General features: G+C 40.3%; 2 protein-coding genes across 2 annotated transcripts; both read left to right on the top strand.

Annotated features, from left to right (window-relative positions):
- The first annotated feature begins 6266 nt into the window (after positions 1-6266).
- Positions 6267-16937, top strand: plpbp.L (pyridoxal phosphate binding protein L homeolog). Its single transcript, NM_001097867.1, is given in 8 exon segments — positions 6267-6354; positions 7398-7505; positions 9187-9222; positions 10943-11018; positions 11188-11322; positions 14252-14394; positions 14926-15024; positions 16255-16937. Coding segments are annotated over 8 exon segments (786 nt in total). The 5' UTR covers positions 6267-6279; the 3' UTR covers positions 16369-16937.
- Positions 16938-41119: 24182 nt separating this feature from the next.
- Positions 41120-140567, top strand: adgra2.L (adhesion G protein-coupled receptor A2 L homeolog). Its single transcript, NM_001090201.1, is given in 19 exon segments — positions 41120-41620; positions 95635-95706; positions 117624-117695; positions 118276-118347; positions 121849-121920; positions 122381-122544; positions 122707-122920; positions 126380-126544; positions 130563-130761; positions 130954-131103; positions 131241-131402; positions 131562-131780; positions 133491-133680; positions 133981-134189; positions 134792-134919; positions 135292-135415; positions 136433-136578; positions 136838-136927; positions 137144-140567. Coding segments are annotated over 19 exon segments (3921 nt in total). The 5' UTR covers positions 41120-41369; the 3' UTR covers positions 138366-140567.
- The last annotated feature ends 2841 nt before the right edge of the window (positions 140568-143408 follow it).

Here is a 143408-nt window from a genome sequence, read left to right as displayed (position 1 = left end):
GAGAAAACGGGGACACTTTCTTGAGTTTTGTCTGAAGTTTTACCACCCCTTTATTTCACTGTTAAATTCATATTTATATGTAGGCAAACTTTCTCAAATCCCAGTAAGGTGAAAGGTAGGGAAGAATGTCTGTGCAATATTTCAGTAAGTTGATAAATCGTATTAAATCTGATTACTCCTTTAGGTTGTGTAAGCTTAAATCAAACGATACAACCTGAATCTAAACTGAATAGTTGCGTATGTATTTTCTTCATGCCTCAAACGATGTTAAAGCAAATATTTGATGTTCTGAAATAAGGCTAAATTGTTACTTGGCAAGTATCTAAATATTGCTTAAGGGTAAATAGGTGTGTGTTCTTTTTTGAGCTCATGGAATGCTCATTCCTATCTATACATGACCATATCTTTAGGCTAGGACCACCACCGTACAAATCTCGGACAAAAATCTGCTCCTCGCTGCAGGCCGAGATCCGTAAGGTGTGGCCCTAGCCTAAGGTTATCCAGTGGGCCAAATTGATGGGTATTGTGGGATTTGCCCATTTGAAGCTGAAGCTTGTCTCACTTCCTTATCTGCAAATATCTTGCCAGGAAGTGACATCAGCAGATTACATTTTCACTGAGTGTGATCCAATGGGCTCAATAGATGGTCTGTCAAAACTGTCACCCTAAAGTGCCATACAGGGATGGAGCATCAGCCATTATGGTCAAAACCTGCCAAACTGTCTGACCAAATATACATGTATGATCATCCAAAGGGAAAAATACACTAAACACAAGGTGGAGGGTCTACAGCTTGTTGTGTTGGCAGAGCACACAAATGTAAAAGGCAGCAAAGTTATAAAAACTGGATGTACACAAGCTTGAATTTCAAACTTTCCAATTTGTTTAGCTGTCTTTAAAGCAAACATTCATAGAACATTGTTTCTGCACCCTACAAAGGGCCCTTCTTCAGATAAATGTGAAATCTTAGCACCCTGGTTTCTCTGTGGTTTTATTTTGTTGTTGTTTAGGGACGGAGGACATTGTTCATTTTATCAGTCACAGATTTTGGGCCATGGTCTCAGCAGCAACATAGCTGGATAAGTACTTGTATGAGTAATTGATGCCTTCAATTTACAAAACCGGGACTAATGGTCTTGGAGAATGAAGGAAGGGTAATATCACCAGAGGATATGAGTTCTGCTTGGAATTGAGCCTCTGCTACCTGAGAACTAACTGACCCATTGGTTTTGTTCTTTCCCTTACTTGTTCTTTGCAACTGTAAACATCTTATTAGATCAGGTGGGTAACCAGAGACCAGCACAAAAACTTTATGGCACTCCAGATTTACTTACACTTTTTCTCCATACTGATGTTGCAATAAAGGGGGAAAATCTTGAGTGCCATGAATTCCTGGTTTCTGGACAGAAGAAGGGTTGGCCATTTTCAAAGAGCACCTGGTCATAATGGTATGCTAATTGCAATGGTCCACTTGGGTAATTGGAGGCAGTGCATCCTACAGTGAGGCCCAAGGGCATAAAAGGCCCTGTAAGCAGTTGAAAGACATACATGAAACCCATTATTTTGCATTACATTTTGTAGGAATTTCTATTGATGCCATTGGTTGAAGTTTATTGTTCTGTACACTTTTTAGGGGTAAATAAAACATAAAACGTTATATAGAATAATTCAAGTAATATATTGCAATGCCCCAACACTTAAAACAATGCCACTTTTTATGAAATCCCAGGGTATTGATAAATAGAGAGTTTGGGTTCTGATTTACAGTGGTAAATGTTTGCTTTCATTACAGTTCCTAAGTACTAAGCTACTAAATTACTAAGCTTTTGCATTATTTTGAGCACTGAAAATGTTTAAATTACACAAAATTTCAATTGTATTTGAATTTTGTAAACTATGTTATGGTAACAATGAGCCAAGTATTTTTTTTTTTTTTACTTGAGAGATTGTAAAAGATATTTGTTTGTCTAACGAATTGCACAAATTTAAACATCATCTTGTCATTCATACTTCCTAATGGGTAATGTTTGCTGGACAAATAAATATATTTGTATTTGGCTTTTCTTATTTGGTGTTTGTGGTCTTCAGTTCGGGAAGATACTCCTTAAACTGTTTCTGTACTGTCCCACATTTGATTTGCACTGAATATTCCTGTTTTTTTGACTATAAGAGGGAACTTGCATGGAGTCATTCAACACGGAACATGCTCCCACTATGTTTTGCTATGAGGGTATCTAGTTTTGGGACTGGGCTGTAGACAGGCTGAGGAAGGCTTAGAGATTGGTAGGTATAGAGCTCTACTGCAGTTTAGAGATTACGATTACATGAAGGAGCATTGGACTAACAAGTGGAGGGAGGACTAGAGGTAATATTCTTATCTACAGTATACCCATCAAACAAAGGCACAAAAGAGAAAAGAGGAAGTTAGATATTTAAGAGGATACTGTCATGGGAAAAAATGTTTTTTTTAAAATGCACCAGTTAATAGAGCAAACAGATTTTTTCATATTTAATTTTGAAATCTGACATGTGGCTAGACATATTGTCAGTTTCCCAGCTGCTCCCAGCAATGTGACTTGTGCTCTGATAAACTTCAGTCACTCTTTAATGCTGTACTACAAATTGGAGTGATATCACCCCCCCCCCAGCAGTGTAAGGGTTCAAGCACACAGGCAGATTCAGGCAGATTTAGTTGCCTGGTGACTAATCGTCTCTTCTGCGGGGGACAATCTCCCTGAACTGCCTCCCCCTTGCCTGCCGCTTGCTATAATGACAAAACGCCAGCACCAATGCACTCACGGCGCTTCGATTTCCAAAGTCACCCGAAGTTTCCTCGTGAGAAAACTTCATGGCCAATGCAAGACTGACAGCACACACTCTCCTCTCAAATCTACCACTAGTGGACTCATAAAAACACATTATTAATTGGTTGCTACTGTTGACTGGACAGTATGAAAAAAGTGTATTTTCCTTTTTAGTTGTGGTCTGGTAAGATGCAGAGACGTAATGGCAGGAGTATTCCATAACACCACCAATGAAGCATTTAATATGTCCCTTAGGAATGTTCTTCTTCGTCTTCCCTTAGTGAATGACCGAGGTTTAACTACAAATAGATACTTCTTATAACGTATCCAGTGTTGTTCTGTAGTCTTCATATCATTGACCCTCTTCTAAATCCTTACCCCCTGCAGTGTTTCTTGGGGTCATGTATTAAATGGCTTCCATAGAAACAAACCACAGTATGAAGCTAAGATAGCCTTTGGCTTGTATGAAAGCACATAGCCATCATACTAAAGATTTTTATAACGAATACTTAATATAATTAGCATTCAATGAGTCTACCTATCATTGTACCATAAAAAGGTACCAAACCACCACTGCAGGGTACATGATAAGAAACTCTAAACAAGGGCACTATAGTTATACAATCATATACTCAGACTTAAATCTCATTTACTAAATACAGTAACTGTCCTAGAAGTTTTTTTGGTTTCTGAGGCAGGTAGATACCATGCGTGCAGCTATGGTGTTTCCTTATTAAGTATAATGAGAAGGAGAGTACATTCATTTCATTATTTTTTTAATCTGTCTGCCAGAAGACTGTTGAAATCAGTTAAATCAGTTGTATAGTATTAACCCAGGCAAAGTAATTTATTAACTGTCTGCCCTGTCCCAACTAGGTGGATAAGTGTAGAAAGAATGCCTGCCATCCAGGGCACACAGCTGTTCATTCCTAGAACCAGGCAATGGAATTACAGTTACCATAAATTCACCCCAACAGTTAATGATTCCAAGATTATGTTCATGGAAATTCACTGAAATATTGAATCTGAAAGTTCAGGTTGAAAATTGTGGTTGTTATGTCATGTAACATTAGTCAGCAATTCCAGGGTTTTCTCTGGAGGGGCATGTTCTCTGCCATCTCTGCGCTCATCAGGGCATCCTATGTTGCTTGCAGGGGTGTAAAAATATAATATCAGACCCAGCCATTGGTTTAGTGACCCTAAGAATATTTTGCAGCATACAGTAGCACTAAGGTTACTGATAAACCACTTAATAAGGTTTGCTTAAATAATATCTAATCCTGGGCTTTTAAAGCAGGTGGTTGCACAGACAAGGGCTCTCAAATGGTTGCAAACAAACTCAACTTTCTGTGATCGGTACAGCAGTCACTTTTTCCTCTGAGACAATGTTCAACCACATGTTTTGACCTGAAATAGAATGGTAACATCTAGACCACCTGTATTCACCCAATAAGCCACAGCACCCAGAGATGTGAAAGAAGTGGTGTGCACTAGTGCCATCCTCCATGACAAAAATTAGCTGTACCCAACCTGTGGCCAACTAGCTACACCGGGGGTTGTAGCTAGTTGCAACTTCAAGTTGTCCCATAGTTAGGGTTTCTGGAAAAAAATTCCTATATATTTATCTTTTTTCCCTATTAATAACATTGGGATCAGCTATCATTTTTACCGGCCAGGCTGGTAAAATACCGGCCAGGCTGGTAAAATACCGGCCAGGTGGCAACCCTACCCATAGTAACCCCCAAATCCTTAGAGCCCTATACAACCTTCTAAGAGGTATCTTTATCAAAAAGTGATTTTAGAGATTGCCACAGTCCTCTAGAGTGAAATTCCGCCACTCTCCATTAATTTCTATATAAATACATGTTAATAATAATAATAATAATTAATTTCTATTTTAAAAGAGTATTTATCAATGGGTGAAAGTGAAAGTTCATCCTTTGATAAATATGCCATTAGAAATAAATGGTGAGTGGCGGAATTTCACTCTAGAGGACTGTGGCCATCTCTAATTTCACTCATTGATAAGTACACCCCTAAGAGGCAGATTTACTAAGGGTGAATTGTTACCAGTGATCACGTCACACATAGCACCACTTTGCCAGGCGCAAATTCGCTACCACAACGTTCATTCGCTAATATGAAAAGTTGCGCCCTGGGCGCCGAACACTGGTGACTTTTTGATAGCGTTACTTTGGCAGTGCGAGCATTTCATAGTGAAGATGCGCTAGCGTTTGTTTGTGCCTAGTAAAAATTCGCTATTGATCTTGCGCTTACGTCAATTTGCATACGGCAGGTAATTTAAAGTTGTATGGACCTCTTTATTATAAATGTTGGTGCAAATGCTTGAAGTTACGACTTTTTATTACACATGTCCAGGGAATCTTAATAAAGACAAGAGAGTTAATATAATGCCCTACACATGAGCCCACTGTAAAATGAATGTTCCATAAGTTATGACTGTTATGACTTATGTCTGGAGAAAACCAGTTACCCAAAAAAAGTTTAAGACAGGACTTCTGCAGGCAATCCCGCTTCAAAAAAGGAAAAGTCGCCAGCGTTTTTGTAACTTTAATGCATTTTCGGCACACACGATATGATGTAAGTGACAGAAGATTGAGGAAGATCCAGCTTCATTTTAGCACTTCGCCTGTTCTGAGGTGGCGAAGTCAACTCTGGCGAAAGAGGTAACGTTCAGTAAAATCCGCACTTTGGTGAATTTGCGGAAAAGTCGCCTGGCGATAGAGTGCGAACGAACGCTAGAGACGGTATCTTTCGCTAGCAAATTGGCACCTGTTAGTAAACTGCCGATGTCCCTGCGGGTGGCAACGCTGGCGAAAAGTCGCTAGCCTTAGCCACTTCGTCCTTTAGTGAATCTGCCCCTAAGTGTTGAAATATCATTAAAGTTTCTTTTCCCTCGTATACTGAAAGGCCTCACCATTTGGAGAGAGTGGGCTTTGGCTCAGAGTGGAAATATGGAAATTACAGTTTAACGACTGTGTGGCAGCAGTTCGGGTATGACGGTCAAACATTCTAATATATCACTTGTATATTTTTATCCGCCCCCATACACTTTGTCAAGCTGAGGGAGCACCTGGCCCACAGAAAGCTGTAAAACATTGCGTGTTTAACAGAGATAACACTATCCCCTGACAGAAGTTATTTATTTAAATCCTATTAAAACTTTAATTTCCAGAGATTATGTTGCGCTGACACATTATGCAACACTGTGAAACACTTATTACAGGACCGCTCATTACTCTGCGGATCCTGCTGAGGGAAAGGATAATTTTAGACCTTCACAACATGGCCAATTACGTACGACAATTACGATTACTTTTGCCACCACCCCTTTTCCTAAACCAACGTTCTGATTGGATATAGTTAGGGTTGCCCGTACGCTATTGGCTGGCCGGTGACTGTTCCTCTATGACCCGTAAAGCGGAAGTAGTAGGTGAGAATGTGGAGAGCAGGCATGTCAGAGGAGATAGGGAAAGCTTTGCAGTCTGTGCGGGAGAGGGTCCAGCATGCTGCAGCCAGGAGGATCAAGGTGAGCAGGCTAGAGATGCCAGGAATATGTCAGGGCTAGTGAACAGCAGGTACATCCAAAAATAGATGGAATCCAGTATAGAAGTATTAATGTAAGAATGGGAACACACATCTCTATAAGTCCTACAGTATTATAATAGATCAAGTAATGACACCAGCCTGTCATATTCTACAGATTACAATGAAAAAATGATTTAAAGGGATTCTGCATTATACAATCAGTACCAGGTGCTTAAATGGGTTGTTCACCATTTAGTATGGTGTAGAGAGTGGTATTCTGAGACATTTTTTATTATTTGTGTTTTTTGAGTTTTTATTTAGCTTTTTATTCAGCAGCTCTCCAGTTTGGAGTTTCACCAATCTGGTTGCTAGGGTCCAGATTACCCTAGCAACCATGCATTGATCTGAATGAGAGACTGGAAGATGAATAGGAGAGGCCCGAATAGAAAGAGGAGTAATAAAAAGTAGCATTAACAATACATTTTTTAGCCTTAAAGAGCATGTGTTTTTTTTAGAGGGGGGTCAGTGACCCCCATTTGAAAGCTGGAAAGAGTCAGAAGATGGCAAATCATTCAAAAACTATAAAAAAAAAAAAATGAAGTCCAGTTTAAAAGTTTCTTAGAATTAGCCATTCTAGAACATACTAAAATGTAACGTCATTTTAAATTTGAGGAAAACCACCCCTTTAAACTAAGTTTGGGTGCAGTCCAGTTTTCATGCAAATACATAACCACGAATTGAGATCACTGGTTCAAACTCCTTATACAAACTCGCAGGGGGTTACCCATAGCAACCAATCAGATATTTGCTTTCATTGTTTTAACTGAGCTAGCTGAGTAGCTAACTACACTAGTGCAATTTAGCATCATTATTAGTAAATTAGCCCAGCCAGAATTATACCATGGTTATCATGAATATATACTTCTGATCTTAAATATACTGATGTACCTAAGGCATTACTGTTTATACACCTTGTAACATAGATTACAGATGTGCTTCTTATGAGGATATTGTACCACCTGTGACTTATTGTCTCTTATTCAGACTCTGCCAGCAATTGATCCCAGGCTGGTGGCGGTCAGTAAAACGAAGCCAGTGGACGTGGTTATTGAAGCTTACAGACATGGGCAGCGATACTTCGGAGAAAACTATGTGAGTTTATCTGTATGATCCTCTATATCGGTGATCCCCAACCAGTGGCTCATGAGTAACATGTTGCTCAACAACCCATTGGATGTTGCTATCAGTGGCCTCAAAACATATTTTTGAATGCCTGGCATGGAGGCACGTTTTGGTTGTATAAAAAACAGGTGTACTGCCAAACAGAGCCAGTCCACAAATGGGCTACCAAAAAGCCAATCACAGCCCTTATTTGGCACCCCCAGGGACTTGTTCATGCTTCTCTTTTCACAACTCTTTTTACATTTGAATGTGGCTCATGGGTAAAAAAGTTTGGGAACCCCTTCCCTGCTGTATATGATCCAGAGGCAATATATATGTGGGAAAGAAAAGATCAATACTGATAAGTAAATAGAAGTCTGGGAGGCCCATTTATAAAAGGCCGAATTTATCTCATTTTCTGAAAAATACTCCTACCAAATCCACACGGGTTTTTTCCCCTTATTCATCAATACATTTTCCCAAAAATTTCCTGTGCAGGAAAAAGAAAAACCACATTTTTTTTCGGATTTTCCACCCAAAAACGCCTATTTTTTTTCGGATTTTTGCCCTAAAACCATGAAATATTCGGATTTTTGCAAGAAACCCAGCGCAGATCAATATATCTTCGGGACTTCTCCCATTGACTTATATACAACCTCAGCAGGTCTGAGATGCCTGATTTTCGGTTCAGATATTTTCTATGCTCTGAGTATATATATATATATATATATATATATTATATATATATATATATATATATATGTATATATATATATATATATATATGTATATATATATATATATGTATATAAAGGGTAAATCGGCACTCTCCCATTCCTGCAATTAGTGGCCGGGTGCTAACCAAATTCATCGATAGCAGTCCAGTGAAAGCACTCACGGCATTGACCCTTCAGGTATATATCAAAATATTTTTATTAGTGCATGGTGCATCAACGCGTTTCGACTCACAAAGAGCCGTCGTCAGGATATATATATATATATATATATATATATATATATATATATATATATATATATATATACACATACACAAATAACGGTTCCTATATGTATGGATATCCTGACGACGGCTCTTTGTGAGTCGAAATGCGTCAGTGACCTAACTCACAAATCTTATATTGGAGGGTAAAAATGCAGTTAATACATTTTAAAAAAACAGTAAAAGATAATATAGAGAGAAACTAAAAAAAGATTACTTGTTGTATAGTATTTGATCTTCTTCGGCTATAACTGTGCTACACATCTACTCATCCCACACCGCTCATAAGAGGGGGGTAAGTAAACACTAATTTGTAAACTAACACAAGACTTTTAAGGGCCTGGCCACTCAGGCAGATTTGGGGAGATTAGTCGCCAGACGACAAATCTCCTCTTCTTCGCGGCGACTAATCTCCCCGATCTGCCTTCCGCCGGCTAATATGTAAATCGCCTGGGGGCAGGCACACGGAGCGCTTCGTTTTCTGAAGTCATCTGAAATTTCCTCGTGAGGCAATTAGGGGCGACTTTGGAAAAGAAGAGGAGAGGATTTGCGAAGAAGAGGAGATTTGTTGCCTGGCGACTAATCTCCCCGAATATGCCTGTGTGGTAGGCCCTAAACTCTTAATCAAATTGATTAAATTGATACAATCTCTGCCTCTTTCTTTCTCTGTAGGTTCAAGAGTTAGCTGAAAAGGCTTCAGATCCAAGTGTAAGTAATGTCATGTTCTATCTTTACCTCTGCAGTTCTTAAAGGACAAGGAAAGTCTACTAAAGAGTTAATCTTCTTTCACAGGCATACCTCCAGTGGTGTCATTAGTGCATTAAACCCCCTCTTTTTTATTTATTTTTTTAAACCTCATTGTTGAAAAAACTAAGTTAACTAATGGAAATACCCATAACTCACCACTCCTGCGCAAAGATCAAGATCCAGGAGCATGCGCATTCAAAAGTATTTTTGAGTGTGCTTTGTAAGAACATTTGTGAGAGCACACACGATTCCGTGACGCACTCTCCCAAGGGGCAGTATAATTTTGGTGCATGTGCTTATCGTTCCGCTCAGCCATCTTGATGTTGCCACATGCAGAAAAAAGGCAACCGCAACCGAAGTTCAATAGGCAGACATATCGGAGGGCATGGGAAGAGTACTGTGCAGAATTTTGATAAAATAATCTTGTGATCAGGTTCAGCAGGTGGTGTTGCTATTACATACAACAGACTTGGCATAATGGCTTTCCTTGTCCTTTAATGTTTCCTTTAAATTAAAAACAAGAAACGTATATACATATACGTATACATAAAGTATGTAGAGAGATTTATTATTTAATGGACAACCAAACCTTTCATCAGCCAAGTTGTTGTGCTTCTGTGATTCTAGTCAATTACCTTCTAATTTGAGCTGCTCTCTTTCCAGCTGCAGAGGGGCACTAGGCAGGGCTGTCCTCTGTTGCCACTTCTATTCACACTGGCAACTTAGTCTCTGGCAATACTAATCAGATCCTAAGCACATATTAAGGGGAAGGGTTGAAGAACGTATCTACCTATATGCAGACAATGTGCACCTATATCTTAATGATCCAGGGCCATCACTGCAGGAACTATTACACCTAGTGGACAAATTCTGGATATATTCTGGGCTCACTATCAACTGGGACAAGGTGGGTGGTGATGGTATTTTTAGTAGTACCATTTTTGAGCTCGTGTAAGACAAAACTCAGTAAAGGAAAACCTTTAGTGATAGTCAGGCAATTTATTCTTACATAATACAACATAACAGTTTTGTCTGGGTAAGCTGTTGGAGTAACACACAGAATGTCACCCAAGGACTTACCAAAAACCCACCTCTTGGTCCGTTATATAGCTTTCAGAAGGCATTTACAGTAATTGTGACAAGGGGTTCACGGAAATACCATACATGGTCTGGCAAGGAGACTTACTGACATATACATTTATACATTCCTGTAAGATGTGCAGTTTTGCAACATAAGAGATTTCTGGTTCCAACTGTCCACAGCCTCGTAAACATCTGTTGGCTAAACATAGCCATTGTGGTACAGACAGCTATTGAGCAATACTTCTGCAAAAGGGCATAAGAGACATGCTGACACTCTGGAATTTAAGTAACAGAGTGGTGATCATTTATTTGTATGGCCTAGTATAAGTTATATGAGTGACCATTGTCCACAGTAGACCATTAGCCCTTATAGTCCATCCTGCCTTGGGCCCTATAGCGTTATGGCATCATAGAGGGTGGGAGTAACAAATATCAACCCTCTGACACTAGCCATTCGTCCGTTTTAGGATTTAGACCGTTCCAGATATATTTTATAATAACAGTGGGTGGGCGAGTGTGTGTGTGTTTTAGATTAGGCTTTTTGTCTGTAGTTCAAAACTTCCTGCTGGTTACTACTACTAATTGTTGTTCCTTTCAGCTTCTATCTTCTTGCCCAGACATCAAATGGCACTTTATCGGGCATCTGCAGAAGACGCACATCAACAAGTTAGTTGGTAAGATCCCTTCTGTGGCACACACTGGTGAACCCACTAAAACATGGTTAGGTGGTTTGTGAGTTACAATTAGATAAGATCACTCTATAGACTTCCAAAGCAAGAGAACTCATTGCACCTATTATTTCACCATAACTCATCTTTTGATGTACTGTATCTAACTTTGCAGGTGTCCCAAACCTTTACATTCTGGAGACCATAGACTCAGTGAAACTGGCTGACAAGGTAAACAGTTCCTGGCAAAAGAAGGGATCATCAGAAAAGCTAAAGGTCATGGTGCAGGTGAACACAAGCAGTGAGGACAGTAAGTAGACAATGCAAGTAAAAGGTCTGCATTGTTAGCTAAAGTCCCAAAGTGTGGATAGATCAATGTGGTACTGATCCTAAAAATGTTAATCAGCCCACTGTAGGCTCCCTGGCCCAGATTTAGCAAGTATGCACAGAGAAAGCCTGGGCCCCACACATTAAAGGTGATGTTTACATAGATTTAATTTTTAGTATGATGTAGAGAACGATATTCTGAGACAATTTGCAATTGGTTAACTTTTTTTATTATTTGTGTTTTTAAGTTATTTAGCTTTTTATTTAGCAGCTCACAAGTTTGCAATTTCAGCAATCTGGTTACTAGATTACCCTAGCAGCCACACATTGATTTGAATGAGAGACTTGAATAAGCATAGGAGAGGCCTGACTATAAACACGAGTAATAAAAAGTAGCAATAACATGTGTAGCCTTACAGAACATTTGTTTTTAGATGGGATCAGTGACTGCCATTTGAAAGCTGGAAAGAATCAGAAGAAGAAGGCAAATAATACATAAAGTATAAATAAAAAAAAAACGATGGCTAATTGAAAAGTTTTTTAAAATTAGCCATTCTATAACATACTAAAAGTTAACTTAAAGATGCACCACCTCTTTAAGAAGAAAACTCCTGTCCTTCCAAATGTCGTTAAGCCCTGTTTAGGTGTGTGGTGGGAGTCATAGGTCAGCAACAGCTGGATATTCAAAAATTGACATCCTTGAGAGAAATGCTCTGCTGAACATACAGCATCTTAAAGTGGACATGTCACCAGACACAAAAATCTGTATAATAAAAGTCCTTTTCAAATTAAACATGAAATCCAATTTCTATTTTTTATTTAAGCATTCATAGCTGTTGTAAGCTCATTTAAAAATCTCAGCTGTCAATCAAATATTGTCTGCCCCTCCTCTATGCCCGTTGCATAGAGGCAGGGCAGACAATTACTTTCACTTTCAATTCAGCACTTCTTAGATGTCACTGCTCCCCACACATTCCTCCAGTTCTCTTTACCATATAACTGTGTGGTCAGGGCATGGGGATGGACATCGGGTCCCCCATTCTGGTGCACAAACAAGATTCTGAGATGATACAAGGCTTTTCTTAATAACAGTGTCCACAAAATGGCTGCTTGCTATAATTTTGAAATCCCAGACTGAAGGAAACAAGATTCAAATAATTTATATAGTGTAGTTAAAGTTAATTTTCCTTGACTAATCTGATAAAATAGGATTTTGAATAATTCTTTTGGGTGACGGGTCCCCTTTAACTGACACTGGGAGTAATGATCTTTTAAAAAGCCAGGGTATTTTGTTTACTTAAGCAGTACAAATCTGTTTAGTAAAAAACATGCCACAGGAAGGCATGGCCGTATTAGGCATAGTATGCATTTTGCCATAAAATCTCCTGGATTAGCAGCTCATTAGCCTCAGCCGTATAAACCATTCCCACTGTGTGGACACTCACACAAGGCATTTGTCGTATCTACACATTCTGTAAATCTGTCTCTTATCAACTCCCGTCTTGACTACTGCAACCTTATTCCTTGCAGGTATTCCAAGTTGCCTTTCACAACTCCAATGTGTTCTAAATGTTGCTGCTAGACTTATTTATCTATCTCACCGCTCAATATCAGCTGCTCCCATATGCATGTCCCTTTACTCCCAATCTCTAGAATCAAATTCAATTTACTAACACTCACATTCAAGGCCCTGAACAATAAAACCCGTCCCTATTTCTCCTATTTCATCTCTGGTCTCTAAATACTCTCATTCATAGTTAAATAGTTACATAGTTAAATTGGGTTGAAAAAAGACAAAGTCCATCATTCGCCCAACCTTTGCTCTGCTTCTGACCTTCGCCTCGCTTCTCCTCTCATCACTTCTGCCTAGGGTTGCCAACTTTTCAGGAAAAAAATACCGGCCTTTCCATATAGTTATCTTTTTTCCCTATTACAACTGGCATATTTACCTGCCAGGCCGGTAAAATACTGGCCAGGTGGCAACCCTACTTCTACCCATTCTAATCTACAAGATTTCTCTCAGACTCCTGCTTTTTTCTGGAACTCTCTGTCTCAAGCTGTCAGACTCTCTCCTTCCTTCTAAACTTTCAAAAGCTTCCTAAAGACACATCTGTTTAGGGAAGTTTATTCAATGTATCCTAATTAATCAGTGATATTGTAAATTACAAATTTGTACCCTAACCTTTAGGGTCAGGGCACACACTTAGATTCGGGAGATTAGTCATCCGGCGACAATTCTCCTATTCTTCGGGGCGACTAATCTCCCCGAACTGCCTCTCGCCGGCTAGAATGTAAATCGACGGTGGGATGGCACTTTGAAGCGCTCCTGAATCTGAGCATGTGCCCTGACCCTTAGGGTAAGGGCACGTGGGGAGATTTAGTAGGCTGGCAACAATCTCCTTGATCTGCCTTCCTCTACCTCTCCGCCGGCTATAATGAGAAATACCAGCGGGATGGCACTTGCGGCGATTCGTTTTCCGAAGTCGCCCTAAGTTTCCTCGTGAGGCGACTTCTGGCGACTTCAGAAAACAAAGTGCAGCAAGTGCCATCCCGCTGGCGATTTCTCATTATAACCGGCGGGAAGGCAGATCGGGGAGATTGTCGCCCAGAAGAAGAGGCCATTAGCCGCCAGGCGACTAAATCTCCCCGAATCTTCCCATGTGCCCTTACCCTTAGTTTGTAAACTCTCACATGTAGGGCCCTCTAATCCTATTGTACTCTGTGAACCCTTGTTTGTCATCTACTGTTTGCTCTCTGTTCGTCATCTAATATTATGCACTGCGTAACTTGTCGGCACTATATAAGTAATGATGACGATAAATCTGGAAGTCATTTTATGTACATGAGGAAGAGAACGAGAAATGAGTGAATTGAGTTTCCAGTGTTAAATTTCTTCTTCTATGTTGTTTCAGGTAAGTATGGCCTTGCACCAGCTGAAACTGCCGAACTTGTTAAACATATCAGAGAGAAATGCCCCAGCCTGGAATTTGTGGGGCTGATGACAATTGGGAGCTTTGGTTATGATCTAACCCAGGGACCCAATCCTGATTTTCAGGTAAGGAATGGGTGTGGGGTGTGATATCAAATGGGAGCTGTGGTTGATGTTGCAGTTTTTTTCCTGAACTTGCTATACATTTGCTTCTGATGAGAGGAGTCTGGAGAGGATATGTTTTTGCCAAAGCACAATGTATCTGTATAGGTTAGTAAGACTCGTATCTTGTGTCAACCCCAAAAATACTTTTTGGCCTAATAAAAGAAGCAACTTTGCAATTCATTAACATTTTCATGGTTATAAGTTATTTGTATATGTATTGCTATTGAAAGCAGCATTTGTCCCTTTCCATTCGCTGTCCTGGTGGCTCAGACAGTTGATACAATATAAGATAAGGCAGCTGATTAACAGACCTGACTTTGCTGGGGAATTAAGACTTTTGCAACATTGTTTAAAAAGTAACAACCAGGAGTTAAAGGTCAAGACAACACACCCCAATGAAAATTTGCTAACAAAATAAAACAGAAATAATTGTATGCAGTGATGTACTATAATACAGGTTATATATTCATACAAATATTGTTCCCTATATAGATGCTGCTGGCTCAGAGGGATATGGTGTGTGAAAAGCTGGGACTTCAGATCGACTCTGTGGAACTCAGTATGGGAATGTCCTCGGATTTTGAGCATGCAGTGAGTTGATTGCTTAGTTTTACTTTTTATTTATTTATAGAGATTATACATTATTCCCATCAGTCCCTGCCTCAGTGGAGCTTACAGTCCAAGGTGTCTAACAATGCACACACACGAGGGTCAGTTTCACCAGGAGCAATTGACCTTCCTGTGTTTAGTTGGAGTGTGGGTGGAAACCAGATTTTGTGCAGGCAGCCCATGCAGACACAGGAAGAATATACATACATAGAAAAATTCAATATTTTCAAATAAATTCATCTGTTTTCTTTAATTATTTATTAAAATCCGAATGTTAAAGTCTTGGGGAGTTTTTTCCCATAGAAAACTCAAATTTTTAGAGAAAAAAACGTCAATGGGAAAGGCACCTATCTCAATTTGACGTTTTCATGGTCTGCGCTGGGTTTAGCCTAAAATCAGACTTTTCAGTGTTTTCGGGGAAAAAGACAGAAAAATTCATGCAATTCGGGGGAAAAAACCCAGAAAAAAAAGCCAGAAGAATTTGAGCAATTCGGGGAAAAAGCCAGAAATATTTCGAGCAATTTGGTGAAATAGGCATAAAAAATTCAAGCAATTCGAGGGGAAAAGCCAGAAAAATTTGAGCAATTCTGGGGAAAAGACTGAAAAATTCTAGCAAATTCGAGGGAACAGCCAGAAAAATTTGAGCAATTCGGGGAAAAAAACTGAAATATTCTAGCAATTCAGGGAAACGGGCATAAAAAATTTGAGCAATTCGGGGGGAAAAGCCAGAAAATTTTTAGCACTTCGAGGGAAAAAGCCCAAAAAATCTGAGCAATTTGGGGAAACAGCCAGGAAAATTCGAGCAATTCGGGTTTTTGCTAGATTTTATCAAGCTTTTCTGCAATCCAAATAAATTGAGTTTTTTTTTATTAAAAAAATAAACTAAAAATCGGGGATGGGAGTTTGGTCGTGGTTTTTTAATAAAATATCATGTAAATTTGGATTTAAGAAAATAACCACCTTAGTGTTAACTTAAATCCTGCCTTATTCACCATAAAAGTCTCTTCAGTATGTGGGGTGCTCACGCCCTACAAATAAGATGGTGCAAATTGTCTAATACATGTACCATTATTGTACATAGTTGTGTTAAATAACTTCTATCCCAAATAAAAATAAGTGCCTATGTCTCATAGAATTCTATCTTCACAACACGTTCTTTTATCATGATAACGCTGCTCTTATCATGAATATCATCTTATTCACTTCCTGCAGATCGAGGTTGGATCCACAAACGTGCGAATTGGCAGCACTTTATTTGGTGATCGGGTTTACTCTAAGGCTGTGAAGGAAGGCGCAAATGTAACCAGTACCCAGAACAAATCATAGGCCCTTAAAAAGTACAAGAGCTGCGACTGGAGGAGGATGCAATGATCAACAGATAAGAGGTGCTAACCAAATGAATGTCAATAAAATCCTCTATAGTCATTTTCACCTCCTTTGAGCCAAATGTCATATTTGATTTTCTTGGCATATTTATGAATCCTCACAGTTGCACTTATTTTCTTGAAATGGACCTGAAGGAAGAACCATTTTGTATGTGTTTACCCTTTGAGGAGAATAATGAAACTGGATCTCCTTTAACTGCCAGAAACCATAGATTTTCCAGTCTGATACATCTAATTTCATTGACTATATTGCACACCAACTAACCGCACTGGAAAACCAGGCTGCGCAGAAAACTGTCTTTTCAGGAAATAACTTATAAGACATAGTTGTAATAATCAGGGTTACTAGTGCAGCCATGTTGTACTTAATAAGCTGCCTTGGGCTTCAAAAACTCATATCAGATAAGTGAATGTTTTTTGTGTTTTAATTTCCCATCATCTAACTAATGAATGTGACATCCCAAATGTGCTTGGTGGCTGATTGGTCATGAAATAAAAGTGCAATCTGGAGACAGTCTCTGTGCAGCATCTTTTTGACCCCTGGTTGGTTACTAAGAAATAAGTAACTGCTGGTCTTCTTTGCACACAGTTCTTTTTTTGTGAAGGAGGCACGTCTTTTGTTCAGCACGTTGGTCCCAAAGTGGCCACAACTGTTAATCTAACAGGCCTCGCAATATGTTGGCGCTCTATAAATACATGTTAATAATAACAGGCATTAACAGAATCTGCACAAAGGAAGAAGCGCATTCTCAAATGTGTCCAACGGGTGTCGCTGTTTAGCAATGCAAAGCCTGGTATATAATACAATTAACGGTCCATGCTTTTCCAGCAGCAATGGATACCAGAAGTGTAGGGATGCACCGAATCCAGGATTCGGTTCGGGATTCGGCCTTTTTCAGCAGGATTCTGATTCGGCTGAATCCTTCTGCCCGGCTGAACCGAATTCGAATTCTAATTTGCATATGCACAAAAAAAAGTTTAAAAAATTTCCCCTTCAAACCTCAAATTTGCATATGCAAATTAGGATTTGGTTCAGTATTCAGCCGAATCTTTCGCGAAGGATTCGGGGGTTCGGCCGAATCCAAAATTGTGGATTGGGTGCATCCCTACAGAAGTGTAATGTATATTCAATATTGGGCCTTACCATTACTCTGTAAAGGGGAAGATTTACCCTCTTTTTCATGAATGCATGTAGCAGTTGGGTGTCAGATAATCACTGACAGTTAGATCCAATATATCTTAAAGGGGTGCTTTCTTTCCTAGCAGATGTATTAGAGCTCAATTAAAATAACTGATTCCAGTACAAACAAAATCTAACTAAATAACTGCCTTTTGCACAAATCCTGCATGTAGAGAGACATGATGTCTGGTGAGTTTAATAGAGTGAGCTCTAATACATCTTCTAGGCAAAAGGAGCCCCCCTATAAGACATATTGGATCATTCATCTGACACCCAAATTCTGAATGAAGACAGAATGAAGAGAAACAGATGCTGAGAGAGGAATAGTGAACATAAACTTGATTATTTCAGAAACGGTACAGAATTTTTAACTGATTGTTTGCTGAAGCTTATATTAAACTTTAATTTTCGCAATAGTTCCCCTTTCAGTTAACGTTTAGGGACAGATACACTAACTTGCGAAAATTCACCAGCGACGGCTTTGCAGCTATTGCAACACTTCACCGGGCGAAAATTCGCTCAGACAACACTAATTTACTTAAGTTCAAAGTTGCGTCCAGTGCGCCAAATGATGGCGAATTTTCGCTAGCGATACTTGCAATCAAAGTAAAGATACGCTAGCGTTGGCTAATTTGCATACAGCGGGAAATGATAAAGTTGAATGGACGTACAGTATATGTTGCAGCAAATACATTACACTACACAAGGCAAGGGAACCTTAATAAAATAGAGTTGTTATATTGCCCTACACATGAGTCCAGTGTATAGTTTATGTGCCATATTTTAGAAAATGTAGGGGGGAACCCAGTTACCCAAAAAAATTTTTACAGACATTTGCAGGCTATCACTCGGAAAAGACGCCAGCATTTTTTGGGACTTAGAAAATGTTTCCACTAAAAATTGAGGATGTCCTATGCATTCCATTGCACTTCACCTGGTCTGAGCTGACGAAGGCAAGTCTGGCGAAAGAGGTAACGTTCAGTAAAATCCACATCTTAGTTAATTTCCGTAATATTGTCCATTCAACAGAGCGAAAATTCGCCTGGCGATAGAGTGCGAATGATCGCTAGCGTCTGTCTCTTTCACTACCAAAGTTACACCTGCGTCCGTTAGTAAATTGAAGTGCCTGAATGACGTCATGCTGGTGAATTTTCGCCAGTGTTAGTCACTTCGCCCTTTAGCAGATCTGCCCCATTGTGTATTATCGAATGGCTAATTCTAAGCAACTTTTCAATTGGCTTTGATGTTTTTGAGTTATTTGCCTTCTTTTTGACTCTTTCTAACTTTCAAATGGGGGTCCATCTGAAGATCAAATGCTCTGTAAGGCTAAAAAGTTATCATTTATACCTACTTTCTATTCAGACCCTCTCCTATTCATATTCCAGTCTCTTGTTCAAATCAATGCCTGGTTGCTAGGGTAAGTAGGACCCTAGGTACCAGATTGCTGAAATTGCAAAGTGGAGAGCTGCTCAATAATTCAAAAACCACAAATAATAAAAAATGAAAACCATTTGCAAATATATCACTCCCTACGTCAAACTAAAAGTTAATTTAAAGGTGAACAACCCTTTTAAACACCAGATTCAGTAGTAAATTCTAGTTATACCACAGAGCAAAGCAGAACGTTGAGTAAAGTTCTTTTTTTTTTTCCCCTGTATGGAATATTAGCAAATTCCCAGCCTGAGTATCTTGAATGGAATGTTGGGAGATCAGTCACTCACTTTTCTATGTCATCAAGCTGCTCTGCTAAGAGACAAACAGGAATTTTCACTGCAGAGCTGGTGCAACAAAAAAAAAAATAGACTCCGCAGTTTGCAGCTTGTCCCCACATGCACCGGCTGTTCAGCAAAAGAGCAACTACCCTGGACAGGATCAAGCGAGAGCTGATAATAATAATGAGTTCTTGTGAGTTACTTTCTCCGCTACCTTCATTCAGGCAGTCAGCAAAGCTACATAAACATGTAGTAGGGAAATGAAGTCACTTGCTTCCCCGGACACCTTTCAATGACTCGCTAAGAACAGGATCTGGATTTATCTGGGCGGAAGAACAAGCTCTAGGTACAACCACGGAGGAATCAATGGAGAAAGAAATCTTAGAGGCCATGGGCATGGGATAACATGCTTATTCTATTATATAGTAAACGTTAACTTAAAGGTGAACCACCCCTTTAGGTTTGCTGTCTCTGGTGTTTGAGTCTGGCAGCTCAGTAATTCAGGTGCAGATTCTTTGCTACATTAGTGGATACATTTCTCTGGAGTATTAGCAACTATTGTATCAATTCTAACAGCTGCCTGTAATGAAACCCAGGGATTCTGCTCAGCAGGGACAAAGATAACAAATGTATCAATTTAGATCAGTTTAGAGAGTCGGCGACCCCCCCCCCCCCCGAGCTACTTTAGAAAGCTGAAAAATTAGCCAAAAATGGTCACACATAAAAAATAGAAAGTTATTGGAAAAAGTCTTTATTTCTGGTGAACTGTCTGAAACTGAGAAAAGTGTTGGTAGGAGAACAACCCCTTTAAAGCGGACCTGTCACCCAAAAAAATTATTCAAAAATCATATTTTATCACATAAGTCAAGCAAAATTAACTTTAATTACACTATATAAATTATTTGAATCTTGTTTCCTTTAGTGTAGGAATTCATAATTATAGCAAGCAGGCAGGAGCCATTTTGTGGACACTGTTATTAAGACAAGCCTTGTATCATCTCAGAATCTTGTTTATGCCCCAGAATGGGGGACATGATGTCCATCCCCATGCCCTGGCTACACAATTAAACGGTGAAGAGAACTGGGGAATGTGGGGAGAGCAGTGACATCTAGGAAGAGCTGAATGAAAAGTGAAAGTAATTGTCTGCCCCGCCTCTATGCCTAGGCATAGAGGAGGGGCAGACAATATTTGATTGACAGCTGAGGTTTTTAAATGAGCTTACAACAGCTATGAATGCTTTAATAAAAAATAGAAATTGGATTTCATGTTTAATTTGAAAAGGACTTTTATTATACAGATTTTTGTGTCTGGGTGACAGGTCCACTTTAAAGGGGTGTTATAGAAGAAGCAACTTTTCAGTTGGTTTTCATTATTTGGTTTTTATAGTTATTTGCCTTTTTCTTCGGACTCTGCAGCTTTCAAATGGGCGTCGCTGACTCCCTTCTAAAAACAAATGCTCTGTAAGGCTACAAATGTATTGTTATCGTTACTTTTTATTACTACTTCTATTCAGGCCCTCTCCTAATCATATTCCAGTCTTTTATTCAAATCAATGCATGGTTGCTAGGGGAATTTGGACCCAAGTTACCAGATTGGTTAAGATGCAAACTGGAGAGCTGCTGAATAAAAAACTCAAAAACCTTCAATAATAAAAAATTGAACCCAATTGCAAATCTCAGTCTCAGAATCAGAATATCCATCGTTACATCATACTAAAAGTTATCTCAAAGGTAAACAACCTCTTTAAGGAGCATTTGGAAATATATGAGGATTATGTGGCACATTTGGCTTTAGTTCAACAACCAACCAATCAACATATAGCTTGGCTTTTTGCCTATTTTTGTGGGTTAACGGATCAGTCAAGTTATGTCCGTACCATTACATCCGAAGCCCCTAGGTTTATAACTGAATGACAAAAAAGAAACGTCAAACAGCAATGGGGCTGCATTAATGCATGGAACACAAATGTTTATTAAAAAGTCCCAGTTCCTAGTCAGATTGCCTGTAAGCCCACATACTAAATAAACAAGTGAGTAACTTTCTAATTACTGGCCCAGCTTTCAGCTTCAGCATTGCTTAAACAGCCATTGTCTCTCTGGGTGGATAAAGAATCACCCCACCTCTTCCCTTTGTGTTGTAATTTCTTCCCTGGGAAGCTGGTTGGGTAATGCACCTCTTAGGAAAACCAGGATATTTTTGTGGCATGATTAGGCTTGAAAATGGCACTTGCCATAGCAGATACAAGGGAACATGAAAGACTGAAATTAGGTTCATTACTTTCTCCATCTAGCTTCAGGAAAAAAAGCGGCAAACGCAGGAAAAATGCAATATGCTGCGTCCCAACCTGCGTTTGGCTCTTACGTGCGTCTGTGTGAGTACAGCCACATTGTAAAGAATTCAGTGCGTCTACTTCTGCGCTTCCCTGTGGCTGAACGCGTGACACCTGAACGCAGGGGAGCGCAGGTAAAAACGCTCGTCTGTAAAAGCCCTTAAACTTATTTTTGCATCGCAGGGACACTGCAGAGGCTCCTCTTCCCCAAAAACATCAGGGAGCTGCAGTGTGGTTAGTTGCCGCTATGTTTTGCTGCACCCTTTCTGGTCCCTGGCACAGACCCAATACTGTAACAGCAAAATGTACACTTGGAGCGGTTCTGCACATCCAGCATGTTCCTGGTAGGTGATGAGTGCCAGAAAGCGAGGGTGAATGGAGCAATAGAGGAGGAGCGGCCTTTGCATGATCCAAAAAAACAACTTGTTTTGCTTTATTTTGTGCTTCACAAAGAATCCCTATAACTTGCTAGAAAGTGGAACAGTAGTGGTTGCATAAGTAACCTGAAACATCTGCAGTGGGCACGAATAAGGATTTTTGTCATGTAACATTATACATATGACACGGGATGGGCACAGTTATGCTGTATGCCATGCTGTGTGTGTTTAGGTGAGTGTGTGATTGTGTGTGTGTGTGTGTGCGTGCAGATCCGACATACTTCCACATTCAGCCATTAGGATTTAACATCTGTATTCAGTTACAGGTTATTGAGGAAAGTTTCTTATACGAGTGCAGTTGTAATTTGTACCCCCCTTCCAGTTTCAAGTTTAATAGAAATTGGCTCTTCACATGGATTTTATGTAAAAAGATACTGGTGAAAATATCCAGAACACTTCCAGCTAAGGAAGGCCCCTTGCAATGCAGGATAGATGGGGGAATATATAAGTGAGCACCGCCCAATCTTTAGTCCTCCGGGTAGTGCTGGACTATACTGGGTTCTGTTAGGGGCTACAGGTTGGATATTCCTGGTGTACAGTTAAGTATATGCTGAAAATCTAAACTCTAAGGCCAGGACAAATGTTCTTTGTGCTATACTGTAAACCTGTATATATATATATATATATATATATATATATATATATATATATCGGCTACAACTCTTCCTGAGGACGGCTAGAGTTGTAGCCGAAACGTCGGATAAATAGATCACAGCCTTTTGCGGCTTTCTTTTGAAGACCTGTGAGTGCGGTTCTTTTGTTACAATATATATATATATATATATATATATATATATATATATATATATATATATATATATATATATATATATATATATATATATATATATATATATACACACACACACACACACACAGCCAGAATTTGTACCTGTGCCGGAGGTAGAATCCTGCACGGAACCAATTTGTTAAACATGACCCGCAACCCGAACCCGCATACTTACCTGCTTGGACCCGCTACACGACCCTCAAGTACCTTATCCTCAACCCGACCCGCGACTCACTGCTGGACTCTACTCTGAGCAGCTGTTGAGAAGCTAAGCTTTGGGGTCTTCACAAATTATCCAGCAGAAAATGAGGTTGGTCTGTAATATGAGCTGATACTACAGGTCTGATTATTAAATTCTCACGCTAGTTGCACTGGTTTCTGTGCTGCCATGTTGTAATTATGTGTATTAATTACTAATCAGCCCTATATTGTGACATTTATATATATGTGTATTGTATATTGTGAGTGGGTCCCTAAGCTCAGTAAGTGACAGCAGCACAGAGCATGTGCAGAGAAAAGTAGATGGGGAGCTACTGGGGCATCTTTGGAGACACAGATCTTTACTGCTAACAGGTTGTGGTTGCCTTGGGCTGGTAAAGAAGCCTAAAACATAATGTACAACATTTCTTTAGTTAAGCTTTATTTCTCCTTTAAGGAAAGTGTAATGGGCATTGCATTAAAGTACTGATACACTTCCCAATAGGTCCCACTAAGGCTCAAGCACTCAGCCCAGAAAGCAGACCAGGAAGTATCATGGCACAGACAGGAGGTACAAAATATTTGGAAGTTCCAGGACGGGGGTAGGTAATAATAAAGTAAGAGACAGGGGGTCAGGGAGGGCTTCTCAGCATATCTAAAGGGTAGTAACCCTTTGGGGTTCCTTTAAATTTTTTTTGCCCTAGTTATGTCATATGACTGCCTCTCCTAATTCCCCACACTGTTATTGGGTTCCTAAAATTTGAAGAAAATAATTTGCGCAGCTCCGCTGATTAACCAAGCCCTATATGTTATATGTATAGGCGTAGTCAAAGAAAAATGCTGCTGAATTGCAGCCAACCACGAGGGTTTGTACTTGAGATGACCTGCTCTTATATAGATTGAAATGAACTGCTGTGCGTGTTTGGAAAATGGTGTCACTGTATGTTTGGGAACCTGCCAAGATACCACAGAGAATTGAATTGTGCCCTTTGTTTGCCCGGCCCTGAGCTTAATTTCTCATCAAGCCGCTTTACATGTTGGGGGTCCGGCCTGGTTATGCTTTACCTCTGCAGAGGAGCTAAGGGCACATGTAGGCGCAAGGTGAAGGTTACAGTACAAGATAATCGCTGTGGCTCTCAGGAAACCTGTGTTTGGGTGGGTGGAACAGAAGGGGCAAAATAAAGAACAATGTGGGTTTTAATGGAGAGACTTTGAGGGAAAAAAAGAAAGCCTGGGAACAATTAGGTACAATTTTGAGCCCTGAGCTGCCTTGGACGTGACTGAATGAATGAAAAGCCAAGAGACTGGAATGATGGCCATGCTCACATGAAGGAACCCTCTGTATGAATATGACCTATGTGCTGCTAGTTAACCCCTTGTCTGCAGGAATGCAAGTCGTTTCATGCCAATCAGACAAGTGAACATTAGAACAAGAAACTATTCAGGCGCTGTCTCTTCCATTTAAGTATGGTCAAGTCTCTGTTGGAGGGCACAGAATTGAGGGTCACAGGCAAATTTTAATGAAGGCTTGGGGAGGCTAAACCTTCCCAATAAATGTACAAAAAACAGAATTTGCCCTGCCTTTATCCTACCATGTGTTCTGGGTCTATTATACATGACATTGACACTATATTGATCCTGCCATGAACACTGGGGTATATTATTATTAAGCAAAACTTGTATAAAGTACAGTAGCACCTCCTACAGAATAGTAGTCAGTAAGTACACAATCAGCCTCATTTAGGAGGTAAGCACTCATTCACTTATTCATTCATTCTTGTGTCCGGACTGAGAATTAAAATAGGCCCTGGCATTTCAGGTACACAGAGGTCCAATCAGCCCACATAGAGGCCCAAACAGCCCACACCAGCCCACTAAATACTGACTTTCTATGGGACCTTATAGCAGCCCCTCTGGCATTTGCCAGAACCCACAGATTGCCAGTCCGGGCCAGTAGGGTTCCATTGGTACAGTGATCCCCAACCAGTGACTTGTGAGTAACTTGTTGCTCACCAAACCCTTTGATGTTGCTCCCAGTGGCCTCAAGGCAGATGCTCTTTTTTGGATTTCTGACTTGGAGGCAACTTTTGGTTGTAAAAAAACGAAGTGTACTGCCAAACAGATCCTCCTGTAGTCTGTCAGTCCACATAGGGGCTTCCAAATAATCAATTGCAGCCCTTATTGGGCACCACCTGGGAACTTTTTGCATGCTTTTGTTGAGTTGAGAATAATAATAATAATATCTGCCATAGAAGCCGATACAGCAAGACTTAATAATCAGCAAGATTAATAATCAGAATATGCAGACTGCACTGGGTCTGCGGATACAAATCTATACACAGTCGCCGGCTGCTCTACAGGGAAACAAACAAAGCTGCTCGAGGTCAGGGAAGTAAGGTGGGGGGGGCTCCCCCTGCTGTTTAAAAGTATGATTGTTTCCCTGTAGAGCAGTTAGGGACTGGAGTTTTCTATCTGCAGCTGTTAGAGCAAGTAAAACGAAGGGGAAATTTCACTGAATACAGTCAGGTTTATTATAAAAACGGTACACATTTTTTAATTAAAGTATATTGGAGATAGGTTTCTTTTTCATTAAAAAAAAGTAAAAATGGGATTTTATTTTTTTGCCTTTACATCCCCTTTAGGTAACATGCACTAAAATTTAAAATGTCAGGCTGTGGACCCCCAGCCATTGTTGAACTGCAAAAGTGTGCAAAAAATTTCATTATACGGTAAGTAGTAGTCATTATAATGCTAATTATTAATTGTAGTTACAGTATAAGAAATCATCAAACTGGTCTTATGGAAGATAATCACACCAAACAGACTGCCTGGCTGTTTCTTATGATGTGCAGTAGATGTGGACTACCAAAGCTTAAAGCATTTGCTTTCTACATGTATCTCTGTCTTGGAAGGATTGTGTACTTATTTCTCCATGTTACATAGAGTGTTTTTACAATGTGAACCTGTGACATATTATGGGAGCTTATAGATGGAAGGGCGATCATCTTGTCTGGCCATGGCTACATAGTTAAATCGGGTTGAAAAAAGACAACGTCCATCAACCCCTCCAAATGAAAACCCAGCATCCATACACACACCCCTCCCTACTTTCACATAAATTCTATATACCCATATCTATACTAACTATAGAGCTTAGTATCACAATAGCCTTTGATATTATGTCTGTCCAAAAAATCATCCAAGCCATTCTTAAAGGCATTAACTGAATCAGCATCACAACATCACCCGGCAGTGCATTCCACAACCTCACTGTCCTGACTGTGAAGAACCCCCTACGTTGCTTCAAATGAAAGTTCTTTTTTTCTAGTCTAAAGGGGTGGCCTCTGGTACGGTGATCCACTTTATGGGTAAAAAGGTCCCCTGCTATTTGTCTATAATGTCCTCTAATGTACTTGTAAAGTGTAATCATGTCCCCTCGCAAGCGCCTTTTTTCCAGAGAAAACAACCCCAACCTTGACAGTCTCCCCTCATAATTTAAGTCTTCCATCCATCTAACCAATTTAGTTGCACTTAGTCTCTGCACTCTCTCCAGCTCATTTATATCCCTCTTAAGGACTGGAGTCCAAAACTGCACTGCATACTCCAGATGAGGCCTTACCAGGGACCTATAAAGAGGCATAATTATGTTTTCATCCCTTGAGTTAATGCCCTTTTTTATGCAAGACAGAACTTTATTTGCTTTAGTAGCCACAGAATGACACTGCCCAGAATTAGACAACGTGTTATCTACAAAGACCCCTAGATCCTTCTCATTTAAGGAAACTCCCAACACACTGCCATTTAGTGTATAACTTGCATTTATATGATTTTTGTCAAAGTTCATAACCTGCATTTATCAACATTGAACCTCATTTTCCAGTTTGCTGCCCAGTTTTCCAGTTTAGACAAATCAGTCTGCAAAGTGGCAGCATCCTGCATGGAACCTATAGTTCTGCACAATTTAGTATCATCTGCAAAAATAGAAACAGTACTTTCAATGCCCACCTCCAGGTCATTAATAAACAAGTTAAAAAGCAAAGGACCTAGTACAGAGCCCTGCGGTACTCCACTAACAATACTGATCCAATTAGAAAATGTTCCATTTACCACCACCATGGTATAGGGAGACTGGTTGGCATTTGGGTTATGTCTCTGCCACTTTTGTACAGAAGTGTATACATATCTATATGGTCAGGTACATAATCAAACTAACATCTTCCATTGTATATATAGAAAATCAAAGGCATGCTTAAAGAAAGTGGCACAGCATGACACACATTTACGATGGCCAATTGCAACCAGCAGGACTTGGGATGAAAGTAGCGCACTTTATTTGTGGTCATTTAAACTTGAACGTTACAATTCCTTACACATTTGTTCAGTTGTTACAAAGATATTTGAGTTTTTTGGGGAGCTCCCTGGAGACTGCCTGGCCATATGTCTTTCCAATGAGATGCGTGTCGGGTCAGCAGGACATATGTTAGAGCAGTAACAATTAATGCACTGACCACGTGTGTCCTGCTGGCTGTATGTTTGTGTTGCCATGTTGTTGTAACTGATGCTCAGTTTACACAAGCCTTATTATATCCCACCGGTCAATTTCACAGAGTCTTGCATTTGTTATTATAGGATTGAGCTCTCTCCCCCCTCCCTTTTCCTACCTCTCCTCCCTGTCCGTGTTCTTCTCTACATCCCTGTGTGGTCTCATTTGCTTTTTTTTTCTTCTTTTCATTTTTTGGGGGTTTGTTTTAATAAACCTTAAATAAACCAAAGGGACATTGCCTTGCATTTACCCAGTGCCTCCTGCTATACACAAACCCTGGGCCTCTGTTATACTGAGATCTGCTTAAATCTCAATTAATCGGAATGCCATTCGTGAAGAAGGCTCTGGTTATAGTAACAAATCCCAGCCCATCCTGTATGAAGGAAAACATTCTTTCGCAGCGGGATACCGTTGGGTCTTATTCAGTAAACACTTTCTGTAGCATGTATAAAAACTTTGCTGTGATGGGAACCTCAATCTTATATTATGAATTGTGCAGACAGTTTGTTTAATTGAAACCTTAAGGCTAAAGACATAGCTGTTATCTGATAGTTCCATATTTCCGGGGATGGGGGGGGGTTTACATATACAACTTGGTCCAGGAACAAGCAGTTTCTCACCAAGTCTTTGTTTGGGTGTCAGCGCTTATCTACACATCTCATAGACCTTCCTTAGACCTGCTTGGGGGGGGGGTAGCTGGCTTAAGGTGGCCATACACGATAAGGTCAACTCGTTTGGAGTGGTCGCCAAACAAGCGTATCTTTCTTCGATATGCCCACCAACGGCAGGGCTTAATCCGAACGTTCGCCATCTAGGGGCAAACAATAGGATTATATGAAGAAAATGGGCGCCAACATATCGTAGGATCAACTTTTTCGATTGTAGTAAAAATCAAACCTGCCCGATCGATATCAGGCTGATTTTTGGTCAGATATCAATCGGGGAGACTCATCGGAAGCCCACACACGGGCAGATAAGCTGCCAAATCAGTCTAAAGGACCAATATCGGCAGCTTTAATCTGCCCTTGTATGGCCACCATTAGTCACCTGCATACTAATGAGACTTTGTCATAGCATCTGAATATTAACACGGCTGTAGCCAATCAGAAAATCCCAGTGCTCAGAATTGAAATACCAATTCCAACATCCATTTTAACATATAATTAACTTTTGCACCATTTGCTGCCTCGTTGGTGCCAGTGGGTAACATATAAACTGTGAGTATTTTAATAATCTGATTAATTTGGGGGGACACCATGGCAAGTAGGAGGGCCTTGAAATGTAAAAGCATGATTTGTGGGCCATGAGAGCTTGCAGGAAGTGGGCGGTGTCTGGGTGGATCATGGGTGGAGTTTTATATAATTGAGGAGTGACCAGTGTGGATCAGGGGCATGACTGTTCATGAGCGGGTTTTTCTTCCCATTTTACTTTTCAAGGAGCCCAGGTAACTAATAGGTTAATATTTGGGGTCCTCTAGTGGTAATTTGGTGAATCATCGACACTAAGTCAATCAATTTTGGTTTTTCGAGTCAATGAGACTGCACAGTAAATGGGGGAGGCATGAATGGGAAATGGGAACTAAGTTGCTCTTACGACTTATAACCTAAGGCTATAAACTTTGTATCATATCATGGTTTTGATACATTTTGTATCCCATAGTTCCTGGGATATGTGAATAGATCTATGTGTCTCCTGGTTTTCAGGGAGTATTTATAGATATTGTTATATTTTTGCATTCATTTTAAAGCACCTTACTCTTTAGGCTCATGGTACATGTGGGGGGTTATTTACTAAGCTCCAAATACCCGAAATCTGAAAAATTTGTGATTTTATATTTATAAAATCAGACTTTTAAAAAAATCACAAATTTTTTGGAATTTATTAAACCCCAAAGGCTAAAAAGCCCGAATATAAAAGCACAGCATCTCAAAGCTGTCAAGGTTGCATAAAAGTCAGTGGGAACAGTCCCATTGATTTTTGGTTGTGTTGGGGGTTTTGGGCAATTTCACCATGTTTTCGGAGCTTTCGGGCGAAAATTTGGAGATTTTGGGGAAAATTCACGAAAAAATTTTGAAAATCTGAGCTTTTCCCTCAAAGCAAATTTTCGGGAAAATGTAATAATAAATAAGTGTTAAAAACCCGAGCGGGTTAGATCAAAGTTTGTAGCAGCCGATATTGAGATAAATTCGTACCTTGATAAATAACCCCCGTGGTGAGTCGCTGGCCATTGGAAAACAATGGCACAACTGTTGCTGCAATTCCATTAAATAACATTAGGGGGCTTATTTATCAAGCTGCGTGAAATGATTTATGCTGGAAAAAAAGCAGTGTCTAATAAACAGTGTTATTTATCAAGATGCACATTTTATATTACACCGCCCCATATTTGATGCTGTTATTTACATTACTCCAGAAGTGGCGCAAGTCATTAAAGTCAGTGGAATTTATGCTAAAAAAAAAGAACACACAACTTGATAAATTTATTACTCAACGATGCCTGATGATTTTCTATATATATATAACTTGTTGCCTTCCAACTGCATTCTGTGTTTTGTGATGCATTAAGGGGTTGTTCACCTTTGAGTTAACTTCTAGGGGCACATTTACTTAGCTCGAGTGAAGGATTAGAATAAAAAATACTTCGAATTTCGAAGTATTTTTTTGGCTACTTCGACCATCCAATTGGCTACTTCGACCTTCGACTACGACTTCGAATTGAACGATTCAAACTAAAAACTATTTGACTATTCGACCATTCGATAGTCGAAATACTGTCTCTTTAAAAAAAACTTCGACCACCTACTTCGCCACCTAAAACCTACCAAGCATCAATGTTAGCCTATGGGGAAGGTCCCCATAGGCTTTCTAGCCAATTTCTGATCAAAGGAAAATCGTTAGATCGATGGATTAAAATCCTTCGAATCGTTCGATCGTACGTTTTTTTCTTTGATTGTTCCATCGAATGAATTGCGGTAAATCCTTCAACTTCGATATTTGAAGTTGAAGGTTTTAACTTCGATGGTCGAATATCGAGGGTTAATTAACCCTCGATATTTGACCCTTAGAAAATGTGCCCCTTAGTATGATGAAGTGAGTGATATCATGAGACAATTTGCAATTGGTTTTCATTTTTTATTATTTGTGGTTTATTTGTGGTTTTTGAGTTATTTAGCTTTTTATTCTGCAGCTCTCCAGTTACCAGTTTCAGCCATCTGGTTTTTAGGGTCTAAATTACCCCAGCAACCATGCATTGATTTGAATAAGAGACTGGAATATGAATAGGAGAGGCCTGAATAGAAAGATGGGTAATAAAAAGTAACAATAACAATACATTTGTAGCCTTACAGAGCATTTGTTTTAGATGGGGTCAGTGACGACTATTTGAAAGATCAAAAGAGTCATAAGAAGGTGGCAAATAATGCAAAAAGTATAAAAAAAAGAAAAAATGAAGGCCAATTGAAAGGTTACTTAGAACTATCCATTCTGTAAGTTGTTAAAGGTGAACAGTCCTTTTAACTCATGCATTCTCTTGCTGAATGGTAAAAACAGCTATATTTATGTCACTAGATTAACTATAGGATGTTGCTAAGAGGTAGGGTAACAAGTTGTATGATCCCTTTAACTCTGTGAACTGTGACATCACGCAGACAGATCCGTTAGGTCCCCTGCAAGTTCTTCTGATACGTTTTCATGTTATATAAATATTTAGAAAGTGAAATAGAATACTCAAGTCACAGAAGAGCGATCGTTTGGCTGGAGTCTTCCTTCCTACACAAGCACATTGCTGCCATTTATTCTGGGGTCTAACTACAGAGCAAGCAGACCCTTTAACTGCAGGGGGCCCAGGAGGTATAGGGGGCCCCATGAGGCCCTAATTCATATACAATTTCAATAAACATCGGTGAAACAGGTCAACCTCAACATTTTGGGGGCCTGAAAAATCTGTTGTGGGGCCCAGTAATATATAGTTACACCACTGCAGTTATATGTGGAATCTGGTGGATTGTGTCACTGGATAAATCACAGATGGATATATGGATTTTACCTACTAAATTATGATTATATGGATTTTACCACCTAAATTATGAATATATGGATTTTACCTATTAAATGATTGACAAAAATTCGATTGTAGGCAGGCACCACTCCGGAAGTCAAGAAGTTAGAAGAACCCAGGAGCCCAAAATTTAAATAATACAAAAAATCTTTATTTTACATTATATATAAAAATAAAAGCCTTATGCGTTTCGTGTCCCCCAAGGACACTTAATCATAGGCTTCATGCTTCCTACGTTTTGGAAATATAAATGATTGACAAGTTGAAGACAAAATACCAGCAAGTGATGGGGACCTCTCCCTTTCTGGATACATCAGGCCTAGCCATGGGAGTTAGCTTCATACAGCACTAGGGTTGCCACCTGGCCGGTAAAAATGATGGTTGATCCCAATGTTATTAATAGGGAAAAAAGATAAATTTATAGGAAGGCCGGTATTTTTTTCCTGAAAAGGTGGCGACCCTATACAGCACACAACAATGTGAAAAGGGCTGATGTTGTTTACATAGCAAGCACTGGTTCTACAGGAAACGTGAATTAATCTTATATCCAACTTCTAAATATCACAGAGTTAATCACAGAGTTAATCACAGAGTTAATCACAGAGTGGTGATGGAAAGCAGAGCAGCAGATCGGGTGCGTGTGTCATTAACAGTCGCCCCTACAGAGGTTCCTAAATCATGTGCAGAAAGCAGCGGTGACACATATTAAACAAGGGGATAATATAATCAGCTGGCTCTCATCATCAGCCTCCAAGCTCACTGCAAATTGATCAGGAATTGGACCGGCGATGTAAGAGCTCAATACTGGGCCTAATTCTGTTCATATATTAAGAACTTTTCAGATGGCTTATTTGGATATGACCCTAACTTTAGTTTGTTAAATCTTAGCAGGATATATGCTCACAGGTTCTGGCAGATTGGGCATAGAAATGGCAGTTTAGGTTCTTGTTAAGGTTGCCCTTTAAGAGATTTTGGCCCTTGAACAGCTTAGTGGTTAATCAGCCCACTATATGGAAATCAGGGTTGAACTGGGCTGGCAGGACACCCAGAGAAACACTAGTGGTCCCCTGCCCCCATGGGCCCCAGGCCCAGATATGTGGAGCGAGAGGGGGTTCATTTTCAAGAGCAGGTACATGATATGGAGGCAGGGGGACAGTTTGTGACAAGGTTAGGGACCTTTTCGGGAGGGGTGGTGGGCCCTTTAGTAAAGGCCTGTGATGGGACCCAAAAACCCCACTCTGACACTGATGGATATGGTAGGACCACACTGATGTCAATAATGATTTAGATGTTGCATTAAGTTAGCAGTAGCAAGTAAGCTACCTATAGATGAAGAAAATACACTTGGCCACAACTACATTGCTGTTAAAATTGTATTCCTATGGATTTAGATTTAAAGGGCAAGTCAACCCCAAAATAAAAAATCTGCCTCATAGAAAGAAACTTCATTCTAAGCAACTTTCCAATATAAATTTCTTTCACATTTAAAGTTATTTGCAAAAACATTTGCTATTGAAAGCAGCATTTGCTTAACTCCTGGTTGTTGTTTTTTTTTTAAATAATGTTGCAAAAGTCTTAGTTCCCCAGCAAAGACAGGTCTGTTAATCAGCTGCGTTGTCTTACATTGTATCATTAGTCTGAGCCACCAGGGCAGGGAATAGAAAGAGACAAATAAACACTGCTTCAATAGCAATACATATACAAATAACTTAAAAACCATAAAAAATTGGAATGAATGTATATTGCAAAGTTGCTTAGAATTATGTTTTCTATTATTAGGCAAATTTTCGGGATTCGGGTGGGTGCACATGACCAGGGAAGGGAAGCACAACTGGGGTAGGGGGCCACGACTAGGGTGCCCCTGATGTGGCAGCCCCTCCAGTATGGGAAAATTTTTGTACTATAGGTGCAATTTGGGTTGCATCTGAGTCATTGTGGGGGTCATGCAGATGGAGCATGGACTTTAGCTCCACACCCTTTTCTTGCACATGTTGTACTTATGCAGGTGCAGTGTATTTACGTTTTCTTTCATTGTGCAAAAAAATTTTTGGGGTGGAGTTCCCCTAAACCAGGAGTGCCCATACTTTTTTAATGCGAGGGCTATGTTTAGTGATGTTGTCCCATTATGATCTATATCCATAAAAGCATTGTTAGCATTCTGGAAAATATTACTTAAATACTGATTAATGGAAACATATTGATATATTTAACAAAGAACTATTTCTTATGTAACCATAACATAATAATTATGTGAATGAAAAGCATGAAATAAGAGGGTGATTTAGACAAGCTGTTTGTTGACAGTCTCTTATCTACTGATCACCAGTTAAGGGTCTGGCCACACGGGCAGATTCGGCGAGATTAGTCGCCAGGCGAAAATCCGCCGGCTAAAATGAATATCGCCTGGGGACAGGCACTTGGAGTGCTTCGTTTTTCGAAGTCGTCTGAAGTTTCCTCGTGAGGCAATTACTGGCGACTTCGGAAAACAAAGCGCTCCGAGTGCCTGCCCCCAGACGATTTTCATTTTAGCCGGGGAAGGCAGATCGGGGAGATTAGTCGCCGCGAAGAAGAGGAGATTTGTCGCCTGGTGATTAATCTCCTTGAATCTGCTTGTGTGGCCAAACCCTAAAGTTCTACTAGTAGATCCTGGTCTACCTTTTGGGCACCCCTGCCCTAAACTGTTAAGATTCTTTTCTAGCTGTAGCCTAATGAATTACAACTTCGCTCTCTGTCTGTCCTGGGGCTGCACTGCAAGCCTTATGCATGGATCAAAGCTTGGATCCCCTGGAAATTGCGCTGCAGTATGACAGCCCGATGGACCCTTTGAAATGGGCGGTAGTCTAACAGCCTAGAAATTCAATTCAAAACCAGGAAGGTAACCACATTACTGTGTTTCCTTTTCCCTGTTTTTTTTTGGGTTTCCTATCAACTTCAAATTTGTGGGAAAAGCAAAAAAAATCCTGGACAGTCCAATATGTTTGTTTCCTATATCTTTCTGTCCCTTTAGCATATTGCATGTACTGTACTGCATGCTGGAACTAAAATGGAAAAATGTAATTATTGTGTAATTGTTTGTTGAACTTTTCCAGTCCAACCTTTGGTTAGCCCCTCTCCATAGAAGATACAGGAAAACATTGGTGCAGTACTTATTCAGCCATAGCTCAAAGACTTTCTAGGGCACCACATCTCATTGGACATTCAAGTTGGGCCTTCAGGTGTATCTAGGAGAGAATGTTGGCATGTCCTCCAGATCTCACCCTAACTGGCCTTCAGGCTGCGTTTTCAGGCATATATAGGACATTAATAACTGATGTTCTCTCCACGTCTCACCCTAACTTACCTTCTAGCTGGGATTTTAAGTATATCTAGAAAAGTAAAGCAGCTATCTCTCCAAAGCCCTAACTGACCTTTAGGCTGGACTTTCAGGTGTATCTTGGACATTAACAATATATATTCTCTCTAAATCTCACCCAAACTGTTTCTAAGGCTGAGCCTCCATAGCTACTGTATTACATTAATTACAGTTCACATTAAAATCACATTTTCAGTCACAGACAAAAAAAGAATTTCATAGTTGTGAAATACTAAGTAAATCATGTTAATTTTAAGATTTTAGCAAAATGTCTGATTAGCCTGTCCAGCTGTTCGGTGGAATAGAGGGGAGTTATGGTCATCTCACTGAACTGACAGGGATGTTTACCTTGCAAACTAAATCCTGCTTTCTATTAGCTGTTCAATTGCCATGGGGAGAGGCAGCCCTTTTAATGGCCATTTAAAAATTAGCAGTGCAAAGTGGATTCTAACAAATATCAAAGGGGTAGGCTGAGCGCTCCTGATACTGCTGCTTGATGCAGAATCCTGCCAAACCTCAGTCTAAACAACACATAAAGCACAGCTTAGTAAATATATTTTAGGATCACCTTGCTTTTTAATCAGTTATGAAAAGTGTCCCCTGAAGGTTCTGGCCCAGTACCTCTGTATCATGGTTAGTTAAGCCCTTGGGTTTTATACATGGAACTAGAATGCACTGTTTCAATGTTAATGTAAAGGAAAGCTTTATATAAACAATGAATACAATAGCCATATACAATATAATATACACATTCACACTTCAGCCCAACATGGTGAGTCATGTGATTGTGTAGATCCACACATTCAAACCCAAAGGAACAATTGTTTCACACAGACAACCAAGGCATAACCTGTTGCCTGCATCCACTGCCCAATTTAAGGAGTCTGTAGTATTATTGCATAATTGTGGCAAGGCTACATTGGGGTACTGCTTTGTATGTTCTCTTTGTGTCTGTTTGGGATTTCTATAAATATATATATATATATATAAAAAATCTTCTGACCAGCACTCCCTTTAAAAGTTTAATAATTTTATTGTCAATCTGTAATATCCGACGTTTCGGTCCACATTTGGACCTTTTTCAAGGTCCATCCTTGAAAAAGGTCCAAATGTGGACCGAAACGTCGAATATTACAGATTGACAATAAAATTATTAAACTGTTAAAGGGAGTGCTGGTCAGAAGATTTTTGATACATAAATAATTACCGTGCACCCGCCATTGATAACAGCTTTGGAGTGTGGATACTCATTGGAAAACATATATATATACATACACAGGCAGGTTAATTGGCTCCTGATGATACTTACCCCTGAGTGTGGCAAACAAACTAAACAGTGAGCTTCATTGAGCAGGGGCTGGTGGGAATGACAGAGACCTAGGGGCAGATTCACTAAAGGGCGAAGTGGCTAACACTAGCGACTTTTCAACAGAAATCACATCCGCAAGGACATTGCCAATTCACTAACAGGTGCTGACGACAATTCGCTAGTGAAAGATACCGTCGCTAGTGTTTGTTCGCACTCTATTGCCAGGCGCCTTTTCACTCTGGCGAACGGTCGATGCTCCGCAAATTCACTAAATTGCGGATTTTACTGAACGCTACGTTACTCTCACAAAAGTTTTCTTCGCCACCTCAGACCAGGCGAACTGCTGAAATGAAGCTAGATTCCTCTATCTGATGTCAGTCACATCATATCCCCAGAAAGTCGTAAAAAATGCAGGCGACTTTTATATTTTTAAAGCGGGATTGCCTTCAAAAGTCCGAACTATTAAAGATTTTTTTTAAGATATTTGAGGGGCATGCCACATATATTTTATGGTGGGCTCATGTCTAGGGCATTAGAAGAGCTTTTATGTCTTTATAAATCAATTGTAGGGATGCACCGAATTCAGGATTCGGCCACGGTTCGGCTTTTTTCAGAAGGATTCGGCCAAATCCTTCTGCCCGGCCGAACCGAATCGAAATCCTAATTTGCATATGCAAATTAGGAGTGGGAAGGGAAATCGTGTGACTTTTTGTCACAAAACAAGGAAGTAAAAAATATTTACCCCTTCCCACCCCTAATTTGCATATGCAAATGCATATGCAAATTAGGGGTTGGATTCGGTTCGGTATTTGGTTGGATTCGGTATCTTTCACTAAGGATTCGGGGGTTCAGCCCTAATCATTTGTAATAAAAAGTGACCACTTCAAGCATTTACACTAACATCTCTAAAAAAAGACGTGTATATGACTTTTATGCACCTCCCCTAGTCAAATAAATCTAAGCGTATGATTACTAGCGAATTTTGGCTAGTCACAAATGAGCAATAGCGAATTTTCGCTATGAAATGCTCACACAGACAAAGTATCAATAGCGAAAAGTCGCCAGCGTTCGGTTCCCAGGACGCAACCTTGAATTTTAGTGAATTAGAGTAGTGGTAATGAATTTGCACCTGGCGAAGTGGTGCGGAGTGTGTGTGAAGCGGTTGCTGGTGACAATTCGCCCTTTAGTGAATCTGCCCCCCTAGTGGTTGCATTTTACTCTTTGGGTCCATTCTTTTACTGCAGCTGGGCTAAATTGCCTAGTATTAAATAATGAGTCCCACTTAGGGTTCCCACTGAACTGGCTGGTAAAAATGATGCTTTATCCAAATATAATGAATAGGGAAGAAAAATAAATATAAAGAAAGGCTGGTATTTTTTCCAGAAAAGGTGGCAACCCTATTCCCAATGAGAAGCATCTGCCAGTAATTAAAAGTTAATTAAGATGCGCATGGCATTGTCATTGTGAAGAACACTGCTTAAAGGGCAACTGTTGGAGCCTGCACAGTCGTTTTTGTTTAAAAAAATTGTCCCTGCCAGCGCTAGGTTAATAGTACCGGAAGGGAGCTCCCGGTACGAGTGGCCATGTTGAAGCACACGAATGCGCATAATGAGGGAATACTGCAACTTGCTCATCATGTGCATGCGCATGACATCAGAAGCGCATTATGTGCAAGCAATATGTACGACATGGCAGCTCGCACCCTGTGTGAATGTCCTAGTGCTGGACTCTATTAGCCCGCATCTTTGCAACAGCTGCCCTTTAATGCTCTTCTAAGGCCAGCACGTTGCTAATTTCTTTGGTCTCAAGAGCAAATGAAGCACAATCTCCTGAACATGATCGTCTTCCATGATGTTAATACCTTACACTGTAGTCTTACCAGCAAGCCCTACAATCCACATACCAACTCGTTAGCTTATTGTGACTGTGACTTTCCCTTGGAGACCTCACTTGGAATCTGGGGGCTAATTATTTATTTGTATAATTGTCCAGACAGGAGTCTGGACAGCTGGCAAGGTTCCCATCTCCATCTCTACAGTATGTTATCATCATACTTACCTTCATATGCACTTTTTTTTAAATGAAAATATTACTGCAGTGACCAGTTATGGATGGTGTGGTTCATAAAGGTTCTATATAGCTTTTGATGCTTAATAAAACAAGTGTACCCAGGTGTCAGAGACAGGAGTCTAAAAATGCAGACTAAGACTAATGATAGCACTTCATATGATCTTCAGTAGGAATCAGTTGGTGATCCAAGGAGCTATTACCTCATGGATTTGCTGAAACATAAGGCTACAAGGGCAGTATAACATCAGCTTCTGTGTCTCCGTGATGGCAAATAACTACCCAAAGGGGCCGCATGTTCACATCAACATTGCTAGTAGCCAATATAATTTTTTATAATAAAACAAATTTATCCATTTCGCTTTTACAAATTGCCACTTGTCCCCCCCCCCCCCCACACCCCTCCTTGGTCTTGGCTCAGATGAGGAGACCTGGAACACATATGTGATTATAGGAATTGCTTGGCATTCAGATTCAGACTTAAGGTGAAACTGAAAGGTTCTTTTTAGAAGACCTTAGGCTCTTCTACATAAAAAAATCACTTTCACAGCTACTGAAATATTCCTTCTCAATGGATCTACTGTGTTGACTCTGCCTTTCATGACTCTGGATTGCTTCAAGGCCACGGCACCGACTCCAAATAGTTTGTAACAGCTCTCTAAGTTTCTTGCCTGAAAAGTGGCACAGACAGACCTGGAATACCTGCCTGGTACTGGTTCTCTGTTCATCTCTTGGTCTAATATTGGGTTGTGTTCTTGGTAGAGAATGCAGGTTTTGGCAAAATAATTTAGAGCTTGAGTTTGGGAAAAAAACCCACAATCATTATGTCCATTGGTTTGACCCAATATCCTGAACAGTTGCTGAACGTAGAACATCTTGCTATATTCCATTGCTGGGACATACCCCATTGTTATATTGTTATTGGCTGGGCTAATTTTGATTAATGGACGTTTGCACTGTAGGCATAGTTACAGATCAATCAGAATTTACTGATGCAGATATGGAACACACAGAAAACGTAATTTTCGTAGTAAGTAGGGTGTTGTTGGTGCTAGCTGCTTCAATTAAAGGGGTGGTTCACCTTTAATTGAACTTTTAGTATGTTGCGGAATTACTCAATCTGTCTCAGTAGGCTGGAGACTCTGTAGCAGGGTGCATGGAGCAGGTTGACTTTCATTTAGTTGTGAGATGCCCACAAAGCTGCCCTTATGCTAAGGGCAAAGGCAGAAGGAGCCTAGTCTCTGCTGCTCTCAGCCTGCATATTTTTTGCAGGCTGAGAGAAGCGGATCAGATCCATGCCCCATCTCATGCCCCATTTCAATTGCAGCAGTCACAGCAGTGGAGCGGTGTGTGAAATCAAATATACGAATCAAATATGCGAAAGCAGGCGTTTTCAGCCTCCACACCGGTCCTCTACATGTGACTGCACCCAAACATATCTTATTAAAATCAATACGGATAGGGCTGTGATGGGGGTGTTGTATGAAATGCACCTCTCTGTGCGAAAGAATGTGCGCCTTCTGCATTTGCAGCTTTATGCATTATATCCTCAGCATTTCTCTATTTGCTCAAACTAGTTAAATGGGTGCGCACCCTGGCGCATCTGAAGGCAGTGTCGGACTGGCCCACCGGGATACCAGGAAAACTCCCAGTGGGCCCAGGTGTCAGTGGGGCAAATTTACTAACCTCCGAAAATTCGCCAGCGACAGCTTTGCTCACAGCGCAACACTTCGCCAGGCATAGATTCGCCAGGACAACGCAGATTCACTAAAATCGAAGTTGCGTCCAGGACGCTGAATGCTGGCAAAGTTGTGCTGTCATTGCTTAATCTGCATATGGTGGGAAGTTAAAGTTAAATGGAGGTATATATTGCAGCCAATACATTACATTACACAAGCCTGAGAAACCTAAATAAAATAAAATAGAGTTGTTATTTTGCCCTACACATGAGCCCAGTGTATAGTTTATGTGCCATATGTTAGGAAATGTAGGGGGGAAGCCGGTTACCCCAGAAAAAATTGACGATCTTTTGCAGCCTATCACCCTGAAAAAAATTAAAAGTCTCCAGCGTTTTTTAGGAAGTCCTATCTACTCTATTGCACTTCGCCTGGTCTGAGGTGGCGAAGGCAAGTCTGGCGCAAGAGGTAACGTTCAGTAAAATCCGCATCTTAGTGAATTTGCGCAGTTACGTCCATTCGCCAGAGCGAAAATTCGGCAGGCATTAGGGAGTGAAGAAGCGCTAGATAGAGTCTAATTCCTTCGCTAGCGAAGTTAGCCACATTAGTAAATCTGTGAAGTTCCCGAAATGATGTCATGCTGGCGAATTTTTGCCAGCGTTAGTCACTTCGCCCTTTAGTAAATTTGCCCCTTGTTCTATTTCATGGCCATTCCCTATTTCTATGAGAAATAGATGGAATAATAGATTATAGTGTGTAAAGAAAAGAGACCAGGAGAATAGAGGTTGAGAGAGGAGAGAAGGAATAATAGAGCTGAAAGTGGGCCCCTGGTCTAATATTTTTTGATGGGCCTCTGGTGTCCCAGTCCGACACTGTAATGTAGGTTTGTGTGTTCCCCATTGTTAAGCAGCAGTATCAGCAGCAGTAGAGCAGCAGGAGGCATTAGGACCCGGCGGTGATGTGTATGTGGTGGGAGGAGGGCTGGGCGCTCCAGTGAGAGGAGAGAGAGCTGCAGTCCGGACTATTAGGCGCTTGAGATCCGTTATGTGGCATCCTATGGGCAGCCGTGCGGGGACAGAGTAGAAATGCGCTCTATCACACACTGTGCCACTAGAACATAGGCAATAAGCCAAGTACAGGACTGCCGGCATCTGCACAACTTCTCATCAGCAGTTTGGCAGTTGGATACCTGGGTGCAAAGTAGGGAACCCCGTGTTAAGAAGCAGCAGCAGCACCTATGTCACGTGCGGGGAGACTGTCAGTCTGTAGGACGAGCTGAGAGTGCACCGAGATGACAGTCAGGATGCTGGGCTCTGGCTCTGGGGCTCCTCGCTGCCTGTTGCTTCTCCTGCTCTCTCTCTGCCTGCTGCTGCCATGGATCCTGGGATGCCCGGTGCTGATCCACAGCTGCAAGTGTGTAGGGGAGAGGTCCAAGCCCAGCCTGAGTCCGGCCAATGGACCGAGGAAGAAAGTGGTTTGTACCAACGAGGATCTGTCAGAAGTGCCCGACCCTGCCCTGCTGCCCAACAAGACTGTCACCCTGTAAGTACCTGGGGAGCTGGGCACAGGCAACTGCTTGGCATTCCTATAGGTGGCTGCATGGGTGCAGGGAATTGCTTGGCATTCCTAAAGGTGGCTGCATGGGTGCAGGGAACTGCTTGACATTCCTATAGGTGGCTGCATGGGCGCAGGGAACTGCTTGGCATTCCTATAGGTGGCTGCATGGGTGCAGGGAGCTGCTTGGCTTTCCTATAGGTGGCTGCATGGGTGCAGGGACATTGTGCCAGGGACAAGAATGCCTCTCATTTGACTATTATTTGAGTATTCTCATTGTGCCAAGGATGCTTATTGGGTTTAATTCATAGTCAATGTGACCAGTTTAACTTTATTTAAGCATAGGTGTGTATGTTGTTATCTGTGATCTCACTAAAGATATATATACATTACAAACCCACAATCACACACTATCTGCTCCTCATTACTTCACCACCTTGATACATGGTCATTGCCTATGACATGCACGTGTCCCATAGTTCATGCTGTATACAGTATGTCTGCTGCATGAGTCACTAGCAAATGAGCATGTGTACACTACCAGGGAAACTCTATTGGGATCAGAATACTGCTGTAAGTCTTCAAAGAGCATATGGTTTTTGTATGACCAGCTATGTTCCAATATGGAGTTTTGATATAGTAAAATAAAGTAAAAATAATTATTAATATAGTAAAAAAAATCAGTTATAATTACATGCTATTTCTGTAGATACATTATTCATTGAGAAAGTCAGAGACAAGTGCACTCACTCTCTCCAGCAGAATCTCTATGTTTAACATGTTGATTTATGGATAGTTTATAATTATGGGATATCAGTCTTAGTGGGGCCCTGATGTTGATAGAAGACACAACTCCCATGCACAGGCTGTGTAAGTTGTGTTACACAAGAGGAGAACTGTACACTCTTGCTGTTGTGATTCATTAGAGTGCACTGGTAAGCTTGCATCATGCTAAGGAATATGTGCAATTCTTTATAAATAAACATTACAGGAGACACTTGCAGATTGGATATTCCTGGACAAGTATATTTCTCAGCCTCCCAACTCCATAGTTAGTGGCCAGCTTACTGAAACCAGTTGGACTAGCATCCATCCCATAGGCTTGAAATTCATAATCGACAAAAAAATAATTGCGTGTAGAGCATCTGCTTTAGGATGAGCAGTTACTTTGTAGTTCTTGGAATAGATTGGGATATATATTCTAAAGAACTTCCTTGAATAGACCTGGGGAATTTGGTTTTGCCCTGCCTATGCCCGAAAGCAGGGCCGGCCTTAGGCCTATTGGACCAATTGGGCCCAATAGGGCACCGCACCTCTGGGGGCCCCGCACCACAGGGCAGCACAGATAATATTTCCCTCAGCACATGATGCTGCCTGGCCTGCCCCCAACTTTGAGAATCCAGCCCATCCCCAAATCCATAGGTCCAGCCCACCCCCAACTCTGATAAGCCAGCCTATCCCCCAACTCCATAGGTCTAGCCTGCCCCCAACTCTCATAGGCCCAGCTTTCTTCCAACCTTGATAGGCCCTGCCTGCCCCCAATCCAACCAAGCCTGCTCCCAAGCTGATTCGGCCCAGCCTGCTCCAAACTAATTGGCCCAGTCCACTCTCCTATTTCCTCCCTCTCTCTCTTACCCTGTGTGCCCCTATTATGTGCCCCTATTTCATCCCTCTCAATCCCTTACCTTGTCTGCCCCTTTCCTTTCTATTTTGTGCCTGTATGCCCTTATTTTCCTAAATACTTGTTGTGTCAGTAGCCAGTATCACTTTGTCTAGGGGCCCCGCCAACATGGTCTCAATTGGGCCCCACATTTGATAGGATCAGCCCTGCCCGAAAGAGCTGGTTTAAGAATATACAGGTAGATGGCTTTGTTGTCCTTACACTGTCTCTTATCTTTCTTGATTCACTTTTTGATTGGGATGAGACAAATTTGCTATTAAATTAAAAAAAGTATCCATTAGACAGGGAAGGAGAAGTGACAGATATGAGTCCAACTTGGGTAGCAGCCTGGACATCGGGCACAAACTATAAATGTCCAGCATCTGGTCTAAGTCAGTGCATACACCATTGGGTATTGCCATATACAATCATGCTATGTTTATATCATCCACTATGGGAAGATGCTGGCTGCCATGGCTTGGCAAGACACTGTGCCAAATTACTTCTATCTTTATATATATATTCAGGTTTTGCAGTATTAACATTTACTCACTATCTGCATCATTATGCATATTTAGGGGAATATAATAAAAGTTCTAAGCCAAAAGAATTACAAAACAAATAAGTGAAAGACACATTTTAGGGGATAGTATTGTTTATTAGTGATTATATTTTAACGTTTTTTTAAATTATAATCCGATTGAAGGGGGCATATTTTGGTAAGAAGGTATATTATGTACCCAGAGCAACTGGCACAGACTATAAAGTGCACAGTCTCGTTATCTCTGGCTCATTAGTCCCTAATACCTTAATGTTTTGCACAAAGGAAATATTGTCTCCGGTGCACATGTTTTTTCTGTTAACCATGTTTATTGCATGCATCAACTGTGCTGTAAACGCGCCTCCACTCATGGTATTCAACTCACTTTACCTCAATGCTGTAGTGCACCAATTGATATAGCACATGTCAGGGATTGAAAATGCTGATGCCATACAGTGAAGTTTGTGGACCCCTTGTGGTTACTGGGAGCCATAAAAACCTCCTAAAGGGTCACATCTAAACCTTGAGAAGAAGTATCAGACCTGTCCTGGTGCTGTTCCTAAAGTAGAAATATACTATATAAATATATATATAAATATGCAATGTACTGGTCTTGGGTCTCAGGAGGCTTTGGAAGGACTCTTGTTCTAGGAACTGCCTAGGCAGGGAAACCATAACTAGATTCATTTCAAGAATAGAACATAAATGTAGATATGAGACCTATTTTTTTCTGTAGATAGAAACCAGTTATCTAGAAAACTCTGAAATATAGTAATGTTCCATACTGTCCTGACAATAACTTAGTCATGGGACTCAGGAGGCTTTAGTTCTAGGAACTGGCTAGACAGGCACAGGGCAACCATAACCAGATTCCTTACAAGAACAAAATAGGTATGGGATCTATAACCCAGTTATTTAGGAAACTCTAAAATATGGTAATTTCATATTGTCCTAACAATTATTGTCCTAACATGCTCCCCTACGTTTTCCTGTTTCCCCTTCTCTAACTCACAATCAGCAAGTCAAGTCATCCCCCCTGGGCTCATCAGCATCAAACTACTGGACTTTACTGGATTATACAACAGCACTATGCACTGATGGAATGACTTTATTGCCCTAGAGGAGCGTATGGTTAAAATAATGTATTTACCCTATAGGTTGTTTAGTCATGAAAATATCTTCAACGTCAGGAAAACATTTAAAATAAATGACTCTTTCATAGGAAAACAACATTTATTTTGTTTTATCTTAGAACCACACATAGGTGCACACATTGTAATTCTGACCCACAGCAAAATCCAGCCCCCAACTAAAAAAAATAGGTTAGTGAAATTGTAGAAAAGCAATCTCTAGGGCTCTGTTCAGTGCTGCTTATATAAATGTTTATATGGCACCAAGGATCTGCATGACGTGAAATGTAATCGCTCTAAAGATCAAAATTATATATTCTCAAATGCATTGGAACAGCCAAAACAAGCATCCGAGCAAGGAATCAGCTACAAATGTCAAAGTTGTTTCCCACTATCTGTAATCCTTGCATTCTTTATTCATAGTTACGCAATTCAGATATGTATTTAGAAACACTATTTTACATATGTTTACCTTTTTAGTTTTTTTTTATTGTTGCTCTTTTTTTTACCTATTTGGTAATATGATTCAATATCAGAAGTCTAGTCTAGAATGTTGTCAGGTCATGCCTTGATTTATTGCTGCTGTCAGGCTGATATATAGTCAGCCCAAATAATTATTCTTAGCTTTATGTATGCTCTATCCTTCCAATACCACCACTGTGTGGCTCTTGTGACTTCCTCAAAATACTACCACTGTTAGGCCCACATATAAATCAGGACTGCCCTAAAATACTACCACTGTTAGGCCCATGTATAAATCAGGACTGCCCTAAAATACTACCACTGTTAGGCCCACGTATAAATCAGGATTATCCTAAAAAACTATCACTGTTAGGCCCATGTATAAATCAGGACTTCCTCAAAATACTAACACTGTTAGGCCCATGTTTAAGTCAGGACTGCCCTAAAATACTACCACTGTTAGGCCCATGTACAAGTCAGGATTGTTCTAAAATACTACCACTGTTAGGCCCTTATATAAGTCAGGACCTCCCTATAATACTATCACTATTAGGTCCATGTAAAATTAAGAACTGCCCTAAAATATAAATGCTGTTTGGCCCATATATGGTCTACCGCTTCAATACTTCCTCTGCTTTGCCCATGCATGATCCACCCCTGCAGTACTTCTACTGTTTGACCACTATATGGTCCACCCCTTCTCTAAAATATAACTACTACTGTTTGGCTACTGAATGGTCCACCCCTGCCCTGCTCTAAAATACAACCACTGTCACCAATACTCTTAAGTAATACCTCTTTGGCCCAGTTATGGTCTACCCCTGCCTTAAAGACCTTCTATTGGTTGATCCATGTATGATCAGTCCTTGCCCCAGTTATACAGATACTCTCTGGATATTGGCACCTATGTTGTGTAAGATTGTGTTCTGAGTTACCTGTTGTTGCCAGTCCCCGGCCAGATCACAGCTGCATACAAAACACAAGTTTACTGTATAATTCCAGAGATTTGTTGTGATTTCAGGCTGCCTTATATTTCCTGTAGTATATGCAGTTCCTAGATTATCATTACCATGCAGGGGGTATTCATTCCTATGCCAAGTCTCTGCATCTTATTATAAGTGTAAATCTGTGTACAAGGTTTAAAGCTGTGGTGATTTATGGGAAAAATGACTCCAGATGGGGGTTTGTTACATATAGTTACATTCTGATTGGTTAGAGAGCTCCTCCCTTGTAATTGCCTGGACTAATCAAGGGACATGAAATAACAGAATGCTGTTCTGGCAGGAGATTTCTTGGAAATATTGGTGCACCATACAAATTACATTGATACCGGCCAAATTTCCTTTTTAATAAGACGTGAATTACCAAACGGTGACTACACATTTAGCCTATGGAGAGGTACTTGCATGCGTTTTGTCACCCACTTACTAGGGAAATGCATAGGCAAAAAAATACATAGGCAAAAAAACCCGAAAAGGCAAAGAGGCCCTAATGGATATGCAACTTACATATCTTTGAGCTGATATTGATCTTCAACTTCCATCATTCCTGTTCAGGTACATAATACTGCAAGTTTGCCTATCTATATGGCTGCCAGCTTGGTGCATGTGGAAGGAGGATTTCCAGCAGCAATTCTTTATGGAGACTTCTGGGAAGTCTTTCAGTGATCCCATAAAAAATGTTCTTATGGATAAATATTAAAGCCCCCCCCCAAAAGAATAGAATTAATTCATAGTAACTAACCAGTAGAAATGTGATGTCTTGGTGCCCAGTCCAGAACCTTAGGCTAGGGAAGCAAAATACCATGAATGTAGAGAAGGGCAGGCACTTCACACAATACACATATAATGAAGTTTGGGCTTTATTCCAAAACCAGTTCCAAAAAAAAAAGCCTGATTGTCTATGGGTCTAGAACTAGATAAGAGGTAGCTCCAATACCTTGTTGTGTGAGCTTTAGTAAGTCAACTTTTATAGCTCCATCCAGGTTTGCCACTAACTCTGAGCTAGCTGCTGGGATTCTAATTTCCAGACAGTTTTTGAATTTGTGACCTGCGAAACTTTAAGAGGGCTGAAATGTAATTGCACATCTGTGGAGTCTTCATGTATGTGCTCACGGTAAGAGCAGGGGAGATATACTATCACTTATATCACCAGCAGCCACTCCAGTGTGTAGGTTTGGTCAGGGTGGATGCAGTCTTAATGGCTTCTCTAAGCAGAGAAATGAATAACAGTATTCTATAAATCAATTTATATATGGAACATAATTATTTTTGAAGCATTTAGCAGGACAGAGTCAAAACTGTATTCTTTCTTGGCTTACAACTTCAGTAGCAGAACCTTGGCCAAAAAATGTCCCACGCAAGGGACATGTTACACCGTGTAATAATGATTAAGGTATCCAGCTTGGGTGTCTCCATCTGTTGTTGACCTACAAGAAATAGCGGCTGCTGGTGGCTTCTCAGAACTGTAGATCAAAAAGAGCCACAGGGCCATAAATTGGACATTCCTAGGGTTTTCATTTCAATTTGGGGCCCCAGCCTTTTTAACAGGTTCTAAAACGCCTGGATCCTACATTGAATTCTAGAAGTTATTTAGTTAGGCCAAGCTCTCAGATTTCCCAGTTACCCCACATCTTGCTTTCTCATTGGGGTTGAAATCCTGCAGTTAGGTACAGCAAGGTTTGTATGACACATTCAGTCTCACAAGTACTCAAGTGTTTCCAGATGTTGGGAGAGCAGAACAGAGTCTTCCAATGTGCCTTGTGCGAGCGAGTGAAATTCTATACCATGGGGGGAGAGCGGCTCATTAAAGAAGTATAAACTTTGTATCAGCGTTCCCTCATACTTGAAGGCATATACAAAGTCACATTTATAAAGGTAGCGTCAAAACTGGCTCTCTTGCTGTGCTTTAGTGTAACACTGTGCAAATGGAGTATAGTCCATTGTTGGTTAGGCCATGCATTCAGTTTTCTTTAAAAAAAAAAAAACATAATCAAAACTACAAATCTGCAGCTTTTGTGCTTCAATTAGTGGCGACTCTCTTTGATTTCTTTAGATACTCTCAGTGACTTGTTGCCGTAGTGCCTAACACGTCTCACTAAGGTAATAAGGGGAGATTGTAAGCTCCACTGGGGCAGGGACTGATGTGACGTGATGAACAGTCTCTGTAAGGTGCTGCCCAAAACATAAATAAAGGCCATTAAATAAATAAATAAAATAAAATAAATAAATAAGAACTGTAATCGTGTTTTTGGTTATAGGTTCTATTGCTGGTGATCTGAAAGCTGCGGTTCTTTTGCTGTTGTTACAGCTGCCATCAATCTTACGTGAGGATTATTAGAGTTCATGTTTGACAAAACCTAGAGCACGGCCTGTCTGAGATCCATGTGGAATGTTAGTTTACTAACAAATCTTCATTTTAGCCAGTATATCATTTTTCACCAGGAACAGTAAAAAAAGCTTTTTCCCAGCAGTATACTGGAATGATAAAGCTTTCGTCGGGCTGTTGTCCAAGGCTGAATGCTCATTCGGTAAAGTGCCCAGAGTTGGCCGCTTGTTCTCTGGAAAATATGCTATTGCTTTTAGGTCAAGGGTGGGACCTGAATGTTGGAACTTTCTGCATCTTATGATTCCTATTGGGTAGGGTGGTACAATGAGTCTGTTTATTGTCTTGTTTGGGGTTCTATGGGGGTGCAACACTGAGCAACTGAATTGATAGCGGGGAAAGTAGTGCTGTGGCCCATAACATATACTGCCTCTAAAAAACATGGCGTGAAGGGTGCTAATATGGGTGTAGTTTATAAGATAAAGAGCAGATCACAAGGAGGTTTGGGTTGTAAGAGTGGCCAGTAATTTATAGTCATATGGTAGTTTGGTTGAATTGATAATCTGAACAAAACAATCAACCATATCAGCTGCCGGCTGGCCATAATCACAGTGGAAGGAAACTGGAAACGAATAATATATGATTGTATGTGCATAGGACGAAAGCCAATGAGAAGGATTAACAGCATATTAAGATGGTGCAGGGTTGACTGTGTGGAACAAGCAGTGCTGGGATCATATAAAGAAGAACAATAGCGGAACGGTTACACTGCAAATAATTCACCCTACAATATAAAATTTCATTCCTGAACCAGAAAGTGTATTTTTTTAGTTATAATATTGGCGCGTAGGCGCCATCTCAGGTCATTTTGCCTGGTCATGTGCTTTCAGAAAGAACCAGCACTTTAGAAAGGAACTGCTTTCTGGCAGGCTGTCGTTTCTCCTACTTAATTGAACTGATTACCTTCCCATTGTTCTGTTGTTTTGCTGCTGGGGGGACGGGGGTGATATCACTCCAAATTGCAGTACAGCAATAAAGAGCACAAGTCACATGACTGGGGCAGTTGGGAATCTAACAATATGTTTAGCCCCATTTCAGATTTCAAAATTAAATATTAAAAAAAATGTGTTTGCTCTTTGGAGAAACGGATTTCAGTGCAGAATTCTGCTGGAGCAGCACTATTAACTGATGTGTTTTGAAAAAAACATGTTTTCCCATGATAGTATCCCTTTAAGGTCTTGTGGGGGAAATTTATCTCAAAACCATTTGGGGCGTGTCGCGTATTATTATATTACTCAAGGCTGGTATGAATCTGTTTGGTGAAGTCTGCCAAACATTATTGGCAGACTTGGTTTTACCAGTAAATCCAAGATGAGAGGACACATTTAGTTAGCGTTTTGGTCTTTTCATCTTTGGTTGGTCATTTCTGTAGAACCTCAGGAACATAAATTAAATTTCACTTTGCTTTGGGTGCATAGGAAGTTGCATTCTGTTTTTCTTCTTCAGGATGTTTTTTCGATGGAAGTTGTATTTGTCCGCAGGAAGCCTCAGTTAGTAGGAACCAACCAACAGCAGTTTGGTATTGCCCTTCTATACTAGGGTCTCTCAAAAGCCTTCAACAGTACCTGGAGTGTTAATATCCTGAATGGAAACCCTTTCAGATGTACCAAATACTGTATTCTTATCATGTATCACATCTGCCTTCCATCTTTGAAAAATGAGGATAGAACAGCATCTTGCTTGGTACTGGATTCATATCTGGTTCTCTGGCACATTTCCAGGGACATATTTTAGAGGTTTCCCAACTGGTAGGAGAACTGGACTCCCAACTCTGTGTGTGCATGAAAGAACATAAAACTCTCTGTTCCTAATTAGCACTGATGCATTGCTGGTCTCTTCTAGAACTGATCCTCCAATCCATGAGTTTATATTATCAGCAATTCTGGTTATGGGTTACTGAATGTACAGCCTGCTTATAATATCTGGGCTAAGTGATTCAGTAGATTCAGTAGCATATGCCTTCCTATGCGATAATGAAATAATATTGTTTAAGGGTTGTGTATAGTGGAGCTTTCGGGAAATAAAATCAATAAATCATTTAATCAACCACATGTGAGCTTAAAGGGGAACTATCGTGAAAATGAAAATTTAATATAAGCTTCCTTATACGGAAGTAAGAAACTTTCTAAATACAATCAATAAAAAAATTTGCATTGTTTCAGAAATAATCAAGCTTATATTCACTATCCTTCTCTCAACATGTGTTTCTCTTCATTCTGTCTTCATGCAGCAGTTGGGTGTCAGATATTCATTGACAGTTAGATCCACTATACCTTATAAGGGGGGATTCCTTTCCTAACAGATGAATTAGACCTCACAACTGATTCCAGTATAAACAAAATCTAACTAAATAACTGCCTTTTGCACAAATCCTGCATGTAGAGAGACATGATGTCTGGTGATTTTAATAGAGTGAGCTCTAATACATCTTCTAGGCAAAAGGAGCCCCCTATAAGATATATTGGATCATTCATCTGACACCCAAATTCTGAATGAAGACAGAATGAGCAGAAACAGATGCTGAGAGTGGAATAGTGAAGATAAACTTGATTATTTCAGAAACGGGCCCTAATGTTTAATTGTATGTATTTAAAAAGTTTCGCATTTCAGTATGCTAAAGCTAATATTGAATTTTCATTTTTGTGATAGTTCCCCTTTAATTCCCTGGCCATGCAAGCAGTCCCCTTTTTATGGTTGTGGCCCCATGGCCCTGAGAATTAGGCTAACCTAAGAGCAGGTTAAAGTTCCAAGTCTCAGGGTCAAACCCTGTGTATTGCTAAACATGTCCATGTGTTAGGCTGGGTCAGGTTAAAAATAATGGCATTTAAAGGAAAACCGTGGTTGCACATACATATCTTGCCTACAAAGCTGGTTTGAGATGCCGGTATTCATCGGGGAGAAGGAGCAGTGTATCATATTTCCTTCTGAGCTGTACTTTAGCAGTCGCACCATTATTTTTCAGCTAGAGTATAATTTGGGGTTATGCGGTAACATGGGTAGAGTTTGCCTCAGGCCATTTGTTTGCTTTCATTACGTTAATTGCACTAGCCCAGTTAAAGCTAACTGCTGATTGGTTACTATTGGTTACTGGGTATAAGATTGTAGCTTTTTTGACTTCTGCTCCTTTAGTCGCCAATTAGGTTGACCTCGCTTATATTTACAGTCCATTCCATGGATATCTAGGGAGGACAATGGCATAACTAGAAATCACTTTAGGATCCCCGAAAATTTGGGAATAATACACATCTCATAATCATATTCTGAAACTGCAATCAGTGCTCTGCTGAGCTCCCTATAATTTATTGGCCTCCCAGCAACTGCAGGGCCTACTTATTCTATACTAATGTCTTTGGGGGATAGTACTTCTGAAGGCAGATCAGAGATCCCAGTTTTAGGCAAGGGCAGGGTGGCCTATCTAGTAAATATCACCAGTGGCATTTACCCTGGGCTATAAAATGTAAATCAAAGAACGCACAACAGCCTCTTATTACAGACTGTAGAAATGGTTTGAAATAACACAGGAATTCAGCAGCAAAACGTGCATTGGCCACAATACTGTTCATGATGATAACTTGGCCAATAAGGTTTCTAATGGACCTCGAAATTAAGTGAGAGTGTGATTGCAGGTCTGAAAGTTAGACATAACATCATTTTTACCAGCCAGGTAACAACCCTACCTAGGGCACTTTTGCAAAGCTTCAGTTTTAGATTTTCGATCAGAGAACCTTCTTATCCACAGTGCCATTTAAATCTCATTCCCCCTCGTATTATCTTTTCCTCTTCCTGCTTCTTTCCTTATCTGTTTATTGCAGATTGATATGGGCCTTAATTTCACCTATAATGATTCCCCAGGGCCCCCTCTGGAAGACAAAGAGTTGATTAAAATCCAAGAGGGGGTGAAAACAGCAAGCTTTGTGAAATGATCTCCGTAAAAACAACAGGCGCTTAGACGCTCCCGGAAAGGTACAGAACGGAAAATGTCTCCAAACGAGAGCTGTTTATTTTCCTTTCTCTGGGCTTGGGCAGCCTTTGCTATTCAAGGCTGTAACAGGAGCTCCTGCTTCCTTCTGGCTCCACCAAAATGAAAAAGTAACCTATTTTAAAAAATAAAAATACTGTTTTTGGCATTAAAAATACATGCAAATCAGGAATGTCTGATTAATGTGAAGTGGGATTGTTCAGCCTCCCTATACTATTGGTGGGACTAAAAAACGAAAGGGCAGCATGATTGGAATCAATGTAAATAAGGCATTTGAGGCTCTTGAACAGCACCGCCCTCACTTTGTGCTGGGGAAATTCTTGCATCAAATGTTATAGTATATTTCTGTATTTATGATTTATACTGAAAGTAGTATTTCAAGGAAGGGCTGCATAGACCACAGTGGTCTGAAATCATATCTGAAACCCAGGGATTGTCCTTTTTACACCAATGCCAGTACATCCGTAGAAGGGACATTTTTATTATATTCATGAGCATTCTGTAACATATAACCTTATATTCAGTGCTTTGCGGTGTAATGTGTCAAATGACTCACTGTAATTGTGTATCATAAAAAATAATGCACCCCTGTTGTAAAATTTTGAGGATTTTAGAAATCATCTTTAAATTACATGACATATTCTGTGACCTCTAATATAATTTTATATTACATTGCTGGTACATTATTCTCTATATTATTATTATTATTATTATTATTATGCATGTAACATATCATGCATGCAGTTAATGCCCAGGTCCAGCTCTGCAAGACAAAGTGCTAATCGCTGATGTTCCGTCCTTCTCTCTAGCTAAAAATGGTTTCTCTTCCCCCATGGGTGCCATACAGACGACTTGATCTGCCCTTCCCAGTTCCATCACTTTCACCATGTGTTTCTCCACACATGTGCTTGGCTGTGGTTTGACATTAGTAAATATTAGTTTTCCTTCGCCTGAACAATTTCATTTATTTTCTTAGAGGCACAAGAGCCAAATAATACATTATGCCCAATTACATGCACTCATAGGGGTATTAGCAAAAATGCAATCCTAATGTAATCACCAACACTCAATGGCCTTTTCCATTTGTCAGGGCCAAGGAACAACCGATCTAGTTGCAGTTAAGGGATCCCAAATCAATCTTGATCAACTGTGGCTTTCAACAAATAAACAGTAAACAGTGGAATCCTGGGCCCCAATACAAATTTTGTGGCTGCCCCCTCTCTGCTAGATTCAGTTTCTGCAGTGCTGTTGCACCCTGTATATTTGCACCTTTGTGTTGCAACAGCAACCTGAAAGATACACATTACTTGTTACTACAGGTATGGGATCCATTATACAGAAACCCGATTTCCAGAAAGGTCCAAATTACGGGATGGCCGTCTCCCATAGACTCCATTTTATCAAAATAATACACATTTTTCAAAATGATTTCCTTTTTCTCTGCAATAATAAAACAGTAGCGTGTACTTGATCCCAACTAAGATATAATTAATCCTTATTGGAAGCAAAACCAGCCTATTGGGTTTATTTAATATTTAAATGATTTTCTATTAGACTTAAGGTATGAAGATCTAAATTGCGGAAAGATCTGTTATCTGTTATAATGCCTTACTTAAAGCTTTTTGGGGCCTGTGATTTGAGAGCCCGAGTGTTTGAGAGCAAATCCCCAAGGGAATGCAAGGATCAAGAGAAGTCTTCTTCCAGTATACTCTAGTGAATAAATGGAGATAGCACACTGTTGCATACATAGTAGAGTAAATAATAGAGTAGACACTGAAAAGTAGTTCACCAAAACTCTACTTTACTCTGAGTGGTTGGTCAGTTTTGGAACTTTTCCAAAACTGTGTTATTGTGTTATAGACTGTTGGCAATGATGTACAATAGATTCTTTCTAACAAAGATGACCCGTTGTCCAGTAAATCTGATGCCACCTATGGATTTCTGGGGATCATTTCTAAAGCTCGCGCAGCACATATTTATTCGCAAATGGTTCAACTGCACATGCTTTTTCCTGAACGCTAATATATTGCACTGCGCTGCCCATCCTTCCGGTTTTTGCGAATTTGCGTTGTTATTAAATTTTCGGAAACGGCTTGCAAGTGAGATGGGTGTTTGCGTGAGTGCGCCCAGTGGGGCTCATTTATCAACACTGGGCAAATTTGCCCATGAGCAATTACCTATAGCAACCAATCAGTTATTAGCTTTTTGAAGCCAGCTGCAAGTAGAACAATGAATGCAGCAATCTGATTGGTTGTCATGGGTTACTGCCCATGGGCAAATTTGCCCAGTGTTGATAAATGACCCCCACTGTGTGAGGTTGTTGTGCGGAAAAATACTGTTGACAGTAACAAATTCGCAATTTGAATATTTTCTCCGCCACCAAAGTTGTGGCGTAATTCAATTTGAGATTTTTGACATATAGACATTCGCATTGTGCCAAAAAAAATTGCAATTCTGTTTGCAAACACGAAAAGTTTATAAATGAGCCCCTCTGTCTTTGTAATTGTCTCCATATGACATTGTTTCCCACATTTGACTGTGGGGGAAACCTGCGCAACTGCAACTACTGTAGTGGGCATAAATTACCATTTTAATATTCAGAGATTAGCCTGGGATAAATTAGTGACAGACTACAGAAAAATGAGTAGGTGCATTTTTATCTTCTCATTGACTTTCTGGAGCTTATATTGCATGAAGTGGTTTCATTGGCCTGTGACTTTTCTGCGGTCCATTTATTTATTTGATCATTTTTATTATGTTGTTTCTGCAGTTTTATTTGTTGGTGTTTTATAGCAGTATTTAGTAGCTCCAGTCCTTGAGGATTAGTAACGGTGCAGCATTTTTCGGATAGAGACAATTGAGTGCAGGTGGCTCTATTTGTAGGCCATTTTTTCCCAGACTGTCCCTAAAGCCTTGTTTTACTGGTCCTTAAGGAACAGTGTTAAGAAACTCTCTTTACTGAGATTTATCTGGTACTGATTAGCCTTGACACTTTCTGTTTGTCTTTGGTTTGTAGCGTGTCACTATTTTGGCCTAAAAATGATGTAATCATTGAGGTTGTAACTTTCCAATGTGTCTATATATGAGCATGTAATGTCCTATTCAATAACATTCCATCCCGTATGTACAGTATATGCATTCCACATTCCAAGAGCATTATATGATGATTGAATGGAAATAGAACAGCAGATATGCTGATAATGACATACTTTTAGTAAAGAATGTTGCCTTGCTTTAAATTAATGTGAGCAGTATACATACATCTTCACACACAGATTAAAATAGTCAGCAAGTCTGATTTCCAAATTAAATTGTCCCAACAGTACTTTGCTCCTGGGACTTTAGGGAACATAGGTCAATTGAGGATCCCGGCTCCTCTTTCAAAGCATGTATTATCATTCATGTGTAAGTACAAGTGCATAGAAGCCATAACAAAACACTTAAAATAAGTTATGTACATGTTCAAATTATGGCTAAATAATACACCCACCACCATGCATATGTTTTGCACCCTACTCTATAATACAATGGAAACATTCGTCCTTTAGATTTATGTTTTCTAATTCTCTCCCCTTTTTTCACCTGATCCTCTTTCCTTTCTTCCGGTGATCTTTTACTTCTTGCATATGAGACATCCAACCTATCTACAACTCCCGGCATCCAAACAGCAGCTTATATTAGTTAGGGGTGATGGAAGGACGGAGGCTTCTTTGCTGAGGGAGGGGGGTCTGATCCCGCAGAGGCCAGGCATATTTGGTGTGCTTAGGACAGGGCACACAGAGAACACACTTCACCCCCAACACATGGTTTGGAAGAAAGATTAGCCTGGAATAACATTTGTATCTCCCCTTGGAATCGGGAGCCTCCCATAATCCAAACAACATCAATGGAAATTCAATAAGATTAAATCCACAATGAAAGGCTATTAAAAGCCTACAATTTGGGGCTAACAATGTAGGCTGCAGGCTGATATTAACCTCTCTTTTTGCCAAAAACCCTTTAAGAAGTGTCAACCCACCTCCAAAAATCATGCAAAACTGCAAATTGCTTACAGAGTTGTTATAGCTTTACTCTTCTAAAGAGCCTCTTATTATTCAAAGTTCAGTACCCAACAGCCAGTGGGAACAATGTGCACAAGAAACTATTATACTGCACTATCTAGTAAACAAGTCTATTTTAAAATAGCTAATGTAATCAATGTGCAGCATTCAACACCTTGGATATTTCATACTGAGTAACCACACTTATAGTTAGGTGAACTATATCTCCTGTGAGATGTTATTTCTAGACGGTTTACGGAATTGTTGGTCATGCATCCGACTTCTTCCTCTAAAAGCAAATCCTTCTATTTGCAGGGTGCAAGTCTGGTGAACATGTTGACGCAACCTGCTGTGGGAACCAGGAAATGAAAAAAGTTCTTGGGTTCACCAGCATCAATAGGCATACATGGCATTCGTCAGGAGAGGTGGGGCGGACAAATTTGCACCCATGTGGAAGTGCAGGAGCATGCAAATGCCTTAATGAATTTCATCAACATTTGCTCTTCTTTGCATCCATTTCAGAGTGTTCAGAAATGCCCCCTTATTTGTTTGGCTTTGCTGGCCATATGTTTTTAAGAAGGACTTTGCTTACCTTGTACTTACGCAAGTTAATTCTGTTTGAATGTGTAGGTTAGATGCATATGGACACACCAATCCTGCTGAATGATGGCAGAAAGCTTTGACACCAAATTCTAAAACACCTGCAACTGAATGTACCCATTATAGACAACACAAACAATAACACAAGCTATTGCCACGTGCAACTAAAGTATCAACAAAAATGGTGTGTGTAGAAGCACTTGTATTTGGCACTTATTTCATATGACCAACCAGATACAATTGACATTGAGCGGTGGGATTTCTTAGGGTTGAAGAAGTCTATACTTGTGTTGAAGCTCAAAAACCTAAAACGCACCCAAGTTAAAATTCTCTGGTCCATAAATCCATCTACATCAGTTCTGCCTGTGTTGTATCTTCCATCTCTTTTCTCATAGTGCAGCTGAGAAGTGAGATGGAAGAGTTTACAGTTACATGCTGCCTGCATTATAAAATGCCGACAAAGGAACTGCTTGACCTCTGTCCAAAACCCACATCCATCTTTACTCTTAGCCTTCCAGTTTTTATTCCCCAGAAGTAATCTCTTCTACTCTCTCCACCTTATCTTTGTGTTCTTCCCTTTCAACTATCTCTTTTATTTCTTCCTCTCCTCTTATTTGGGTTAACCTTCTGACATCCCCTTGCTGGAAGAACATGGTTATTTATCACCTGTCACAGTGACCTTTGCCTTGTTAGTTACTGATCTGCAGCGAGTCAGGTTTGTTGCCTCCATGCTAATGTGTTAAGCAGATGTTTACAGTGGTGAGCTGGGCAGAGGGATAACGTGAGGAACCCAAGGAAGGATATAATTGCAAGCAGCACACACACAGATGGACTTGGACAAGCAAACTTACATTTATATGGATCTGCAAACTTGATTACCAAACTCTGCTAAACAGATATTAGGAGCTTAGCTGTCCTAACAACGGAGTAGCCACATGTATTTCCATTTATACATTTCTTATTCTGCTTTCTAAGTCTTGTTTGATAGGAACATTTCCAAAGTCTCCTAAATCTTGCCTATAGAATGTTTCGGCAAGAGATGGATTACCTGAAACACTTTTTCTAAATGACTTAAAAGTTAAATACCCTGACATACTTCCATAGATGTTGACTTAAATCAGGGAGTTCTTAGTACCTTTGGATAGGTTATGGATTAAACCTGGAAGTCACCTTTGCAACCAAACATTCAGTTTAGAACTAAAGATGTATCTACTTTAAATGATTCCAATTGAATTCATTTTACAGTATTAATGGGGGTGTGGTGGCCCTTTTTTGGTTCTTGGACATAGGTTAATGTTTAAGATATGGTCAAGAAAAACTCTTTTTTGTTTTGTCTCATTAAAAGGCCGTGGATGGTTTCTTCCACTGTTGTTGAAATTTATCTCCTAGCATCCCAATACTTTCTCATGATTGTGAAGTTCAGTAATAGCCGAAACACCACAGGTCGTACATCCCTGATATAGACTATGTTGATCTAGTCAGTGATCCCTCACTTGTAGAAGAACCACAGCTTCCAATACAATGGGTTTAAATTGCAAAATAAACAGACTAAGGTTGTCCATCTCTCTGTAATATATTCACAGTAATAATATATTCTATGAATGCACTGCATCTGCTGTATAGTCCACAATTGATATTTTAGCAGCTCAATGTCAGACTGGGACCTTAGACCAGGGGCCCACCAAAAAAACCTTAGACCAGGGGCCCACTCTCAGTACTATGTTCTTCCTCTCCTCACTCAACCTCTAGTCTCCTAGTCTCTTGTGTTTACATACTATAATCTATTATTCCATCTATTTAGGCTCTTTATTCTCATAGAATGAGGGAATGGCCATGCAATAGGCCAACACTGAGGATCATGAGGGCCCACTGGCACCTGGGCCCACTGGGAGTTTTCCTGGTATCCGGTGAGCCAGTCCGACACTGTTTTAGCTAATAATTGACAGTGGGTATAGACACAGTTAGGTAGGAAGTGTAGTGAAAGAGATCCTCTTGTGTCTACTATGTTTTGATTACTATATAATTACTGACATTCTCCCAAAACTGTTAGCCTGTGGGTTGGGAGACTTAAATTGTTCCTTTTGCTGTTTATGTTGGGTCTACATGATCCCAGAAATAATATGAAATTTCTTCATATAACTTGTTCTAAAGCATTTTATTGTCTCTTACAGCAACTTAATTTAGGTCCCTAGAGATAATGGTTAGGGTACACAGTTTTAGAAGACATTTGCATACTATGGACCAGTTCTAGACGTTTTCTATTGCAGTCTTTGGGAACTGGACCATGGCAATACCCATTATTTTGGATTCCGCTTCTCAGTTACAGTGATAAATACTTTCAGTGTGCCGTAGCCCTCAGGCTGCAGAGTGTAACCACCTGGTGAATAATACAAATTATAGTACAAATTATTTACATATGGTCTATATTTTGCCTTATTGATTGAATAAGGTAGAAGTGGACTGTGCTCTTGTAACATAAGGCTTCCCTTCTTTCTGTGCACATGAACTCCAGCTGCTTGTTGTCACTGGCATGTTGGCAGTTGAGTTCTTTGCTGAAGAGCCAAAGGTTGGGTGTCCCTTTATTTATCCATATTAGATACCATCTGTAGCAAGCCTGGCTGCACGGTAGATTTATTTGCCAAAGTTTCTCTATGGATATTTGATAGTTGGTTGTAAAAAAAATAATATTGTAGACAGTGCCTGTTCAGTTGCAATATAGATCTTCCCATAGACCTATCTATTATTACCCAATAACACCAGTAAAAGAGTTTTCCTGCAAATGTAGTTTACCAGCTTGGCACCTGCATACTGAAACTAATATAGAGTGTTATACTGGCAAGAAAAACTACTGTATTTATCAAACTGAGCTTTTGGGAAATTCCTCCTTCAAGTAGCTGTTAATGACTTACTGAAAAATTATTCCAACGCACTAATCGGATCAGGATTAACGTTCTACCTGCTTTATTTAATAAGTGTAACCCTGTAATATCCTACTTTACTAGAAGGCTGCACATGTGTATGAAGTGTATGCACTGTATAGGCCATCATGTAACTCTTGTCTGAAGCCCCATGTATTCTGTTCTCTAGCAGATCAAGCATGTCATCTTGGTTTATACACTGTCCATGTCCCTGTGTTTACACAGTCTCACATGTAGTAAATCTTATTGGGGACTTTGCTGCTTGAGTATTTCCATTTAAACGCTTTCTTTCTTTCTATCGTTCCAAATGTGCCCCAACTTGTGTAAAGCACTTTATTCACAGTTAACAAGAGTATTCCCTACTAAGGCATATCTTTGTAGTGAACGGTAGGTGTATCAACTATATACAGTTATCTTTTGACACAGCCATATTTTGTCAGGTCGTTGCCTTTTCTGGCCATAACTGTAAGCAACACTATGTCAATGACACCCTCTGTTGAATTCATGCTCTGTACCTCTGTAACTGTATAAGGTCATTACAACTGAGGTCTATTTGACTCTGCCCACTCTGTGTGGCCAGGGCTATGGACCCTGCACACACTGTACAGATCAAATCACTCTCTGAACTTTGTTATGCTGACTGCAAACCCTTCCATGGTGAATGCAATGAAGTTTACTCTGTGGTTGCTTTGCAGTCAGTGTTGTGCTTACTCTGCCCACGCTGTCCTCCGTCTGTCCTGCCCCGTCTCAGCCCACTCTATACAAGCCATTAGTGTGCTGACTTTGCACTCAGTACAGCAAGGTAATGGCTCTGCTGACTCTGCACAACTTTCTTGTGGCTCGGAGCTCTCCTGGGGTGACTCGGAATCTGACTCACATTCCACAGCAGATCCACATGCAATTTTGACAGGGGTCCAGGATTTTTTTTCCACCGAACCCTTGAACTGATTCCATCTCTGTATGCAGATGGAGAAACAAACATCGCTAAATATAAATCCCATAGCAGCCTAGTGAAATGTAACATTTCCTGTTGATTTTATTATCCTTAATCCTTACCTTTCATAAGAAGAGATTTAACGGCAGCCTAGAAATGTATCCGCCGTTAGGCTAATGCATGATATTTTCCTTGTCACCTCTTCAGCCGTCTTCTTGCTAAAGAACATAAAATGACACTAGATTTATATAACATGCTTACAATCATCCATTGGTATAGGTTGAATGAATGAATGAATGAATGAACGTACTACAAAATGAATCAGTGACTGTTCTGTTATACTCAAATCACTGGTTCATCAGACTAGCCCTCTCAGCTGTATATTTGGTACACAGCAAGCAGTAAATATCATACACATGGAATATCACACACACCTTTTGACCCCCTTGGATGGTGACATTATTTGGTGTTTCTGTGCTTGAGAACCTTCCTCAGGACAAAGGAGACAGGTGTCCACCACTATAGAGATAAATGATAGGGACACAGGAACAGGTCAATCATAATAGACTGGGTTACATCCTTGGAAGAGGCAAATCAAAAACAAAAAGATCAAGAATGACCTACTGTTTGGTGCAAAAGTAGCCCAAATATTTTTTAAAAGTAAAAAAAAATCTTTATTAGGACATCTATTAGCCTAATGTGTTTTGTACCAAGATGGGCACTTACTCATAGACTACTCCAGCCTATGAGTAAGTGCCCACCTCGGCACAAAACGTGTTAATCTAATATATGTCCTAATAAAGATTTTTTACTTTTAAAAAATATTTGGGCTACTTTCTCATCAAACAGTAGGTCATTTTTTTTTTTGATTTGTCTTACCAAATGATGTATAACGCTTGGACTGGGGGTTTTCTGGGACATGACCACTGTATAATCAGTCTTAACTGAATAATAGTTTTTTTACTTTAATTGGACTTATGGCCATTGCCTTAAGGTAGAACTACACACCATGGTAATAATATACATCATCCTTGGAAGAGCACACTATCAAATACACTACTGGGGATCAGTACTATTCTTATTGTGCCTAATCTGTTGAAGATCACCAGGGCACAACCCCTATTTACACAAGTTGAAAATAGGCTGGGTGTAAGGCTCTTTGTCCCATAAGGTGAACTAACATATGAGCACAAGAAATATCCACATATCTTCAACCTTTCCCTATAATATGATAAAAAAGCCAATCAGGTGCATAGGACTGTGGTGGGAATAGAACAGTATCCTTAATGAGATGCCTGCAGAACTGGCAGGTGCCATTGCATCCTTGCAAGGAGAATGATGGCTGGAGCAGGCCTATGTGTTTATATAGGAACACAAGCCCTGCGGCACCTCATCAATATTTGTAACAAATGAAGGGAAAAAGAAAGCAAATACTTTTACAGTGAAAACTCTTCTGACTGACACAGACCCACTCAGTAGAAATATTTGGTGAGTAGCCATTTTGCCCTATTTTTTCGCTTTTTGGCGGGAGACGTCTATCTTGGAACATATGGCTCCTTTAACAAGTCCGCACTGTTTTATCAGTGAGCCAAAACCTCGGGGGGGAAAGGAGGGGAAAAAAAAAAAGATTCCTAACCAAATAAATACAAAAGCGCTCTAACAGGAAACAGGCTGGAAAGAGTCAGAGAGACAGCAGTAAAAGGGTCTCTTTCACACAGGCCTCTTGGCTTCCCATTAGGGCCCATTTGAATAAACATTGGCCTGTTTTGGAGACTGAGTTCTCCTGAAGCTCATTTTGCTGGTTAGAAGGGTCGCTTGTCTGCTTTGTGTGTACTGGCGAAGGGACCGAACAGTCACCCCTGCTCACTTCACCGTTCAGTAGAGAGATGAAGGGATTTTTGTGTTTTATTCAGGCTTTTTTTTTGGAGTGTAATCCCAAACACGCACAGCTCCTTCCAAACTCAATTTCCTTTCTGCTTTGGCTGTCTCTATCCATAATTCATACCACTCTGCTATCATCCAGACTTCATATCACACGCAGCCTCCATACACACATCAGCTTCTCGCCTTAGTCTTCAGACAGATCACTCTGCCACACGCCATTTGTAAAGAGCACTATCATAACATCACTTTCCGAAAAGTAACCCATCACACTTCCTGCGGTTTTAATACACAGTAAAGGCATGAGTATTTCTCACAAGCCTCATCTTTTTTTTTTATATATATTCAGCCCATAAGTCTCCCACACAGGCTACTATGGAAGTAGCTGGTTCATGGAGAGCAGCGTCAGTATATCAGCAGAGGATGATGTAGTGAATACTTGTTCTTCTGGATCTAAGAATTTCTACAAGTCCTAAAGTCTTTGTCACAATTATAGGCATGTATCTCAAACATACAAACTCAAACTTATTGAGGATATAGTGTATAAAGCACTTACCTGGGCAGTGTAAATACTGGTTCCTCATTCTGTATGCTCCATGCTTCTTCACCGCCATCTGGCCAGTGCATGTCATTGGTAGCTTCTAAGCTTCTGTGTGCAGTATTCATATCTGGTTACGTATTGTGTTTGGATACAGTTCTCCTTGGTCCCTGTCTAGCCAATGTTTAGGTCTTGATCCATATTTCGTAAGGAGTGGTTGCCGAACTTGTATGTCATTCACCTTGACCTTAGTCTATGCAATGTTCAAGGAACAAGCGTCATTACTCATTTTGGACGCACCACTCACCTTGTCCTGTCTGGATTTCATTGCTTGTTGCTCATTCTGTAGGCGTCCCTTAACTTGACTTCAATATATGTATGGGCTTCCTCTTACTATCTCTAATGTCTAAACTGCATACGAATGTGTCCACACCTATGTTCAGGACACACAACACTGTGACCATTCAAAATGTTGTGTTGCCCCAGTGGAGTCATGTTTTTGAGACTATAATGTTTCCTAATAACAGTAATCATATCTATGTTTTCACTAGGGTACTACTATAGGTATTGGATCCATTTTCCAGAAACCCTTTACCCAGAAAGCTTTGAATTATGGAAAGGCCGACTCCCATAGACTCCATTTTATCCAAATTTTTTAAAAAGGATTTCCTTTTTCTCTGTAATAATAAAACAGTAGCTTATACTTGATCCCAACTAATATATAATCAATCCTTATTGGAAGCAAAACCAGCCTATTGGGTTTATTTCATGTTTACATGATTCTCTAGTAGACTAAAGCTGGCCAGAGACGCAAAGATCCGATCGCACAAATCCTCGAACGATCGGACTTCCCCATCTCCCGACCTGCCACTAACCATTCCGATCAAATAAAGTAGTAAAAGAACAGATCAGCCAATGTTCTGCCCCTGACAGCAATCGTTCGATAGTTATGTCCGACCAAAGCTGGTGACAGTTTCCCACTGAAAATCGTACGATCGGCAATACATGCAGAGATATTACCCGCAGCCGACAGAAATCTTTTAACCTGTCCGATCAACCAAAACGACCGATCTCCGCCGGACGAAAAATGTCGGGACTCTCATGGTCCCAAAATCGTACGAATCCTCAATTCGTACGATCAGTTCTTTGCGTCTCTGGCCAGCTTTAAGGTATGAAGATCCAAATTACAGAAGGATTCAAAAACTCCAGGTCCTAAGCATTGCAGATAACAGGACCCACACACATTATCCATATTCTATGCCAATATATGTACTTCCTACATGTTGAGCCATGATGGGATTCTAGAAGTGAACCTAGAATTTACATAGACAGTTATTACCACCTCAAAACGGGGGATTAGAATCTCGCCATCTAGATTACTTGATCAGCGCATTTATATTGTAGCTGCACGGAGAAACAAAAAGTACCTAAGGCATCTGATCCTCCCCAAAAGGCAATGATGAACTTCTTTCCCTCAGGACCCAGTCATTCTTATTCTGCTACGTCTGCTAAGTGTTTCTTTATCAATATGAACATTCATCCTCCTTATGTTATTTCATCATCAAAAATGTAATGTATTTCTAAAGACTCTGCCAGTTTATTTTTATTCACATTTTAGGATTCTTCCCACACGCTTGGAATGCAATTCTTTTTCAGGCTAAAAGAGACTAACCATTTGGGCCTATGTGAAATCATTATATACAGGGTTTTATTGAATTTGTCAATTCACTGGAATGTTGTACACAAGGCAGGAGATGGTACATTCTTTCCTCAGTCACCAAATATTCTGGTGGTTTACTGATGAAATCGCCCCATGTTTGTGTACCTGTGTTAGTTTACACAAACACGTACATTTGCAGATTGGAACACAAGTGCATGTACAGGGACGGATTCCATTATACAGAATCCCGTTATCTAAAAATCTCCGAATTCAAGAAAGGCTTTTAAAAAATCCCTTTTAAAAAATAATCCAGATTTTTAAAAATGATTTTCTTTTTCTCTCTAACAATAATACAATACATTATGCTAGATACAAACTAAGACATAATTAAAACTTATTGGAAGCAAAACCAGCCTATTGGGTTTATTTATTGCTGAAATGATTATTTCTAGACTGGTGATGATCCAAATGATGGAAAAACCAGTTACAGGTCCCAAACCTGTGTAAGCGCATATAAACAGAAGTGCACATGTATGATGTTTGCCCCAATATTAAAAAAAAGTACATGAAATGATAGGCAGTTGTGCATGGATATAATAAATAAATTTTCTAATTAATATGTTGTTGCTATAGACATAAAGCATAAACAATTAAATGTGAAATTTGCTGCTGTTGTGTACCCACAATTCACATTTAGGGTTCTCAGACACAAACCCAGTAATATCAGTTAGAATTCATTGGAATCTGCTACAAATAGCGGCAATGCATTTGTCCAGTCACAAAATGACCAATCTTTTGTTTTGCCATTTTTTATGCTGTGACACGAGTACAGACACCTGTTCATACACTGTACACAGGGACTTGAAGACAGCAGGACTGCAAGAGTCATCTCAGGGGTCATCTCCCAAATACAGAGAGGATCCAGCTGCAGGGCTGAGGGCAGGAAACAGTTACATCCTCCCCCAGGTCCTGTTATTTAGCCCCAACCTCCAGAACCCCTCCCATACATGATCCCTCCACTTCCTACAATAACTTGCATTTGTCTGCCTAAAAACTTGTTTCCTTTTCCTGCTTCTCTAAATATACCTCTGTGCACTACAGGTTTTCTAGCTCACCATGTAATAATCTTATTCTTCCAGAGCTATTGGTAGATAGAGCGATAGATAGATGATAGATACAGTAGATAGATAGATAGATAGATAGATAGATAGATAGATAGATAGATAGATGATAGATAGATAGATGATAGATAGATAGACAGACAGATGATAGATAGATAGATAGATAGATAGATAGATAGATAGATAGATAGATAGATAGATAGATAGATAGATGATAGATAGATAGATAGATAGATAGATAGATAGATAGATAGATAGATAGATAGATAGATGATAGAGAAAGATAGATGATAGATGATAGATAGATAGATAGATAGATAGATAGATAGATAGATAGATAGATAGATAGATAGATAGATATAGGAAAGAGAGAGCGAGAAAGACAGAGAAAGAAATGGATAAATGTAGGCAGAGAGAGAGAAAGCGATAGATAGATAGATAGATAGATAGATAGATAGATAGATAGATAGATAGATATTAAAAGCCACCTTGGAGTTTCTTTGGTGACATAATATCCTTATGTTTTACAGTAGGTGGTTCATTATAAAATCAATTTTGGGAGCAGTGTCTTCCTACCCTATGTATGAGTCGGAGCTGCCATGTCGATCCTGCTGATTGACTCTAGCGAGGCAGTAATTTGTTGTTCATGTACTGTAAATGAGTGTTTCTGTGCACACGTACAGTATAATGATATTAAAGAAAGTGAAACCCCATTTCAGAAAGTTCCCACGATCCCCTCAGACTGAGCCATTTCTCTACCCTTCCCGCAGAAGCTCCGCCTTGGAGTAGCACTGATGTGTGCTCAATGTAAGGCTGTGCAGATCCCTTAGTTCCCATAACCACCATTATAATTAAGGGGTGAAGCTCCTGTACCAAGTCTCTTGAATCTTTACTTCATCATAGTCCTAATAAAGAACATCTGGATACATATGGGGATTTTTGCTTAACCCCTTCCTATCTATTACTGAATGTATAATTTCTATGGTTGGTGTTGGTCCATTAAATGCTTATTTGTGTGTCTTAATATTTATCCTTTGCTAGTCCATGTCAGTTCCAACCAGATCTGCTGTAATTCCATGTTATGTATTTATTACCATTTCTCTAAAGAAGTCCTTTCAGTTTATAGAGTTTATAGATATTACTGGCCTACTGTGACCATGCATTGAGGCAGTCCTTTTCCGATGGTCGTTTTAACCTGCCCAATAAATGCCTGGCTATCTTCTTCTCACCCCCCCCCCTCAGCTGCCCTTGTTTTTACTGGGGCCCTATGTTCAATAAGTTGCAGAAGAACATACAGAAAAGTAGGAGAGCTCAATAAAAATGTCAGTCATATCAAAGGGTATGGCTTGGCAAATTTGGGAAGGCCAGAAATGCATATTGTACAGACATATGAAAAAGTTTGGGAACCCCTCTCAGCCTGCATAATCATTTACTCCACTTTCAACAAAAAGATAACAATGATATGTACTGGGGTGTTTTCTGAACAAAGTTTTAGTGAAGTCACTTTCCTCACGAGGAAACTTCGGGTGACTTCGGGAAACGAAGCACCGCGAGTGTCATGCCGCTGGCGAATTTTCATTATAGCCGGGGCGGGAAGGTAGGGAAAGGCAGTTCGGGGAGATTGTCGCCCCGAAGAAGAGGCGATTTGTCGCCAGGGCGACTAATCTCCCTGAATCTGCCAGTGTGCCCTTACCCTTACTGAACTGGAGAGATTTTGTATGGACGAATGGTCAAAAATACCGCCATACAGAATCCAGACATCAAAGGCTATTGGAGGCTTCTAGAGGCTGTTACATTTGCAAAAGGAGGCTCAACTAAGTATTGATGTAATATCTCTGTTGGGGTGCCCAAATCTATGCACCTGTCTAATTTTGTTATGATGCATATTGCATATTTTCTGTTAATCCAATAAACTTTATGACACTGCTGAAATACTGTTTCCATAAGGCATGTTGTATATTAAAAGGAACTTGCTACTTTGAAAGCTCAACCAATGATAAGAAAAAAAACAAAGAATTGAGAGGGGTTCCCAAACTTTTTCATATGAGTGTATATATTGAACTTACTGCACCAGCCCAAAGTATCAGAATCTTTATAACAGTAATGATCCAATGTAAAATTCAGCATCAGACTGGTGTTCTGAAGCCCACTGGGTTGCCCCATGCCCCAGCCACAATCCCCTCTGACAGCCCCCCATCTCCCCCCAGGTGTACCCTTTTTTCTTCTTGATGCATTGCGGTTGGGGACAGAAAATCATGTAAACATTAAATAAACCCAATAGGCTGGTTTTGCTTCCAATAAGGATTAATTATATCTTAGTTTGGATCAAGAACAAAGTACAGGTATGGGACCTGTTATCCAGAATGCTCGGCACCAGAGGTCTTCCGGATAACAGATCTTTCCATAATTTGGATCTTCATGCCTTAAATCTACTAGAAAATTCTTTAAACATTAAATAAACCCAATAGGCTGGTTTTGCTTCCAATAAGGATTAATTATATTATAGTCTGGATCAAGTACAAGGCACTGTTTTATTATTACAGAGAAAAAGGAAATAATTTTTTAAGTTTTCAAATGGAGACTGTGGGAGACAGCCATTCTGTAATTCTGAGCTTTCTGGATAACAGGTTTCCGGATAACAGATCCCATACCTGTACTATTTTATTATTACAGAGAAAAAGGAAATAATTTTTTATAAATTGGATTATTTGGATAAAATAGAGTCTATAGGAGATTATATATATCCTATAGCATAGGGATACTGACTGCACTGTATGAGTTTCATCCCTATATCAATTTCCCAATAAAAGCTTAGAGAGAAAAATCATTTACGCCAGATTATTTCCTGTTAAGGTTTGTTCCAGTCCCAGCGGGCCATTTAAGGAGCGAGACTGAACACTCCCTCGCGGCGGCTTTACAACATAACGACCTCCATTGCGTCATGGATATCCTCTTTCTAAATAGCTGGAAGGCACGGTCATGCCTGAGTGTAGAACTATTACTGGGAAAGGATAATTGCATTAAGAAAAAGATACACTAAACATTAAGAGATCTATTTATTTGCCCATTAAGATTTAAAAGGGAAAAAGCCTTCCCATAACGCTGGCCATAGGCCCAATGTAGCTGTAGTGAAATGTAATAGTGAAATAGTTCTAATGTAGCTTTAGTGAAATGTAAATAGTGCCCAGGTTATTGATGGCGGAACACAAATGGACAGCTGTTGCCTTGCGCTGTTTGGACCTAACAGTGTGTGCGGCTCTAATGGTTCTGTAATGATAATGAAGGGTGCAATTAAGGCCACTTTGCTTGTTCATTTCTTTTTTCAAGCGTTCCTGTTAATTAGAAGCTATAAATCAGCCTGTTGTATAATTAGAGAGCTACAAGGCTGGAGTTGGTCAGTCAACTGTTATTACATGGAGTTTAGTCTGCTGGGAACATTTCTGACATGAGGTTGGGTAGGTCTAGGTGGATCGTGGATGTCTGGGAGTGCCAGCACATACAGAATTACTCACAGAGAAAAATGTAGCTTAGCATAATTCTGGCTCTTCTGAGTCTTAAGAGGGACTGGTTTTTGATGATTGATAAATAAGGAACACTTTATTTTGCTCCTCGGTAGCACCTGTTTGGCCGACATACAGATAAGCATTGTTTACAAAGCGTGGTGCAAATTTGCACCAATGCAGTACTCATAGCAGCCAACACTGATTAGTCTTGTACAGGTATGGGACCCATTATCCAGAAAGCTCCGAATTAAGGAAAGGCTTTCTCCCATAGACTCTATTCATATTCCAAATGATCCAAAATTAACAAAAAAAAATTCAATTTTTTTCTCTGTAATAATAAAACAGTAGCTTGTACTTGATCCAAATTAAGTTATAATTAATCCTTATTGGAAGCAGAACCAGCCTATTGGGTTTATTTAATGTTTATATGATTTTCTGGTAGACTGGGTATGAAGATCCAAATTACAGAAAGATCCATTATCACGATACCCCATTCTGCATAACAAGTCCCATACCTGTGTGATTGAAAATGTGTTGGTATAAGATAATAGATACATTTGTACAGCTGGAATCATTTCAGGTGAGTGCTCTACATACATTCGGACTGGCCTGTAGGATACTAGAGGATTTGCTGGTGGGCCTAGGCCACAGTAGGCCTCAGTCTGTGAAAATTCCTATGAGCCCTCTCGTATTGCCACAAAAAGCCCTTATAATCTCTATACAATCTAGCACAGTCCCCATGTAATTGTTGTGAAGTTGATTCCTGGATATTAAGTTCACTGGAGGGCCCTAGGAGGCCTGGTCTGATTTTGACTACATAACTGTCCCGCTTGATCAGATCATCCAGGTGACTGCCTAAAAAGACTGGATTTTATTTCTCATGTGTTGCCAAATTGCCCAATTGGTGGTTGGCCTTTACGTTAACTTTTACCATGTTATAGAATGGCCAGTTCTAAGCAACTTTTTAATTGGTCTTCATTATTCATTTTTTATGTTTTTTCAAGTATTTGCCTTCTTCTTCTGACTCTATTCATCTTTCCAATGGGGGTCACTGACCCCATCTAAAAAACAAATGCTACAAATATATTGTTATTGCTACATTTATTTCTTTTCAGACAGATTCTAGTCTCTTATTCAAATTAATGCATGGATACTCGGGTCTTTTGGACCCTAGCATCCAGGTTGTTGAAATTGCAAACTGAAGAGCTGCTAAGTAAAAAGCTAAATAAGTCAAAAACCACAAATAATAAAAAAAAATGAAAACCAATTGCACATTGTCTCAGAATATCACTCTCTATATCATATTAAAAGTTAACTCTAAGATGAACAACTCAATGTGCATAAGAATGTAAATAAAATGTTATTGGGTGTTAATAATTGTGTTACTGCCAACAATTGTCACATGTCTTACAATTTGACCCGTTTGCTTGATAATGAAGTGTCCCACATATTTCCACTGATCCATTCACCCCCACAGTCCCCACAGCTCAAGCTCTTCTTTTCACTCAGTGAATGGCCCAAGCTCTTGTGTAAAGCATTTCTATAGCATCCCATTTCCTATTGTGGGAGCACTGGGGGAGCCGGCAATTGGCTTGTTCAAACACTGACACGTGCTCACTTAGGAACTGACCTGTCAAGTGTATTGTGTTGTGTTAAAGGGGCTTATCCTGCAGACGGCACAGAAGAGAGTCTTATCTGCAACCTCTGTGTGCCGCCCTAATGACTCTTCAGCCTCGCTAAGGAAATAAGCTTCCTCATTGTTCCTGAAGAAAAAATAAAAAGGAAAAGCTGTATGGGTAAATTAATGAATGAGCTCCATTTTCCCTTCTAACGTACCCTTGCATTCATTATTGATAGTTCTAATACAGGGATCCCCAACCTTTTTTTTACCCGTGAGCCACATTCAAATGCAAAAAGAGTTGGGGAGCAACACAAGCATGAAAAAGTTCCTGTAGATGACAAAAAGGGCTGTGATTGGCTATTTGGTAACCCCTATGTGGACTGGCAGCCTGCAGCAGGCTATGTATGGCCATAAATCTGTTTTCTATGCAACCAAAACTTGCCCAAAAACCAGGAATTCAAAAATACGCATCTGCTTTGAGGCCACTGGGAGCAACATCCAAGGCGCTGGAGAGCAACATGTTGCTCGTGAGCTACTGGTTGGGGATCACTGTTCTAGTACATTATTATCAGTTATTATAATTAGCCATTGCATGTAACAGGATAAGTGGCCTTTCGTTTAAAGGAGACATTCATCTAAGCGATCTGTGCAGTTGCTTTTTATTTAATATCTTCCATTTTGACCACAGATGGCAGGTTAATACACACGAGCCATGACTAGCCTGTAAATTATATCCTTAAGCTTAGTGATGTCACATGACTTACAACTTGTGTATTATAATAAATAAAATTCCCCCTGTTGTAAAATACGAGGATCTTAGAAGTCACCTTGGAGTTCCACGACCTGTATAAAAACACTTGACCTTAGGCCTGGTGCTTTTACTGTATATGGTCATGGAACTCCTCGATAACTTATAATATCCTTATATTTTAAAATATGGGGCACTTTATTCTATATATATATATATATATATATATATATATATATATATATATATATATATATATATATAATTAAATCAAAAAAATGCAGCTCAATCCCTTTTTATTGGGTGCACGTGGGTACGGCTTGATATACAAATTAATAGAAATTTACCCCAGCACTCCAACATATAGCCCCCTGGGAAACCTATTTTTGCACAACTGAACTGTAACTAACACAAAAAGAGACACTTTTAGTTACAAAGTTTGTACAAAGCATGCATAAGCTGACGCGCCCCGTCAAGGCAGTGTCCGTGCGTCAGTCCTATCCTAAGTGAAAAAAGTATTATCTTTGGGGGGAGAAAGATCATACCTGCTTTTCTCTTTGTCTAGCATGATCTCTTCCAAAGACACCATTAAGCGGGGGTTGGGAGAGCAAGCATCAAGGAGAGCGCCACCTCCCCATATATAATATAATTAAATCAAAAAAATGCAGCTCAATCCCTTTTTATTGGGTGCACGTGGGTACGGCTATATATATATATATATATCCTGATGACGGTCCTGTATGGACCGAACCGCGTCGATATTGACATTGAATAAACGTTCTTTACTTTTTATGGAAAAACGTGTGCCATGAGTGCTATCTTCTATTGGACTGTATTATACTTGGTGAGCACCCAGCCTGTGTTATTGTGAATGGTGAGTGATGAGAAAATGATTAAAGATATCCTGAAACAAAAGTACAGTTCAGATAAAGGACCTTGATAGCCAGGAGTATTATTATGGCTAAAGGAAGACTCATTATTCCTGTACAGTTGCAGTCCTTCATACAGTATATAGTGCTTCTCTGGTTCCTCTCTAGGAAATGAGCTTCCTTGCCTAATTAACTCTTTTGTAGTGATTCAAATGGGACCATTGCAGGAAAAAGTTATGTACAGTTAGAGTAGTGACACACCTGTTTTCTGTTTGTGACCCTTCTAAAGTACAGAGAAGGGCAGCTACATTAATAAAGGGCTTGGGAGATTTCTGCTATGACTCGAATTATGATTCTGTTCTGTATTGAAGAAGAAGTGCATATAGTTGTATTTAATCCCAGATAAGGGAGGGAAGGCATACAAAAGATCATAAGAGTTGTGTCATGCATCTCATGGAGATGTCATACTGTTGTGCTTAATAGACTGTTTCACTAAGGGGCTGGATGTCTTTAAAGAAATGTAGATAAATAGACAGGATAGATAGATGATAGATAGATAGATGATAGATAGATAGATAGATAGATATTCAGGTACAATGGTTTCCTTTACAAATAGAGTTGTATGGATGTACATTCTTCCATTCTAGTGACCAACTCTAAGACGATCAGGAACATGGTTAGCGGGGCACTGGGGAAAAAACCCAGCCCTGTGATGGTGGGGGGTCGTTCACGCCAAGGTTGGGCCCTAGAGGTGGCACCCCAGTCCCACACTGATTAAGACTTTCTTTGATCCTGGGCCATTTTACCAGACACCTTTACCTGTAGATCTCTCTCTATACTTTCATAGTCAGGCTTGTGCAATACATTGCTAGTGCAGTGGCATACCTTTTAGCTGGAGCAATATTTGGTATTGAAGTCAGATATGAAAAATATCTGATGTTAATACCAAATACAAGCATTAAGAAAAATTAACATGCATGTGTAGGGATGGAGCATTAAAATAGAATTTGTGGTTTCAACAAGAAAGAACATATTTGTCATATCTAGTGGCCAAATCAAGGCTCTGGACATACAGTAGATGGAACAATGACTAAAGCAGCTTCAGACTCCCTTGTTGTTACAAGGCATTCCCACTCTTGAGCTTCATTTTTGGGCCTATTATAATTGATTATAAATGTTGTTTGGGTTGCACATAACAGCTGGAATATTGTCTTTCTATATGTATGATTCTTAAGGCCTTGTTAAAATTCAACTGTTTCTGCTGCTGATTAGCGGATGTGTCACTTCTATAGAGAGAGACCATCTGCTGCACTGCACTTTAATATACTGAACTTCTATATATTTACTCAATGCCCTGTTATTCTTGTCCTGTAGCCACAGATTATGGACGTCATTGTGTGTTTTCAGGTTGGACTAAAGAGTATTGCATTGAGGTGGGACGCTTTAACAAGTGACCCTCCGACCTGCTTTCCTGCACACTATTCATTTGTATTCCCACCAGCTCTGCTCTGTCTGGGAAAGGAAATGTGCGGTGCAGCTGTGGGTTGGGCCACGTGTTAATCCCACGCACACGGCTTACTCTATCCAGCCAGACTCTCATCAGCTCTCTGCCCTGAATGAAAGGGGCTCCTCTATCTGCCCTGTAGCTCCTGCCAAGCACATAAAAACCTTTACAGAAAGGGGTTAATGATATAGCAATACAATAATATTTGATATCATCCATGTACATAATTGTGTATGTAAAACACTTATTTGGAGATGGGAGCACAGGGCAATAGAGGAAGACCAACTGTTCAAATGAAAAGTATGAAAAGTGCCATATTCTCTCTTTATACTCCTTTTCTCTGCAAAATAGGAAGGCAATATGTATGTACTGCTCCACGGAATTGCAGTGGACAATGCATTATCTCCTATTTGTTCAATATAAACACTGTGCACCTATTTGCCAGTCCCTCATTCCATTCATAGTGGTACAAGGTGCAGCCCATGTTGTTCTGAAACACCTGCGCTGACCAGGATGTAAATAAAGGATTCCTTTTGTTTGTTGCACTTATAGCTATTCTCTTTTGTACTACGTCAGTGTATACCTGTGTCCCATCAATGTGCCATCCATTTACTTACAGGTACAACCTGTGCCCATTTTTGTGCAATTTAATAACCAGTGCTAATGTTAGTGCCTATTTAGGGCAGATTTTTGTGCCTGGCATATTAGCAAATGAGCCCTTAATTCTCTCGCATTAGGAGACAGAGGAAGGAAAGGTGCTGGAAGCTTCGCTTAGTAAAATTGCCTGTTTTTATGTAGCTGAATTTGGATGTGTATAGTGTCTGCTGCATAAATAAGGAGCCCCTATTGCAATAAAGTCCAAACTGTAGGGCTTCAGCTTCTTTTGAACTACAACAACACAAAGACAATGGTCTGGGAGTTGTAGTTTACAGTTGGAGGGACATCATTGCTCTTGAATGATAGAGAAATAGCCTGGAAGTGTATAACATGTATGTGATATTACTGTTGCCTGACTAAATCATGTGAAAGAACCTTAGAGCAAAGCAGATTGCTTTGGGCCCTTCCATCCATGCTCGGTGCTGCTGTACATTATATATATGAATGTGAGCACTTGGTAGGATTTCAGGCTCATTAATATTTCATGGCTGCAGGATATTTTTACATACGTCCGAATGGTTCAGTTGTTACCATATGTAGGTCTGTTAAAATGCCAAGCCACTGATTGATGCACATGTGCTCTTATGAAAATATCCCAAAAATGCACTGTCTTGGTGAGTTTGCAGAGAAGCAGAAATCACGCTTCTTATTCTATGTGCAATGGATAGTGGTCTATTACAATCATTCCAGTGCTGCTCTGTAAGCTTAGTTACATTATTAATTTTGGTTGAAAAAAGGGTTCAACCCTTCTATGTAACCCGCATTAGGGAAGGGCTGCCCATCCAGCAATTGGCAAGCTACATCTCCAAGCATTCACAGTTCAATTCTGAGAGTTGTAGTTTAAGAACTGCTAGAGGTACTTTGCCCTAGGTTCTTCAGTGTGCAGAATGTGGCCAGAGAGGATGATGTGTGGTAGTAAGAATGTGCAGCTTTTATATCTAAAGATAAATGGGTTAGAAGTCCTGATTGTTGTACCAATACTAATAAGGTCCACTGAGCATGGAGGAGAGTCCTTTTCTATGGGTGTTCATTTAAAATACTTTAATGTCCCTGGATGCTGAAGGGGCCTTGCTGTGCTTGGTAGGCAGATGGTAAGTACAGGGCACCTTAGCACCCTGAGCCCACATGTGCTCCCGAATGTAAGTTTCTGAATAATAGGCAAGTTAGTGGAGGCAGTGGGTCACCTACCGAACTCCCTTCTAGCTTGCCAAACATTAATTCAGTGCTGCTTAATTCTGGCAGTATTGTATTTGTAGGCAGAGCACAGGACTAATGTGCTTTATTGTGGAGTGCAAAGACCTGCATCCATGGTGCAACGTGCAGAGCAGAGTGCAAATGTGCAAAAACATGGTTGTTTGTGCTCCCAGTCCTGTGCTTTGTACTTGAGAATCCGTATTTCATCCCGCTGAAACCCTAACCACCATGTTGAGTACAGGGAGTCCTGGGAGGCAGGGGGCACACCAGCATAGGGGATTTTAAACATTAAAGTTTAAAATACATATATAAGAAGACATATAGTATGCATAGCTGTAGCGTGAGGCCTCTCTCTCTCTCTCTCTCTCTCTCTCTCTCATTATTGATAGTTCTAGTACTTTAATATCGGTTATTATAATTAGCCATTGCATGTAACAGGATAAGTGGCCTTTCGTTTAAAGGAGACATTCGTCATTAAATGAACAACTAGAATGTTGTATACTGGAGTAATCTAAGCGATCTGTGCAGTTGCTTTTTATTTAATATCTTCCATTTTGACCACAGATGGCAGGTCAATACACACGAGCCACGAATAGCCTGTAAATTATATCCTTATGCTTAGTGATGTCACATGACTCACAACTTGTGTATTATAATAAATACAATTCCCCCTGTTGTAAAATATGAGGATCTTAGAAGTCACCTTGGAGTTCCACGACCTGTATAAAAACACTTGGCCTTAGGCCTGGTGCTTTTACTGTATATGGTCATGGAACTCCTCGATAACTTATAATATCCTTATATTTTACAATATGGGGCACTTTATTAAAAAAATATATATATATATATATATATATATAGTCAAATACAAGAGTCCTCTGCACTCAACCTATTATCAATATATTTAAGACAGAGACATTTTGTGCATAGTGCGACTGCTACCCCTTTAAACAAAACAGAGATTGTTTGTCCATATATTGTAATATATTTAAGATGGCCAACTACATCAAAGTCATCCCATATCTGGCCAGTCCTACGCTTAATTTTCATCTGATTCATTAAGAATTCTATTGCTTCATTATACATTTTACAAAGGGACTAAGTTTTACCTGCAACTTACTTGCTGCTTTCCCAAAACTTGGCTGCCCTATTATTAGACACCAGTGGGATTATATATATATATATATATATATATATCTATATATATCTATATATATATATATATATAGATATATATATATATATATATATATATATACATTTTTTTAATTCGGGGAAAAAAGCCACCGTATAATACAGGGAAGTGCATTTATCTTTCCTCTTTATAAGAAACTGGTTGCCAGCTCACTTTAGACTTTTTTTTCTCTACTACTGAGTCTGTTTAACTGGGTGTTTTCCAAGCACAGTAGTAAGAAACATAATTGAAAAGTAAATTAAAATGTGGATTCAACTAGATGTGGAATGAGCTTACAATTTTCACCCCCAGTGGGATTGCCTTTTGCTCAATTTCTTGTTTTGTTTAATTGGTACCAGAAATATTATGGGCCTGTGTGTGTTAGTGCACTGTCAATACTAATATCGGTATAATCGGTGTGTGACATGGCATAGACTACTAGCTTTATTCTGAAATGATAAAAATGTTTGTTTTTACGCACTTGACTCATAGGGATGGCTTTACAGGAGCCAAATGCTGATATCTCTCCTATCTTCTTTTCCATTCTGGGTCAACTACATAGGGGGAGGGGGCCCTGTTAGCTTACTAGTAAATGGGCCCCATTATTTCTGAAGGCAGTATTGCACAGTACAGTGCCTAATAGCAGACTTTGCAGAGCATTAACCAATGGCATGCAGACATTTGCTTCCATCATATGAATTACATTGAATATTACATATATACCTTTGTATTATTTAAAAAAAAAAAAAAAGCAGTGGCCTCAGGAAAGCCATTAGCCTTTATACACTTACCCCCATATGTAATAAAAGGCGCTAAGTTTGCCCATGTGCAGTAACCTATAGCAACCAATAAGATGCTTTCTTTTAAACAGGTGACCAGGAAATGCTTCCTGCTGACTGGTTGCTATGGGTTACTGTACCTGCACAAACTTAGTGTCTTTTATTATACAACCCCCTACATTTTTTTGTTTTTTTTTTGCTCCTGCATTACTATTGTTTATAATTTAGGCTTCTTTATTTCCTCTAAATGAGTGGACAGTCACCATTATCCAGGGGATCGTTTTAATGATGACCTGGAACATCCCCCGTGAAATCTTTATCACCCTTTTCGGCAGGCCCCATATCTGTTCTCACAGCAGAACATCCCTCCCCCCCACCAGCATCTCTCCTGGAGACTCAGATATATTGCACGACTGGTGCTGGGATTCTTCTTATCACACACTATACGTCTGCAGCTTCTCAACACAAAGCAGATGTGCACAGCCGCCCACCACATACGCTTCCAATCCAGTCTCAAGATGGCCTCCAGAAATCCCCTTTGAGGAAACTTGGGACATTCACTCATCCTGCTGGGGTGGCAGCCAGTAGTCAGTCAGCTGAGGCCAAGGGCCTGTTGCTCACGAGTTTAGTAGAATTTGTATTAAGGGACAGATTTTTCAGCCTATGACTTCTGTAGAAAGTGTGATAACTGGGTAGAATTCCCATAATTCCACTGGAGCTGTACAGAAAACACTATAGACCTTTCAGAGAGCTCAGGGCACAATAATCGCTTTTTGCATACCTCCCAACGTTTTAGAATAGAAAGAGGGACAAAAAAATTTGCTGTGCGGAGTTCGGTGAATTTTTTTTTTAACCACACCAATTTTGTAGCCACACCCCCTAATTACTCCCTAATTCATTTTACAAAATTTGGCAGGCTATGAAAGTTTGATTGCATTTCTGTGGTTTTTATGTTCTTACAGTTTCCCCAAGTGACCTGCTTATCTTAAATTGCAACAATTGTTTCTTTGCTTATCTTAAATGGTAACAAATGTATGTAAGTGCACCTGCCCGTATTCTGGTCTCTCTCTGCCAAAAGCCAGTTAGGTTTTAGAAACTTTGTATCTTTTTCTGGCTTTTCAGTGCAGGAGATCAAAGAGAAAGTCGGGACATTTCACTAACAATCCGGGACTGTGGGTTGAGCTGTCAAAATCGGGACTGTCCCACAAAAAACAAGACAGTCGGGTGGTATGCCTTTTGTAGTAACTACTACTACCTTACTATGGAATTGGCAAATACAGTGGAACCTCAGTTTTACATCCCCTGATATTTCCTTGTTTTACATTGTTGTTTTGTGGTCCCACCTATATATTATGCATAATACATTTCCCTGATTTTACATTTTCCTGGATTTTACACCATGTTTTCACGAAACTACGGCCAACAGAAGTGACCGGTGGCATGATTTCGCCTCAGCAGAGCAATTGTGGTTGTTGACACTCGAATACGTTAATACAAGTATGCTGATAAATAAGGTTTTCCATGCAGAGTACAGGCAGGGGACCTGTTGTCCAGAGTGCTCAGGACCTGTGGTTTTCTAGATAATGGATCTTTACATAATTTCTAGTAAACATTAAGTTTACTAGAAAAACATGTAAACATAAAATAAACCCTGTGGTTTAGCTTCCAATAAGGATTAATTACATCTTAGTTTGGATCAAGTACAAGGTCATGTTTTATTATTACAGAGAAAAAGGAAGTCATTTTTAAAAATTTGGATTATTGGGATAAAATGGAGTCTATGGGAGATGGCCTTTCCGTAATTCGGAGCTTTCTGGACTACGTGTTTCCAGATAACAGATCCTATACCTGTGTGCACTGTGTGCAAAGACAATCCCCGTTGCCTTTGCTGACTGACTGGGCCTGGTTGGGTTAGCTCAGCTCCTTTCTTTTGTGGAGTACATGAATTAAATGAACATATATGACTTAAAATCCCAGGGCCACCCCAAATGACCTTGTAGCATCAGCAAATCAATCTGTTGGTTGCACATATTTCATCTCCTCGTGGTAGAACCTTGGCCTATTTGTCATCTGTCAGTTGCTAATCAAGTCCTGATGTCTAAATGGCAATTCTGGGCATTACTGATTATTTTTTCCTTTTGTCAGTTGCTGGCAGCACAATAGTGGGTCCTAGAAAAATAACAAGTTGTTGGTTAACCCGTAACAGAGAGCAGATCCTGTCCTACTCACTAATGGCAACAGCAATTCTCAAAGACCAAAAGTCCTTAATGTTTCATTTCCCTTTGAATCTGCACTCTAACGGGGGTGTCCAGACTAAATTCCTGCGATAAGGACATTTTGTCCCATTGACTTGTTCAAGGTCTTTGAACTACGGCAAGCCTCAAGTATCTAAACTGTTACCACTGGGACCATTTATTCCATTATCTCTGAGTCAGTAACAAGCTCTCACAGTGGGAGTGTGGGGGAGTGGGAGTGTGGGGGCTAATTGGAGATCAGATAAATGAGTTTATTCACACCTTGCAGCAGGGTTCTTCCATTGCGCTGTTCTTTTATTACATCTCACCTTACGCCTTGATTGAAGGATTCTGGAAAACTCAGCACTGTGTGTGTAATTTCCATTCCAGAGTCAACCAAAGTTTTTTGTCCAGCTACAAAGACTTGAGTGACAAAATGCTTAAAATCACCCTGCCCAGGGCCACCATAAGTAGTCATCTGGTGCCATTCCAATAAGAGCAGGACTCTTATTCTAGTGAGCCCAAGCTATTAGCCTACCAATCACTTGAGCCCTTGGCAGTGTACCCAGACAACAGGTAGACTGGAGCCCCTGCAGGGAAAAAAGCCCTGAGCACATGCCCCTGATTCACCCTGGCCCTGCCCAGTCATGTCAAACCTGCACCCGTGATCTGCCCAAACCCCATCCATTATCCTGCTATCCCATAACCTGTAAATTGCACCCTCACATCTCTTAGTGGCCCCCTTCTGCCATGGTTCTCTGGAATGGAGGCTTTTCTGTACCCCACTGATGGCAGCCCTGACCCTGTCTGACATTGCCTTTAAATGGATTCTGTCATTTCTTCAAGATGCATCAGTAATAGCTTCAGCAGACTCCTGCGCTGAAAGCTGTTTTTCAAAAAAGCAAATAGATTTTTTTATATTTAATTTTGAAATCTGACATGAGGCTAGAGATATTGTCAGTTTCTCAGGTGACCCCAGTCATGTGACTTGTGCTCTGATAAACTTCCGTCACTCTTTACTGCTGCACTGCAAGTTGGAATGATATCACCCCCCCCCCCCAGCAGCATAACAACAAATGAATGGGAAGGTAACCAGATAACAGTTCCCTGGTAGATTTAAAAACAGCCCTCAATAATAAAAATCCATGTCCCATGGCAACTCCTTCAGTTACATTGAGTAGGAGAAACAACAGCCTGCCAGAAAGCAGTTCCATAGAGCAGCACTGGCTCTTTCTGAAAGCACATGACCAGACAAAATGCCCTGAGATGTCTGCCTACACACCAATATTACAACTGATCACAATAAACTTGTTGGTTCAGGGATAACATTTTATATGGTAGGGTGAAGAAGAATTTAGAAACAAAAACTACACCTTAAAAATGACAGAATCCCTTTAATTTGAAAGACGTACCTTTTCTGCACTGCAGCCTAGAGAGATACCTGCAACTGATTTAGCTGAGAGTCTGAAAGAAATAAAAATGCTTAGCTGAGACATAGTAATCAAAAAAAAAAGTTTTCCAAGATATATATTTATACAGTATATTTAAATATAGTTGTAGGAATTGGAGGTACTCATGGACATAATCACTGGTGAATTTATTTAAGTTTTCACTTGTTCCCCCATATTAACACGTTTTAATCTACATTAAGGATCATATTTATCAAAGGTCGAATTTCAAATTGAAAAAACTTCGAAATTGGAATTAAAAAAGACCAAATAAAATTAAGTCAAAGTTTTTTTGGGGTCAAATAGGTAAGTTTTTGATCGAATAGGCACGTATTTGGCCAAATTTGAATCGTTCGAATCAAAGGGATAGCGTATTCGAACGAATTCGAAAAAACTTTGATTTTCCAAAGTCCACCAATTTACTCCAAATAGGTTCAAGGAGGTCCCCCATATTCTAAAACAACAATTCGGCAGGTTTTAGATGGCAAATGGTCGAAGTTGAATTTTTAAAGAGAAGGTACATGATACATTTTTTTCAAATTCGAAATGAATTTGGACTATTCCCTAGTCGAAGTACATAAAAAATAGCTCAAAATTCGATTTTTTTCATTTGAAAATTCCCTTCGACCATTGATAAATCTGCCCCTAAATAGAAGCGATCCTTGAGGGGGGCGGGCCCTGGTGCGTGACGCGCAGCCTGGCCCCGCCCCCTCCGTACGGCCGCATTTGTTGTGGCGCACAGACTGCCGGGGGGCCCTGAGGGGGTGCAGGCCTTGGCCTGCTTGCACCCCCTGCTCCCCCGGTAGTTCCGCCACTGCCTCTAAAAGTTACCTATAGATCATGTTGATAATTTTTCGCTGATAGATCTGCTTTTGTAAGTAATTGTCACTTGAAGTTCCTAAACCTGACTGTTTTGCCAACCTGACTGTCCCTTCTTAACCTGTCAGTTAGAGTTTCTAATGCTAACGGACTAATGCTGCACAAATATGGAAGCCCCCTTCACAGAGGAACAGGGTAGTAAGAAAGGTAATGTAAAAGCATCAGGCAAATACATTTATGGCAAAATTATAAATCACATTCAAATATAATGTTATGATAGATAATAAAAAAGGTTATTTTCTGATGTCAGTATCTCTTTAAGTCTATTAAAACATAATGTAAGCATTAATTAAACACAACAGTCTTGTTTTGCCTTCAGTAAGGATTAATTATATCTTAGTTGGTTGTGTTTTATCATTGCAGAGAAAAAGAAAATCATTTTAAAATATTGGACAACATTGAGTATAAGAGGGTAATTATGTGATGGCAGGAACCTTAAAAAGTTGGCTTTTGCCCTAAATAAGACATAATATTAATATGTCAGCTTGCCTCTGGTGCCATAAGATGGCAAATGACATGAAGTACTAGTGGCCCTTGGGCTTATCTGCTCTCAGTGTACTGCGGATGTACTGCAGCTGTGGCGGCACTGAGAGGGAGGTGCAGACAGACGGGCACACAGTTGACAGCAGCACTACTTGAGAGCTATTTATAATATTCCAAGGTCCTTTTCCAGTCAGTCCATTCTGTTTTCTTTTCCTTCTGACACAGAACATGTGTGTTTTACATTCCGCAGCCTGTAGAACTTGGCCCTTTTCTGGATGGGGCTTCTATTTACATTTTACATTTTACCAGGTACTTTAAGATAAATATGCCATTCACAACTTGTCCTGGATTACATTAGCGAGATGTTAAGCAGAGTCTGTGGTGCAGGAAAATTCTCAGTGTTCATAGAAAAATGCAATGAGAGGCAGAGACATGTTGAATGTTGCCATATCTCTCTTACCTAGGGTGGATGGAACAGTCCCAGAGATGTTGCCTTTTTATTTGTCTCTTTTGTCCTCTAGATAACAAGCTATAAGGCAAGCTAAAATTGATATGGAAAAGGATATTGCAGCAAGTAAAAAAAATCCATTTATATAAAATATGTTAATAGTAAAAAAAATGAAGCAGGAAGGGGTGGGACCTTTACTATCAGAGGGGGGGGGTCAGCTGGTTGATGAAAACAAAATAAAAGCGCAGATTCTGAACTCATATTTTTCATCTGTCTACACAAATGAGGAACCAGTAAATGAAGGTTTCCTTCTTAATAGTCCCAATTCTAGTAATACAACTAATGATGCATGGTTCACACATGAGGAAATTCAAAAGAGACTAGAACATGTTGATTAACAAAGGTCCGGGGGCAGATGGTATTCATCCCAGGGTACTTAGCAAGCTTAGCTCTGTGATTGCCAAACCTCTTTACTCAATTTTACAGGATTCATTGAGATCTGGCATAGTGCTGAGAGACTGCGAATTGCTAATGTGGTGCCTCTATTCAAAATAATTATCCCGTTCTCAGCCTCAAAACCTGACGTCAGTGGTAGGAAAGCTTTCGATGGGTTAATAAAGGATAAGATACTGGACTTCATAGCAAATCACAATACTATGAGTTTGTGCCAGCATGGTTTTATGCGTAATAGATCTTGCCAGACTAACTTAATTTCTTTTTATGAGAAGGTAAGTAGGGACCTCGATTCTGGAATGGCAGTGGATGTGATTTACTTAGAATTTGATTAGCATTTGATACAGTGCCACACAAAGTCTTAAAAAAACCCTCTGAGGCCAGAATCTGCATGAAGGGGTGAGTAAAAAATTAGGACCATTTGCTGGGGGGGAGCAGTTAGGCTGGGGGGGAGGAGTTCTACCCAGGGTGGGGGGGGGATTAAATTACGGGTTGAATTCTTCTTTAAGGTGGGCATATCGGGGTCACTAAACTAGTGGATCTCTGTATGTATGGCCAGCTTTACATGTTTTAGCCGATAGATAATCTTAGAGAAACGGCAAAATTTGTTAAAGATGCTTGAAATCATAATATGATGGTTATAGCGCTTTTCAAGAAGCCAGATTATGTGAAGTTTTTGGGCATTGGTGGATTTCAATTAAGACCTCCACGGTGCATTGCTACATACAAGAAACTGTTTAGTATTCAGCCACAAACAGGTGGATTAGCTCATCAGTGACCACGTGGGGGTCTGGGCGCACATGCCCCAGACCTGCAAGGATCATACCAATGAAAAATGCAGGCTCTCACCGAATCCACGAATAAGTAAAGTAAGAGTAAGTAAACAGCAAACTTTATTTCAAGTAAACATAAGAGTAAAATAACCATACACGTTTTGTGCACCAGAGCACTTAGTTGTAGGCTCCCCAATGCACAGGATGGTACTATTATTTATCAAGCTAGCAATGCATTTATCCTGCAATCTAGGACAGCAAATATACATTCTCCTTAGTTCTTACCCTACCTGGCTTTGAGTCCCCCCTGCAACTTCTCCCAGCCAGTCCAGAGGGGCCAGCCCTACAGCTTGGAAAACCATTAGCTGTGGGTAATGTCCCATTACCTGGAAGTTAGGTTTGCAGACATGTCTGCTCAATGTTCTCTCTCTGAATTTGATTATTGTCTCCCAGAGATGAGAGAAAACAGTTTGACTAGCTACTAAAACCTATTCATAACTCTTGTGGAAAACAAATGTATAGAAATAGTAGGCAGGTTTTTGTTTTCAGTATATACATTTTTTAGTAGACTAAAGGTGGCATTACACACAGAGATCCGCTCGTTTAGCAATGTCGGCAAACAAGCGGATCTCTCCCCGATATGCCAACCTTGAGGGCCCAATGATCGGATCCTAACGATGGCTAATGGGCGGTCAGATCTCGGGACCATATCAACAAACAGATGAGTGGATTTAGTCCCGTCCGATCGACATCTGGCCGACTTTCGGCCAGATATCGATCGGGGAAGCCCGTCGGAGGGCCCAATACACGAGCCAATAAGCTGTTGACTCGGTAGCTTTTATTGCCCTGTGTATGGCCGCCTTCCTTGTGAGGCAACTTCGGTTGACGCTTATGCCATCCCGCTAGCGATTCACATTCTTGCCGGTGGGAAGGCATTTCAGGGAGATTAATCGCCCGCAGTAGCGAACATTTATCGCAGGCGACTAAATCTCCCTGTGTGCCATCACCATTAAAGTATTAAAATCCGGTATCCAGAAAACCCCAGGTCTTGAGTGTTCTAGATAACAGGTCCCATACCTGTATAACCAAATGTTCATAATCATAATCCTCTTTTTTTGTTTCCGCACCAACAGAAACAATTCATTGTAATTATGTTGGCCTGCTTATCATTGCAGTTATTTTTTTAGTCCTGAGTCCTGTGTTTCAGACCCAAAAGTACATCTTGAGACAGTTTTCCTGGACTCAAATGATAGCTTGTTCTGTCTACTGTAAGCCATCGCTCCCTCCTATCTGCATTGGTGTCGAGACACAATCTGGAAGCACTTCAGGGGCTGATCCCGTGTTAGAATTGTCTATAACAGCAGTTCGATCACATGCACAGAAACCTACAAAACTCTACTGAGTGCACCCTTATATATTGCAGCAATGGCTAGTAATGGTATCAATTCTAACTAAACCAAGGATTAATTCTAAGGCATCGACACATTGAAGATATTTACACCAACCTGGAGTTAATTTGTCATGAGAATCATGTGTCTGGTCAACAGTATGAAATGATAAGGGGCTACAAACCTACAATGGTTTTGCTCTGTATTCTTATTAACTTTTAGAATGATGTAGATTGAGTGATAGAGTGATAGTCTAAGACCATTTGGAATTGTTCTTTAATTTTTATTTTTTGTGGTTTTTCAGTTATTTAGCTTTCTGTTCAACAGCTCTCCAGTTTGGTTGCTAGGGTCTTATTTACACTAGCAACCAGGCAGTGGTTTGAAGGAGAGACTGTAATATGAATAGGAGAGAGACTGAATAGGAAGTTAAGCAATAAAAAGTAAGAGAAAACAATAGAATTGCAGCCTGGAAAGGGTCAGAAGAAGAATGGCAATAATTAACTAGCTACAAGTTAACTTGAAGGTGAACCACCCCATTAACACTGGTCTAAAAGAAGTTAACTCCTCGTGTATGCTGCTCCTACACACACAACTGATTTGCACCTAGTCAATTGCATAGTAGTGAAAACTGGGTTGGTATTTTTTTTTTTTTTTTTGAAAACATCACCGGTAGCTTCAAGAGCCAGAAATTGTTTTTTTTTTAAACCAGAAATACCTCAGGCAGTGTGGGGGTGCAGAATCACCCCTGACTAGAAGGGTCCCTATTAAGGGATGTCGCTCTTTATATTTCAATCTTTGAACTAGAGAGATACAGGTTGAATATTACCCTGGATATGGAAAGATTTTCTTCCTGGATCTGAGTGTTACATGAAATGACAATGAGGTCCCAACTCCTTAAGAGCTTTGTATTATTAATAACATCTGGACTCTCTCTAACCTCCACGCAACCTTTGTATTCTTAGCCCAGAGTTTAGAGGCCCCCACAGCAATATCTCTTCAGACCCTTTCACCCAAACTTTGTGGAGAATCATTTAAAATTGCACATGGTTAAAGAGGCCATACTTAAGACCCCCCACAACCACTGGGTGTGTTGTCTCTGTCGTCATTTGTTCATCGTTGCTATACATACTTAAGCACATGAGCGGGAACAATCATCCTTGACTTTTTCTTACACTATGTTGTGTTGCACGGTAGCTGTACGGTAAGGGAACAGGAGTAGCTTTTTATTTTTGCAGAACATGAGATGAAAAGAACAAGGAACAGATTTTCCTAAAGCCAGGAAATGCCAGATATTTAAATTCCTGCAGGAACGGCAATCTACATGAATCATTTTAATAACATCAATAATGTAATGTGTAAACAGTTTCCAACTACTCGGGGGAGAACAGTTTTACCAGCCTGATCATTTATTCCCAGTAATAACAGAGTAGCAACCTCAGCAGAGACATGCAGCCTGCACCCTTCCCTATATGTATCTGAACTGCAAGTGCCACCCTGAAGGTTGTTTTTGAAGAACATCCGGTGGCCCAGAGGTCGGACGTTTGATTTCTGTCAACTATGCAGTTCTGCTCCTGCTATCAGTACAGTTTTCTATTGCTTCCTGGATGTCTATTACCTACACCCCTTGATTTATGGATATCTAAAGCCTTTAATGGGAGTGGGACAGGGGTGCAGCTTGTTCTATTTTGTAGCAACAAGTAATCAATACCAAGAAAGACATGTCAGTAATGTTCAACACAGACTCAGCAATCAAGTTGTCATTGAGGCCTTGGTACTCCCTGCAAGCTTATGCCTGTAACCCTTGACTTTGTGCTGCGCCCCAGTATTCCTGCACACATCTTCTTCTTCTCCCTCACAACGTCTATCAGCCAGGGCCGCTCTACTGAACAAATGAGATCCAGGGTTCTCTTTATGATGAAACAAAGACATTTTTTTTTATCCTCTTGGCCAATCCGTAAGAAAATTGGCCCATTACTTTTAGAAAACCAGATGTGGAAATCTTTGAATTCTGCTCTTCATTTCATTAACTCCTCACAAATGGAAAGTGCTGCATGGCAAGCGGGGAGTTTTTTGTTTTAGTTGTGGAGGGGCCCAGGGCACAGTAACCTTTATTTATTTCTTTTGTTTATTTTTTGTTACTGAACCAGAGCAGTGGGCTAGCTTCATATCAGTCCTAACCCATGGAGGCAGTTAATGGAGACGTCAGCTTTAATTACCTGATATGACACCATATACGAAATTTAGAGCCAACTGTCATAATCAAAGTTGATTGTTTTGCATCAGGAGTATATAGAATTAGAAACATTTTGGCTTTGTGGCCTTGTTTCACTTGCAAGAGAAACAGACATTCAATAAATTGTATAACCCACATCACAACACAGCTCTGAAGCCTGTACCCTCTTTAGTACCCAATGAGTTAATCATAAGGAATGTGCCCTAGGCTGCAGCAGTCAGAGAGCCAACAAACAAGGACAACACAGTAGAGGCCAAGAGCCTGACCCCATTAGCCTGTGCCTCCATCCACAAGCTCTAATTGCTCATTAAAAGAGCTTTAATGAGCCTGTGCATGAATGGGCCAGTGAATGAGCGCTGGCTGCTGGCAAGGCTGATTGCTGAAGGAAGATGGTTTGCTGAGGGAGGAATAGATGTAAAAGATGTGTAAGAGTACCAAGAACATAGAGATGATCAGTTCTTGTCCTGTGAACTCATCAGAAAGATTGTTGTAGCCATAACAGTCTCCTAGTCCAGCTTCTCAGGCATCCACTCTCTTTCTCAGGTCAACATTTCTGATTGACCTCTGCAGACCTATCTGCTACTGCTAATAGATAAACACAGATCATGTTAATTGGTAAGTCCTAGAATCTGTCTTGTTTGGTCGACTAGATTCATTGTGGTAGGATAAGAAAAGTATATAGGACCACTTCCCATCAATGGCAACAGGGAGCAGCACCCATGGGTGCATGGTAACCTATGGAGATTTCTATTGCCATTGACAGCATGACTTGTAAGAATTAACAACAATTTGGTCTCTACCAAACCAGTTAATTCCCTATACCTATGAAAGACTCCCTGAACAAGAAATATTTACAATAACAACACACTTTCAATTAAATAGTAACTAAAATGTCCCTATTGTAAACTATGCACCAAGGTGTTCCATAACTATATACAGATCATGGAACTCAGAGGTCACGTCTACAATTTTACAATAATGTCTACAGGGTGTACATTATTTCTTATACATTCTTATACATTATTTATTATAATACACAAGTTTAAATACACATTATTTATTATACATTATTTAAAATAATACATACGTTTCTGTGAGCCATGTGTAGGGATGCACCGAATTAATGATTCAGTTCGGGATTCAGTCTTTTTCAGCAGCAACTACCGCAGATTCATTTATGGGCTTATAATTGTCGCACTTTCCTTAGTTGTGCAGGGATGGGCTGCAGTCTCTGGTGCTTGCTCTCTCAGGGAAATCCTGGGTGAAAAATACTAATAAATGCAACCAGCAAATGCTCAAAATAAACCCATGTACCATTGCCCTAAAATGTTTCAGGATACATTGAGTGTGAGTTAGCTTGAGGTGCCTCCTGTTTGTGATGTGCTCTATTTAGCAGCAGAACGCACCATGACTGCAAAACAGTAAATGTGCTATCATGTATTTGCCCAAGCTTAGTGATAGTCTGTGTGCACTTGGCCGCCTTGCACACCTTGGCCTTTGGCCCAACATAGACCCTGACATTCTCACAACAATTATATGTAATAGGTATCATACAGGTTTGTGGTACGAATAAGGGCTGATGAGCATTTCCTTGGCACATCCTGTGGTTGACTGGCACACCAATGTGGAGCTTTACAGGAAATACACTATTTCATATATAAGGGTCAACAAAGGCCTCGTTCTTGAACATGGTAGATGTGTAATGCAATGTAATTATTCTGCTGCACACCTGTAATTCACATATACTTCAATGGTGGTGCTGGTCCTCCGTTGGACCGGCTGGGTCCCCTAATAACAGCAATCGTTGGAAACAGATCCGCACACACTCAAAAGTATGCAGTTGTATTATGCCACCAGAAATTCAACTTTTCGGGGGAGAAAACCCTCCCTTCATCAGATCAGGATTTGGTGGCATAATAAAAGGGGTCTGCATAATTTTGAGTGTGTGCAGATCTGTTTCCAAAAGATTGTATAATGCGCCATTTTGAGATGCAAATTGGCATGTTTTTGTTTACCTACAATGCAGTATTTGTTGCCAGAATCTAGTATAAATATATATATAGTACGAGATGCACCAATATGGACGAAATTAGCATCCTTTTGTTAAATTGCTTTCAGTTTGCAATGGGCACAGTTTTCAGAGGATTTGGTTTAGACTGGTGTTATTTCCAGAGAGCCAGTAGGGCCTGGAACTACTGCCATTTTACCACTCACAATCATAAATTAGGCTTTTGGACACTAGTAATGCATGTTTGCATCATTTATTCATCATTATAATTGGGAATTATTTAATCGTTTTTCCCGCTGTGTTGTTCATTGGATAGACTTTAGATTGGATAAACACTTCTTACATCATTTTAATAGCGTAGGATATTGAAATGGCTGGTTCCTGATATCCGGTAAAACACAAAACATTGTCTGTTATTGGTCATGAGCATGGACATGAGCATTCAATCAGACCTATGAAAAAGATATATATAATACACAAGATCCATGAATATCCTGTAAATTATATCATTATAAAAGGTGCTTAGTGATGTATCTTCTGTCACATGACTCACTGAAACTTGTGTATTATAATAAATAATGTACACCCTGTTGTAAAATTTTAGACGTGACCTCTGAGTTCCATGATCTGTATATAGTTATGGTACGCCTCGGTGCATAGTTTACAATAGGGGCAATTTAGTCACTTTACAATTGAAAGTGTATTGTTATTGTAAATATTTCTTGTTCAGGGAGTCTTTTAGAGGTATAGGAAATTAACTGGTTTACCAGAGATCAAATTGCTGTCAATTCTTAAAAGTCATGCTGTCAATGGCCATAGAAATCTCCATAGGTTACCATGCACCCATGGGTGCTGCTCCCTGTTGCCATTGATGCGAAGTGGTCCTATATACTTTTCTGTTTGAAAATGGCACATTTGACCCCTTTTTTTTGGTTTTCATTTTCTATTATTTGTGGTTTTTGCATTATTTAGCTTTTTATCCAGCAGCTCTCCAGTTTGCAATTTCAGCAATCTGGTTTGCTAGGTTTCAAATTACACTAGCAACCATGCATTAATGTGAATAAGAATATGAATAGGAGAGGCCTGCATTGAAAATGAGTAATAAAAAAGTAGCAATAACAATAAATTTGTAGCCTCATAGAGCATTTGTTTTTAGATGGGGTCAGTGACCCCCATTTGAAAGCTGGAAAGAGTCAGAAGAAGAAGGCAAATAATTAAAAAAAAACGATAAAAAAGAAAAAATGCAATTTGAAAAGTTGCTTAGAATTAGCCATTCTATAATATACTAAAAGTTAAATGTAAGGTGAAATATCCCTTTATTATAAAGGGTGTAAATTCCAGTGAGCAATAATGTAAATAAATGAAGTTGGTCTGCCTGACACTGTTGGCAATTAGAACAACACTGCGGGTATTATTACTTTCCTTTCCAATAATAAGAGAGCCTGTGTAAATTCCATCATTCATTTCCAGCTGAATGTTCCAGGACCCCCTGACCCAGCATTGTGATTCCCCAACCCTGCAGGAAGTCACTTAAGTGCCGGTACTTGTAGAACTCCACCCACACTGAGTGCAGCTTCCTGTAATAAAGACCCCTTGACGGTCCATCTGGCTGCACAAAGTGCATTGCACTAGAGAACAAAGAGAGGAATATACAGTGATATACAGAGGTTAGGGCCAGTGTTACAAGTGTATTAACAAAATGCACATTTGGCACATTTCCGTGTTATGGCAGTGATTCCTCTGGGGGTCAGTTACAAATACACAAGTACGGATGCTCTAAAATTGAAGCAATGCCTAGGGCGCACATTGACGCAGTTCATTTAGGTAATTGCAGTGTCCCGGCCCACCGGGATACCATGTAAACTCCCTCCTGCTTCCAAACATTTGGCTTATTTCATGCCCATTCGTTATTTCTATGAGAATAAAGAGGCTAAATAGATGGTAAAATAGATTATGGTATGTGTGAGAAGAGAATAGAGGAATACAGGTTGAGTGAGTTACAGTGGGCCCCGAAGGTTTTTGGTACTTGTGTCATTTGACACTCCCGCACTTCTACATGGTTTCCAGCATGTAGATAAATGGTGGGTTACTGCACCTATTGACGCTGGGGAACCCTGGAGCTACCCCCACCCTGATCCTGGCTGTAACTCCAGGGCAGTAATATACTGTAACTATTGCTGGCGGGTGCAGGACATACATCTGGGCCCCCTCCAGACCCCATATTTGCTCCTGATTTGGATGCACACAAGGCTCTGGTATGCCCAAAGGGGTCCAGATCTGGGTGCAATCTCCCTGCACCCCCAGTAGTTCTTTACTGCTCCAGGGTTCCCACAATGGGTTGTGCCAATAGGTGCACTAGACCTGTGCTCAGTAAATTGGCTACAAATGCTGAAAATGCTATTTGCATCAAGAAAATGCTACCTTTCTATAGGCAGGGCTGGTCCTATCACATGTGGGGCCCAATTGGGACCATGTTGGCGGGGCCCCTAGACAAAGTGTTGCTGGCTACTGACACACCAAGTATTTAGGAAAATAAGGGCATACAGGCACAAAATAGAAAGGAAAGGGGCAGACAAGGTAACATAATAGGGGCACACAGGGTAAGAGAGAGAGGGAGGAAATAGGAGAGTGGACTGGGCCAATTAGTTTGGGGCTGGGCCGATTCAGCTTGGGAGCAGGCTTGGTTGGATTGGGGGCAGGCAGGGCCTAGCAAGGTTGGAGGAAAGCTGGGCCTATGAGAGTTGGGGGCAGGCTAGACCTATGGATTTGGGGATGGGCTGGACTCTCAAAGTTGGGGGCAGGCCAGGCAGCATCATGTGATGAGGGAAATATTATCTGTGCTGCCCTGTGGTGCGGGGCCCCCCAGAGGTGCGGGGCCCAATTGGGCCCAATTGGTCCAATTGGCCTAAGGCCGGCCCTGTCTATAGGAGACGAAAGGGGTTTCATTGAGTGGTTTGGCAAGGAGCAAGAGAAGATAGAAAGTATGTATAATTGTTGAAAACAGGAGGTCGTGGAGGGTTGTTATGGATTAAGATTTACAGAGAAATCTATCACTGGCAGGGTGCAGGACATATAGCTGTTCCCATCTTTGCTCCTGCTTTTAATGCGCACAAGGCTCTGGAAGGCTCCAAGGGGGCACAGGTCCAGGTGCAATCCCCCCCCACACCCACGGTAGTTCCGCACTGCTCCTGGGTTCCCATAGTGGTTGTGTCAATAGGTGCAATAGACTTGCACTCAGTAAATTGGCTGCAAATGCTAAAAATTCTATTTGTATCACAATGCAAGCAGAATTGCATCCATTGTGACACATTGGACATCTGCCACTTATGGAAAGAGCAGGATATAATTCATGGATATTTATCAGAGCAATGCATAGGAGCAATAACACAATGGAATGCATCTGTTTTTTGCACCTGCATGTAGTAAATAACTGAGTTTCTTGTTTTTTTTTTTGACAATGAATCTTGAACGCCTTATGCTAAACACATGATCAGTGTCTAACGAGATCAGAATCAGTATCTCAGAATTGAACCTTCTCGGGCCATGACCTCTATCAGTATGTGTGTGTGTGTGTGTCCAATGAGTTCATTCAGCCCAAGGCCTGAGTTTAACACTAAGGGGCATATTTATCAAAGGTCGAAGTTAAAAAAACTTCAAACTTCGAATTCAAAAAGACCAATCGAATGGTGGTTGAAGTTTTTTTATGGTCGAAGTGGGCCGAATTCGGCCTACTTCGAATCGTACGATCGTAATTCTTTTTAATCTCGACCTTCGATCTCCCAAAATCCCCCAATTGCCTCCATACCTGTTCTAGGAGGTCCCTCATAGGCTAAAACAGCACTTCAGCAGCTTTTAGGTGGTGAATGGTCGAAGTTTTAAAGAGACAGTACTTCAAAAAAAATCGACCTTCGAATTTTGAATCGAAATATGACTATTCCCTATTTGAAGTACACAAAAAAATAGCTCAAAATTCGAAGTTTTTCACTTCTAAACTTCACCTCGACCTTTGATAAATCTGCCCCTATGTGATAACATGAAATAAAGTCTCAAAAAGGCCTTGAGTGGATCATTATCACCCTCATTACATGGAGTTGGTTGACAGCTTTGCATGTGTATGGGGCCACATGGAGTGAAGTTGCATAGTAATCTGGCTGTGTGTGGCCTGCTATAATAATACCCATATGTAAGAGTAATACTCATCATCATCATCATTTATTTATATAGCCCCTACAAAATACGCAGTGCTTTACCTTAGTTATAACAAACAGGGAATCAATGGTGGATAACAAACAAGGGTTACAGAGTACAATAGGATTAGAGGGCCCTACAAATTAGAGTTTACAAACTAAAGGTTAGGGTACAATTGAGACATACTCACACAAAGGTGAATAGAGAAACCACCTGAATAATGTTGGTGTGTAAACATAAATCTAATCTAAGACAAGTGTCCATTGGTAGCTGAATTGTATGACCATAAGTATTCAGTAAAATCAGTATTTTGAACAACTGCACCAGAGATGGTCACCCTATACTGTTGAACCCCAGTTCATTTGACAGTCTGGAGATAGGGCTATTTTTATAATTTGGATTATTGGTCTGCACTTTAGCCTTTCTAGTATTAGACTATCATTCTCATGAGCAGGCAACATACCTATAAATAATAGACTGTGGGCGAAAGGGTAGTTATATTTGTTTTTGTTTTGCTTAATATATATCTGATAAACTGATGTTTTTTTTTTTTTAATCTTACATTTTCAGAATTCTGAGCAACAACAAGATAAGCACAATACAGAGCAACTCCTTTTATGGGCTTAATATTCTGGAGAAACTGTGAGTAGCCAAAGTTTTTGAACCTCTGTCTTGTTCTGTTTCATTACTATCCCTTGCATGTCATTCTACGTTCATATTAAAAATGTCTCATTTGAAGAACAATTAGGAACTGCACTTGCATAGGCCAATGTAAATACTATCTTTTTATAGGAAACCAAAAGGGGTTCCATTGTTTATCATGGTCAAAAAGTAGGGGTGGTGGAGGGATGTTATGGGTCAAGAGAAATGAGAAAATATTTAGAATGTTCACCAAAAGGGTTGGTTACAGTCTAGGTGGGTGAATGTAACAAGATGAGTTCTAGAAGTAATTGGAAAGCATGCATAAAGGTCAACCTACACCATGCATAGTAGCCTTTTCCTTCACCTACCCACCATAGTGTCACACTGTTTTTTAAATAGTACAGGTATGGGCTCTATTAAGCATTATCCAGAAAGCTCCAAATTACAGAAAGGCCATCTCTTTTAAGCTATTATGAAGGTATGGGAGATGTTATCCAGAATGCCTAGGACCTGGGTTTTTACAGTTAACGGATCTTTCCATAATTTGGATCTTCATACCTTAAGACTTCTAGAAATTCATGTATACATGAAATAAACATTATAGGCTGGTTTTGCTTATATCTTAGTTGGGATGAGGTACATGTACTCTTAATTATTACAGAGAAAAGGGAAATCATCATGAGACATAATTTGTAGCTTTCTAGAAAACGGATTTCTGAATAATGGTTCCCATCCAAATTCCATTTCCTCTGTAATTATAACAGTGCATTGTACTTGACCCGGACTGATTTGAATGAATCCGCATTGGGGGAAAACAATCCTATTGGGTTTATTTCATGTTTAAAAGGGGAAGGAAACTGATTTTTACTTGGGGTACCAAAAGTTAGGCACCCCCAAGTGATCACATTTACTTACCTGACACCCCTGGCCGGTGCTCCTATCAGAAGAAAACTGCACCGGCCCGGGGTTATACCAGTGAGCACCACGGAACAAACGTCTTCCTGTTTTTTCTTTCTTAAAGGAGAAGGAAAGGTTAAAATTAACTAAGCTTTATCAGAAAGGTCCACCTAAATATACCTGTAAACCCTCAAAGTAATGCTGCTCTGAGTCCTCTGTCAAAAGAAACGCTGCATTTCTTTTCTTCTATTGTGTACAAATGGGCTTCTGTCTCAGACTTTCTCGTTTTCAGTATAAACCTCCAGGGCTCGGGCTTGAGCATGCTCGGTTTGCTCCTCCCCCCCTTCTCTGCTTTTATCTGAGCTCAGAGCTATAAGTGAGCAGGGAGAGACCGTGGCAGGAAGTGATGTCACACCAAGCTAATACTGCAGATGATATCCTAAACAAACAGAGAGCTTCTAGAGCTTTTTACTCAGGAATGGTAAAACATTCTACAGAATAAATATAGCATTCTAGAACAAAATAGCCAACTTCTTCATTAAATTCGGCTTTTTGCTCTGAAAAGACACTGGCCCGGGATGTCAGGTAAGTATATACAATAACTTGGGGGTGCCTAACTTTTAGCACCCCCAAGTATAAAAAGACTTTCCTTCTCCTTTAAATGGTTTTTACCAGACTTAAATTATGTAGATACAAATTATGGAAAGATCCCTTATCTGGAAAACCTATGGTCCCAAGTATTCTGGATAATAGATCCCATGCCTGTACTAGTAATGGCTAAGCACAGTTGTATTAAAGAAACAGTAACATCAAAAAATTTAAGTTTTTTAAAGTAATAAAAATATAATGTAGTGTTGCCCTGCACTGGTAAACTGATATGTTTGCTTCAGAAACACTACTATTGTTTATATAAGTAAGCTGCTGTGTAGCAATGGGGGCAGCTATTAAAAGGAGAAAAGGCTCAGGTTACACAGCAGATAAGCTCTGTAGAACATAATGGTGTTATCTGTTATCCACTTTTGAACCTGTGCCATTTTAATTTCCACCATTACTACGCAGCAGCTTGTTTATATAAACTATAGTAGTGTTTCTGAAGCAAACACACCAGTTTTACCAGTGCAGGGCAACACTACATTTTTTATTACTTTAAAACTCTTGAAAGTTTTCGTTTCTACAGTTCCTTTAAGTAGCAAAAAACGAACTTATTAAACATACCCTGAACCAAAAGCCATGAAAAGACCTAAGCAAACAAATTAACTAAAATGATAGCAAATAAGAACCTTTTGTCTATTCATATTTACCAGAGCTAATTATGCCAATAATTTTTATTTGCTCTGTGCTGCACTGTATAATCCTGCAGCCACTGTAGTGGTCAAATAATAGCTCACTGAAAGTGACTCAGTACACACTTGTCTGGAGCAGAATAGCTGACAGTTTAATGCAGAACGGGAGAGAATATAGTTAGGAATGTATTAGGCACAGTGGTGCCCATGTCATTAACTAAGGTATCCTGCCAGTGTGAGTTTATATCATCCTTATTGTTTATTCATGCCAGCAGTTTCCTTCCTGACAACAGCTCTGATTGGATGCCTCCTTGGGCACTGGCCATTATTTCTAAATTTAGATGGGTAATTACATTGGTTTCCAGTATGAGGAATCCCAAAAATGTAAAAAAACCAAATGGTCACGTTATTCAGGATGCTGGCTTGGTTTTCATTTAGCGGTACAGCTTACTTCTTGTCCCTCTCTTGGAAATATTTACACCACACCCTTGTTCCGTCATAACCCTGCCTGAATCCTCATTGATGAATCTTTTACGTGAAAAGTAATGGATGGAATTTTTTTTATGTATTTAGAGAACAGTATTGCCACATACCGTAAGTGAAGAGTATATTTAGAAATAATCTCAGCAAACCATACATGTGTTAGTTTTGTCCCATGTAGTCTGAGTGCCATTGACAGTTCTAGGAAACTGGAGACTTGCAAGATTAGATTGACCCTCATAGACATGATGAACTCTTGCTCAATGGATAGTCAGGACTTGCACTCAAGAAACCTGACTTGCAAGATTAGATTGGCCTTCATAGACATGATGAACTCCTCCTCTGTGGTAGTCAGGACTTGCACTCAAGAAGCCAGACTTGCAAGATTAAATGGGCCCTCATAGACATGATGAACTCCCTTTCAGTGGATAGTCAGGACTTGCTCTCAAGGAGTCAGACTTGCAAGATTAGGTTGGCCCTCATAGACATGATGAACTCCTTCTCAGTGGATAGTTAGGACTTTCACTCAAGAAGCTAGACTTGCAAGATTAGATGGGCCCTCATAGACATGATGAACTCCTTTTCAGTGGATATTCAGGACTTGCTTTCAAGGAGTCAGACTTGCAAGATTAGGTTGGCCCTCATAGACATGATGAACTCCTCCTCGGTGGTAGTCAGGACTTGCACTCAAGGAGCCAGACTTGCAAGATTAGATTGGCCTTCATAGACATGATGAACTCCTCCTCAGAGGTAGTCAGGACTTGCACTCAAGGAGCCAGACTTGCAAGAGTAGATTGGTCCTCATAGACATAATAAACTCCTCCTCGGTGGTAGTCAGGACTTGCTTTCAAGGAGCCAGATTTGCAAGATTAGATTGGCCTTCATAGACATGATGAACTCCTCCTTGGTGGGTAGTCAGGACTTGCACTCAAGGAGCCAGACTTGCAAGAGTAGATTTGCCGTCATAGACGTGATGAACTGCTCCTTGGTGGATAGTCAGAACTTGCACTCGAGGAACCAGGATTTGAAATATACACAGTGCTTCCAAGACATTAGGATATTAGGCTTTAGAGATCTTGCCAGTTGTAGTATTTCTGACAGATTACCAAGGATAGGGCCCCCATAGACTTGCCCAGGGACCCTCTATGCACTTTTTCTGATTCCATCAAGATACATAGTTTAATAACAGCTAGAGATCCCTGAATCTTGTATCTCCCATTGGCGGCCCAACCTTTCTTCACTGACCAGCCCTGACCTGGTGATACAGATGTTATTTCAATGATGTGAACTAGCAAACTTAGTGGGGGTTAATTTCCTATAGGACAGCTGCTTGTACTGACTGTCTGGGTGCCAGGACTCTGAACAGAGCCCTCTTATCTGCCAGAAATAGGAATTGTTATAGCCTGGCCCCTTGCAATAAGGTTTATGGCAGAGCTTTGGGCTATATGTAGGTATGCAGAAAACTGGGAAGAGCAACAGGCTTATTCTGTCCTACCGACCCAGAGGGAGTCCAGTTATATGTTCCAGCTGCGTGATCAGAGGGTGGGTGGGAAATGTCCTTTGATGTATAAAGTGAAGTGTCTAAGGGGTAGGATTCCAGAAGCCCTACGCACTCATAAGCACAGAGGTTAATGCTCCCATCAGCCCTATTAAACTGCAAAGCCTTCTGCAATAGGTTGGACAATGTCAGTAAACTTGAAACCAGAGCCTTTATGATACTGCCAAAGGATGAGATTTGGAAAATCTCATAAAAGAGCACGAGTCACATGGTATCTTTGGGAACAGATAGCCATCTTAGCTCTCAGAGTGTTGTATCTGCCCAGCACATGAAACATTGTGTGTGTGTGTCTGACATAGCGTCACATGTGAGAAAAACTCATCCTGTTGTAAAGTTTTTTTTATGTTGATTAAAAACTAAAGGTGCCCATGCACAGGAAGAAAACTAGTATGACAGTGTCACCAAACAAGGGGAACTTTGGCTAATTGGGCCACCAACATTGAGGGCTTGTGATTTTGTGTAGACCAAACCACAAGAGTGGCCAGATTTGTGTGTGGGCATCTTAAGGGTTTTTATACAAAAATTATAGTGCTAAATTTGGTTTCGTTCACTTAAAATTAACAAAAAGTGAACACCGCTAATTAGGGCACGAAAAAAATCTTTGCTATTTAGGGGCAAATTCACTAACCTACGGAGTTGCGCTAGTGCAGGCTTCGCCACACTTCACCAGACGAGGTTTCGTTAGGGCGCCGCTAATTCACTAAAATCCGAAGTTGCGCTCAGGGAGGCAAACGGTAGCGAAGTTGCGCTAGCGGTAATTAGTCAAGGAAAGTGAAGTTACGCTAGCGATGCCTAATTTGCATACGGCGCCAAGTTAAAGTTGAATGGACATATATGTAGCAACAAATACACTACACAAGCTCGGTAAGCTTCATAAAATAAAATAGAGTTGTTATTTTGCCCTACACATGTGCCCGCTGTATAGTTTAGGTGCCATATGTTAGGAAATGTAGGGGGGAAGGAGGGTACCCCCAAAAAAATGTACGATCTTTTTCAGCCTATCACCCTTAAAAAAGGAAAAGACGCCAGCGTTTTTTTGGACTTAGAAAAAAATTCAACTTTTTTCGAAACAATCCCTATCTACTCTATTGCACTTCGCCTGGTCTGAGGTGGCGAAGGCAAGTCTGGCGCAAGAGGTAACGTTCAGTAAAATTCGCAAGTGAATTAGCGTAATTACGTTCCTTCGCCATAGCGCAACTTCGCCTGGCGTAAGGGTGCAATGTAGCGATAGAGTAGGTCCACTTCACTAGCGAATTTACGCCAGTACCCATTAGTAATTCGGCGAAGTAACTAAAGACGTTCAGAAGTACAGAAGGATAAAAGTGCATTGATGGGTTTGTGTGTCGTGGGCTGGGTTCCTAGAATTATAAAAATGTTGCAAGTTTTACATGTTTTTAAAAAGTTTTTCCTGCCCTGCCCACTTGCTAATGATGTCACTTCCAGTTTGCAACAACTTCCTGTTTAATGGTGGCGAGCGGGTTGCAGATGGGGTTGCGGATAAAGCAGTTGCAGGTCGGATAGCGGGTCCAACTGGGTAAAAAATTTTAGGACTCTACCTGAAGTAGTCAAAAAACTAAAAGGTTTTGTTGCGAATGACGTCTATGGAGTCCAGTGAGAATTAATGATATTTTCCCTTGCTGTAAATAAATACAAATATGTCGGCTCTATATAAATACATGTTAATGTAGAGGTGTGTAAAATAGCCATCCCCAGTATTATTTTGTAGGCAATCCCCTAGTGTTATAGACACCTAACTGGGTCCTAAAATACAGTTAGGAGGGGGAACTGTTTCCTATTTCTGCTTAAAGCTATGCCCCTTGCTGTTTCTCACAGTGACCAGGAGATGGCATTGTGGCAAAGTATAAAACCCTCTGGTGCCATGCTTTCAGTGTCCATTTTGTGCTGGCTCTAACCTGAACAGGCAGGTAGAGCCCTGTGGAACCTAGACAGGCCAGGTCTAGTATAGGATAGGCTACTCACCCTTAAGAGGTCATTCTAGGAGTGACAGATAGACAGGTTATTTAGCTGAGCAGCTCAAGGCTCCGGCGAGGAGAGTCAGAGGGATTAAGTTCCCGGGTACTAATAGCCCAGAAGTAGGGACTAAGTGTATAGGACTATAGGTTTGATAGATTCCCCTCAGGTTCCACTTAGGGAAAAGGCTGAAAGCTGGGTGTACCTTCATTGCTGCTGAGTATGTCCTTTTACTTGTGGGGACTAATACTGACCAAAGGTGTTGTGAGTATGTGCCTATCCAATGTTGATGTGAAATCCTGTCTGCTCTACTGAACACTCCATTGATGATTGTTCCTGTAGATAAATATGTTCATGGTTAAGTTATAAGGACCACCGGCGCCCAATTATTATACCCTGTATCCAGCTACAGTTGCACTAAACCCTGCCTCCACACCGATGCGAGGGCTCACTCCCTAAGATTATAGGTCTCATCGGGAGCACATTTATTGGGAGCGGAGCTCAATAGTAGTGTAACAGATCACACAGTTTATTATAGCGCTACATTAATAATAAAATAGAGCTGAAAATCCTCGTGTGCATAACCAGCTGTGCCTTGATGTTGCACTGTCTTTTCAAGGGGAAACAAAATGCGAAGGGGGCATTGTCCCTTGATACGAGGCACATGATAATGCCTGGAGGTCCTTAGTGATATAATACACCAGCCTGTATAATTGTTTTTTTTCCTCAGTACTTCTATATTTCTGCCGGGTTTGTTTTTGTTTGGCATTCTTATCCCTGTAGTGCTCATTAAATCACTGCAGGCCTTATTTAGCTACATTGATATAAACATTCACATTCCTGTGGCCTGTCATAGAGAGACCCAGTGACACCAAGGCCAGAGCAGCCTATGGAGAAAGCTCTGTGTGAAAGCTTCACCGTCACTGCCGCACTATGATCGGAATGTAGTCCTGTGATTTCCAAGTTCTGTGTTCCCAGCGATTGCTGTACTACAACTCCCACAATCCTTGGCAGCACCAACACTGACAAACTGCTGGAATGTGTGGGAATTGGGCTGAACCTGAAGATGACCGGCCACAGACAGACCCAACATATTCCATATACACAGATTATACATCAGTCCCTGCCCCAGTGGAGCTGTTTAATGGTTTTGTCATGTCTCTCTCAAATAGTCAAACTTTTAAAGACCGTACATGATAAATTTAGAATTTCTGAATTTTTTTCTAATTCAAATCGAATTTGGACTATTCCCTAGTCTATGTACACTAAAATTAGCTCGACGTTCGAATTTAAAAATTAAATTTTTCAATTCAACCCTTGATAAATCTGCCACTTACTGTCCTCCCTTCCTATCTCCCATAATGGTTGTAATCAGGGCCGCCATTAGAAATCACGGGGCCCCGTACAACAAAATTTTTGGGGCCCCCTGGGCCCCGCCCACACTGACGACCAAGCTCCGCCCCATATCCCGCCCACATCGCAGTTAAAAGACCACACAGACATCAGCGCTAAAAAAGTAACCCCCCCCCCACACAAGTTGTAAAAAGCTATTGATGGTCAGGGCCCCCTTATAAAAAAATTGGGGCCCCAAAAAAAAAAAATTAAAATTTTTTTTTTTTAAAAACATTGGTGGCAGGGGCCCCCTGTTAAAAAAAACTTGGGGCCCCAACAAAAAAAAATGTAAAAAAAACTAAAAAATAAACAAACATTGGTGGCAGGGGCCCCCTTCTAAGTTAAAAACAAATTGGGGCCCCAAAAAAAATTTGAAAAAAAATTAATTTTTTTTTGAAAAAAAAAAAACATTGGCGGCAGGGGCCCCCTTATAAGTTAAAAACAAATTGGGGCCCCAAAAAAAAATTTGAAAAAAAATTAATTTTTTTTTGAAAAAAAAAAAAAAAACATTGGCGGCAGGGGCCCCCTTATAAGTTAAAAACAAATTGGGGCCCCAAAAAAAAATTTGGAGAAAAAAAAATTTTTTTGAAAAAAAAAAAATGGTGGCAGGGGCCCCCTTACAAGTTAAAAACAAATTGGGGCCCCAAAAAAAATTTAAAAAAAAAATAATTTTTTTTTGAAAAAAAAAAAAAACTGGTGGCAGGGGCCCCCTTACAAGTTAAAAAAATTTGGGGCCACCAAAAAGAAAATTAATTTTTTTTTTAAAAAAAAAACCCAAAAAAAAACAATGGTGGCAAGGGGCCCCTTACGAGTTAAAAAAAAAATTGGGGCCCCAAAAACAAAAGTTTTAAAAAAAAGATTGGTGGCAGGGGCCTATAGAATATTAAAATAATACATTGGTGGCCAGGGGATTAAAAAAAAAAAACACAAACTGGTGTTCAGTAGAATTGAACTCATGGCTTCAGTACTTCAACTTCGCCTCCTTTCGTGACTTCGGGTCTTTTCACCGCTTCAGGACTTCGGCTTCGGCTGTTTTCGTGACTTCGGGTCTTTGCGCTGCTTCAGGACTTCGGCTTCGGCTGTTTTCGTGACTTCGGGTCTTTTCGGCGCTTCGTGACTTCGGCTTTTTCCGTGACTTCGGGTCTTTTCGTCACATCGGCTTCGGCTTTTCGGCACTTCCGCATTCGGCACTGAAGAGGCAAGACGTACGGCTCGGGCGCTCGTAAGGGGGGCCCGGATCTTCAAAAAAATGCAGCGCTGCCGGGCCCCCCTTCATGCCCGGGCCCGGTACGCTTGTCCCCCCTGTCCCCCCCTGATGGCGGCCCTGGTTGTAATCAAGACTTTATGAGCTCTGTATAAGTACTTCATGTGTCTCTGGCTTACGGATAAGGAGGAGACCATTATACCTGGTATTTGTTAGTAGGTATTTGAACGTTTTTATACTACTTGCTCAGAAGAACCAGGAAGCTGCTAGATGAAACCACTTTCACTTTCCCTTTTTCTTCTGTTTGATGGAACAAATAACAGAAACCACATGTCATTGTTAATTAAAACGATAAGCAAAAAGTAAAAGCTTGATCTCTGCAAATAAAAAAGTTAAATACTTCAAAAATTACAAAAAATGGGGACCATTTATAAATACTTAAAGATAACAGTGAAATACTCCTTTAAAGCAGTGTTAGCCCTATGTAGGGCTTACAATAAAAAAATGTGTTGTCTGGGGATTGTGGGAGAAATGTTTGTCTGGGGAGGCTAGCAGTAGAAGGCTTATATGTGATTACATAGTACTTGATCTCTTTTGAGAGGAGGATAAACCTCCCTAAATCTTAATTCTTCCCCACCATTTGGCAAAGGACTAATATTTGTGCTGCAAATTGTGCCAACAATGACCAATGTTATAAACTACTAACATATATCATTACTAATACAGGGTACCAGTGATATGCACAGGAGGGAGTTAGAAGGGGAAAGCTTATTCCAAATGAAATTAGCCTCATTCATCAAAGTCAATGCAGTACAGTAAAGCCTGTGCATGAAGACGCCTATGATTCATGCAATCTGTGATATCATATGGGAGGGGAATATATGAACTGTTTCTGCAGAGTACGTATAGCATGACATCCATGTTTATGTACCAGGTGTTAAGAGACATGAGAGGAAAGAGGCCATATAAATAAGGGAAATGCTCTTTGCACACACAAGGCTCATTTATTAAATCTGGGCAAATTTACTTTCAATGTTCTACCCTTCAACTGGCTAAAAAAAAAGGAATAATCACTGATTGGTTGCAATTTTACTCAGTATGAAACCATGAGCCCTCACTTTGTGGTCAACCAGGCAATGGTTTGAATAAGAGACTGGAATATATATTATAGAGGCACTGGATAGGTAGAAAAGTAATAAAAAATAGCAATAACTGTAAAGTTGTAGCCTCGCAGAGCAACAGTTTTGCTGATGGGGTCAGTGACCCCCATTTGAAAGAGGTAGAAGAAGAGGCCAAATAACTCAAAAATTCTAAAGAATAAATAATGAAGACCAATTGCACAATTAGTGAACCACACCTAGAAGGGGTTCTTGGTAGAAAGATGGAAAGTTTCTAATGATGGGCGAATAAATTCGGCAGGCGGGAATTCGCTGTGAATTTCCACGTTTCACCGCCGGCGTATAAATTAAAAAAAAATTGTCGGGGAAAATTTGCAGGCGTTAAAAATTTTTGCCCGCACGCCGGAAAAGTCGCTTGCGTCAAAACCGCAGAGCGTTAACATTATTCGGGCGCCCAATAACTATAACGCCATTGTCAAAATTTGACATGGACATGAAAATTCGAGTTTCACAAATTTTTCGCTGTTTCGCTAATTTCGCTGGAAATTCACAAATTCTTTGACGAAACGGGACAAATTCTACAAGTTTCTAAATAATAGTAAAACACTGACCTGGTAGGTCATACACATGCATTGTTTCATATAGGAGAAGGGATGTACCTGCACAACCTGAGGACAATGGGTGACTCATTCATGGGAGCTGGAGAAACAGTGGATAGGAAAATAATTCCAATTTCAACTTTTCTATTTCCTTTTAATCAAATATAAAGGACAAAGTTAAGGCATAATTGTACTTTAAGGACATATAAATGGAAGGTAAACATCAATTCTAAAGTCTGTGCTGGTAATACAATATATAATTAGAGTGGAAGGAAAGGCATATGGAGAATAGTCTCATCTCAGCCCCAAAAAATGTTGCTTTCTGAGTCTAAAGCCTAATAACCCCCCAGGGAATGTTAAGTGGGAAGCACTGACTAGGGAGCAGTGAAACCTCAATAGAGAAGAAGAGACAAACAAGCTGCAGGCACCAACTGGGGGCTCAGCGTGCTACTGTGTCCTCTAATAGACAGCATGCAGTTGGGCTGATGGTATGGAAAGTGCCTGGAATTAATCCCAGAAACTGGGACTTCATTAAAACCACTTGTGAGGGGACTGTCAGCACTAAGGGAATGGAAACCAGCATTAATAAGTCTTTAATTAGGACAATAAGACTGGGCTGCTGTACAGTTATATATTAAAAATTGATAAGGTTAAAAACAAGTGTTAAAAGAAAATTACAAACAAATTAGAAGCACAGAGCCCCACCCCTTTAAAAAAACATTATTTTCACAAAATATTAAAACTTAATTCCTTCCTATTCTCTATTTTCTAAAAGGCAGAAAGACTCAGATTCCCCAACCAGGCGGGCGCTTCAGCTGTACTCTGCCTGGGTACCTGGCTAAAGTGCGGGTCTAAGCCCTTCCACTGAGCTCAGAGAAAGTGAATTTCAGGGCTGGACTGGCAATCTGTGGGTTCTGGCAAATGCCAGAGGGGCTGATGTAAGGTGTCATAGAAAGTCGGTATTTAGTGGGCAGGTGGGGGCTGTTGGGCCTCTGTGTGGGCTCATTGGGCCTATGTGTACCTGAAATGCCAGGGCCTGTTTTGATTTTCAGTCCAGACCTGGTGAATTTTTACTATTAAATGGTTATCTGCCTCCAGAGTGATCTCACTTTCGGTTTACAATTACACCACTTCTGGTTTCGCTGGTCCCATTGTGGGTAGGTTCGTGGGTCATAGCACAGGTTGGGCATGGGTCTGCCCAACTGGACCCATGCACAGCAACCCTATATGCTAATACTAATTTACTATGACCCCTGGGTGCAAGTGGTAGGTCACTAATGGGCACAAGATGCCTATGTGTCTCGCCCCCCTCATGAATAAAATGCTGCGGAAAGCACAGTCACACTCAGGTATCTGACCTGAAAATGGGAATTCAGAAAAGTGCGCAAAAGATTGCACCTGTTTTTGCACTGTGCCTTGCTCTTTGTAAATGACCCCCCTAAAGCTATAGACCATAGATTTAATTTGGGTGTTACCTGCCCTTTAATTTAGGGAATCACTACAAGTAAGTAATCTCATTTAATTGCTCCCAACAATCCCTACTTGGATATAGCAGTGTTTATTCGTAGACCCAGAAAGGACGAGGATTACTCAAAAATAGGTCTGGTCATAAATGGGCATAGTCTAGGTGGATTGAGAACAACTTCAATTAAATACCCTCAGAGTATGCCCAAAGATATCAATAACAGTAGCAATTACTATTATATTACTTCTAGTCATTAGGCTCCTATAGGGGCCCATAGGTATGTCCTCTCGGGTAGTGCCCAGCATAAAATGGAAGCCCAGGGCTTGGGCCAGTTTTTCAGCGGAAAATGTTGGCAAGCCTGCCCTAATTGAAGGTGTTTTCGATTATTTTGTATGGTGTTTTGTGCCCACAATTTCTTTAGGTGTGTTTAGATGGTGAGTATCTCTGTGTATTACTGCAGAAGGACCGTCCTTGCCCTTTATAAAGGCGCATTATCCCTTTATTCCTAAGAACTGTTTATATCACCCAGCCACTAATGCTTTATGCTGGGGAGACTTTATTCATTCCTGTTTCAAATATTTATACAGATTGTCTATGGACGATGGAGGTCAGGAATTCAGCATACAAATGTGACTCCACTCAACACAAAGGAAAACATTATTTATTATTTTGTGCAGGACAATGTTTCATACACAGTGTCATTTTTCATACAGATAAATAGGAGCCACAGGAGGTGGTTTGAGGGACTTTTCAGGGAGACGAAATGCATTGGGTCAAGAGTTTTGCCATCGCCTATAGGGGTCATTTACAAACCCACCTACAAGTGCGGGTGCTCTAAAATGGAGAGTGTGGATGGACATTCTCTAGTATTTTAAGTAACGAAAACATCTAGGATTTAATTTCACTCTCTGTGGCGACAAACTCAGCTGAAAATACGAATTATTTGGAACACATGAGTATTTAAGGAGATTTGTGGCGTTAAAGGCCAACATTAAAACACACACATGATGGTGGCAATGTTGTTCCCGAGGGAAATGTAGGAGTTTATAAACACATCTCTGTCTCCAAAAGCCAGACGGTCTTGGAGAGGGTTTAAGGGAGCTGATATCTGCAAATATCATTCTTCAAAATGACAGATGATCTTTTGTCCGAACCGGAGATACACGAATGTCCACCAACATAAAAGCTGTTTTGCAAACTTTAAATATGAGTAAAGCCATTATAATGTTTCGCTTTATACTCTCTCAGTCTAATGGTGCTGACCAATGGGCCATTGGTGTATGTGAATCTCACCGGGCTTTAATGGGTTGTACTTAGTAGGTTTTTGACAACATATGGCTATTATAGAAGTACAGCCTTTCTAAAGGATTCCAAACGATATACTTACCGACCAGTAATAATACATAGTGGATTAAATGTATGTATGGTAATACAAAAAGGAAGATATATCATACTAAAAAGTACTGGTGGCGCCAGAAAAAAAATCAATGTTATTGTTTCTTTCCATGAAATTAATTTCAAAATCAGCTGAAAACTCGGTTATCTCCATGTTGGGGTATCACAACTACTTGGTATAGGCACTGAACATGATTTCAACTTGGAGAGGAGGTTTCCATAAACCCATCACTGGTTATTATTATCATTATTATTAACATGTTTTTATTTAGCGCCAACATATTTTGTAGCGCTGTAAATGTGTTTATACAACTAAATCACATGAATTACATACATAGAACATTTGGAGTTACATACATCACTACCAATACCGGTACAAAAGGTGAGGAAGGCCCTGTGCAGAAAGAGCTTACAATCTAAAGGGAAGGGAATAATACACAAGGTGTGGGAGTGGGCAAGATCAGAATTAAGTGGGTGAGAGATGTGGTACTGTATGTGGTATTGCGTTTGGTAGTTAAGGGTGAGGGTTTCTCTAAATAAGTGCGTTTTAAGAGATTTCTTGAAAGCAGAAAAGTTAGGAGAAAGTCAGACAGACCGTGGAAGAGAATTCCAGAGGAGGGGTGCAGCCCTTACAAAGTCTTGAATGTGAGCGTGTGAGGAAGTAATGAGAGAAGAGTTGAGTAGCAGGTCAGTAGAGGAGCGTAGTAAGCGGTTGGGTGAGTATATAGAGATGAGTTCAGAGATTGAGGGTGGGGCAGAGTTATGAAGTGCTTTGAATGTCAGAGTCATTAATTTGAATTTAATTCTGAAGAGTAGTGGAAGCCAGTGCAGGGATTGACAGAATGGCGAGGCAGAGGAGGAGCGGTTGCTGAGGTGTATGAGCCTCGCAGCAGTGTTCATTATGGACTGGAGAGGTGACAGTCTCTGGAGGGGGAGGCCAATTAAAAGAGAATTACAGTAGTCTAGACGCGATATGATGAGAGAGTGAATAAGAATTTTGGCAGCATCTTGGGTGATAAATGATCGTATTTTGGATATGTTCCTTAGGTGGAAGTGACATGATTTAATAAGTGACTGGATATGAGGAGTGAATGACAAGGCAGAATCTAGGATAACCCCAAGGCACCAGGCCTGGGGAGAGGGGGTGATAGTGGAATTGTTAGCTATGGTTCACCTTTACTTTTGTGATTCTATCCCCAGTAATGGGTTGGTTTTGTTTAGAATCATGGAAAAATATCTACCCTGCCCATTAATATTATTATTAACATGTATTTTTAGAGCGCCAACATATTCCGCAGCGCTGTACAATAAATGGGTTCATACAAAGACCATACATAGCGATCAGTAACTGATACAAAAGGTGAAGAGGGCCCTGCCCAAAAGAGCTTGCAGTCTAAATTGTTGGCCTTCTTCTAATTGCAATATCACTGACCACATTTCTTCCCAAACTGTATGTGAGATTTAACAATTAAAATAGAACACAAGTTGCATGTATGAACTGAAACTTGACTCATTGCACCACAGGCCCCGTGTTTATATCATGTCATCATGATTTATAATTTTCCGGAGGACTTGCATATTCAGGACATGGCAAATGGCTGCAGTTTTGCATAAATAGAGCGTTGTGTAGCAGATGTACACTTCCTAGCATCCCTGTGTTTGTTTACTACATATACATCAGTGTAACAGGACAGTACTATGAATAACAGGGTAATGCAGTTCTGTATATACTTTACTACACTACAGACCAAAGGCAGAACTTTCCATAGTGTGGTGCAATGCTGCCGGGTCAGAGGCTTTAGATGGCCCTTCGTAAGTAGAGTTGTTAAAGGCTATTAGAATTAATGTAGGATATTTTCCTTATCTCCCACCATCATCTATGTTTCCAGTGTCCCCCAGCTTTTTAATGGCACTGCTAGTGGTAAGTGAAATATCCAAACTTTCATAGAAATGCATTGGATTTAATAAGAAAGTGAAATTACATTGAAGTTCATGAGTTTTTTTGGGTCAGTTTGGATGGTCAAATATTTTGTGGAGGCTTCCTCCAATTGACCTCAATTTTCAAAAGTATAATGGGCAATCCTTAGCCACTAGGCCTCATTTACAATGCCTACACAGTTTGCAAAGTGCAATTAAAGGATGCAGTTGCTCATTTTCTGCACTTTGCCTCGGACATTGTAAGGTAGCACTTGATTCCATACCTCGCTGTAAGGCAGGCGATAAGGACAAGATTGGGATACGCCTCCAGACGCTGCTCTTTGCACATTTTTGATCTAATGCTTTATGAAAAGAGCAGCAAGCCTGGGTGTAAATAATCACTAAGGGCACACTCTTACACCCCCCTGAGTCATAAGTGAACTCTGTCCACTTTGTAAAGTTTTCATGTTTAGTGGGGCAAGTCATACTGATTAATTGTGTAGGACACACATGGGGACATGTAATAAAAGGTGCAAAGTTTGCTCAGGTCTATTCATAGCAACCAGTCAACCATTGATAGCTGACCAGTATAGGTATGGGGCCAGTTATCTGGAAACCTGTTATCCAGAAAGCTCCGAATTCTGAATAACAGAATTAGGTAGCAAAATTAGCCTATTGAGTTTATTTAATATTTAAATGATTTTCTAGTAGACTTAAGGTATGAAGATGCAAATTATGAAAAGATCCATTATCCGGAAAACCCAAGGACCTGCAAATTCTGGATAAGAGGTTCCATACCTGTACGTAAGTGATTTGTGGGCCAGACCGAAACCCGCGGGACCCGGCTCACAAAATCTTCAGCTTCCGGCCCCTAAATTAATAGACTCAAGCCCACCCCTTTCATGACCACTGTGGGCGGGGCGGGTCTATAAATAGAGGGGGAACGGCACGGCAATGTGGATTGGGAGGGGACAGGTTAGGATTGGGTGAGAGCGGAGAAATTCTGCACACCACTACTGTACATGCTATCTGCTGATTCTATGGATCATTAAACCTGTACCATACATTGCAACTTGTATAATTCTACCTTGAAAGTCTTATTTTGCACTTTACAAGTATAGTAAGTAGGGGCTGATAGGAGTTTGGATTTTTCAGCAGCTGGTTGTCTCTCCCTTACTTGTCCAACCGTGGCCTAGACATGGCAGGAAGCATGGAACCTAGGTTTTACTTAATAATAAAAATATAATTTTCAGTCCCTGGTGATCCTATCATCAACTCTGTTATTATAAACTGTTTTTACTGAAGGTCAGTGCCTGGTCAGTCCCATAAAAACCTCTGTAGCTTAAATCCGTAGGCTTTTTTGTTACAGCCAAAAAAAGCACCATTAAAAAAAATAATATTGTTTCCTTTAAAAGGAGGAACACCTCGTTTGTTTTTAACCAAAGTGCTCCTTTTGCCCCCTAAAAATGGTCAGAATTTCCTGCAATCTTACTAAGTAATACCCCGCAGTAAAATCCCAACCTGTGCATGTTGACTGGCTGAGAGTGATAGGAATTGTCACTGCAGAAGAGATGGAGGGGGGCACAGTAGGAACTTCCCTGCGCTATACAGAATGGTCATAGCCATTTTTACAAATATTTATAATCAAGGACAAATTATTGGAGATCTGTTTCATGCTAAAAGTCAGGATTTTTAATATAATGATTCATGAGGAAGTTGGTCCCATGCTGCTAGCACGCCATAGATGTGATATCTCATTTGTCTGTTTTTCCTGAATGTTCTGTTTGGGTTGGAAATGAAATGGGTCATTCTTGCCAGATACATCCATTCCGTCAACGGCTCTAACCACAACTTGAGAACAGGGAGATTTTCACATATGACTGAAGAAATGCAAGGTTTGTCCATGTATGAGTCTGAATGACTTCAATAACTGTGCATATTAGCCAATAAGCTTGTACTGTCCAAAGTCTCGAAGCTGCTAGGCAACTCACTAATATTCTATACAGCTGGCTATACATTCTGGCCTCTTACATACAGTATGTGTGATTGAAAGTGGGACAGGAACCCAGTAAACCTGTTGTGTGAAAAAAAAACGTTGTTTTAGTCATATATATCCAGTCTTCATGCCATCGTATTTGTATTGTGCAAAAAGCAATACTGTTTTTTGAGTTTCTCTCTAAGACAGGGTTGAGTAACCACGTGGGTGGAACTAACACATATGGAAACTTTTCTCATATGGCTTGGGAAATGCCTGGGCCTGTTTTATTTGGAAAGCTTTAGACCGAAATTGAGCAATGAGGTCAGGGTGACATACAGACCAAAACATTTTCCTATCATGAATCTTTGTCCCTCTGTATTGAGCCATCCCACCCTGTCAGCAAAGCTTGGAGCAAAGCCTGGAGGACTTATCCTTTAAGCACACTTGGGCACTGGTAGTATGAGTGGCTTGAATTTGCCGATGCTTCTCAGAAAGAGTTTACAAGCTGTTAACATAGCCATATAAAGAGAAAGATTCACTGCTCTGGTTGGTTCTCCAAAGTAGTGGATCTTTTGGCCCCACAATTATAGGCCGAATTTTGGTTGATCTGGGTGTTTAGTCCATAGACTTACAACTGGATTTAGCCTGCACTGGTTAGTTGGCCTCAGAATGTTTATAAAGCGAAATATAGTCCTCGGCCAAGCAGGTTTTATTCCGATGATATCTCCAAAAGATGATGACTCCAAAGGTTGATGGGCTTGTTAGCTTGCAACTACATATATACACTCGCTTGTAAGCACTGATGGCAGCATTCTTGGAGATCGATCGGTTTATTAGCAAGTTGGCTTTATTGAAGCGCACATAATAAATATATTACAGCAGCGGGTGTACAAAACAAACGTATTTTGTGCCTACACATTCAGCACTTCCTCGGAGTAACTCTGCATCAATAAAGCCGACTTGTTATTAAACCGACCAATCGCCAAGAATGCTTCGATCAGCGCTTACAAGCGAGTGAGTATATGTAGTTAGCGAGAAGTAGCTGATTTCGAGCAGCGATCAAGAGGAGATGTGTTGTGTGAGCTCCGCCATTTCTACACCATTGGTCGAGAAAGGCTGAATCAGAAGCCAGTATCTCCCCACCTTGGCCTTTGAACCTTCCTTTCAGAAAATAAGAGACTGCATAGAAGCTCCAACTCAAGTGATCATTGTATTGCTGCAGGTTGGACATATCTGTTTTCAGAATGGGGACCAGTGCATAAAAGCATCAATATGAAGAACTAGGTTCAAGATTAGACTGAATTCCAGGAATCTTGCAAACTGCAATAAGCTCACTTTTTTGATATAAATATATACTTTGACTATGTGATGTTACCAATCCTAATTGAATCTATCCATTTCCATAGATGAGCTTTGATCTTAATGCTGCTGGCCTGCTGCTACACCCAAATATTATCATAGCAGTAGTGAGAGCCCATGAGTTCTTTATTGGCAGGACGGGGGAAGCAATTTAACTTGGCTGCATCACTTTCCATTGTGTTCTGTTATAGTACATTCCAGTCTTGTTACAGGAAAGTGACAAGAACAAACAAAAAAAATCTTCCCCCATTCTACTGATATGTATCGCCAGTTCTGCCAGGATATTTAAACACTCAAAAAGTTCCAGGGACAGCAAACCTCCATTAAGCCAGCTGCTAAATATGGCCGACTCCCACATTTCAGAAAACACTGGCGCACTGGATGTTGTATGTGATTTGCACTAGTGCATAGGTTTTGTACAAAAAAATGAGTCACAACCACACACAGCCTAGGTTCAGACGGGGTCAATGCACACAAATAATAAAAAATAAGAAATGCAAATAAACAGATGCACCATCCCACATGCATGGGGTAATGTAAGAGGGGTAAATAGAGTTGCGAGATTAAAAAAAATGGTGGCAACTTGGAACATGACCTTCTTGGCGTGTTCCAGATCCAGATTTTATAATAGAATTCCTCTGTCCTCCCAATCCTCTTGTTGCTTTACCAGGTTGTGTTATCTTTGTTTTGATTTGATAAACAAAAAAAAAATGACAAGGTGTATATTTTTTTAATAACACTAATACAAGGTATGACATAAAATAAAGTTTAAAGCTTTTTTGGAGTCCCAGCCCACCAACACCTACAGGTGCAGTTCTACTATTGAATCCCAGCATTTTGTCAACCCCTGCTTCCATGATCTCCCCTAAAGAGACAACTGGAATGGGTCAGAGGCACAAAGACACCCCAGCAACAAACCCAAAGCCCAATGTTTTACCAAATTCCATTCTATTTTTATTTAATATACTTCAATTTTGTCCTTATGAGAGAAACCTGAACCTGGATGACCTTGGTCTGCAGAATATTTCATATATGTAATACCTGCATGCATATCACATGGACAATGGAATTATATAAACAGTCTTATCCTGGTAGGGTTCCTGGTAGATTATATTAGTGGTGCAATTACTCTAATTGTGCATATGATATTGAAGGCAGACATGTGTACTCTTGTATGAGATTCCCCACAAAGGGAAAGACAGAGAGGAAGTGGTACATTCCTAAACGTGTGCATCAGTAACAGATATGTTATGTGTCCCATGAATAATGGGATCCTTGGAAGCCTCATCCTTCTTCCATGGAATTTTGTTTTTCTGTTGGCCTGCGGATAAGGACTGTACAACAGTGATGGATTTCCTATAAGCCTTCAATAAATTATGATTTTTCCTTTTGTCCAAAACACTACATTCTTTCTCAGTTTGATCCCTAAGCATATGCATCCCATCAAAATATAAATCAGTGGGTTATGTAAAAAGACATGATGCAAAGTGCCAGACAGAAGTTGCGCTTTTTTCCTCCTTGCCCTCGCTGACCAAGGAAAGTGGGTTTTGTCCCTTTTTCTAACAATGTACAATACGGCTATTGTGGGGGCTGGAAACTGGCTGGATAGATCACATCAATGAGGCCCTTTATTAATTGCCGACGCTTATGGCATCTGCTGCTTTGATATTTTACTTTGTCCTTGTGCTTGTCATTTTTATGCTGACCCTATGGAACTTTATGGTGCCTGAGAATTTAGATTTCTATTCAGTGCTCAGGTCTCCCAAAGGAAGTGAAGACAATAACTGGCACAATATGGACAGTCACTGTACCCAGGATGCCAAGCGGCAGTGCATATCATGGGAATCAACAACTATGTGTGTACTAGTGGGAGATGGGAGCCTCTTGCTTGTTGCACATTCCATTGGAATTTAGATTTTCTATAGACATCTCTGGCACAATAGGGGTTAAGCGGCTCTTGTTGTGACCCCCAGACTCTGATCTTTTTTTGCTTTATCTCTTGCAAGAATTCAGCACTGAAATATTCTCTCCTGTGCCATGCATATGATTAATTCCTTCTGTTTATTGGCTCTACAGATATCTCAGCTTTCAACTGCAGCCAGAAAGAAAGGAACATCTTTTTTTATTAAATGCAGAGAAATAAGCTCAACTCCTTGGCAAGCAGAGGGGAGGAGTGGTCCGACTTTAAACTTAAAGGCATGCCCCATACACTAGTTAACTGTGCACATCATCGTATTAAATCCATTCGTTTTTCTATATGGGTCACAGGATCAAAGATCACAAGGAGGGATGTATAGGGTCAAGACTCAACTTTGAGTAGAGGGCAATGCTAAAGGGTGAGAGCGCCAACCTATACCTACAAATTACATACAAATAACAAGCAATAGAAGAGGTAAGGAGACCCCTCTCAGTGCAGCTAAAAGTCTAAAAGGGAATGGGAGTTTGATGGGTTCACATAATCTAACATCCGCCAAAGAGTCACAGAGGACTTTTACATTGTATCAACTTTTTGCCTATATCCTCCATATGATTGAAGAATAGGTCAAAATGGTATGTAGGCTGCATGTTTGTATATTTGCCTTGAAAGATTGTGGAAACAATTAGCAGTCCATCTTGCTTTGACACATAAGGGGTCATATACAAAAATACCAGGGAAAAGGGATGAAAAATTGTGATGCAGGGATTCAAGAAGCATCCTGGGTCTTGCTGAGCTCTGAACTTTAATTCAGCACCCCCTAACTTATGCATCTGTTGAACAAGTTAGGGAAAGGGAGGGGGTCGTCTGTAAGCTTGCCTGCCACTCCCGAATACAGCCTCTGTGTACTTGGAATGGCAAGGCCTATTTTGACTCCCAGTCCAGGTTCTCATCTGTAAATACTGCACTAATCATGTACTAATTACTGACAAAGTTTTCCCTAGTTTTGTACCTATAGGCAGCAACAAATTAGCAGTCTTTACTGAACTAGCCCTGTTAGAATAATGAAAACAATTGTTAGAATGTGTATGGTGCCTTTTTATGCATAGAGCTTATTTAGAATGTCTATAGAGAGGGGAATAATAATTTTCTAATACTATTGTACAGAATCCCAACTACTGATCTAAAAAGGACCGAAAGCCTGAGCATATGCCAGCTGATCTTCAGCTTATATATAAGCCTGGCAACATTCATCATGAGCAATGGGAACCAGATGGATAATTCTGACTTGGGTCCTACAGTGTTCCTGTTATTGATGAGGCCTGTCTGAGTAGAGTTCAAAGAATTTGTTTTATTTCTTCTTTCTCCTCTCTCCTTTCTTATCAGGGACCTGAAGAATAACCTGATCAGTAGGCTGGAACCTGGTGCTTTCTTGGGGCTCTCTGAGTTAAAGCGGCTGTAAGTAAAACTAGAATGAATCATCTGTTCAAAGTTACTTTCTTCGTACTTCTATATAATATATATATTTAAGACAATGCTACAATCCTTGGAATATACCACTACCGCAAAGGTTCCTGACAACCATAGGATGCAGCCCTCCAAGCATTCACTCTTCTAGATAGCCGAGGGGCAGAAAAATCTAATTATACTGTACAGATTAGAGACAAGCTTTAGAATAAACTCTCTGCATTCCACTAGGCTACCTTGTGTGTTGACAGGACTCCCAGGGCACTCATGGAAGAGATTGGCATCCAGAAAGATCACGAATGTGCACATAGCTTTATGTGACGCCAGAAGCAATGGAAAAGAGTTCCTGTGCTGCATTGTTGGACTAGGCAATAGTTTGTTTGTGCTGTTAATAAACAGGCATATACCAGGCAAGAAAGTGAAATTAGAAAATAAATCTGCCCAAAAAGTTGGAAATGCTTCAGAGCTAATACAACATTCAGTACCTTCAGGAAATTATATCTGTCTGAGCCATTGCCAGTGGGACTTATCGTTACTAGATCTAATACGTTTCCCTTTTACTCCCCTTTAGAGACCTCTCCAACAACAGAATTGGTTGCGTAACAGTCACTGCTTTTCAGGGCCTGAGCAGCCTAAATCGCCTGTAAGTACAATCTAATTTCTTTCTGATAACTCTGTATTCATAGTTTCTGTACAGAGCAGCCTTAATCGATTGCACTCAAAGGGCACTTGTCCAATGTACGTTTTATCCCCCAAATTTAATAAGGTAGGCCATAACACCTTAGATCTTCCTCTACTGGCCCTATAGACATTAGTGCTTGGTGGACAAATACATTGCACACTTGATTCAGTGATTCTTCCAGGAGCCAATGGAGGGCGAGTGTTTTACATTTTTTGGAAGACAAATTTTATTTTCAGTGGTAGATTTTAAGAGTTAAATTTCTTACTCTAGTGGAGATTGGGTATATTATACATTTAAACAGTCTTTATTGCTTTCCTGAGTGGAATGGTTACTTGCGTTCAGAAGATTTCTTCATGTAGGGGGTCAAAACAGAGCAATGCTTGCTTATTCCCAATCCAACTGAAGAAAACCACCCGTTGAATGGGAAAAAAGTCCTGCTGAACATCAACTGGTACACAGTGTCAGACTGGGACACCATGGTCCCACCCAAAAACCTTTGTCCAGGGGCCCACCAATTAATCTTAGACCAGGGGACAGGGGCCCACTTTTAGTATTATTTTTCTTCCTCTCCTCACTCAATTTCTATTCTAGTCTCTTTTCTTTACATATTATACTATATATATATATATATATATATATATTTTTTTTTTTTTTTTTCAACTGTTTAGCCTTTTTGTTCTCATAGAAATAGAGAATGGCCATGAAATAGGCCAAATTTTTAGCAGCATGAGGGCCCACCCACACCTGGGCCCACCGGGACTTTTCCTGGTATCCGGAGGTACATGTCGTATCTAGGGACCAATTGCAGGTCATAGAATTCAGCTGCAACAAAGTTGAATATCAAGCTTTGAGTTATTATGGGTACTACACAATCAGCCATTGCTGTCTCAAGATTGTCTTTATTAGGCACATAGTCTAGAAACTTTTCTGAATCCAAAATGTGAAAAAAGGTATTTATTTTGGCAGGCTTGTCACCCAATGCTTAGAATAAACCCTCTTATTTCAGCAACCACATGGCACAGAACTTATACCCACTCCCTAAAGACTACCTGCTATTAAAATGCCAGCACTCCTCTGACACTTCTATGGCCATAAAATTATCTGACTAAGCACTTGCCGGACTGAGTGCTATTTTGGGACAATGAAATTAACTTCTTTCTGTATTGTGCGTCTTGAAGCTGCTGTGCTATTTGTGGAAGAGTCAAGTCTCCCCCGCACACCACTATGTGACAGCTCCTTATTCCCAGCCAGAGAAGAGTTATAGAGTCTCGGCCTGAATTATAGCTTATTATTCCAGTATACATAAGAATTTCTACTAACACAAGCAGAGCAGGCTGATCCATTGCCATTTTGTGGTATATTCAGGCAGAATGCTGCCAAATCAGCCTTGGCCCATCTCGACTCATGACAAACACCTTGATTTATTTGTTTTCTAATTTCTCTGTAGTTCATCTGTCTTGATGGACATTTTTCTACCAAAGTTTCTTCGTTTTGCCATTTTTATTGAATTAAGGAGGCTTCCCTCTATGAAAAGTAATAACTTTATAGGAACGACTTCAACAATCTTTTTGATGTAGTGCACATGATGAAATGATCTGAAAGAGTCTCGCTGACACATCATACACCGTGACATCCATACAGTCCTATTTTTATGCTAAAAATAGCTACATGTGCACTTTATATTATACTGGCAGTGTACTTGGAAATGACCAATGCAATGCAACTTGATGTGATGCATTTATTAGTTAGACGTCATGACCTGCTAAACAGTAGATGACAGTTCCTTGTCTACTCTGGTGAAAAGACGTGGACTGTAGGAAGGAAACTAAATAGGAATCTCATCTCATGGGTGGTGTTTGGTTTTTGTTGTGATGTTTTCCACCTGTTACCTTTTTATGAAAATCTGCATAAAGGTAGTAGCCATGGCCAATATACTGTGTACGTTAGAGAAAAAAGTAGGTTCTCTCATAGAAGCATCCAGTAATAATTCTTCCAGTTGAGCTTTTTTCTTTTATTCTCAAGTAGAAAGTTTTTATAGTTAAAGTTGTATTGACAGCATATAGTGGACCCCTAACCGGAAATGGAGAGGACCATGGAAACCTATGTCCTGTGCATTTGAAATGCAATTCAGTTCTAAAGTAAGTTCAATGACCATTAAATGCCATCATCCCGTTCTGGATTCAGTAATCACCCCCCCGAATATTTTAAGGAGTTCCTGATAACGTGAAGGTGTTGACAGAACTAGTTTAGAGGTGACCACATCTTTCATGGTAAGCTCTGCTTGCTGAGACTTTTAATAAGTAACAACATTAAAGGGCAAGTTAAGTCTAAGGGCTATTCCACACGGGGAGATAGCGACGCGTTTGCGGTCGCGGCGACAAAGCGCCGCGACAGTCGCCGCGACCGGCGCAGGCGACAGTTTTGTATGGGCGCCTATGTAAAAACGCCTGTGCTAACCACACGAGGTGATGCGCTTTTCAACAGTCGCCTGAAAATGCCTCGCCAGGCTTTTTCAGGCGACTGTTGAAAAGCGCATCGCCTCGTGTGGTTAGCACAGGCGTTTTTACATAGGCGCCCATACAAAACTGTCGCCTGCGCCGGTCGCGGCGACTGTCGCGGCGCTTTGTCGCCGCGACCGCCAACGCGTCGCTATCTCCCCGTGTGGACTAGCCCTAAAATAGAATAAGGCTAGAAATGCTGTATTTTCTATACTAAATATAAACATTAACTTACTGCACCACAAGCCTAATCAAACAAATAATTTATGCTTTCAAAGTTGGCTACAGGGGGTCACCATCTTGCAACTTTGTTAAACATCTTTGCAAGACTAAAACTGTGCACATGCTCAGTGTGGTCTGGGCTGCTTAGGGATCGTCATAAACAAAGCTGCTTGAGTTCTGCATGGCTGGGAAGTAAGGTGGGGGCTCCCCCTGCTGTTCATTAGTATGATTGTTTCCCTGCTCAGCAGTTAGGGACCGTCTGACAATTCCTATCCACAGCAGTAAATGAAGGGAGAATTTCACTGCATACAGTCAGGTTTCTTATAAAAACGGTACACATTTTTTAAATTAAAGTATATTGGAGATTTTTTTCTTTTTCATTAAAGAAAGTAAAATGGGATTTTATTCTTTTGCCTTTACATGCCCTTTAAGTTACTGTTTAGCACTAAGTTGTCCAGCTTGTGGCTTTCCCATGACCCCATGCATTAGCACCCTTAGAAACATAACGATATAACATTGGGGATATATAACGATCCTATGTTTCCCAGTATAATGGTTCCAATTTAACATCCTATGTTTCATGTGATTGCTTACTTCAAAATGCCATTGTATCACCTTTAGATCAGTAGTAAGCATAGATGCACAGCACTCACTGGTTGATTCATATAATATAATTTCTACCCTATATTAAAGCTTACATTACATCGGTCATATTTACAAGAATTTTTTTTGTGTTTCATAGGTCACTTTCAGGAAATATCTTCTCAACTTTGAATGCTGGGGTGTTTGATGAGGTGCCTTCTTTGAAAGTTGTGTAAGTAAAGTTTCAACCAAGTCTTTGTATCATCATCCTCATGAATCAGTCTATCATGATAGCCACTCATAGTCCTAGGGTATTTTTTTCCAGTAGGATCCAGCTGGAGGCCTGCATGGCCCTCCAGTAGATTTTTATGGTCCCTCGTGCATGCCCAAAATCTCTACAGACCGCTTTGTGAAACATTATTATTTTATAGTATAATCTGACCACCAGATATGTTAAAGTAGGGATCACTGGCCCACAGCACATAAAATCTTGAACGGTACTGCATTATAGTAAAGCAGCAAAGTAAACTATTTCTAAACTCTTGGGTCATAAGTTCTTTAGACCAGAGTGTGGCGTTAACTGTGATATTGATAAATAAAGCATAATAGTAAGGCAGCGGGAGTGAAGAAACCACATGGTTTTGAAGGCCATACCTTAGGATACTAATTGACTTGTACGCTTGATCTCCCAGGGACTTCACCACTGAACATCTTACCTGTGACTGCCACTTGCGATGGATTTCATTATGGGCCAAGAATGGCACTGCTCAAATTTCAGACAAGACTATGTGTGCTTATCCAAGTGCCCTTAAAAATCGACCATTAAGGAATCTGAGAGAAAACCAGCTGACCTGCGGTAATTTATCTGACAATGGGGAAAAGGGAAGGATGATCTATTTTACTCAAAGTCTATAATCAAAGAATATTGATGTGAACATATGTAGATTTTCTGACTGTCTCATTAACATGTTGGATTGCTGCTAGCTCTAATATGTTTTTGTTTGTTTTCTGCTCACAGAAAGGAATCCTGAGCTTCACACCCACCAGCTTATCCCATCCCTTCGGCAAGTCGTGTTCCAGGGGGATCGTTTGCCCATTCAGTGCACAGCGAGTTATTTGGGCAACAGCAGCCAAATCATCTGGTACCACAATGGGAAACAGGTGGAAGAGGACAAGGAGATGGGCATCATATTTGAGGAGACCATTATCCATGACTGTATCTTTATGACCAGGTATCATAAGGTTAAACATATTTTCAGCTACTGTTTCTGGTATCAGACTGTCCTATGCACCACCTCTGTTCAGTATTTTGTCTTTAATTATGTATCATGCTTTATATGATGTCACTGTCCAGTTACTGATGGAGGGTTTAATACTGGAACTAGTGCCCCCAGCTGTAAGGGCCTTCAAGTGAACTTCTGGCAAATTGTATATACAAGCCAATCGATGCAACCTGTGAGGCCAGACCCATTTGTGAGGCCTATTTGCAAACCTGGAAAAGCCAAGTAGATAGCTTAAGCCCCTGCCAAAGGCAGTGCTAGCCATGTGAGGGTGGAAGTCCTCCTGCTAATCTGTATTGTTTCAGACTAGGGGCTAAAGATGTTATTAGGTGACCTTTAAAGATAATCCATTTCCATATATTTCTGTTCTTTTTCAAATACAATTATAACACATGAAGTTTGACAGCTTGGCCTAACATTATACGGCTGTGTCTCAAGTACATGCTGAATCGTTGTCTGTAAGATGATGAAGTGGGGGCCACTCTCAGGTCACTGCAATGTGTACAGAGCCATATGAAACGCAGGGGTACACTTCATGTAAACTTTTCTCAGCTCTGGAATCAGGAAATGCAATGTATAATTGGGTTATACATGAGCACGGGGAGACCAGGAATGTCTTGTTTACATTTAATGTCTGTGTTTAAATTTAGTAAACGGTTCTGGTATTACAGTCCTGCATCCTGCTGACTCCAGCGCTGATAAACTGTTTATTCCTAGCTGGCAATTCAGCCGTTTCCTCTCAGCGTGAAGACACATCCTGTGCGTTGAGGCTCTCCTATCGGATGTACAGTTCCACTGCCAAAATGCGCCCCCCCAGCCCTAGCAAGTGATGGCTGTACAGAGCCACCGACCCACCTAGTCTGTGCATGTCTCATTGTTGTCATCAAAACAACCTCAGAACATAGACATGTGTGATACAGAATCATGGGATGTTTCCATACTCTAGATCAGTGATCTCCAACCAGTGGCTCGTGAGCAACATGTTGCTCACCAACTTCTTGGATGTTGCTCTCAGTGGCCTCAAAGCAGGTGCTTATTTTTGAATTCCAGGCTTTGGATGCAAGTTTTAATTGCATAAAAATCAAGTGTACTGCCAAATAGAGCTTCTTGTAGGCTGCCAGTCCACATAGGGGTAACCAATTAGCCAATCACAAGTTTTATTTGGCACCCCAGAAAGTTTTCATGCTTGTGTTCCTCCCCAACTCTTTTTATATTTTAGTGTGGCTCACAGGTAAGAAAGTTGGGGTCCCCTGCTCTAGATGTAACTTCAGCGCTAAAATGCTGCAGTGCAGGTGCTTTTTATAGTGGGGCTGATGTATTTCCAGCTTTCTCAATTGTTTTGGTGCCTGGGAAGCAGCTTGCGCCCACCATATTGAATTCCATTGTTAGCATTTCCTCTGCTGCTCTTTCATGGAATGGGAGTAAGACACTAACACAAGAACAACATTTGCCATGTCCAACCCCGGCCCAGACAAGGACAACCTCACATGCTCCAAGCCCAGGTCTCCATAGGAAATATAGGTGGGATGACTTTAGCACATGTGCCTTTACTAGGACTATAAGATTTAAATTTCACAGGACAAGACAGATATTTTTACCTGTTAGAACAAGAGAGGTACCAATCCCGTGTTCAGTTTGGGATCTGGCCAAATCCGAGCACTTTGGCTGAACTAAATTTGAGTCATAAGACCTTTTTTAATAATCATTTTTACTGTTTGAAATTTGAATTTAAATTAAAAGCAAAAGCAATGCAAGCATAGTAAACCAAAATATCGTTGTACATACATTCTTGAAGCAAGGTAGAAACAGAATTTATATTCATGTCATGAAACATTAAGATGCGATATCCCCAATATTCTTCAAATTTATCTGGGATACCCATTGGGGCAAATTCACTAAGCCGCGAAGCGCCGAACGCCAGCGTTAATTCGCTAGCGTTTGGCATTTTCGCTACTGTGCAAATTCACCGAACGCTGGCGTAGTTTCGCTAGTGTTACTTCGCAACCTTACGCCAGGCGGATTTTAGCTAGCGACGAAACTACGCAAATTCACTAACTTGCGCAGTGTACTGAACGCTACCTTTTACGCTAGACTTCCTTCGCCACCTCAGACCTGGCGAAGCGCAATAGAGTAGATAGGGATTGTTTAAAAAAAAGTCAATTTTTTTTCTAAGTCCCAAAAAACACTGGCGTGTTTTCTACATGATGGCTGATAGGCTGAAAAAGATCAAAAATTTTTTGGGGCTCCCCTTCCTCCCCCCTACATTTCCTGACTCATGGCAACTTACCTAGACAGTGGGCACATGTGTAGGGCAAAATAAAATTTTTATTTGCTGATTTGAAGGTTTTCTAGGCATTTGTAGTGCAGATACGTGTTCCTCCATTGAAATTTGAATTTCGCGCCGTATGCAAATTAGCCTTCGCTAGCGTAACTTCGCTTTATATAGCGAATCAACGCTAGCGCAACTCCGCAACCTTACGCTACCCCTGTGCGCAACTTCGGATTTTAGTGAATTTGCGGAGCCCTGGCGAAACTACGCCTGGCGAAGTGCGGCGAAGTTGCGCCTGACGCAACTTCGCATCTTAGTGAATTTGCCCCATTGAGTAATGGACAACGTAATGCAGACATTTTTTGCTTACAATCTTTTTAGTTATCTCACATTTGAACATTCAAATTAGGGTTCAAATTCAGTTTGGATTATGACCAAATCTTTTGTGGAGGATTCAGTATTACATCCAAATGATGGATTAGGTGCACCCCTAATAAAAACAAAATGTTACGGATGTATCTAAGGACATTCTTCCCTGCCATGCACCTCTTCTATGTTCCTTCATTGGCTCTAAGAAGGATATTCTCTACCATGCACCTTTTCTTCAGACCTACACTGTCTCAAAGAAGGACATTCTTCCCTATCATGTGCCTCTTCTTCATTCCTACACGGTCTCTAAGCAGGACATTCTTCCCTGCCCAGCAGCTCTTCTGTATTCCAACACTGTCTCTAAGAAGGACATTCTCTACCATACACCTTTTCTCCACTCTTAAACTGTCTCTAAGCTAAACATTCTTCCCTACCATGTACCTCTTCTTCATTCCTACACGGTCTCTAAGCTGGACATTCTTCCCTGCCTAGCACCTCTTCTATGTTCCTACACTGTCTCTAAGGATATTCTCTACCATGCACTTTATCTTCACTCTTACTGTCTCTATGAAGGACATTCTCTACCATGCACCTCTTCTCCATTCCTACACTGTCTCTAAGCTGGATATTCTTCCCTACCATGTACCTCTTCTTCATTCCTACACTGTTTCAAGGAACTGCTTATTGGTATTAGTGTTTGAATAATTTCCACACACAGACTGCTCTGTCACCTTTCCAGCTACTGATCAATGTCCCTTTTAATTCCCTACTAGTGAGCTGTTACTGTCCAACATTTTGCTGTCAGCCAATGGAGAGTGGGAATGCATGGTATCAACTGAGCAGGGAAATATCAGCAAGAAGGTGGAGCTGGTGGTTCTGGAGACATCTGCATCATACTGCCCAGCTGAGAGGGTGTCCAACAACAGAGGAGACTTCAGGTAGTACTGTGGTACCATTAATCCATATGTACACAAAAATATTTCATTTTATTAGAACTAAATAACTGTTATAAATTGTGTTTGTCATAGGCCTGTTTTATATTGGTGCTGAAGGACAGGTAAAAAAATAAACCAATGTTAGAATGTGGCATTTCTTCACTTCAGTGTGACTTTGCACCATCCTTAATACTTTTAATGTAACTAATTAGCATAATGGAAATAACCCTATTGGAGCATAGATGATACATGAAGGTTCTATTTGTTTCTGTTCAAGTGAGGAGACCCTATTCTTCGCTACTCTACAGCCAAGGAAGATGGGGTTGACTGTATTTCCTCTGAGCTTTTAGGGTGTTCAGTGAAGCTGCCAAATTGTGTATTAGCTGATTCTTTAGTGGAAATGAAATATATTAAAATAATATATTGTATTGTATATAACTGGTATTGCAACACATTTCAATCTTTTCCAGCATTCCTACGTGTCTTTGGCACTAATACAGGTGTTAAATTGCACCAGTTAGCTTTGATCAGGCTACTAAAAGGTAGATAATAATGCCTTGGGCAACTGCAATATGTTATTAGTGGTGTTGAGGACGCTAGGGGGGTCTTTTTAGGGAATTGGGCAGGGGCTTGCCTTGGGCGCCCTCAACCTTAAGCACAGCACTGATAGTGATGCTTTTTTTATTTTATCTAACAGTTTGGATGGGTGTTAAAGCTTCAACTCCAACACCCCATTGAACAGAGTGTGTTAGACTGATAAAACAGTATAATATAGGAATTAATGGGAAACCTTTGACTGGACATCTCTTGGAATGTCCAGTAATTGAAATTAGTGGGAGCACTTACGACCCAAATTAGACCTCAGTGTGCTACACATCTGCCGCAATCCCGCGAGCACCACGGAGACTAATGTCCATCAATTAAAAAATTCTATGATTTATTAAGCATAATTTAAAAATCAGCGTGTCATGGACAAAAACCTAGCTGCCCACTTAACTCGTTTCGTGGCTTCCCGCCACTTCATCAGAAGATCGATGAATGTATAACAGGTTGCTCAAGGGGTAGATGTGGTCTTCTAAGTCATTTGTATTGGCCGTAGCGTGCCCTAGGACACCGGACTTCTGTGAATGACATAATAAATGCAAAATGTATATGGTTCCCAAAATGTGGCTTGTTGGATAACTGGCCTATCACATTTGCATTGAAAAGCATTACAGTCCCAGTCTTCCTTCAGGGCATTCACCCTTCAGCTCCAATACTAATAGACTCAATGCACTTGGCCCAAAGAGAAGTAATTGCAGTATGAAGAAAATGGCGCAGAGAGGCCTGATTTTCAGGCATTTCTCTGGAAAGGGTTCATGGGCCCGTGCAATCAGGAAGAGGGGAGATTACAGTATGTTTGTAAGGCACATCTGAAAAGTTTCTCAAAATGTAAATGTCATTGCTTAAAAGTGTTTAGTGTTAAGCCATCAGGCACACTACCAAGAATGCAACCATTCAGTTACAGTCCATCATTATTAAGAATTTCTTAGGCCAACGGTTCAGTCTCAAGGGCCTTAAAGGAAAAAAGGGAAGCATAAATAAACAGAAACGTTAACATATGGCACCTGCGGATTTATTAGAGCTTTGCTTCGCTGGTGGTTGGCCTTGCAGTCTGCTCTGGAATATAAGGTGTTAAATACGTCAGATTTGGGATCATCTGTTAGCTATTAGCCGGCACCGCAGAGAAGGCCTCTTTCACATAGTCTGTGCTGGCAAAATGCGCAGGGCGTAAAAGTCAAGGTGTTGGAATCTCGCTTGGCTGCAGAATAAAGGAAAGTTTGCCGTGCATTGCTAACAGCGCCTGTTCCTTTATGGAATATAAAGTATCAGTAGAATCAATGTGGCTTCAATTAGCCTGGCCGTTCCCCCCCACCCCTTCTCTCGTGCCTTCTGAAGCAGAGAAGGATGTTGGACTAGGTACCTAGGGGAAATGAGACATTTGCTCTGATAATATCCAGACTAAGACAGTGAGGTATTCTCTTTTTACAGATGTTACGTGCCCCTGGCTCTATCTTCCTTATGCCTCCTGGGAACTGTAATAGGAATCATTCCTGCAATAAAAGTGGGGTTCTCTTTCACTTTGTATCTAGAAATGTCCAGCAAAATATTTAGATAGGGGGCATTCTATGCAGTTAAGGTCAAATTTTTTATGGTCTAAACCAGGGGTCCACAAACTTTTTTTTACCTGTGAGCCACATTCAAATGTAAAAAGAGTTGGGGAGCATCACAAGCATGAAAAAGTCCCTTGGCATGCCAAATAAGGGCTGTGATTGGCTATTTGGTAGCCCCTATGTGGACTGGCTTCCTACGGAAGGCTCTACTTGGCACTATACTTGGTTTTTAATCAATTAAAACTTGCTTTCAAGATTGAAATGTAAAAATATGCACCTGCTTTGAGGACCCTGAGAGCAACATCCAAGGGGTTGGAGAGCAACATGTTGCTCACAAGCTACTGGTTGGGAATCACTGGACTAAACTGTCAAATTCGACTAGTAAATTATCAAAACTCGAATTGAATTTTTTTAAAAAAAATTTGAATTCAGTTTTTGAGATTTATCAAACTCTGGCCCTTTAAAAATTCGAATTCGAATTATTTGCCACCTAAAACCCGCCGAATTCATGTATAAGTCAATGGGGGAAGTCCAGTGACCAATTTGAAGATGTTGGAAGCCTTCCTGACATTCAAGTTTTTTTCAGAGAAAAAACTTGAATCGAGTTTGGTCAAATTTGAGAGTTTTCAGGTTGTTAAAATTAGTCTGAGTTTTAGATACTCGATCTTTTGATAAATAACCCCCCCCCATTGAATTCTGACTAAATTCGAATTTAATAGTTTAAAAAAACTCACATGAATACTATGCTTTTTATCTGCCGTTATCTAGAATTTACTTTATTTAAATAGGTCATTAATATGGTTTTCCATTGAAATGAAGGCTGTGGCGTACCATGGTGTGCTTCTTTGGAATTATTAATTGATTCTAAATGCTAAAATATCTGCTTGGATTCACTGAGCAATAGCAACAACTGGCTGGAAAATAGATAAACACGGTGATGTGGTGTAGCATTAATTCAGTTGCAAGAGTGCTCATTAGCGTGTGCCGCTACTACCTATATTGGATTAGTATGAATGAGAGCACAGATAGCACAAGGAAGGGGTGGGGCTTATTTTCCTTTTTGAATCAAGAGAAGGGAGGTACTGTAACATAAACAGGTATGTACTGTAAGTGGTCTAAGAAGAGAATTAAACTTTCTATATAAAGAACACATTTAAACAGAATTGCCATTCATTGGGCTGTAAACACATTTGTTAGTGGGGTGATGAAATATTGTTTATTACCGTACATTTTTATTATTTATTTAAAATTTAATTTGTGAGGTTTTAAAGGTTTTTTTTCTACTTCAAATAAACTCACAATTTAAAGAAACTCAAAGGTTTGCGTATATATTAAAAAATCCAAATACAGGTATGGGATCCGTTACCCGGGAACCTGTTATCCAGAAAGCTCCGAATTACGGAAAGGCTGTCCAATCCATTTTATTCAAATAATCTAAATTTTTCTCTGTAATAATAAAACAGTACATTGTACTTGATCCAAACCAAGATATAATTAATCCTTATTGGAAGTAAAACCAGCCTATTGGGTTTATTTAATGTTGACATGATTTTCTAGTAGACTTAGGGTATAAACTATTGAAAGATCCGTTATCCGCAAAACCCCAGGTCCTGAGCATTCTGGATAACAGGTCTCATACCTGTTTAAAAATACTCGATTGAATACAATTTTTTCTCCAGCAGTATGAAGGATAAATATCAAGTATTCTTTATCAGAACCATCTGCCCTTAATTCAGTGTCAATATGTTACTTATTACAGCGTTGTAGCATTGTCAGTGTGTTTTATTGAATAGTTTAACACTCAGATACATATAAAAAGAATTCTAAGACGAGGAAGTGATACAATCTAGTACACCATGTCCCTGCAGGTGGCCCCGCACGCTGGCTGGTATCACTTCCTACCAGGCTTGCTTTCAGTCTCCCTTCACCTCCACCTTGCTGAATGGCACGGGCCAGGAGATGAAAGCTTCTCGTAGATGTGACCGTTCAGGACGCTGGGAGGAGGGCGATTATTCCAATTGTCTGTATACAAACGGCATCACCCGAGTGCTCTACACATTTGTGCTGGTGGGTAAACCGTTCTTTTTTATATCAGCACAAGTTAATAAGATTTAACTTCTTGAAAGTGTGTGTGTGCGTATGTGGTTTTTCTTGCACGGTGGAAAGATTAATCTCTAAAATTGCCAGTGCTTGAAGATGTAGAATGCGTATATGTAGACTACTGAATCTATGAAATCGTATCTGTTGCTCTTTCTTCAGACGCCAGTCAACTCTTCCAATGTGCTGACCCTGGCTCACCAGTTGAGAATGTACACAGCTGAGGCAGCCAACTTTTCTGACATGATGGATGTCATTTATGTGGCTCAGATGATGGAGAAGTTTGTTGGGCTGGTGGATCATGTTAGACAGGTACTTTTGTTGGCCTGACTACACAAAGAACATCTGGATTTTCGTTGCCTTCCTTGGCTGTGAAGTAATAATGCCCAGCACCTTTGATTTCTGAGAATGGAACCATTTAATTAACAGGTTTACATGTATTTTTCCAGCTGGCAGATGTGATGTTGGAGATGACCAGCAATATGATGCAGGTAGATGACCACATCTTGTGGATGGCACAGGTTGAAGACAAGGCATGCAGCAGTATTGTCCAGACTGTGGAGAAGATTGCCAGCCTGACTCTTAGTAGTAACTCTCAGGACTTGTCTGTGGTATGGTGTTTATGAATAAGTTGTTATTTACCTTTAATTCATCTTTACTGGATAGTTTCTCAACTTATGGCATCTTGTTGTCATCTATTTACTGAATGCTTCATCTCATATGCAGCAAAGCATTTGTTTGATTGGTACTTTTCATAAATTGTTCGGCAGAGCACTCGTAACATAGCGTTGGAAGCATTCCTCATCAAACCTGAAAGCTTCATTGGCCTCGGCTGCACCGCTTTTCAGAGAAGAGATGGGCATCGGGGGGGCCACCGACGTGAGAAGGACAGGAAGGAACAAGAAATAGAATCACACACTGACCAGAGGCTTAAGTTTCGCTGCACAACTGGGCACATCAATGGTTCTCTGCACCATTTCCATGTTAAGGTACCACTTAGAATAAGATGGATAATAGTGACTGTTTTGACATTCCAATCTCCACTATATGCTCAATGCAGTCATTAACACCAGCCCTTTGCGTGTCCAAGGGCAACTAGGCATCCATTCCTAACAAGGCTCCCCTGAACTGCATAATTCTCCATTCCTTTCAAGATCCATATTGTTTTAACTAATTTCCAGAGCCTGTGTAGATGGCCTGTTAGTTGTAATACTGGTGTGTAACCAGCCATCTTAGGTCATTGTGCCTGGCCATGTGCTTTCAGAAAAAGCCAGCACTTCACAATGCTATTGTTTCTCCTACTCAATGTAACCGGCAGTCATTGTGGAGCTTGGGTGTTATATATAATATATATATATATATATATATATATATATATATATATATATATATATATATATATATATATATATATATATAGTCCAATGATAAGGGTGCACACCGGGATTTTGTAGTTAAAACTTCATGTTTATTAAATAAATTTAAAACAGGAACCGGCCAACGTTTCGGTCTTTCTCTAAGACCTTTATCTTGATAAAGGTCTTAGAGAAAGACCGAAACGTTGGCCGGTTCCTGTTTTAAATTTATATAATGCAGCTTTTTTAGGGTAGCACCCAGGTATGTGATTTATACATATATATTTTTGAACCTCTAATGGATGGTGTGCGTTAGGACTTCGATTCTATATATATATATATATATATATATATATATATATATATATATATATATATATATATATATATACATGCATCCACACAGTGTGTATTGAATAAACACGTTTGATTGAAGAAAACGGTGTGCTGGTCCATTCTATGCATGTATAAAGACTTTGACCGAGCACCCGGCCTGGAGAAAAAAGTGGACAGAGTGCAGGTGTTTGTACTATAATATATATATATATATATATATATATATATATATATATATATACACACAAACTACTGGATAGGTGCACTCAGAAAACAATGGAAATGCCTAGGTGCTGGAACATATATCAAAATCTATAGAGCAAAGAAATCCGCAAGAGTCTAAGAGCCGAAACGTTGAATAAACCCATTTTTTTCTTCACAAAAGAGCTATGAGCGCGGATTTCTTCGCTCTCTATATATATATATATATATATATATATATATATATATATATATATATATATATATATATTGGTTCGGGATTCGGCCTTTTTCAGCAGGATTCGGCCGAATCCTTGTGCCTGGCCGAACCGAATCCTAATTTGCATACGTAAATTAGCGGTGGGTAGGTAAATCATGTGACTTTTCATCACAAAAGAAGAATTTTTTCCACGTTTTCCTTTCCTGACCCTAATTTGCATATGCAAATTAGGATTCGGTTCGGTATTCGGCCAAATCTTTCACCGGGGATTCGTCCGAATCCCAAATAGTGGATTCGGTGCATCCCTAATATAAATATATATATGTAAAGAGTGACTGAAGTTTATCAGAGCACAAGTCATATGGCTGAGGGAACCTGGGAAACTAAGAACATGTCTAGCCCTATGTCAGATTTCTAAATTAAATATAAACAATTCTATTTGCTCTTTTGAAAAACAGATTTCAGTGCAGGAGAAGTACTATTAACCGATGTATTTTGTAAAAAACATGGCTTGCCATGACAGAATCCCTAATAACGTTTTGCTTGAGAATTTCATTTTTGGCTTATTTTATTCTGCACCCATTCAGAATAACCATGCTTTAGCTGCTGTGCATCTCCCTCCAAGTCTCTTCGCCTCCACCTCCTCTTCCACCTGCAAGCTACAGGTCCTGGCTTTCAGGAACGGAAAGCTATTCAGAAGCGTTGGAAACTCATCTCGGCTCGCTGAAGATGGGAAGAGGAGGAGTATTTCCACTCCTGTTATATTCGTAGGAACAAGTGAGGCAATTTCACATTATTTATGTATTCCTGTATATTTGATCAGAAAAAAAAAAACACTTTTAAGATGGTGGTGACAGATGTTGATATCGATAGACGTTGATCTTTAAATTTTGTTGGTAATGACTGATCGTGTGGAAGAAATGCCCTTTGTTTAGCCAGCTTTAGTTTGCTCTGAAGAGTATTACTTAGATCTGGAAAAATGCACTCTAAAATACTGATTTTAGATTAACTAATATCGGCGTACTGGTAAATCTTGTGCGTGAAACTCATGAAGATCTCCCCATGTCCTTTTTAAAGGAGGTTGTGGCAATACCAATTTCACTGATCCAGTAACAGTCACTCTCCGGCACCTGGTGATGGGATCCAACCCGCTTCCTGCCCAGTGGAATTTTAAAGCCTTGGAGGGATATGGAGGATGGAGCTCTGAAGGATGCCACCTTGTTTCTGAGCAACCCAACATAACTATCATGCAGTGCCATCAGCTAAGCAACTTTGCCATCCTCACTGTAAGTTCTTTTAATTGAAGTGTCCCTGACACAGACGCTTTCCATCATTCCTGTGAATAACATAATTTTTGTACATCATCATTGGCATTTGTTTACCTTGTGTTTTCAGTACAGATCTTACTATAATTATCCTCCCATCAGCGGTTTATTTTATTTAATCCATTATCTGTTGGTCTGTCCCATAGAGTTATTTTGTATCTCTACAGAAACTAACTGATGAACACATATGACTGGATACTGGTATTTAGGGTTATGGCAACTGAAATTCAGACAAAAGTCTGAGGTTTGACAAACCAATGACAGCACATATGTGTCTATTTGATTTAAATGAACCTTAAAGGGGAACTCTCCGTTGAAAAATAGGATTTGATTTCTGAATTGTCTGGGGGTGTCCCTCGTTGTGTGCTACAGTATATCAATACATTATAATTGTGTGGAATGGTATATTTGTAATCATTATATTTTCCTTACTTGCTTTAGAGAATGACTGCTAAGAAAGCAATTGGGACTTTATATAATTGACTGTATTGATCAGTTCTGTACAGAGCCATACACTATTTATATAGACCTATTAAAGTAAGAATTTTTTTTTTATATTTCAGGAGCTGAACACATTTCCCCAGGAGGCTGAAAATGGCACTGAAATCCTTCATCCAGTCATCTACTCTTGCACAGCGATTCTTCTCCTGTGCCTCTTCACCACGATCATAACCTACATAGTAAACCACAGGTAAGCAAGATGGCGAGACCAAAGACAGCATGCTAGATTAGAGGATATAAGGTCATTACAGGACCTCAGGAATAAGGAAACTCCCTAGAGTAATCATGGTAGAAGATGCAACTCAAAAGGATGAGAAAAGACTTTTAATAAATGGAGTAGACCAGTTTTGGTAAAAAATAGGGCTATAAAGAATGACTGTAGTAGTAGTGGCATGGAGTAGTTACATAAGGTATGATTTTTTGGGTCCCAGTTAAGGACATTGTACAGAGCAGAAATAATCCATGACAGCTAGAAGTAACATGAAGGTTAAGAAGAACATGCTACAAGTCTAAAGGTGATGGCTCACACACAACTGCGTTTTTATGTTTCTTCTACATGTAGCTCCATCCAGATTTCCAGGAAGAGCTGGCACATGCAACTCAACCTCTGCTTCCACATAGCAATGACATCCGCAGTGTTTGCAGGAGGGATCACCCTGACTGGATACATCATTGTGTGCCAGGCTGTAAGTGTTCTGTTGGAAGTAGGCACTAGTACCACTGACTTCTGGCAGCGAATACAGTAAAACACTAAAGGTGAAAAACCTCTGTATGGGAATGGGGGTCTTAAGGCCCAAGAAAGTTACCATGGGCCAAAAACACAGAGGAGTACATAATACAGTGTCCTCTAATGGGACATTACTATATGTCCAGTGCCTTAAAAGTATTTGCCCAATGCTTTTACATTACCTGTCTCATCCCCATGTTTCACTATAAGGGGGCTGCCATATTTGTGCAGCAGTAGTCTGTCCGCATTAGAATCTCTAACTGACAGTTTGAAAAAGGACAGTCAGGTTTAGGAACTTCAAGTGACAGTAACTTACAAAAGCAGAACTATCAGCGAATCAACATGACCTATAGGTAACTTTTAATGTACATTGGTATTTTGAATAGTAGATTTTAGTGTCAGTATCACTAAAAATTCTAACGTTATTTTCACCATAATCCATTGGTAGAACTATAGGAATTTTACAGCTATGTTGACCGTATCAAGAACTTCAGCCTCTTTATGCCTTTGATGGGGGCCTCCGTTGGCTTCCGTGATTGATATCTGGTTGAAAGTCAACAGATGTCGACTGGGCAGGTTAAAAATTCCCGTTGGATTGAGGACCACATTGGTTCATTGATGGGGTCCTCGATTCCACTGCCTTGTGATCCAATCGTTGGGCCCTAGGGACCACAATAAGATCAGCGCAATATCGGCCACTCAAGGTTGGCATATTGGTGCAAGATCTACCCATTTGGCAACCTCTCCAAAGGAGCGGATCTGTGAATGTACAGCCACCTTTATTGACTACCACTACACTCAAGCAAAATACATTGGCAACCAATTTGACTGCTAAGAAAACACATTGACAGAGAATACTTTCTATTTTACATCTAATTTTAGGGCATAATAAACTTGTTGAAATGAAAAGGCCCAGTACTGAAGCACATTCTTGCCTTATAAAGAAAATAAAAAAAATATCATGTTTTCTTTCTAGGTCAGCATCATTCTGCATTATTCTTCCTTATCAACCCTGCTCTGGATGGGTCTAAAGTCCAGAGTCATTTACAAAGAACTAACTCACAAACCTCAACCACCGCAAGAAGGAGAGACCAGCCAGCCTCCACAGAGGCCAATGCTAAGGTGAGTTACTAATCCTACTTACTCTTTGTTCTTTTGGATTGATTGCATTATTTATTATCATAACACTTTTATGGCAGAAAGGTACAGGAATTGTGGGATTGTATTTTAAGACGTTTAACCCAATAGCGGGATTTAAGGATACTCCTTAAAGGCACTGACCTACAAGGCAAGTGCTCTCTCTCTTATTTGGCACGTTTTTTTTTACTGTCAATTGGTTGTATTATAATGGACAACTGACTTCTTTTTCTGTATTAATTAGGTTCTATTTAATTGCTGGAGGAATTCCATTAATCATTTGTGGGATCACTGCTGCAGTCAACATAAACAACTACAGGGATAACAGTCCTTAGTAAGTTTCTTTGTGCATATCAAAGCATGGCTTGTTTCAGTGACATCTCCAATCTCTCTCACAAAACGATTCTTTTCATTTACTCCGCAAATGGCATTTATAGCTGCAAGGGTCAGTGGTTGACTCCATTTGCGCCATCTAGTTTTAGCCTATTCTTTTGCTGTGAATATATAGGTTTCTATGGATATACGTATTAATGGGTTTTTCTTTTCACAGTTGCTGTTTAGTGTGGAGGCCAAGCCTTGGTGCATTTTATGTCCCGGCAGGATTAATTCTTCTCGTCACCTGGATCTACCTGTTGTGTGCTGGAATAAATTTAAGACGTCAGCCGGCTGAACAAAAAGATGTGCCGGAGACAAATGACCCTCCGCAGCAGAGTGGAGGCATCAGCCAACTACTGAGTGATTCAAGTTCAGTATCTGTCAATATTAATTCAGCAGCACCTGCGGCAGAGGTGGACAACGTATATTGTTTGGAGGTACAGTTCTGGGCCTTATTGATTGTTCATATTCTCTACATCGCACTCTGGGGGTTTGGAGCTTTTGCTGTGTCCCAGGGCTGGTACCTCAATATCATTTTCAGTTGCCTTTATGGGGTGACGGCGGTGGTTCTTGGACTTTTCATCTTTGTTCATCACTGTGTACGACGGCAGGATGTTCAGCGGTCTTGGTTCGCTTGCTGCCCATCGTACACAGAAGCTTTGCCTATTGAAGCATATGTAAAAACTGGATCCCCTGTGGATGACCCACCTCCTGTGTACAGTGGATGCAACACAGAGGTGGCAAATTCGATCAAGTCTTCATCCTCGCCAAGCAACAGCAGTAACTCTAATACTGGGCCCTGCAAGATCACAAACCTGCAGGTGGCCCAAAACCAAGCGGAGAGCTGCCCACCAAAACAAGCCAGCTGTGAAGAGAGTGAACCTGCCAACAATAAAAACATGCCCGTTCCCAGTAGGTACATGAACAACCTTCATACTCGCCGGAACCATAAAAGTAGAAGTAAGCAGTATCGTGATGGGAAGCACCACAGGTTAAAGATGCTTCGTGGACCCTCGTCCGATCAGCATTCCAGCGAGAGTGGAAGTATTCACAATAGTCACTCAGAAAGCTATAACAGCAGGAACAGTCCATTAAATAATGGCAGACCTGGGGGGGAAGCTCGGGAACCAGAGGGGGCAATAACTCACTCTGAAGGGAGTGACAGCAGTGGGCATCACGCACAGAACTTTGCCAAGGCACAAAGGAAAAGTGCAAGTCGGGACAACCTGAAACAGGCAAACAGCATGGAGCGGGAGTCCAAACGACGATCCTACCCGCTCAACACCGCTAACCAGAATGGTGTTCTAAAGGGTAGCAAATATGACATTAACTTTGCAACACCCGAAAACTCCACAGCCATGAAAACTGGCCTTTGGAAGAGTGAAACTACAGTGTAGCCTTTAGTGCAGGGATGTGCCTTAAACCTGATATAAATAAGTGTCATGACTCCACACAAATGCATAATAGGAACTGGGCTCTCCCCAGGCTCAGCTGACTGCAGATTGCTCAGTGGAGATGGCTGGACTTCTAATAACAGCAGGAGCTGTGCCCAGGTGTCTGTGTTTGGATAAAGGCACAGCCATGGCATATGTTGAATTATTCGTACATGCTTGGGAGCACTGCCCCCTATAGGAATACAGTTTATAGAGGAATTTCATTCTAATCATCACAGGTGAAATCCTCAAAGATGGATCCATTTCATCACTGGTATATAATGGTCACAACCAAAATGATACGTCATCCCAATCATAATGCACTTATCCTGTGTCTTGCACTCAGTCCTATATGGATTCCAAGATTATATTGGGATGTATGGTTATTGCTTTGTGTATAAGGTATGGAGCTCCATTTCTACCCTAAACTAAGGGGTCAATGGTGAATCACTTTCTCAGTTATCAAATGTGCCTTATTACGAACATTTCTGGTTTATGTTCCTACTGTGCACTTTCAAAGGAATGGCCTCGAGGGGAACTCTGGGATGCTGGGAATAGACACACTAGAGTAGCCTTCAAGCGTGGCCTTCTGATTCATTAAAAACAAATGTAAAGTTAGGACTGTTAAAAGCAGACCTGTTTGCCCCGAGCTAATCCTGTTTCCAAAACAATGGGCAAGTAAAATCAAGACGGACAATCAATTGAGATATTCGAATATTTGTAAAATCATTTTTTGCATGGTATGTTTATTGTTATATAAAGCAGAGGAAAATGTTTATTTTTCAAATATAGAATTATATTGTATATATATATATATATATATATATATATATAGATAGAACAGGATCCATTTTTTTCAGAACTGTATATTTCTGTATTATGAAATTTGTTGACTTTTTCCCCTCTCTCGAAAGCTGTAAGATTATATTTGTAAAAACTGTATGCAATGGTCTGTTTCCTCTAGAATTGCCAAGAGATAAGTAAACTAAATGTCACGTACTGTAAGTTCAGACAGGTTAAAGTGCCTTTAAAAATCTGCAATAAGCCAAAGAACTAGAGTTAGAGAGTTATGGAAGTGGCCGTCTAGAGATTCATTAGCGCCACTCAGTTTTTGCTTTCCTGCTTCACTAGTGTTGGGTTGTTTTTGTTGTATCCCAGAATATAGTGGTCCAAATGAAATCATCCAGAGCAATAAAAAATAGCACTTTTCATTGTGTAGCAAAGGCTTGTACAAACATGGCTTCCATCAATATCGTTTTCTGCTCGCTCAATTAAAGTGCCATATGAACTATATCAAGAGAAGCAGAAAATAAATTCTTGTCGATGGTCTCAAGGCTTTGTTTGTATAGATGAGCATTTACTTGTACTTAAGTGGGAATAATCCCATTTCAAGTGATTATCCCTTTGTAAAGGTATTTTTATTGCAGAGCTTCCCTATAAAGTTGATTCTAAAGCTGGCCATAGCTGTTCAGCTTTTATTCCTTGTATGATGAACGTTCGGATGTCGATTGATTGTTGGTTCTTTTTAATGCAATGATCTAAAGCTAACCATACTGATTTAAATTGTGGGATTAAACTGGGAAAAAGAACAAATCAGATGATGTTCTGGCCATTAACTGACAGACGGCAATCGTACGAAAGTTACGTCTGACAAATAGTAGTGACAGTCACCCATTGATATTGTCAGGCGATACATGAAGGGATATTCTTGTTATCCAACAGAAATTTTCTAACCTGTCCGATCGACTGACAGATCGCCATGGTACGAAAATATACGGGACGATTATAAAGAATAGACATCCCCCCCCCCACACATCCATCCATTTTGCTCATAGAGTGAGCAGAAAGAGAAAAGAGGTTACTAGTAAGTTTTTGGCAGCACCTGGAGGTTAATGGAATGTTCCTTCATACTTTGTGTTACTATTCTACAAGTCCATACAATGATCCTTAAAAGTACTTATCAGGTGAAAGCTTTTAAGACTAGATGGGGCACTGGTTTATCATAGGTCAGACAATGGGCAAAATGAAAGTTTTCCACCAATAAAGCTTTACCAAAATCAAATAGCATGTACCAAAGAAACAAAGTCCAAAGCAAATGGTGTAATCTTTGAATGCACCAGAAGACATGTTTAAAACAAACTATATATTAAATGATTTACCAACAAACACTGAGTGTCTGTTGCTTCTGTCTGCGGCTTGAAATTCGACTTATTGTGATGCTCCTCCATTTATGTTAGAAGCAGGTTTTTTTCCCACTTGTTCTGATTCATGGCCCCTTTGATGTCCAACACAAGGAATAGTTTGTGTGGCTGAGGATACTCAATAAAAGGGGCCGGGCCAAATAATGTTAGGCCAATGTTTAATGGCAGGGTATGAAGTGTCAACAAAACAAAAATACAAACCTCCAATTTATATTTTGGGGCTCTAGAAACCACACACTTGAGTACTTTAAGAATGTGGACTATGTCATGGGCTAGTTTTCAAAGACTTAGGGGCAAATTCCCTAAGCGGCGAAGATTCGCCACCGACGACTTCGCAGCCATTAGAAGTACCCCAAGCTGATGCAGTTTTCTGCAAACAGGAGAACCAGGGGAATCAGGTGAGCAGTTAGAATCCCTGGGTTGTCCCTAACATTGTGCAACCTCCAGATATTTAACCCTTTGTCTGCCAAGCATGTCTGCTGTAATCGCTGGCAGGCAAGTGCTCAATCTGCCAAGAATGTACAACATATGTTCCCCTGCAGATGAGTATTTCTCTCTGGGGTCCATCAATACCACATACTGTACCTCAATACCCAATATGCAAAGATTTACCAAAGTTTGTGGTATTTATGGAGATCCTAAATGAAAAAAGAACATAGAAATTCTCAACTAACAACTAAGCTTTTGAAAACGGAGCCCCCTGACTGGGTATGATGTGCAGCAAGAGCCCCTAACTTTACAAAGATCCCCTGAAAACCATATATTTTTGGTAAGTACACATTCTGACGAATCCAACATGGGTAAAGATGTCTTTCTACACCAAACTGCAAATCCTTCCTCAACTTAGTGGTTTTTTATGGCATTTCTGAAAATCGCCAGAGGTCTACTGAACAGTATGCCCAATATGCCTAGATTTACCAAACTGTTCAATAGAACTCTGGCATTCATATTTAGGGGGATTTACCTTTCTACGTAAAACATTGGGGCAGATTAACTAAAGGGTGAATTGTTGCCAGCGACTGCTTCGCACACATCCCACCACTTTGTCAGGCGCAAATTTGCTACCACTACGCAAATTCACTAATATGCGAAGTTGCACCCTTGGCGATTTTTTACTAGCGTTACTTCGGCAGTGCCAGCATTTCATAGCAAAGACGCGCTAGCATTTGTTTGTGCCTAGTGATCTTACGCTTAGGTCAATTTGCATACGGCGGGTAATTTAAAGTTGTATGGACGTCTTTATTATAAATGTTGGTGCAAATGCTTGAAGTTACCACTTTTTATTACACATGTCCATGGAACCTTAATAAAGACAAGAGAATTAATATAATGCCCTACACATGAGCCCACTGTAAAATGAATATTCCATATGTTATAAAATGTCTGGAGAAAACCAGTTACCCAAAAAAGTAATTTAGGACTTTTGCAGCCAATCTCGCTTAAAAAAAGGAAAAGTCGCCAGCGTTTTTTGAACTTTAATGCATTTTCGGCACACAGGATCTGATGTAAGTGACAGAAGATTGAGGAAGATCTAGCTGCTTTATAGCACTTCACCTGGTCTGAGGTGGTAAAATCAACTCTGGCGAAAGAGGAAACGTTCAGTAAAATACGCACTTTAGTGAGTTTGCAGAGTAACGATTGTTCCCAAGAGCGAAAAGTCGCCTGGCAATTAAGCGAATCAATGCTAGCGACGGCCCTGTTTGCTAGCGAATTGGTGATGTCCCTGCAGGTGCCAATGCTGGTGAAAAGTCGCTAGCGTTAGCCACTTTGCCCTTTAGTGAATCTGCCCCATTGTGAGAGATAACTTCGGCAAAGTGAAACATTTTTAAGCGATTTTCAGAATTGTCATAAAAACCTCTAGGTTTAGGAAAGATTTGCAGATTGGCAGTTTGATGTAGAAAGACAACCTTACCTATTTTGGATTTGTCAGAATGTGTACTTTCCATAAATATATGGTTTTCAGGGACACTGTCCTTTTTTTTGCACCTTTTACCACACATTAAACTGGCAATGGGTTTATGAATTAGTGTAACTTTAAGCATGAAAATAGAATGCACAAGGTGAATTTTGGGGAGCGTTAATATCATATACTTAAGTAAATGTATACACAGTGGAGGGCAAACTGTTCAGTGAACCCCTGACGTTCATATGTAGGGTGTTTTATCTTGGTACCCAATGATATGTGGGAGATACATTTCTGAGAAGGGAAAGCTTTGAGGTGATTTTTAGAAATGTCATCAAAAACAGCAACTTTAGAAAAGCTTTGCCTTTTGGTAAAAAGACATTTACCCATTTTGGATTCATGGGAATGTGTACTTTCATAAAAATACATGACTTTTCCCGGGTTACCGCTCTTTCTTGCAACTTTACCTCACATAAAATGCAGTAAATGTGCTGCTTTCACAGTGGCTGGAATGACAGAGGATGAAAGATGATATGGGTGTCTTCCTTTATGGGGCCCTAGATGCCACAGTTAGATAAACCTGTGCACATTGGGCACCAAACTGTTCACTCAACCCCTGGCCTTCATATTTAGGGCTATTTATCTCAGTACCTGATGTTACGTGGGAGAGGAGATAATGGAAACTGGAAACTTTAGGAAAGCATTGTGGATACGTAGTTTGGAATAGAAAGACGTGTATACCTAATTTGAATTCGTCAGAATCTGTTCTTTCAAAATATGTATAATTTTTTAGGGTAAACCTACTGTTGGTGGAGTTTTTGGCCTTGAAATGCAGGTATAACTTATTACAGAACTGGAATTACACCAAATCACTAGCATATTTTGAAAGCTTAGGTTGTCCTG

Source organism: Xenopus laevis, chromosome 3L, assembly GCF_017654675.1.
Source record: "Xenopus laevis strain J_2021 chromosome 3L, Xenopus_laevis_v10.1, whole genome shotgun sequence".
Taxonomy (NCBI): domain Eukaryota; kingdom Metazoa; phylum Chordata; class Amphibia; order Anura; family Pipidae; genus Xenopus; species Xenopus laevis.
This window is presented reverse-complemented; position numbering and strand designations above follow the sequence as displayed.